Consider the following 118,264-nt stretch of genomic DNA (forward strand, 5'->3'; position numbering starts at 1 on the left):
CTGTTATAGAGAGGCTGTCCATAATATTGAACAATGACACGGCCCTACGGGCACTATCCGACGGACCACAAGTAGTTTTTTTTTGCCTTTTTAAGATCTTCCTTTTTTAAAATTACTTTTTCCATTGGTTTGTCGTTGAGAAAAAAGTTTCCGCAAATTTGTTAAAATATAAATGAATTAAATTCATCTGTCTCTATTAACTACAGGAGTTGCAGGTCCAATTCCTCGAGGTTTATTTAATGTTTAAATAGATATTTAAATAATTTGTTGTCAAATAAATTCTATGTAAATAAAAAATGTTTATGCATCCTTATTTTTAAAAAAAGTACTTATTCAAATCCTATATAGTTTGTAAGCTAACAATTTATTGTCTTTTTCCCTGTAAAAAGATTTACTATGTGATCCTACTACGAGTATTATTTTTAATTTAAGCATAACGCTATGTGGTCAAATGTTTCAATAAATGTGACTAAATATTTGTAAGTAAGAACTTATCGACTTTTCTATGTTTACTGGTTTAAAATGAAACATGATTAGAATGACAGTTGTCAGAAAAAGTGACGACATAACTTTGTAGTAACGTCAAAGGAGTGATTTATATTGACACACGAAAAATCTTTTGTATCTGGCGTGTTAATTAATTTTTTTAATACAATGCTTGAAACTTAAATTAACATTAATATATAAAATCAGCTTTAAAACTAAAATAAACCTAATTATTAACGACGTTCTTACAAGGTTACATCATTTTGCACAAACTTTAGAGATGGGACAAATTGACCAATGTAAATTGATCGAATAAAAAAATTATTCTTTTGATGTTGTTCATGAATAAAGTATAAATGTCTCATTTTTGGTGAATAATTGTGTTAAACACACTATAATAGGCTTGTTTTTGCGTTTTTATATCAATTTTCGTAAACAGAGTTTTATGATTGCATGAAATAACTGATGAAATCGATTTGATCAGTGATCAGTAATTTCCCATCACTAGTGAAATTAGTTTGACAGCTGTCATTCTAATCAAGATATATTTTAAGGACTATAGTGGTTATATACAAAAATTTACAAACATTAGTTTACGAGATTAACTGAAGTATTTTTTTAATTTTATTTATTATTCACGGCATAGATTTATAATATTCCAGAAGGCGCGTAGAATCTAGTTTACATGCATCGCAACTGTGTTGAAAAAATGCAAAATCCCCCCCCCCCCACTCCGGCACGACTTACCACCTGCACGCATGCGTGAAGTGGCCGCGTAATGTCGCCAAACTGCGAACAAAATATTATACAACAACAACAACAAACCATCACGCCGTTCCCCGTAGGGGTAGGCAGAGAGGATAGAACGCCATAACACTCTATCTTGGCATACAGACCTCGCTTTCTCTACATTCATACATCTTCTCATGCACGCACGCCGATTATTCCTGCTTTTGACATGTCCATCTTCAAGTATTTGATGGACTTGATCGTGCCATGTCTTTCTCGGTCTTCCTCGTTTTCTGCATCCATCAACATTCGCATCGTAGATCCTTTTAGCCGTTCTTTCGCTGTCCATTCGCTCTACATTTCCAAACCAACGCAGCACCCCTTTCTTGATTCTGTCAATAATGCATGTCTCAGCCTTACACACTTCACGGATCTCGGCATTTGGGCACCTATCATACATCGTTTTACCACACATTCGCCTGAGGGATCGCATAACACAAATATAAGATGATTTTGCGCTGTGTTGTTTTACCACAAAAAATATTTTACTGACTGGGCTATAAATAAAACTGGTACTTTTATTAGGCAAACGAAAAAAACATTAAATAATCATTTAGTAAAATTAATATAGTTTAATATTATACCAACGCTTATTAATAGAAAGCCGGGTAAAAAATTCGACTACCTTGGCAATACTAATAAAATATCCGTCTTGTTTTATTTAACAATCTGACAGACGGTAAATATTTTTAGCGAATTTTGAACATATTTTCTTGCCTTTTTTTTTGCACCACAACAGGCCAGGAGGCCCAATCACAGTGGTGAATTACATCACAGAACACCCAGGCTTGAGAAAAATCACATTTAATTTTTGTGTTCTCATCAGGAATCGAACCCGGAACCTTCCGTGTGTGAGTCAAGCGTCTTGACCGCTACACCACGAAGGCTGAAAATAATCAAATTCTTAAATAATAGTCGTATTACGTGTGAATTCGCCACTTACACATGAAATGTGATTCCATTTTGTCCCAGCAGTATTTTGACACTTAGAAACGACACAACACGGTGTAATTAAATGTAAATCGGAAGTTACGTAGTAAGCGACGTCTACAGTTACTAATGACCAAAACGCAAAACTACTCATTTATGAGTAGTTTTGTCGGTTTCTGTTTAATGTGCGTACGCGGTTTCTGGACTAATATAATTCTTTGATTAATAGCTACTTTAAAAGCCAAAATAGCCATCATGTTGACAATTCTATTGTTGTCGGGTAATAACTTATATTTGAATATAAGTTATAAATTAAAACACTTTATACGCCCACACTTATTTATTTGACCAATTATCGCTTTCACCCTCTAACTGGAATCTTTAGACTAGTAACATTTTAGTTTTAAAAATCTGTAGTAATATTTTACGTGTGAAAGTGTGTTCGTCTGTGTCTCCTTCACGTCTCAACGGAGCGACAGATTGAAAAAATTGTGAAACTCATATTATTGGTATGACCGCAACCGATAGGAAGACCCACGGTTTTCGAGTATGTGGAAAGACTATTTTCAATACACAAAAATATATTTGTATCGCTTTCGAATTGTTTTTTTATGTTTTCACCACTGCCTGACGATGCCCGTAAGATGGTGAAAGCGCCAATTGGTCAATCAATAAATGGAAGTGTACCAAGTATTTTAATTTTTTGAAAATACAGCAAAACTCCAATTATCCGGATTAATGAGTGCCGGCGTTATCCGGATATGTGGAAATCCGGATAATCGGATTAATCAATAAATTAAGGATAATTTCTACACATCATTTGACCTTTAGTCATCAGTGTGGCCAGATATGAAGCAAAATGTAAACGCATGCAAAAAATAAAAATATGTGTATTAATCAGTCTCTAGGGAGTAGAGAAGTTTCGGAATACCACCCCTGATAACGATCCGGATATTTGGCCATCTGGATGGCTGGAGTTCCACTGTATAAGTAATTACGCTATTCTATGTACAATAATTGTATTTTTTTATTGATTATGTTGTAAGCAATCACTATCATCTAAATCTAAAGAGAAATGGAGTATCAATGTAAGAAGATTATTAGTTTTTTCTATAGAATTATCTACCTACTAACACAGTTTTATCATTCAAAGTAAATTATAAATATATCAATACACTAAATTAACAGAGATATATTAAAAATGTACTAAAGGTAAATCTATTAATGTTATTCTCTCTGAAATTTTAAGTGAATCAAATAAAATTATTAAACAATTTACGTGTTTCATTTTTTTGAAATAAGCAGATTTCGGAGTCACGTTGGAGTCCTGGTGCCAATCCTTATGAAGGGAGCGAAGTTGAAGAAGAAAATTGAAAAAAACAAGAATAAAAGTAGGCTGAATGGCGGCAAAATGCGATCTCTGTGTTGTCAAACCTCTGAGTAATAATACGCCACCCGCTTAGGTTAAGTGTCCACTCGAGACAAAATAGTCTCGAGACTGCTCGGCGTAATAATACGCCACCCGCATAGGCTAAGTGTCCACTTGGGACAAAATAGTCTCGAGACTGCTCGGCGTAATAATACGCCACCCGCATAGGCTAAGTGTCCACTTGGGACAAAATAGTCTCGAGACTGCTCGGCGTAATAATACGCCACCCGGTTAGACTACGTGTCCACTTGAGACAAAATAGTCTTGAGACCGCTAGGCGTAATAATACGCCACCCCCTTAGGCTAAGTGTCCACTTGAGACAAAATAGTCTTGAGACTGCTCGGCGTAATAATACGCCACCCGCATAGGCTAAGTGTCCACTTGGGACAAAATAGTCTCGAGACTGCTCGGCGTAATAATACGCCACCCGGTTAGACTACGTGTCCACTTGAGACAAAATAGTCTTGAGACTGCTAGGCGTAATAATACACAAAAAATAATTTCAATACATTCTTAACATTATACAGCGTGTTTTTCAAACCCTGTTACATACGAAACCACAATGATCAGTATGAGCAAGAAATATTGGCATATTAAAAAAAAAATAGGTGAAAAATATTTTTATTTTGAAATATTTAAAAAGAAACGAATGGTTGCTTACTTCTGCAGGGGAGAAACTAGGTGTGGAGGGGGAAGTCAGAGGCGGCGCGCACCGCGCCGCCCGCGATCCCCACTCGTCCGCTCCGAAATCCGAGCAAGAAAACGAAAACTGGTGTAAACATTCGTGATCCACATATTTTGTGTGTAAATATTTTTCTTTTTTGGGTGATACCGTGTGTGTTAGATTTGTTCCAACGTTTCGGCTACCATTGCAGGAGCCATCTTCAGGGTAAACTGAGCGTTTTGTGGAAAAAAGTGTGTGTTTAAGTACTAGTAATTTGTACCGTGTCGCAGTCGGCAGTAGGCACATTTCTATTCATTTTTGTAGTATGTAACGTGTAAACTTGGGCATCCTGACAAATCTGCAATAGCGGAACACTTTATAGACACCGGACATTTTTTCGCCTTTAAACGGAAAATTTTGCATAAACCCGGTAATTACAGTGCACGAAATACACAGACACCCAAATAACATAAACAAAGACGACGGGCTGAAATTAAACTCAACATGGTTCCCAGCACTACATACTACAAAAATGAATAGAAATGTCCCTACTACCGACTGCGACACGGTAGAAATTAATAGTACTTAAACACACACCTTTTCTACATAACCCTCAGTTTACCCTGAAGATGGCTCCTGCAATGGTAACCGAAACGTCGGAACAAATCCAACACACACGGTATCACCCAAAAAATAATAATATTTATAACAGTGACGGTGAAAACCTTCGCACCTATATTCTGTGTGTTTAGCACGATTTCAACAATAAAAGAAATCTCACGTTGATTTACAAATATTTCACTTTTTATCCACACTATTCATCCACAATGCGGTCCGATTTAGAAACATTTATATCACTGTGACAAGCTAGGTTATAAGATTTTACTTTCATTCATATTCCACATCTATTATACGAGTAAAAAAGTATTTCACTTAAAACTTATTTAATAATGTATTATAAAATTGCCAGTAAAGGATTGTAGGAACATGGTAGTTTCATTATGATTACGAAGTTTAAAGTTACTGTAATATTAGTATCATTTAGCCTCTTTGAAAATAAACAGAAACAATTAATACTAAACTAGGTACTACCAGAATACACACTACATAAACACCACATCTTATACACATCACTACATACACCTCACTCCGCGCACTACATTTCATACTCACAACAATAAAAACACAATCACTAGTAAATTCACACAAAGCACAAATTCTTCTTACATCTTGTTGTACTGTTAGATAGTTGTTTCATATATTGTGTTGTGTACGTAATTGGTGCTGTGTTAGGTTTATTTTTTGTTCGTAATATTGTCTAGATTTATATTAACATAGCACTGTGTTCACAACATTAAATTTAAACAAATAAATAAATAAATAATCCGTTGCACTTGACACCGATTCATTTCAACAAATTCTCTGGTTTGTTACCTTATAAGCCTTGCAGGTAACGTGCTAAAAACATAGCAGACAATTGATAGTCAAACTTAAAATGTTAAAAACAAAATAAATATCTCAAATATAATTTCCCTTCCGCCTTCAAAAACTAGCAACAATACACACGAACTTGTCACATGTTGGCTATTATTTCTTACTTCTTACAACGATCGCAAGATGGGGCTGGCGTCGCAACCCTTTCGGCCGGGTTGTGGAATCCCCGTTTTAGAGATGGAATTAAATACATCGATATTTTTTCAATACAGTACAATAAGTCCTTAAAATGTAACATGATTAGAATGACAGTTGTCAGAAAAAGTGACGACACAACTTTGTAGTAACGTCAAAAGAGTTATTTATATTGACACACGAAAAATAATTTGTATCTGGCGTGTTAATTTATTATTTTATTACAATGCTTGAAACATACATCAACATTAATATATAAAATCAGCTTTAAAACTTAAATAAACCTAATTATTAACGACGTTCTTACAAGGTTACATCATTTTGCAAAAACGTTAGAGATGGGACAAATTGATCAATGTAAATTGATCGAATAAAAAAAATATTCATTTGATGTTGTTCGTGAAAAAAGTATAAATGTCTCATTTTTTGGTGAACAATTATGTTAAAAACACTATAATATGCTTGTTTTTGCGATTTTGAAAATTGATATTTTCGGAAACAGAGTTTCGTGATTGCATGAAATAACTAATAAAATCGATTTGATCAGTGATCAGTAATTTCCTATCACTTATGAAATTAGTTTGACAGCTGTCATTCTAATCAAGCTATATTTTAAGGACTATAGATGCGTTATCTTTTCTAATAACAATATTTTCCGTTACGCCGTTGAAATGCGATCTCTCAAATTTAAATAAATAACTAACATCGATTTTGAAAAATCGATATAATTTGCTCGAATATGGCGCCACCACGCTCGCCGTTCCTACCAACTCAGTCGACCCTTAGAACTTGTAGGAGATTCCTGTGCCGCTCAGGCAGTGCACTACTTTCGTGAATGCCTACGGTACGTTGAAGTAACGTATATTTATATTAAATGATCTTTAAAATATGAATATCATTCTAGTGTAAAAAACCAAAATTAAATTTTAAAAATTACTTACGTTCCTCGTATTAAAAATATATTAAAAAGCTTATTACAATCTGAAAAAGAGATTATAATAATAAAAATACGTATATAGTTTTATTCCACTTTTATTTATATTTTTTTATAATTTTTTACCAGTAAACAGTAAACTGGTATTATACGTATTTTTATTATAATAAATAAAAGGCAGTTCCACCAAGAAATGTCAGTAGAAAAACTCAATATATGAAAAAGACATATACATATTTTTCAGTTTTGTTTCTTTAGTAAGAAATAGCTATTTGTTATTTTAAGATTTTCCCAATAAAACTACAAATAAACCTTCATAACGCAATGACATTTATAATGTATATTTTTACCACTTACACAAACATATTATATGCACAATCCAAATAAATACGCGCCGAACCGACGTAAACTGTTATCGTTTATGTACTATAACGTATTATGGTTATCTTACTTGGGTCAAAATATTTCAAAAACGAACAATAATAATGAAATGCTTATTTAAAAAATACCTCGTGGCGACACGAGAGAGAGGCGCAAAAGTTATTTCCTCGATATCTTAAAGAGAGAGCGTATGAACTAATCCAAGATAGTCCAAAAAGGTCAGCCAACACACACGTTACTAAGGATGTTTACTGCCACTTAATATACAAAATGGAAATCGACTCACCTGTGTTGAAGTGTTCCCCCTCGCTCTACCAGATATTATCTGCGGGAATGATGCGGATGTTAGGTTCTTTCTTTGTTCGGCTTTGTGTATCAGGATTTTTGGATATTCGATGCGGTGATGATAATTATGCAAACACTTTAGCGATAATTTTATACGATAGTGGTAGGAATCACGTAGGAATAATATTTTTTCGGTGTTAATTTATTGTGCGGATCACAGAAGACATTCATTTGTTTTTTCAGGAAAAATACAAATGTCAGTTTTGTATTTGAATATGGAATTTGTGAATTGTTGCAATGCGGTAGGTACTGCCGGGCTACTCAGGTTCCTACTTCTCAAGGAAAAGCTGATAACCAAAACATATAAATGGCAGTAAACATTTACGCGTAACCACCCCAAGATAAATTTTTTAGATTTAGTTATTTTTTCAAAAATGTTAAAATATAATCGTAGCCGAAATTGTTGAAAAAGAAAAAAAAAATTTAGTAACTAACAATAATTAAATGCCCATTTTGAAAAATGCTAATATATAATGTTTTTTGCAGTTCTAGTAATTTTAAGTTTTTTCATTATGCTAAAATCTAAATAAAATCAGCAAACAAATAAATGACAAATTATAAATTTGACGCAAATCACGATATAACTTGATATAGCGAATATTTAAATTTTTTAAATTCTATTTTTAACAACTTGCCCCAAATTTGCGTTACACTCAGAATTCTATTAATCGGTTAGTCTATGACTCCTCTATGGGATCGTTCAAATTTGATTTGAATTTGAACTGCTGAAATCAGCTGAAATCTGACAGTTTACGTTTGTAGTTGTTTGTGTTTTTCGCGTCTAGACATATCGGTTGTGACTTGCAAAATTCGCCTGTAAATACGGCCTTGCTACAAAAATCGCCAGGAAAATGAACCGGAGACCATCCGCACCTCAGCGATTGTCGGAAATCTGCGATTTCTTAGCACCCAGCAATAATGTCAGGAAGTCAAGGTACGCGCGTTTACTGTTGGCGTTTTTCAGTACAGAATTACCGCTTAATTTGCTGATGCGATCAAATTGTGTTATCGACTATGCAGTTAATAATGTTTTCTCACCTAAATGCGAAAGTTGCGTATGATAAACGAAGGCAGTCGGTAATAAAACCACATGTCAGAAATTGCGCTTCAGGATCTGTGGCGGATTTTACTAGGGACAACTACTAATAATATAATATATATTAGAGGACGTGCGCTGCTCATCATATGTTGACTTTAAAAGAGCCGCACAAGACAGGGAGGAATGGAGGAGAAGAATGAAAGTAATTGCTGCCAGCCAATCCCAGGATTGAGACCGGAGAAGAAGAGGGGTTAAAATAAGCAAACTATTTTTTTTTTTTTTTTTTTTACATTTACATTTACATTTTTTTTTTTTTTGCACCACAACAGGCCAGGAGGCCTAATTACAGTGGTGAATTACATCACAGAGCACCCAGGCTTGAGAAAAATCACATTTTTAATTTTTGTGTTCTCACCGGGAATCGAACCCGGAACCTTCCGTGCGTGAGTCAAGCGTCTTGACCACTACACCACGGAGGCCGCCTATGACTAAACTATGTTTTATTGAGTTCAGTATTTATTCTTATACAAGGCATAAAACGTGTGATACATGTTACGAAACGCGTCTACACTTAAGCGCAGCAAAATCAATAATTAAATCTTCGCAATTTATTTTGCGAATATCCAAGCCATTCAAAAGCCCGAAAATTGCAATTAATAATAATAATCAAAGTTTATTAACAACAATAACAATAGGTTAACACTTACACTGTATTAATATTTATATATATAGTTGGATAATTTATATAGCGCCATTTTTGTGAAAATCACCTCAAGGGCGCTGTACAATTAATTAATATCCCAGTATGTCTTGCAGGGGACTTGATCGTGCCATGTCTTTCTCGGTCTTCCTCGTTTTCTGCATCCATCAACATTTGCATCGTAGATCCTTTTAGTCATTATTTCGCTGTCCATTCGCTCTACATGTCCAAACCAACGCAGCACCCCTTTCTTGATTCTGTCAATAATGCATGTCTCAGCCTTACACACTTCACGGATCTCGACATTTGTGCACCTATCATACATCGTTTTACCACACATTCGCCTGAGGGATCGCATTTTGACAGCATTCAACCTACTTTCATCATTATTTTTCCAATTCCATACTTCGCTCTCATACATTAGAGTTGGAACTAGAACTCCGTTGTGAACTGCTTAGTTTAGCCTCCTGCGATAAGCATTTGTTTGCCAAAGTAGATTTTAGTACACCGTTCACCCTGTTCCCGGCACTCACCCTCCTTTCAATAAGATCAATAAAAAATTATAACAGATAGGAGCTAGATTACAGGACGTCTTGCAGCTACAGAGCGCATAGACAGTTAGAAATTTAGCCCCCATTTACACATTTTAAAAATTGACAAATAAATTTAGTGTATTAATGATACTAAAAGAAATAAAAAATAATATGAATAACCAAAAGGAGTAAGATTAAAACACGTCTTGCAGCTACTAAACGCAAAGACGATTAGAATTCTAGACCCCATTTACAAAATTTAGGTATTTTAAAGTTGATATATGAAAGCTAGATAACCAATCATCGCTCAGCTACAAAGCGCATGGACGAGTGGAATTCTAGCAAATTTAGCATTTGAGCATAGCAGTAAGTTTGACAAGTGTTCATGCCAAGAAGTAAGCATTAAAAAACTAAATAAATAAAGCACTGCATCAACTCCATGGTTAACAAAGGGAGATAGATGTCCGAAGAGAATCTTTTGTAGACAGTAGGTAGATACCGTCACCATGTGGTCCACTGGCTGCTGGAGAATTTCTGGAAACGCATGTGTGTAGACTGGGAGATTATGCCTATTATTCTAAGGACTTGGTGTCCAAATCATTTTTTTGTACAGTCGAACTCGGTTATAACGATCACGGAAATAGCGAGATAAATAAAAAATATTAAAAAAATGTTGGGCGTGCGTATAAATTAGATAAATAATCTTTTTGCCCGATGATTGATCATTATTATGTTTGTTCGGCAGGCTGGAGGCGCCCAAGGTCTCGTTCATCCCGCGCCCGAGCGGGCGCTCGCTGGAGCGCGTGTCCGGCGCTCAGCCCTCGGAGGGGCCCTCGTCCGCCGCCGCGCGCCACCGCAGCGCCGACTCAGGGCGCGTGGCGCACTCGGCCCAGAGGGCCAGCACTCACGTAAGGATCACTAAACTGCCCTAGTGAGCAAAAAGGCAGCTCTAAAATAAAATTTTGAACCATTTGATGTGCATAAAGTAGAAGCGACAAAAAAATTATACTCTTAAACCAGCCAATCACTGGTCATAAGCTCTGTAAATGCCTAGACTTCCATATTCTTTTCTCAAAAATGTTTTCGCTATCTGTTGCAACAAATTTAGATCTTAATAACTCCCCAGGGAGGAAATCTAGCCTGTCTACATACATTTGGACATACTTAAAATATTGTTGAAAAGATATTTAATTCAATGTTATTAAATATCTGTAAATAACCACCTACCGACTTTTCTATATCTACCGGTTTCGAGACGTACCCGTCTCTATATATAAATGATATAAATAAAATATACAAATATTTAATAACATTTAGTAAAATGTTTGACCCGAAAGTTAATGCTTTAAATATTAATAATAGATATTTAATTATTTACTCATCATCATCATTCCCTTTCCGCACCTAATAGTGCATAGGGCACTGAATTAGTACACCAATTCAGGTACCAGTCCGGGGACTATGAAATATTCTAGAGTGGAAACACCCTTTTTAATAAATATTTCATATCAACCATGTCGGGAATATAACTGTTTTTCTATTTCTTCAATATTATTTTTAATTATAGGAAACATATTCAAAAACCATATTTGCCACAACAAATCAGTTTCTTAGAACAGGCATTTGTACATATAGGAACCAATTGCAACATTAGGCATACTAATATTTCTGGCTTGCCGACCCTTCATATACTGAGCCTACTCCTAGTACAAGCAGAATTTGCCTGAGTGTTTTTTGTGCCATTTTTGTAACAATGTATGTATAAACTAATAAATAAATAAAATATAATAAATTGAAACCGAGACCTCTTGCTTGGTAGGCAAGCGTGCTGACCATTACACCACAAAACCGACTTATTTAAAAAAGTCGCTGACATTATTTACTAGGGGAATATTATAATTATTATTTTTCTTTAAAGAAATATTTACATTCTTACCAGTTGCAAATAACTCACTATTAGAAAATGGAAATCAAGTTGGGGTAGAGTGGAATTTGAACCACGGACCTTTGATCCGTGAGTCGGAGACATTAGCCACGGGACCTCAACCTGATTCTTCAACCTCGATTTCAATGTGAAACATTTGCATGTTTTTTTTCCTTCATGTTCGGGTAAACAGGCATTAAGCCCACAATTTCCCAATACAGTTATTAATTAAGAACATGTTATTTAATTTTAATCATCTTTTTGTATTTGAATGTAAATGTTTATATCTTGTATCCTTAATAAAATTGTGACGAAGAGACAGATACGTCTTGAGACCGCTAGATGTAAAAAGTCTCATGGTGTAATGGTCAGTGCATTAGCCTACCATGCAAGAGGTCTCAGGTTCGATTCCCGACATGGTTGACATGAAATATTAATTTAAAGGGTGTTTTCACACTATAAAAATTACTGATCACTGATCAAATCGTTTTTTTTAAAGTTATTTCATGCAATCATGTAACTCTGTTTCCGAAAATTGATATAAAAAACGCTAAAACAAGCCTATTATAGTGTGTTTAACACAATTATTCACCAAAAATAGGACATTTATACTTTTTTCATGAACAACATCAAATGAATTATTTTTTTACTTGATCAATTTGTCCCATCTCTAACGTTTTTGCAAAATGATGTAACCTTGTAAGAATGTCGTTAATAATTAGGTTTATTTTAGTTTTAAAGCTGATTTTATATATTAATGTTGATTTATGTGTCAAGCATTGTATCATGTAATGATCAAGATACGCTGTGATTGGTGTGCCAATTCAGTGCCTTATGCACCATCAGGTGCAGAAAGGGCTGGAGGAGGAATGATGATGAAAATGATGAAGTGGTTATACTAATATTTATTTACAATCAGTACCAAAATTAGCATTATTTGTGATATCTTAAGTCCACCTTTAGAAGCGAATCTTGTTTTATAATACCGATGCTTGTACCCACAGTCTAGATCGCGTTCTACGTTCATGAAGGTCCGGGAAACTCCGTCCCAGAGGACCCCGCTGGCGAGACAACTCATGCAGACTCCAATGTCTGCTATGGCGGTGAGTATTTTAGTACTGTTTATAAACTGGCGGCCTTTGCTGGTGCGCCTATATCTCGTGTACTGCTTTCCGTCTGCATTCTTCTTCCGTCAAAAAAGCGTCCGAAAGGTTTTTGAGCTGGTTGACCGAAATGGAATGGACAACAAATAGGCTTGGCAAGTTATTCACGTCTGAAACCATCCTGCTGTAAAGGATGTTTGTCTTGGGATTGAGGTGGTCAAAACCTTTTAAACATGCAGAGACATATGAAAAACTCTACAAAATATTTATTCGTCCCCAGGTAGAATACTGTACTCCTATTTGGTCACCTTACTATAATGTAAGTATTAATATACTAGAAAGGGTCCAACAAATTTTTTTTAAGCAGGTCGACTACCGGTTAAACATTAACTTTTCTAATCATGCTGAAAGTATGCAGTACCATGGAATAAACTCTCTTAAAAATCGAAGAATAATGTTGGACCAGTTATTTTTATTCAAATTAATAAATAATAAAATTGATTCTCCTAACCTACTAGAAGACTTCCATTCCGTGTGCCATCTAGACCGACAAGACAAAATCTTTTGTTTTACACTGAAAACGCGTCAACAAACTATTTTAAACAATCTACAATACCTAGAATATGCGACCAATATAACAATATATTTACCGAGGCTGATATTTTTTGTGACAATGTATGTCAATTTAGGTCAAAAATTATTGAAATTTTGAGAGAAGCAGACATTTAACATTATTATTATATAAACATTTTTTCATTTCGTTTCTTTTACATTTATTATATTGAACATAATTTAAATTATTGTATTAAGTGTAAACAATATTTTTGGTGTGTGCATGAGTTTCTTACTCTAATATACAAAGAAATTGGCAATATATGTGTACATACTGTTTGTTTACCAAATAAAATAAATAAATTAAAGACGACAGAGCTTTCAGTTATTACCCCGTAAATTAGTGCTGGGATTTAATGAATACATCTCATGCATTTGATTAGCATTTGCTCCATAACGCGCTTGATCTGTGTTCCTTTTTACATTTTTGTTCTGTACTTTTTGGTGACCGACAGAAACAAGATTTTCATCCAAAATTTTCAAATTAAACATTCCAATTGAAGAGCTCAACTATAAATGTTTAATGAAGCAGTTAAAATTCATATGTATTAGTGATAGAAGGGAAATTTCAGATTTAGCGCTGCTTTTCAAGTTATTCAATAATGTTCTCGACAGTCCCGAACTTTTCAATTGTGTGAATTTTTATGTGAGACAGCTTGGGACGAGACAAAATACTTCTTTCACTGTTGATTTGCATAGTTCTAACTATGCCAAATACTCACTTATTTCACGGTTGCACATGTTAGCAAACAAACATGGAAACTTAGATTTATTTAATTTATCTTCATACCAATTTAAATCATGACTTTTTAATCACTTCTTTTCCATATTATTCCACGACAATTATCAATTTTAAAACGTTCTTAAATGCACTGTTTGAAACAAATTATTAATGTCGTAATAAAACTTTCTTTTTCATACAATTCTTTCTCTGTTTTTGATGTGTATTAATATTATCTTATCTCTTTCTGATATTAATTTATCAAATATTTTTGTGTACCGTATATTATATTATTTTCACATATAAGCTTACTGTTAACTAATTTTCATTATTTGTTTTTAACAATAATTTGTTGATACCATTTTTTTTATACTTATAAGTATATGAAAATGTATTTATTTTTTTGTTTGAATTCTTTACAAGTTATTTACAATTTGCTTTTTAATTCAATAACTTTTATTATATCCATATAAAATTCTTTTTTTCTTTTTTACTATGTAAAGTTTCACTTTTTATTTTGCATGGCAGTATGCTTCTTATTGTTTCTAAATGTATACAAAAAAGCATTGTTTATGTTTGTACTTAACTGTACACTATGTTTGTACTTAACTGTATATTTTTTGTAAATGCCCCTTGGGCGTATTGTAAAATTAAATAAATATTATAAAAATGTATTAAGTGTTATAGTTGTTTTACTGTTTATGCTATGATGCATCGCCTCTGTTACTTCAATACTTTTTATATTTACTGTCGATTTGCTTCATACCTATGTTATAATTTCTTATTTATTTATTTTTTATTATTTCCTTAACAAAGTGCACAGTGAAATAAAAGGCAAACCTGAAGATGGCTCCTGCAATGGTAGACGAAATGTTGATACGAATTTAACTTCCACGGGATCACCTAAAAAAGATACATGTCAAATATTTGTTATTCCATTATCTACTTGATAAAAGAAGCCTTCTCATATATAACATCGAATATGCTACTAAAAATATACAAAACCCATATCAGACCTACTGTCGAATACGGGTCTCAGATATGAAATCCTTATTTTGTTAAGGATATCAACTTGTTAGAAAGAGTCCAAAGGCGAGCTACAAAATTGATATAATAACTTTAAAAAGATACGGTGTAAGGACAAACCAGCGAAGTTTCTAAATAAAAATCATACATATTAAATTGTGGTACCACAATATGTGTATTTGTATGAAAGTAAGTGTATAGGTGTGTTTGTGTGTATGTGGGAGTAAGTGTTCAGGTATGTGTAAGTGTCAGCATCATTAAATAGTAAGTGGGATCATATCGCAGCCAGAAAGAATCAAGTCTTAATTTATTTTATAATAAATTAAGGGGCGTGTTAATGTCAATAGATGAAAAAAAAGCATTATAGTTAGAGCAAGAACGATAGAGGAAAGAGTGTTGTGCATAGTTAGTGCTACAGACTGGCAGATGGAATAAATATTTATTTCTTGTCACGCGAAAGGGGACATTAAGATTAATTTTGGAGAGTAGGTTAAACGAGTCTACTTAATTATTTAATAATTTATATAAATAGCGTAATTCAGATACAGTGCGTCTATTTTCAAGGGTAAAAAATCCATTTTATTTAGCAGATTGACTGTAAATATAATCTAGGTATTTTTCGTTGAACATTTTCAATCCTTTTTATGTTTGTTATGTATTGTGGGCTCCACACAACGGATGCAAACTCCAAGTTACTGCGTACAAAAGTGTTGTATAAAGTTTTCAATGTGCTTGGTTTTTTAAAGGTTTTGGAAATTCTCAAAATGAAGCCCAGCATTTGGTAAGCTTTTGTTTGGAGAGACTGGAAACGGCGAGAAAGGGGTGGCCCTGACATACGAGATACTCAACAGGCTGCCCAAATTTGGATCCCATGTTCGAGCTTAAACAAGATGCTCGTCTTCGAGGCCACAGTCTTAGGCTGGAGATAATGAGATTCGATCTGAATCCACGGAAGCATTTCCCGAGCAATAGGGCTGTCGATGGTTGGAATAAGCTGCCACAAGAGCTGATCTCAATGTGTAGTCTCAATGGGTTCAAAAATGGACTAGATTTTTTTTGGAAAAGTTAAAGTGCGCCAACAGCTAACTTTAGTTAAATAGATTTAAACATATCAGCTTTAAGCTGCTTGCTTAAAATTAATATTATAATAATAATAATTATCTTTCTCAAAAAAAGCATGTCAAATGTAATAATCGACGTGGTGTGTGAATGTTTTGTTTTGTTTTATTTATTTTTGCACCACAACAGGCCAGGAGGCCCAATTACAGTGGTGAATCACAGAACACCCAGGCTTGAGAAAATACACATTTTAATTTTTGTGTTCTCACCGGGAATCGAACCCGGAACCTTTCGTGTGTGAGTCAAGCGACTTGACCACTACACCACGGAGGCCGCCGTATGTATAGGAAGGAAGAAGTCCGAATGCAGTCAGATTATATCGGCATTCTAATATCTCTGCCTACCAGCGTAGCGAAACGGCGTGATGGTTTGTTTGTTTCAAATTGTTCATAATCAGTTTGTTTCTTCTAGAATCGGCCCCGCACTCCGTCCACGGAGAGGCAACGCGGCAGACTGACTTGCATGGAGAGAGCAATACTGGCCATGCCTGGAAAAGACATAAGGTAATACATCAGTGGAAAGTCAGCCAAGTATATATAACTTATACATTTTTAAGGACGGCAATTTTCAAGTTTTATGGGCTCTGAAAATCAGAATTTTAGTTTTCAAGCCTAGTTCCAGTGTCAGTAGATGCTTTGAATGTTAATCCAGGTTTTTTTCTCTGACATATTTTGCCATCTAAGACAGATGTCAAAATTTGATATCTCTGACCATAGAATTAAGAATAGTCTAGAAGGAGCGTAGAATCATATTTGAATACATCAGACTGTGTCCCAAAAAACCCCCCACTCGCCGCGCGCATGCTTGAATTCGCCGCGTAATGTTGCCAGATCGCGAAAAATATAATCATATCACAAATGTAAGATAATAAAATTTTTAAAAAGTAATTTGTTTATTTCTAAATCTTATTGTACCTGCGGAAACATTGATTGATGCAACAGAGTAGAAAAGTAATGGGTCATTTAATAAGAGTAATTGAATTAATGAACTTTGAACTAAATAAAATAAATTTTATTCCATAAAAAACGCATATTTTTATGTCATGTTAAATGACATTTGATGTTTTAAAGATAATGTCAGTCAAATGTCCACCACGGTGTTTTTTAATCAGAGAAGTCCAATTTTCATTTAGTTCTCTCATTAGATGAGCAAACTAGTGTAAATAATTTGACTACCCTGGCAACACTAACAAAATGTCCGTTTTGTATTCTTCGACAATCTGACATATAGAAAAATAATTATATTTTAAAATTTTATTTACATTTGCTACTTACACATGAAATGTGACCCGATCTTGTTTCAGAACGGTGAATGTTACAGTGTGTAAAGTGGCCACTTCAACCAGCCAATGTCAGGTCATAAGCTCTATAGATGCCTAGACTTCTATATTACCATCTGTAAAATGTTCTTCAACTCTGCGGTAATATGTTAATGTTAACAGCTCTCCGGGGAGTTGAATCCAGTCCTTATATACAACAATTTGGACAAACGCAAAATATTGTTGATACCTTAAACCAGCCGATGACAGGTCATAAGCCCCGAAATTGCCTAGACTTCCTTATTTCCTCGTCCAAAATGCTCTATATCTATGGCCACTAGTCCTCATTGACGATCGTCGTTGTGTCCCGGCAGAAAGATCTCCGAGCAGAGCTGGCAGCGCCGCACGTGCGAGCGCGTGGTGTCGCACCTGCGCTCGCACCCGATCGCCGCCCCGCTCCTGCCCCCCTCGGGCGCCCCCCTGCGCCCCATCACCATCAAGCTGTTCGTGGAGCTGGCCAACTGCCTGCTGGGCCTGCCCAACCACGTCAACACGGGGAACTACGTGCAGAAGGTTTTCTTCCTTTTTCTGTGTGTTTTTAATTCTTTTTACTTTCTTTCTTTTTTTGCAATTAATTAAATAAAATATTAAAGACCTCCTTTACCTAACTTCAACTTCAAAGCGATTATAAAATCCAATAAATCCCAATTCAAGCAAAAAATTCTCGCTTGAACATTATTTTAATATGACTTGACAATTGCCAAGACGGTATACTTAACGATCGTCTGTATTTATCTATTGAGCGATTACAAGGCCGACTCTCAATATGCACACTCAGAAAGATAGTAAAACAGATGGAAAAAATATAATAACTAATCATTTTTTTATAGTGGCAACATTCTTACTCCTAGATACTCTTATATGTTGATAGGGCAGAATCTAGTGACGTTATTTTTTGCATCTAGCTGCTCGTTTTCAAAGCTGACACTTATGTCAGAATTTAATTTGACTTCAAAATTTACTTATTTCTCTCTCATATTTTCAATAGGCTTTTAAGAAAAAAAGTTCCAGCCTCAGAACGATTAAAAATTTATATAAATCATAATCAAAAGAAAATTTTTTCAGTGGAACAACATTTTTGTCACTTTTAATGCATAAATAAATGTATCGAGGGGTTCTAGACCCGTCGATTCAAACCGATGTACTTACATCTTGCTTGCTTGTACTTACATAAACTTGATGGGGGGGGAGTTGGTAGTGTATCTTCGTAATTGCTAGAGAGAATTTATCTTCAACTATACCGTCAAGGTGAAGGTACGATGTCTTTATCTTCTCATCATAATCGAGGCCCAGAACTAGGTACGTAATGAGGAATTCCACTGTTTTCTAATTAATTTTTTTTCTATTAGCGTACTATTTAACTAAACAAATAAATATAAATATTTTATTTTTTTTGTGCGTTATTTATAAAGATATGATTTTTGAAAGTTACATTTATCAAATACCGCGCCAAATGACTGTAATCAGTGAGTCACTTTTCAGAAGTGACATCATGAAACGGTTGGCGTTCTTACTTTCACTGACCTGACAAGAATCTATGGAATATTGCTTTGATTACTTCATTTAGTTGATCGTAATTTGCTCATTTCCATGTTATGGTTGTTTTTACGAACGTTTCGAATTAGAAAAACCTAGAAAGTTGACATAATCTCTGGTTGAAATGTCAAATTATACAAATTATACTCTTTTTTTTTTCCTATAGTCAAAACGTTCCTTACAAGGTGCGGGGGCTTTAAAGCGGAAACCGGAAATACTACACGTAGATATAAGGAGTGACGTCATTATTTACGATTTTAAAATGAATACTATTTTTAACATTTTTTATTTATTTTTGCGTGCGTTTTGAGATATTTCATCCTACTCCAAAAATTTTTAATATTCACGTGTACACGAAAACATTTAAAAAATTTAATTCCAGGTTGGGCTGGAATTCCTCATTGCATTAATTTGTATCGGGGTTCAGTGGAAACAGTATTAGAAAATAACGCAATTTGCAACTAAAAAATCAGGAAGCCAGTGAGACCGCGATTTGGGCGCCCACCTACTATCTGGAAAATGGCATGATCAAGCCATTTTTCAAAACTCGTAATATCTAGTTACGACCGAGCCATCAATATGTTGTTGGTTCATTAGTAGAATCAATAATAAGATATGGCATAAAGTCGTGGGGACATTCGACTAAAACTAATATTAAAATGATCCAGGGTCTACAGTATTCTATTGTTAAGCGAATTGTACCTGCAGAGATTTACGAACAAGGAAGTAATAATGATCTCCAGTACAAAACAATCAAAACTCTGCCTGTTCGAGGACTACTGTGGCTTTGCATCATTTTGAAACAATTTCATAGTAATACATTCAAGTTTCCTCTCAAACATAACCATAATACACGCTTCACGTCTAATGATGGCTTGGTAGTACCAAAAGTATGTAATAAATATGGAAATAGAACTCTCAAATATTTGGTAACTAGAATTTTTTATTTATTACCAAAAGAACTTAAATTTAACTCACATTGTAACAAGAGAAAAATAAGAGAGTGGCTACTCGATCAAGAGTTTATATATGAATAGTAGCTTAGGTGTAAGTATTTTAATTTTTCATATATTTTCTTGTATTTAAAAAATACATTTATATATTATTATTTGTATAAACATGTTTATTCTGATCTTTCCGGCTGTTAATTTTTATCTGTTATTCATTGTTTTTATAAATGTAAATAATATTATTAAGTCAGTATAAATATAATCTTCACCAACAAGCTACAAAAAGTGGCTTGGTGGGATTTTAGTTTTAGTAAAAATATAACAAGTGAATTTTTTTTTAAATTGTAAAAATGTATAATTATGCTATAAAATAAAAAAAAATAAAAAAAAATTTCTACTGTTTCCAGTTGCCCGTAACAGCTCGCAAGCTCCTGTACCCTGGGGTGATGACCAAGTCTTGGCTCAAGTCAGTCAACGCCATGCACACCTTCCCCAATATGCTGGGCTTCCTCTCCTACCTGGTGGACTATTCCAGAGTCAAGGTATGTAAAAAAAAAATCTACGATTTTACCGAACTAAAAAAAAAAACATTTTAATCTCTCTCGTCTGAAGTGGTCAAATTCATGTTATGCGGTGTTGGATCGCTGTCGACGATATGAAGTTTATATGTCACATTAGGTAACTTGAGTAATCAGTAAAATTATAATGTCAATGAAATTACTTGGCTTCATTAACAGAATATCCTCTGATTTGACTAATGTCCGTACAGTCAAAACTCTTTATTGCTCGACTGTTCGCCCTCTGCTAGAATATGCCTCCTAGAATAGTGGTCTGGTCTCCATTCTATGGCAATTGCATAAATCACATTGATCAGTCCAACATCGCTCGCTTTGAAAAGTAGCGTGGATGCTTGGACGAAAAACGTAGAACTAATATTGATTCCATATATATGTTCGGCATACTAAATGGTATAATGGATGCGCCATCATTACTGGGACAAGTAAAATTCAATATTTCGACTCGTAGGTTGAGAAACAAATAAAGTACTGTTCATCGATCAGCATATAACAAACTATGGCCTTAATTCTCCAATGACCCGTCTTCGTCGTATTTTTAACTCAAGACAAGATCTGGACTTTTTTGGTTTGAGTTTACAACGGTTCAAACGAACACTAAATAAAAAGTCTCTTGTCTCGATGTCCCTTATGTTTGTCAATGCTTCTTTTCTTCTTTTTTTTAATGTTTTAAACTATTCTTTTATTGTAATATTTCAACCCTATAAATTGCATACATGGACAGTGTCCGTTAATAAATAAATGTCGACAGGAGCTGATCGCAGAAAGAATGACCCTGAGCAAGATCAGTGGGGAGGAGAAGCGGGGTCCCATCGCCCTCCTGAGGCAGCAGTTCTACCTGGACTGCTGGGAAGCGTAAGCCAAGCATGCTCATTATATAAGCCGAGTTGATGTCTTGGCTAACTTATGTAGCGCCATTTTCATAATAAAATATTTGTGACTGACCGAAACAAGATTTTTGGCCGAAACCAAAACTAAATTCAATAAATTAAATGTCAATGTTTGAGTATGTCCAAATGCTTGCAGACTGGCTGGATTTCACCCCTAGGGAGTTATTTATATTTAGGGAGGAAATTCAGCCAGTCTGCAAGCATTTGGACATACTCAAACATTGTAACACAAATAAAAAATGTAAATATTGGCTAGATTTCTTATTGTCTATGCGCTCTGTAGCTGCAAGACGTGCTGTAATCTAGCTCCTGCATATCATAATTGGAGATGAGGAACAAGAATCCCAACCGTCCGTGCGCTCTGTAGCTGCAAGACGTGATGGGATATTTATTTATTGTACAGCGCCTTTGAGGTGATTTCCACAAAAATTGCGCCATATAATTTATCCAAACATATATACAGGGTGTTCTTTAAACCCTGTCACATCCGAAACCAGGATGATCAGTATGGGCAAGTAGACATATTAGCATATTAAAAAAAATATTTAGAACAAAGTTAATAAAAATCTAAAAAAATATTTAAAAAAACAAATGGTTGCTAACTTCTGCAGGAGAGAAGCGAGGGGGGCGCGGTCGCACGGTTGACGGTGTATCAGACTCCCCCTCCCCCCTCCTCGTTTCTCCCCTGCAGAAGTAAGCAACCATTTGTTTTTTTTTTTATATTTTATTTTTTAAGATTTTAGTCGTTCTAAAAATTTTTTTTAATGTGCAAATATGTCTTTTGCTCATACTGATCATCGTGGTTTTGGATGTGACAGGGTTTAAAGAACACCCTGTATATATATTTAATAGTGATTTATTGACATTTATAAGCGATTCAACGAATCCTATGTAAAGAATATACTAAACTAAACTAAAGTGTGTAAAGTAGCAACTTCAACCAGCCAATGACAGGTCATAAGCCCTGTAAATGCCTAGAAATCCACATCCACTTCTCAAAAATGTTTTCCCTTTCTGATGCCACAAATTTAGACCTAAATAACTCCTTAGGGAGGAAATCCAGCCTGTCTACAAACATTTGGACATACTCAAAATATTGTTGAACGTTTATTTATTTTTTACCCCCATAAATGTAACTACGATAAAATATTATTATCAATAGTCAAATATAATGGTGAGCTGCTCGTTGTCGCTTATGCCAGAATGAGTTTGCTAACTCGTGGGAATACAATTATGTTTTGCACATTTTTGTATTTTGAAATTAAAAAAAAAAAAAAAATACGAACGGTTCGCCCCTGGTGACCAGTGCTGAAAACTGTGTGGCAAAACCTGTACTTAAAATTATTCGTCACAAAGTATAACGACTTTTCCTATCGCCGTAGGAGTATCTGATCTAAGCATAAGAATTCTCTCAGCTAGTTCATCTTGTCAATTAATCTTCTGTTCGTATTTTTAGGTTCCAGAATCCTATGGATCCGGACTTCAGCCTCAACCTGGAGGTCTACATACGGGCTCTTAAGGAGGTGCACCAGGTCTCGGACGACGAAATCATGAAGGTCAAGGAGAAAATCACAGGTTTGTTGGATCTGCACAGTACCTGTTATGTGTATTTTATTATTTATGATTTTTATGATTGTGATTATTATTATTTATTAATGTTAGGCCCTCAGTATCAAAGATGGCCTTGTGCTTAAAATGTATCAAAAGCGGCCAACTGCATATTTAATACTTGTTTGCGAATTATGTGGGTATGCATTGGTCAAGTATTGTCACAACTTCTACATCCTTTGTCCCCACAACCGCGGTTCACTACCGCCTCAGTATCTTTTGATCACCCGCCCCATTAATAATAATAATAAAGGTTTATTGACAAAAATTGCAAATTCTTTTATCTACTACATACATATGTAATAGATTTCTCTGGATTATGTCTAGTCTGCCTAACTAGGTACAACCTGTTTTAAGGCAGACATTTTTATGCAAACATGACTACCTACTAGTTAATTTATTATAAAGTCATACAACATATATACCATTTATTATTTTAGAATGTTTTTTTAGTAAGTTTTCCATTTTTTCTCTACCTAAATCCGGTAACCATTTTATTACAAATTTATTTAATTGAATTCGGGTCATGGTTTTGTAATGTTCGGGTAACATATTGAATATTTTGGGGCCCAGAAACCTGACATTTCCTTGCCCGAATTCAGACCGAAGACCTTGTTTAGTTTGATTAGTGTTTTTTTTTTCTTTTTAATTTCTATTCGTAGTAGTTTTAAATAATAATAGGTACAATTTTTTTTTATCGTTGTGTTATTCAAATTGTTTTCTTAGTTGTTTTTACTGGCTCAAAATATTTCTTTAAACCAAATGATTATTTTTAATCAATCATTTTATAACTGGTAATAAAAAAAATATATTGTTTATCTTTTTTAATTTGTAAATTCATAATTTTGTTTTAATTGCTATAATATTACTTATAATTTTACTTACATGTATGTATTTTTAATTGTATTTACAACTAATATGTTTATTCCAATAAAATTAAAATCTCTAGTAAACATACTTCCCAGGTAAACGAATTCCTCTACAGTATAACCCCATTCACAGTGATATGACGTTTAGTCCATATTCAACTGCTAATTTTGCCTCCTGTGGCAAACGTTCATCGGTCAAAAATATGCTCCTGTAATATGTATCATTTAGCCTCTTTGAAAATAAACAGAAACAATTAATACTAAACTAGGTACTACCAGAATACACACTACATAAACACCACATCTTATACACATCACTCCATACACCTCACTCCGCGCTCTACATTTCATACTCACAACAATAAAAACACAATCGCTAGTAAATTCACACAAAGCACAAATTCTTCTTACATCTTGTTGTACTGTTAGATAGTTGTTTCATATATTGTGTTGTGTACGTAATCGGTGCTGTGTTAGGTTTATTTTTTGTTCGTAATATGGTCTAGATTTATATTAACATAGCACTGTGTGCACAACATTAAATTTAAACAAATAAACAAATGTCCAATTCGTCTTTGTATATACAGTAGAACCTCATTTATACGTTCCTCGATTTTATGTTTTCCCGCTCTTTACCCCGAAAAGTTCAGGACCCATTTTTCTTCACACATTCTCATAGAAATATTCCCCCCAATCAACGTTTTTTATATTTTTCATCACCCCGATTTTACGCTTAAAACATTTCGGAATTCATTTGATGTGTCAAAAAAGCTAAAATTATGTCGTAATAATGATGCCGCGGCTCGCGCGCCACCGCGTGTGCCACGCGAATGCAGAATAAAAACACGTAAACAACTAATAAAGGATAAATAAACCTAACCTAACCTAAATTCAAAGCAGGTGCAGTGTAATTGACCTATTTGTTTAAGTGTCTTCCTTTAGGGTTAGTTTTAGTTTTCATTTGAAAAAGCGTCATATTGACTTGTACAAATCATGAGACGCAGTCGACAAACGTTTGCGAATAAAGTCTTAATATCATTAAATTGCGATGTTTAAAACATAATAGAAATATTTAAGTTGTAAAAAAGATCGTTTAAAAATTGTCATAAAAGTGGAAACAATTTTTCCGTTATCTATGACAGTTGTTTTTAGTGATGCCATAGAAAAAATTTGATACCATATAAATGAAAATTCCCAGCATAAAATGAAATAAAATATTGTATGTTATTTTATGCGAATTCAAAATTCAATTATGTTTTTTGTTTACACATAAGGTAATTTTAACACGCTGTTACTAATAGATTACATAATATTGTTTGAAAAAATATAAAAATATTTTTAGTGAAATCATTAAAAATATTTTTTATTAAATATTTTTTTTTTGACAATTTCTAATGATAACACTATTTTTAAAAATTTTCTGGAGGTATATGTACACTATAGTGTAGCAAATAAATTTTTTATCTATTTTTTCCATACATTTTTAATTTCCTCACTTTAGCGTTTTCCTCAGTTTTACATTGTTTTTCTTGCTCCCTTGAAAAACATAAAAAGGGGGTTTTACTGTATAAACAGAGAGTGCCGAACTATTCCTTGGGGCAGACCAGTCCATACCATGTTTAGCTGGATTGAAGTTCAACAAAAAAACATAAAAATAAGCGATGTTTCCTCCCCAGAGTTGGCGCTCCTCACGGCGAGCCCGTCCACGCTGGAGGCGCGCGCGGCCGAGGCGGAGCTGCGCGCGCAGCCCGCCGCGCTGGAGCAGCGCGCGCGGGGCCTGCGCGCGCGCTGCGACGAGCTCGAGCGCAAGCTGGCGCAGCGGCAGCACGCGCTCGCCGCGACGCGCGCCGCGGTGCAGCACGCCGACGGGGACCGCCGGAGGCTGGAGTGAGTAGACCGTAGGCGGCTCCTTAACCGCAAAACAATCTCGAGTCTGTTCATTGTTACAGGAGTTTCCAAATAAACAAAGCAGCCGCGTGATGCCCGACGGAGAATAGTCTATTTCACACATATCATCTTAATCTAAACGGCACGGTCAAATTATAGTGGATTGATATTAATTAGATTCGTTTGTACCTATTTAAATTTGATAATATTCATGTTTTCTTTGTAAACTCTGTAGTTAATGATTTTAATAAAAATATCGATAAAAACACCTCAGGTAATATATTAAATTAAAAAAATATATAATAGAAGGGCAGAATGGTGAATGTTACACAGTGTGTAAAGTGGCCACTTAAACAAGCCATTGACAGGTCACACAAAAATACAATATTTGGATAGTATAGAAAAAGTTACTTTTAGTCCTTAAAATTTAGATTGATTGAAATGACAGCTGCCAAACTAATGCCAATAGTGATGGGAAATTACTGATCGCCGATCATGTACCGATCAAATCGATTTTGTCAGTTTTTTCATGCAAACATGAAACTCTGTTTCCGAAAATTGATATAAAAACGCAAAAACAAGCATATTATAGTGTGTTTAACACAATTATTCATCAAAAAATAAGACATTTTTACTTTTTTCATGAACAACATCAAATGATTTATTTTTTTATTTGACTAATTTACGTTGATCAATTTGTCCCATCTCGAACATAAATTCTCCCGAGCGATTACGAAGATACACTTACCAGCCTACTACCTTAAAATTTTTGGTAGGTACATCGATATGTACCAAGGATACGCGTACGCCATGGTACTCACATCTACTTAAGTGACATACCTTCATTTTGACATCATAGTTGAAGATAAGTTCTCCCGAGCAATTGCAAAGATACACTACGAACGCTTTTAATCGTTAAACATACCGTCTTGGTAATTGTCAAAAGCCGTATAAAAATCATATTCAAGCGAGCGTTTTTTTTGCTACAATTGGGATTTTTTAAAGTTTATAATCACTTTGAAGTGGCTTCTTTCTATCACAGAAGCCTATTTAAAATACGAATGAGAACTATTTTTATAAGGTAAGGAACGCGGAGTAACTGGACCACCAGGTGTGGATAAGGATTTGAAGATAATATTCCTGTTGCCAAACAATACGAACTTAGTGATGAAAATATATTTTTTTTTTTTTTTACAGGTGTGAAATAGAAATGACGAAAAAAACGTTGTCGGAGCAGAAGATGACAGTTCGTCAGAGAGACGACATGTGCTCTGAGGTCGAGAGGATCATGGCTGCCGTCGACTCCAAGAGGGAATTCAACAAGGACATAGAAAAGGTTAGTTCTTTGTATTTAGAGCCAGTTTCGTATCGAAACCGGTACATCTCATACATTCTTTACATTCATACGGTAAATCCCTATATTACACAATGTTTTGAGTATGTCCAAATGCTTGCAGGCTGTCTGGATTTTGTCCCAAGAGAGTTATTCATATTTAAATTTGTTGCAACAGAGAGGGAGAACATTTTCAAGAAGGGAATATGGAAGTCTAGTCATTTACAGAGCTTATGACCTGTCATTGGCTGGTGTATGTGGCCACTTTACACACTGTGTAACATTCACCATTCTGCCTATGTTTGAAGATTCACCAGACAATGACAGGTCATAAGCCCTGTGGATGCCTAGACTTCTATATTACCTTCCATAAAAAGTTCTTCTTCTCTGTTGTATTGTGTTGACAGATACATCTCTGGGGTGCTATTCTGAACCACTCTTGTGGCACGAGAAAACAGTTTTTCTCGTGTATTTTGTATGTAAATACTCAAGATAATTTGGCCACGAGAGAGTTTGGAATACCAGCCCTGATGGTGGATGGGAGACGATTCCACAGCGGAGCCGCATGGACACTATCTGAGTTAGATAAGAGAGAGGAATTGTGGATGGGTATTAAGAGAGTGCCTTGAGAATTAGAACGAAGAGGTAAACCATGAACTGATAAGCGTTGACGGAGGTATATAGGAGCGTCAGGACTATGAAATACAGTAAACAGAAGTGAGATGGAGTGATAGTCTCTCTGCTGTCTAATTTTGAGGCATTCCACCCAGACCAGCCCCGATGCTTAAATGTTTATCATGCGTAAGAAAACGTTTATTATATCTGATTTCCCTAGGCACTGAACTTGGTTTGGTTGACAGATGGGCTACACCAAAGACTTGGAGCTCAGCAGCCTGCAGAAGAAGGCCCTCGTAGCCAGCATCGCCATGAACCACTCCCTGGTGGCCACGGGACTGGCAGCCGGAGTCAACCTCAACCAGTACACCATAGACGAAAGGTAGCAACTTGAATTCGTATACAGTCAAACTTGGTTATTTCGAGGAAAGTGGGACCGACTGAATTTGCTCGTTATAAGCTTTACTCGTCAAACCAGAGAGAGGTTTCCTTATAGTCCTTAAAATATAGCTTTATTAAAATAACAGCTGCCAAACTAATTTCACTAGTGATGGGAAATTACTGATCACTGATCATGTACCGATCAAATCGATTTTATCAGTTTTTTCATGCAAACATGAAACTCTGTTTCCGAAAAACAAGTCTATTATAGTGTGTTTAAGACAATTATTCACCAAAAAATAAGACATTTATACTTTTTTAATGAAAAACATCAAATGAATTATTTTTTTATTCGATCAATTTACATTGATCAATTTGTTTCAATATTCCCTTATTTAAGGTATTCTCCATCCCTGTTGTAATTTGTTAATCTTGATGACTCCCGAGGGGGTGAATCCAGTCTTTTGTCTGCGAACATTTGGACAAACTCAAATATTGTAATTGTTACTTATGTTTTTCTTTACAGGGATTTACTGTCTGGTAATGCCGTGGAGGAAAACAAGTTGAAAATAGACCAAGTCCTGACTTCCATCAAGATCAAGTGTGAGGACAGGCTTCAGAAGGCACGGCAGAACAAGGAGGCCGGCGTCTGTAGGAAGCAGCAAATTAAAATACAACTGGTGAGGACCTTTTCACAATACCGTTACATCCACCAGCTGCTTGATCACACTCTACTTATTTTTTGTAGCTGCTTCCTTTTCCTATTAGCTCATTGGTTCACAAACGCTGGATTTATTTAGGAAATTATATTTTTGACAAAAAAGTTTCCTACTCTTGCTTTCAAAAAAGAATGCTGACGCTCATAGGGTAACCGCAAAAATTAAAAAATGTCTTACCAGGTTTATCCAGAAATTAAATTCCATTTGTATTTCTCGCCATTGCAGTGCTGCGATCGTAGTTTTACGCATGCGTGGTACTTACCCTGACACATTGAGGAAGAGTTGATGCCATTATGAGTTGGCTGACTGTTGTGTACGCTTCGTGGTGCTTGTTTGAAATGTCTAATAAAATTGAAAATTTCGCCACTCCGGCCTATCGGCTTAAGGTGAAAAACATTAAATCAGATCTAAATTTCTTGCAACAAAGGGAAAAAAAAATTGTAGAAGGAATATGGAAGTCTTGGCATTTACAGGGCTTATGACCTGTCATTATTATTATGGATAGCTTATATAGCACCATTTTCGTAATATAATACCTCCAGATTCTATAGATTATTAAATTTAAATGAAGCCTTTAAATTTGTAATTTAAAGCTGGTTTAAGTGGCGGCCACTTAACACACTGTAAAATTCCCATTCTGCCTTTGTTTAAACATCCACATTTCCTCGCTGTTGATTTTTGTGAAGATTTATCCAAGATAAAAAAATTGAAAAATTGTTTTTAGGTGTTGCCTAGTGGGTGAAATAGTCAGCCTTTTATATCACAAAAATCAACAGACGAATGAATTGAGGGAATACAGATGTTCACACATAGGCAGAATGGTAAATGTTATACAGTGTGTAAAGTGGCCACTTAAACCAGCCAATGACAGGTCATAAGCCCTGTAAATGCCTAGACTTCTATATTCATTAAATTAAGGATTAAAAAAACTGCCTTGGGAGGAAATCCAACCTGTCTACAAACATTTGGACACACTCAGAACATTGGTGATTACAAAAAATCGTGTACCTTTTTACCTAAATGCTACATAATATGGGTCTCCCCCTCCAGGAGTCGGAGCGGCAGCGCGTGGAGACGCTGCGCGGCACCCTGGCGGGCCTGCGCGAGCGGGGCGCGGCGCGGCGCGGCGCGGGCGCGGAGCGCGCGGCGCGGGCGCGCGAGGCGGCGCAGGGGGCCGGCCAGCGCGCGGCCGAGCGGCGGCGGCGCGCGGCCGACCGGCTCCGCGCCGCGCAGCGCTCCCGCGACCACTGGCTGAGCCAGGACGACAAGTGAGTCGAGTTGGAGATGTGAACGGATGTCCACTATTTTTTTACTACCTATTAATATCATTAAAAATATTTTTTAATTTATAATTTAAAAATCCCTGTGAGAACGGTCATTGCATTGGCCACGCCCCCTATTAATGTTAATTTTAAACTTTGTTCGTAACCGCTAAAAATTTTATAGAACATCGTCACGAATCTTAACTTCACAATTATCAATTTTTTTATTTATTTTTTATTTTATTATTTTTCACGCCCATAAGGCTTTTACATACATGAAAGTTTTACAAAATATAAGTATATAAACAACATTAAATTTAAAAAATACAATATAAAGCAACAAAAGATAGAACAGTGTTCAGAAGTAAAGTTGGTATAAAAAAAGAAGATGAGTATTTTTTTATATTTTTTTTTTATTTCAAAATACAAAAATGTACAAAAACACAATTGTATTCCCATGAGTTAGCAAACTCATTCTGGGATTGATACAATTAAAGATTATCATATAAAAATAAAAATACATTTTGTTGAACATAATTAAAACAAAAATGGACATATCTCGGAGACCTTTTTAAAAACAAATTATAATATATTATTTAACATTAAATCACATGGGTTAAGGGTTATCGAGAAATAATTTGAGGAAATGATTTTTTAGTGTTATTTGATTTCCATTCGTAGACTGGTAAGAAATTGATTTAAAGTGAATAGGCAGGAGGTTATATTGAGTAGAGGCAATGTAGAGGAATTTAGAGGGTAAATGTAGACAGTTATGAGATCGTGTGCGATGGTTATGTATATCACTGTTAAAAGTAAGCGCTAAATTTGAGTTTAATTTATGTTGCAATATTTGTAAAAAGGTGTTAGTTATTTCATATGAAGGTAAAATACTAAAAGGAATTATATTTGTCTCGGAATATATCTCCTTTATGTAAACAACATAGATTTTTAAAAAAAACACAATATAAAGAAATAAAATAAAGGAACAAAATAAAGGAACAGTGTTAAGAAGTATAGTTGGTATAAAAATAAAAAGATGAGTGTATTAACAACATAAATTTAAAAAAAAATACAATATACTGTAATAAAATATAGAACTGTGTTTAAAAGTTAAGTTGGTTTTAAAAAAATTAAAGCAATATATTTATATTTCTATTTTTTTTAATAAGCTAAAGAAATACAATTAAAGGTTTAAAGCAGCTAGGTACATAATGTTATAAAATACAATATGAACAGAATATCAAGTTCTATTTGATAAGGAACATATACATTGATATTTAAAATTTACAAGAAAAAAGACAAAAAAGACATCGATGTTGTTAGCATATTGGTTCGCGAGTACATGCATCCGTCAATCAATGTCAAACATGTCGCATTTTTAATTTATAATTTTTAAAACATTTTTCCCAATATGCATGTTGATTTTGAAAGTACAATTAAAAAAAAAAAAATCCATTTCATATATTTTTATCAGTATTCGTTGTATGTGATATTTCACTATTGTAAACACATTTTATTTTTTATACAGAAAACATAATTTTATTTTGCAAATAAAATTGAGTATAAATTTTTACATCCTATTGGATTACAGGCACAGATGCATATTCTATAGTGGGCTGATCAAATTTCTCATCCTTTGCTCTTGTGAAGAGGAAACCACTTAAAACTATTTTATTTAGAGTCATGTTTATCGCAGGAGGCTAAACTAGCAGTTCACAATGGAGTTCTAGTGCCAACTCTAATGTATGGAATTGGAAAAATGATGATGAAAGTGGGTTAAATGCTGTTGAAATGTGATCCCTCAGGCGAATGTGTGGTAAAACGATGTATGATAGGATACAAATATCGAGATCCGTGAACTGCGTAAGGCTGAGTTAGGCCTCATCGACAGAATCAAGAAAGGGGCGCTGCGTTGGTTTGGACATGTAGAGCGAACGGACAACAAAAGAACGGGTAAGAGGATTTACTATAATGTTGATGGGTGCAGAAAACGAGGAAGGCCGAGAAAGACATGGCACGATCGAGTCCATCAAATACATGTCAAAAGTAGGAATAATCGGCGTGCGTGCATAAGAAGATGTATGAATGCAGAGGAAGCGAGGTCTGTTTGCAAAGATAGAGTGATATGGCGTTCTATCCTCTCTGCCTATCCCTACGGAGAAATGGCTTGATGATTTGTTTGTTTTTTTCTATCCCTACGGAGAAATGGCTTGATGATTTGTTTGTTTTTTTAAACTTTTTTGTTTTTTTATATTTCATGTTCACTAAATTGTTTAGTTTGAATTATTTTATAATATTTCATATTATTTACCACATAATTATTAAGCACTGCTGTGATTATTTCTGTAAATCATTTTTTTGTAAAAGGTTCTTTGAACTGTAAATAAATTGTATTGTCAAAAGTGCTATGAGTCGGCTGGTGAAGATCTGGAAGAATCGCAGTATAACCATTAACACCAAAAAGAGACCGGTGAAGGCCTTGGTTTTCTCAGTGTTCATGTATGGTGTGGATTGTTGGACACTGAGGGAATCTGAAAAGAAAAAAATCGAAGCTTTCAAGATGTGGTGTTGGCGGCGAGTGCTGCGGCCAGACGTACGAATGCATCTATTCTCCAGGAACTAGACATAAAAATACTGATATCCATGTGCAAGAAAAAAATCCTGCAGTTCTTTGGGCATATTTCCAGGGGAGACTCTGATAGTTTGGAGAAAACTATTCTCCTGGGAAGTGTCGAAGGGACAAGGTCGCGTGGACGTCAACCGACAAGATGGAGCGGCACAGTCACTGAGTTATCAGAATCATCACTGACGAATGCCTATAGAAGAGCACAAGACCGTTCCAGATGGAGGGAGACTGTCCATAGACGAGCCATGTCATTCGTTGTCAAAACACGGTTAACGTACAACTGTCAAACGCTGTATCCTTAGCAATATTTAATAAAAAGCAAAGTTTTAACGCACTATTTAACTAAGCATAGTACAGTTCACGTGATTGAACTTGTTTCTTTACTTCTCAATTATCTATAATCTCATTTTGTGAAGTGTTTTATGAACAAAATCGATTTTTTCTATTTTACTTTTGTGATATTCGAGTGTTGTGACATTTCAGTACTGTATTGTCTTTGTTACTTTAAAACTTATTGAACAACAAGTTAGTGCAGTGAAGAAAGATAAATCTAAAGACGTCTCATCAAATTACGGATAATGTGCTGAATTGCAGTGTTTTAAAGAATAAAGGGAAGATAAAAACCGTAAAAATATATCAATAACACTTATGTACTTTAAATACACGTAATTTGACACTTGCCGGTTAGTGGCCTGTAGCTACATTGACAGAGGCGCTCATACCTGATCGTCAAACCTGAGTTCGAATCCACTGCTCGACTTAATTTCGTCTTTTTTTGACAACTCATCATGGACTTACACCTTTTATCAACAATTAACTTAACTCAATAATATTAAATATTTAGTATTTACTATTGTTGACAGATGTCTCTGCGTTCATCAAATTGATCTTAACCAATCTAAAATATTTTAGCTGACACCAACAAAACTAAGAATTGAGCTAAAAGTTGGTTATTTGTTTATTTATTGCATTTATTGCATGCATTATTTAGACATATATCATTTATTTATAAACGCATAAGTGAAGAGTAATAAAATGAATATCATGAATATTAACTGCAATGTATGCTCAAAAACCATAAGCCCAACTAAAACACTTAAATGTTCAAGATGTTACTTAAGTGTTCACTACACATGTGTAGGTACCTCATCAACTATATTTAAAAGAATGTCACAAATATCACGCTCTAACTGGAAATGTGAATCATGTAAAGTGCAAGACCCGCGTTCTAGATCATCTAGTCCGCAAGTGATCAATAAGGAATTAAACCAACCCTTTACAACGCAAAATCAAACAGACAATAGAAATTTTCACTCTGATATTCTACATCTTATTGAAACTAAATTCGATGAACTAAAAAACGAACTTAAATCAGAAATGTCACTGATTAAGTGTTCCATGAACCAAATGAGTGATGAAATGACAGAATTAACAAAGAAAATCTCCCAGTTTGAAATAAAAATCACTAAAGTGGATACACTTGAGGAAGAAATCACATACCTAAGAAATAAAATTACTAAGATTGAAGTGGAAGCCAACAATAGAGACCAATTTTCTCGACAAAATAACATAATAATTAGTGGAATACCCGAAAATGTTAAAGAAAACCTTATCAACCTAACTACAAAAATAAGCGAAGTCATCGGTTGCAGTCTACTAAAATCAGACATAGACTTTGTCACTAGAATCAGCCCTAAAAAACTCGATTCAGATGGAGAAACTAGAAGAAATAAACCAAGAAATATTCTATTAAAACTAACAAAAAGGTATTTAAAGGAAGATCTTCTATCAGGTGTTAAAGCCAAGAAAGGAATAACTACCTCGGATCTTAACATCTCTGGTGAACAACGTAAAATTTACTTTTCTGACCATCTGACCCCTATTAACCAACAATTATTGAAGGAAGCGAAAACGTTTTCAAGAGAAAAAAACATAAAATTTTGTTGGGTAAAAAATTCCAAAATATTTATTCGACTAAACGATACTTCTCCATTACATTTAATTACGAAATCTTCAGATATGGAGAAAATAAAACTATAAAAAGGAAATTCCCCTCTTTTTTCCAAAAATATAATGTTATACATGGATCCTCATTCTTGATTAATTTAATTATCATATTATGTATATTATTATTGTCAAACGATAATGATAGTGTTCATCACACATATATTTTCACTTTATTAATTATTTTTTATATCCAATACTCATATTTCATGCACCTATGTGGAACATTTCGAATTATTCCTCATAACGAAGTGATTACAACCTTATTATTTTTATTGATTCTCATATTTTGTATAATATTACTATTCCTAACTGAAAAGGTCATCTTGATTTCTTTTCAATTTTTTGTTCTACACTATTATTTTGTATCTCAAAGGGCACGACTCTAAAATTATATTACCAAAATGTTCGTGGACTACGAACTAAAACTAATCTTCTTTTCAACTCAATTTTAAATAATGAATATGATGTGATAGTACTGACAGAAACATGGCTATGCAGTAGCATCAGCAACCGAGAAATATTTGATGATAGGTATACCGTTTTTAGGAGAGATAGAAATTATGCAGAAACAGGTCAAAAATTTGGTGGCGGCGTGATTATAGCTGTCCGAAAGATTCTTTTTCCAGACAGTCATTTAAATTGGTCAACTATAAATGAAGATTTATGGGTTTCAATTCCAACTTATTCCAAACATAATATATTCATATGTTCTACATACTTACCCCACTGTCGTTATCATCTTGAAGACATAAAACGCCACTTTGAGAATGTTTCTAGTATTATGTACAAATATCCTGATGATTTATTCATTCTACTAGGAGACTATAATGTACCTAATATAAATTGGAAATCTAATTCTGAGGTTAATTACCTTTCTCCGTGTGAATTTAACGATTCACTTAGCACTAATTTAATTGATAAAATAAACTTTTTGAATCTCAAGCAATTTAATTCCCAAAATAATAGTAATAATCGCATACTTGATCTCATTTTAAGTAACAGTGACCTGTGCAATGTAATAACCTGCGACGATCCTCTCGTTACAGAAGATGTTCATCACAAATCACTTTGTATTGATATCACTGCAAGAATAGAATCAAATGACGCAAAAAGTGGTTCTAGACTTAAATTTTCATATCATTCGGCAAATTATATAGCAATAAATGAACTACTCTCGGAAGTAAATTGGAACGACAAATTTGAGGGACTAGATATAGAAAAAGCGACATCAGTATTTTACTCCATACTTAATGATGCAGTGACTTTATTTGTACCAACTAAGACGGTGAAATCCTGTGAAAAATTTCCAAATTGGTATTCCGCACCACTAATAAAAATAATAAATGAAAAACTTAAATACCATAAAAAATGGAAAACTTATAAAAACCTTGCAGACTATAAAACATTTTCTCTTCTCCGTTCACGCCAGAAACAAGAAGCCAAAAATTGTTATGACCAATACATTGATCAAACTGAATTAGCTATTCAGAAAAATCCTAAACAATTTTGGTCATTCGTTAAATCGAAAAAATCTCTAAGTTATTATCCAACTGAAATGTTTCTTCATGATACAAAGAGTGATAACGTGCAAAGCAGTTGCGAGTTATTTTCTACCTTCTTTCAGTCTGTTTTTATTAATAACGACATTGATTTACCTATTGTGGACTCTAGAAATGTCATTGACATTCAAACTGTAACATTTAATTCTAAATTAGTTCTTAAATATTTAAATGATCTAGATCCTTCAAAAGGAGCAGGACCTGACGGATTTCCTACGTTTTTCATAAAAAGATGTGCAACGCAATTGGCATGTCCGTTATCATATCTTTATAACCTATCATTAAAAGAAGGTAAATTTCCAATGTGCTGGAAGAAATCTCACGTTACTCCTGTCCATAAAACTGGTGATCTACACAATATTGAAAATTATAGACCCATATCTAAAATTTCAATTTTTAGCAAATTAATGGAAAAAATCATCACTGAACAAATTTCTCCAGCGGTGAAGCACTTCATTGATCCAAACCAACACGGTTTCTTTAAAATGCGAAATGTTTCTACTAATCTTGCTGAATTTACAGATAGGGTTCTAAACGTAATGGGCAGCCGACATCAGGTCGACGCTCAGTATACAGATTTTAGCAAGGCTTTTGATAAAATCAGTCACAAAATCCTTCTTCACAAATTAAAATGTTATGGCTTTCACGGTAATCTACTACGTTGGATTGAATCTTATTTAAAGTATCGCCTCCAATCAGTTGCACTATTAAACTATCAGTCTTCATTTAAACAATGCTATTCCGGTGTACCCCAGGGATCCCACTTGGGTCCATTATTGTTTATTCTTTATATTAATGATATGGGTAACGTCTTTAAATTTTCCGAATACAAAATATTTGCCGATGACACAAAAATATACAAGAAAGTTACTTCCCTACAAGATTGTCTTGATATGCAAGAAGATCTTGAAAACTTCTCTACTTACTGTGTAAATAATCAGCTCATATTAAATCCGCTTAAATGCAAAACAATTACCTTTACGAGAATAAAAAATCCGATAGATTATTCGTATTCTCTATCGGGTACAGTCTTGCACCGTGTCCAAGAAATACGAGATCTAGGTGTAGTTCTGGACTCAAAAATGACATTTCAATCACATATTGATAAAATTATTGAAAAAGCATATAAAATGTTAGGTTTTATTATACGAGTATCTAAGCCTTTTAAAAATGATCTAACAATAAAAAATCTTTATTATAGTTATGTAAGAACCCATCTTGAATTTGCGTCTATCGTTTGGAATCCACAATACATTACTTATATTGACAGGCTGGAGAAAGTACAAAACAAATTTTTAAAACATTTGAATTTCCGATGCTCTCTTATATTTCCAAATCATGACTTATCTAGACGTTTTCACAAACTGATTAACCTCGAAAAAAGGAGAACATTAATGGACCTCACATTCCTCTATAAAATTATTAACAGTCTAGCTGATTCGTCCCAGCTCCTAAATAAAATTCAAATTAACTGTCCATCACGTGCCCTACGAAATCACCCAACCTTTAGAATACCTAGTGTCAATACGAACTATTGCCAGAATTCGTTTTTACACAGATCGTGTTCCACTTTTAACAGCTTTTTTAACCATATAGATATATATCATACAGGATTACAATTATTTAAAAATAGTGTATTGAAAACTTTTGAATAAAACTCCGGTTGGTCCCTTTTTCTCTTATATCACTCAAATTACATACATTCATATTATTATTATAATTAAATTTCTCTTTTGAAATTTTGTATTACTTCTAAAATCACTTTAATGAAATTTTATCGACTTCTCTTGGTTTAAAATCTTCTCCTTATATTGCTTTTTCAAATTTTAAATGATTACTTGCCATACTTGTTATTCCTTCTTTATTTTTTCTTTTTTCTCTGCTGCCATTGGCATGTTTTTATACTTGTTATACTTTTAAACAACTTTTAATTACTTATATTATATATGTTAATAAAATCAATATATTGCTGCTCTTACCATAATATGTCATTAATTTTGAAGATGTTTTTTAAATTGACCTAAATTTAAATTTACTGTCTTATATTTCACTTAAAGATTCTTCTCATCGTTTCTTTGAATCCCTTAAAATAAATATGTGTTTATGTTTTTCCTTTTTTAAAAAAAAATGTTATTACTATTTTATTTTATTTTTACATCTGAGTATGTTTTTCATTCTTTATTTCCATTCTTAATTCTTAATTACTCTTACAAGTTTTCTTCATTTTTAATATTATTTCCATTTGTAAATACTCACTACAAACTACAAACCTTAAAATATTTTATTTTTTTTCACTTAAATTCAAATTTTTAAACAACTTTCATTTATGTTTTCTTTTTCCTTCTCTTTTTTATACTTTCATAATTAACATTAGATTTAATTGCTTTTTAATATGGAAACTTCACTGGTCCATTAGAATTAAGTCCAATTGTGTAAAATATTAAACTTTGTAACTGTACTGTATGTTTCCTGAATAAAAGAAAATAAAAAAAAAAATAAATAAAAAAAATAAAATGCCTGGAGTCAGGCGTAATCACCATCCTCAGACATGAGGCACAGATTGAAGAGAGATTATAAATAAATAAATAAACTCTTCAGGAGAAGCCGGCTTGTTGACAGTCATCAACAGGCCTTCCGTTCCACTGAAAGAGTGTTAGTCATTTTGTGTCCCGCACTAACTTGACCATGTAAGATACCACCTCTCGCGTGAGTTCTTTATGAAATATCACCGATCCGATATCGCATAGGTCCTCACCCAGACTCCTGCGTCGCTCGGTTGTCATTCTGCGGCCCTCACGATCTGTTGAATGTTCCAGGTGGCGCACTAAGCTGGAGCAGCTGAGGAGCGAGGAGGACACGGTCAGGCGCACCTGCGAGGCCCGCGCCACGGCCTTAGTCGGCCAGTACTTGTCCCTAGCGAAGACGGCAATGGCCAAATCTAAAGCCTAATTTACATTTTTCTTATTTAACCCAAGTCCTAAGCTTTAGTATTAACATTGTAAATATAAAAAAATGCATGAAGATTTTAATAATAGATTTTAAGAAGATTTTACTATTAATAAAATGCTTATTTAAAGAAAATAATATTTTATTCACACCTTAAAAATTTCTTATATTATAAATGAAAGTGGAATAAAACTGTATGGCCGTCCCCTCAATTTCAATTAATTGCATGTTTAGTGTAATCTTATATCATAGAATTAAGAATAGTCCAGAAACCGCATACGCGCATCAAACAGAAGGCGAGTAAACTACTCTTAAAAGTGCAGTTTTACGTTTTATTTTTTTATTTTTTTTATTATTTATTTTTACATATTTATTTATAGTAATTATTTATACAACAAATTAATCAAGTAGTAAAAGTAAACATATATATTTTTTCTCTTGTTCATCTAAACTGCCTAACTAGGGATAGCTTCCCCGTTCTAAGGCAGTAAATTATGTATTTTATAATAATATTATAAAGTAATTACAGTTTTATCATTATGTGTGCTTTATCAGTCTTAAAAGTAAACAACAAATATCCAGAGAAAACATAAATAATACCAAAATCTCTATATCCTAAGTCCTAAGTCATTACTAGTAAAACAAGAAACCAGCTTACGTCCTTCTACATCGGACAACAATTTCTCTGACTCCCTCCGACCAATATGGATTAAAAATGCAGTCAACACCTTCCTCAGCCTGGCAATCCCACCACATTTCCACGAATCTGGGATAAGGTTGTATATCCTTGGGCCTATATAATATTGCTGCCTTTGAGCCAAAAAAGTATTAACTCCTATCTGTAGAATCAGATCCTTATTGGAGTGTCTAGTATTATGAACATGACAAACCCTTGCGTATTTTTCCCTGTTGAGATGCGTGACCGCTACTGACCTCAATATATACTGTTGACAAATATCAAACACTTGAAATTCTTTGAAGAGCGAATCACTCGGGTGACCCATTAGTTTCTTTGTAGACGTCGCTCAGTACGCAACTCCCGGTTTCAATTCAACTATGCCGTGATGTCATTTTGAAGTGTAGAAATGCAGCTGGGATCACCTTATTGTAGAATCATATGCAGTTTGAGGCAAAAGAATTATTAACATATTACAACAGAGATGAAGAACATTTAAGAGAAGGTAATATAGAAGTCCAGGCATCTACAGGGCTTATGACCTGTCAATGGCTGGTTTAAGTGGCCACTTTACACACTGTGTAACATTCACCATTCTGCATATATTTGAACATCTATATTCCTTCAATTCTTTCATCTGTTGATGTTTGTGAAGTTAAAGAGCTGAAACCTTTATTTATGCAGGTGAGATTCAACTAATTGAATTATTTCACCTACATACTAGGCAACGCCTGAAAATTTCATTTTTTAATTTCTATACTTCTTCATGGACCAGGTAATTTATCAACAATATTTTGAGTTTGTCCAAATTTTTGTAGACAAGGACTGGATTCAACTCCCTGGGGAGCTTTTTATATTAACATATTACAACAGAGATGAAGAACATTTAAGAGAAGGTAATATAGAAGTCCAGGCATCTACAGGGCTTATGACCTGTCAATGGCTGGTTTAAGTGGCCACTTTACACACTGTGTAACATTCACCATTCTGCCTATATTTGAACATCCATACTCCTTCAATTCTTTCATCTGTTGATGTTTGTGAAGTTAAAGAGCTGAAACCTTAATTTATGCAGGTGAGATTCAATTAATTGAATTATTTCACCTACATAATAGGCAACGCCTGAAAATGTTTGGACAAACTCAAAATATTGTCGAAAAGAATTATTATTTTTTTGCAGTCTAGTGGTGGGCAAACTAGCATATCTTTATTTCTAGTGTCGAACCTATGGAAATCTCTGCTTCTTTTCAAATCAACAATATTTTTATGAACGTACATGAAATTTTCATAGATATATTGACATCTGACTGTCGATATATTGATTTTTTAAACATATCTCTGAGCGATTCTCGGGGATTCGTATTGTAAATTGCTTGAATCTACAAAAAAATTAAGAGGGAATAATTATGTTTTCACAAATCGGGAATAGCGTGAAAAGTATATATTTATTTGGGATTTCAGCCCTATGGGAAAATGGATACACTAAATGTTTTCTTGTGCGCGGTAAAAATTGGAGCATTAAATTGTACGGAAAAGTTTCCTGAAAATGTACAAGCAAATAGTAAAAAACATTTTAATAAAAACAAATTACTTTAAACGACGTCACCGGTTCATATACAAATAATATAATCACTAGATCCTCAACACAAATACAAACTAATACCACTTTCTGACAAAGGGATTTTGAGTATTATTCAATTAAAATCCATAACATACTCCCACTATTAAAACAATTAGTAACGAAAAAATGTTCAAAAAGGCTATAAAAAAATGGATAGTGGAGCTAGGTAGAAGTAAAATGGATTGTCTCATTCGCCCAAACCAATATTGAATGAACTGCTCCACAAATGTACAGCCTATGTTATTTTTTTATCCTTTCATTAAGTATTTTGTAATATAAATAATATAGATGTACATAAATTAATTATAAACATAAATACGTAGTAACATATTACAACAGAGATGAAGAACATTTAAGAGAAGGTAATATAGAAGTCTAGGCATCTACGGGGCTTATGACCTGTCAATGGCTGGTTTAAGTGGCCACTTTACACACTGTGTAACATTCACAATTCTGCCCATATTTGAACATCTATATTCCTTCAATTATTTCATCTGTTGATGTTTGTGAAGTTAAGAGCTGAAACCTTTATTTATGCGGATGAGATTCATCTAATTGAATTATTTCACCTACATACTAGGCAACGCCTGAAAATGTTATTTTTTCAATTTCTATACTTCTTCATGGACCAGGTGGATTTATCAACAATATTTTGAGTTTGTCCAATTTTTTTTAGACAAGGACTGGATTCAACTCCCTGGGGAGCTGTTTATATTATAGCAAAATATTGTTGATAAATACGTGGTGTTTAAAACTGTCTGAACATTTTGTTAATTATCTCTGTTTATTAAGTTAGTCTTCTTTGTTTATTCTCAAATGTAGAATTATTTAAAAAAAAGTATATTGAGGTCACATCATTTTTATTATTAATCATTGTTTTTAATGGAAAAAAATCTGAATAAATAAATTAATAAATATGAATCAACCTATGATAAGAGAGTTATGGAAGATTTCCAGTTTGCTCGCCGTGGATGGACCAATGGGCTGAATTGATCGAGAATAAGCGGAAGAGAACCTATGATGTCACACGCTGAGTTATTTCAGAAGTACAAAACTTCAAAAAATCTTAGCGCTTACAATACGATATATAACATTTAAAAAAAATGGTTTTGACTCAGTTTAATAGTTTATTAATCATTTAATTAAGACCATGGTCCTGTGTCGAGTTGGAACAAATAAAACAGTAAAAAAATAAACAAAAATGTGAAAAAAAAGTATTTAAATTTTTGGGTTTAAAAGCGAGCACATTCAAAACGGCTCGCAGTTAGCGTTGCAAGTCATGCACGCCGAGTGCGCTTTCAACAAAAATAGCGTAAAAGTATGGCGCGGTATCGTAATACGTGCCGTTTGTCCCATAGGTTGTGAAACGTCTTGTTTTTAGGTAATTCATAATGTGCATATTTTATACCTTTGCAAAAAAATTATCCGACGTCGCACGGAATAATATAATAATACCCTCACCATAATTATTTTCTGAAAAGAGGGAATAAAAAAATAAACATAAGTTTTTCAACAAAAACTTTATCGATTATTTTGCCAGTGTTAATATTTAAAGAACTATTAATATACTATTTTTTCAATATACCATGGTGTGGCGGTTAAGACGCTTGATGCGCGCACGGGCGGAAGGTTCCGGATTTGATTCCCGGTGAGAACAAAAACATTAAATGTGATTTTTCTAAGGCCTGGGTGTTCTGCGCCGTAATTCACAACTGTGATTGGGTCTCATGGTCTGTTGTGATGCAACAGAAATATTAAAAAAGAAAATGAGTCAAATAATTTAAAATCAATTCAGATTTCGCATTTTGGGAACAAAAGCCGCTATTTTTCATTTTGAAATGACGCATTTTCTACAGGTGTAAAAAATATTCCGCCATTTTTTGAATCTCGCCGTGGTCAGGTCAAAATGGCAACTTTTTGTTTTGTTTATTATCTGTCAAAAGTGCAAAAATCGGTGACGGGCTTGTCGATCGGCGCGTCGCGATTTTCGACGCGCATTTTACGCGAAATATCCGAGATTCAAGCGTTGTTTTTGTCATGTTTGTTTTATAAAGCTATGTTTATATTTTCGCCAGGGACGGTTTGCCCTACTGCCCCATTTGCGGCCCTTTCTGCGCAATCTCCAGAGTTGTGAATGGCTCCGACTGTTCCGAGCGGTCCCTGGAAGGCGACGGAGTGCGGATCGTCGAGAGTGGAATAAAATGCAATGGTTTTTGGCGTCATGCTCGTATTTCCGTGCGAAAACGCCTCGCGGTGAAGTGGACGCCGATCGTGCGAAGAACCGCGGCGCACGAGCTCGAAATATCGCCGTCCATGCTTCGGTTTCGCGCTGAACTGAAATCTTAACGTGTGTTGTGAAGGGATAATTCGTTGTAAAATGTGAGACATTTGACCAATTTACAAGGTAAATACTGTTTGTGTTTTGCGGACCTACCCGTTCCACTCGCGATTCGCGCGATTTTTGCGTTTTGAATCGTTCGAATTCGCGATCGTCTATTGTTTTTTTTTATATGCGTCAAACGTCAAGTTATAAAACGAACGACATCTTAATATTTTGACGGACGATAGTTTTTCTCTAATAACACAAAAACGCACCGTTTTTGTTTATTTTCCGTTCTCGGCCGAAGAAAATGAATCATCTCTCAATTTAGCCATATCACTATTACTGAAATGCAATTCGCACATGCTCTATTTGCATACAAATAGTCACCGTCTGATGAGACGCCTTATAGATGATTCAAAAGAAAACGTAAACTCTGTTTTGGCTTCACCCTTTTGTATTTATTTTATTGAAGAAGGTAAACATGAACAGAAAATATAAAAGGAAAAATAATGAAACCCTCTAAACTGTGGAACCGGCTTGTCAGCAGGTTTCTTATTTTTCCTTTACAAAGAAAAAAGTTAAAGAAATTATATGAATTTAAAAACTAATATTAACATTATTAAGAACTAAAAACATACATATTTTTTACACATAATTTATTTACAAAAATTTAAATAGATGACTGTTAACATGAAACAATAATTTATTTATATATACGCCCAATGGGCATTTTTAAGGACATAATTTATACATAGAAAATTATTATAAAAGAAAGTAGAAAGACACGAAGGTATATAGTAGACTTGGTGGAAGTGGAAGCGGGAGAGAGGTGTTTATAATTGAATTTGATTTAGTGATCGTTTGAAAGAAGACAACTTGTTTTCGAAGAAATCAAGACTGGTATGTTTGTTGGCAGGCCTAAAAATTCTGGGCATAGTGGAATGAAAATCATAGTTAGTTCTATGGTTATCGGTATAGAGTAAGTTTTAATTTTATTTAATTAAGCTCAGTAGTTCAGACGCATCAAATAGTGAGTTGAGAATTTTAAATAGGCCTAGATGATCGGATTAATTTCGACGGTCTTGAAGAGAAGATATATTTAAGGTATTTTCTAACTCATTATACGTATATTGGTCTCTGGATTGGATGGAGCCCAACCTCCAGCTTATCTTTCTTAAAAATCGATGTTGAACTGATTAAATTTTTTGATGTGAACATCATAATATGGAGACCAGATATAAGAGGAATACTCTAGGTGCGGGCAAACTAGGGAACAGAAGAGAGTTTTAAAGGTGTTGATATTTTTTTAATCAGTTGTGCTTCTGTTAATAAATCCAAGGAGTTTTAAGGATTTATTGATAACATGTTCAATATGAACTGTAAAAGAAAGTTTAGTGTCAAAAATAATATCTAAATCTCGTATACTAGACACAGATGATAATATTTCATCGTTCAGTGAGTAGTCGTATATTTATTTATATATTAAAAAAACGAAAGATCAAAAACTTTGAGCTAAACCATGCCAATCCAACTTCATCTCACACTGTTTAGTCGCGAAGAGATCTACGAAAAGCCGGAAGATCTATCCCAAAAAATTCCAAGTCGTGTGATGAATTGACTAATTTACACATTCTGGACATTGGGGCATAAAAACCATAGTTGCTCTTAGAAGATTTTATAAATAGCAAATTTTGACTTCTGGTGACACGGTTGGGAACATGAAAAGAAATTGATCGCAACAAAGATGGGACATTACTTATGGCATTAAGTATTTGGAAAATGCATATAAGGTCCATCTCAATTCTACGTCTCTCCAACGAAGACAGATGAAGAGATTGCTCTATTTCGAAATAGGAATAATTACCCCTTTGTAATCCGAGCAACCATGCCACTTTTCTTAGAAAACGGTGTTGGACAGACTCGATATGGTCAATATGAGTCCTGTAGAATGGAGACCAAATAGGAGAAGCGTATTCTAGATGGGGTCGAACTAGTGAGCAATAAAGAGCTTTATATACGTCATATACAAGGCATATCCAGAAAGCAAGAGTACTGTTTGGCTCTCCTGCTGTGAGTATTTTTTTTTAAAAAGTTGGCAACACCAATTGGTAGTAGGGGGTCTCCTGAACACAACAAGCATCGGCGACCCTTGTTAGTACCTGTTTTACGTTTTTCGAGAGAGCAACAAAAAAGTGTTAAATTAAGGAAAATGGAAATGAAAAACTGCAGAAGAAAAATTGTAAAAACTGTCATAATTGGGGATTATTCACATTTACTTATTTTTTCAATCAAATATTAGTGTTTTTTTTATTGAATTTAAAAAAAACATTTTTAATTAATTTTACGTGGGTACTTAACCTTAAAAACACGAAAATAGAAATTGGAATGCATAAAATGATTGCCATATACCATTATTGTATTGCCCTTTCTCAGTTTCTTGTATTCATGTTCAAATTTTAACAATTATTCTTTTCTCACTTGAGTTTCTTATTTATTTATTTTTTTTGTCACATTTAATGTTTAAATCTCTTGCATAATTTATGAAAACTTAATTGGTCTTTTTATGTCAGAAAATCGTTGTTTTTAATACTTTTTATGTATGCTAATATCTAGGTTCCTAGCTTTGCATATATGGCAAAAATGAATGTTAATGTCCGAAAAAAGACGTGGCATGATCAGATAAATATAAATTAAGCTGACAGAATCGAAGGGCATGTATAAATGTGTGTCAGGTTATACAATGTGTGGCAATCCATCCTCTCTGCTTACTCCTACGGAGAAATGGCATGATGGTGGTAGTAATAGAATCACTCTTCCATGAGTTTTACTTTAATTAGGATTAAAATAGTGCGCTGTTTGGTTGCAGATGTAAGATGGACGGCCCCCATGCTGGCCTCGCGCTCCCCCAGCCTGGAGCAGGACGAGGGCCCCGCGGAGCGCCAGCCCGTCCTGTCTCGCCGCCTCGGCCCCACCTCCCTGCGCATAGCCCCCGCAGACATGCAGAACTCCGGCAAGGAGAACAACCCCAGCCCCCGCTTCTCCTACTCGCCCAAGTTCTTCGCCACGCCTGACTCCAAGTCCCCCAAGTTCTTCGGCACCCCCGACCAGCGCTCGCCCAAGTTCTTCGCGACGCCCGACGCCAGGTCGCCGCAGTTCTTCGCCGACTGCCGCAGCCGCAACGCCTCCCCGCGGTCCTTCTCCTCCGACCGGCAGCACTCGCCGCGCCTGGCCAGCACCTCCAGCTACAAGAGCGTCAAGAGTCCCTACTTCGGCGCCGCCAGCGGGGAATGCTTCAGGTTCGACGAGCTGCCCACGTCCGACGACCCCGACCGGACGCTCACGAAGGACGAGGCGGATTGCGTGTTCGTGGCGGAGAGCCAAGACCGGCTACTCAATAATGTCGAACTCGTCGGAGTCTCCGTCGAACAGGCTCCCCGGGAAGTCAACGACAATAAGACTGATGAGAACGCAGAGGGCGCAGACCCGCTCACCGCCTCGCCTGTGGAGGAGATGCAAGACAGCCTCGCCGTTCCCGGCTCCGCCAACTACAGGCGCCAGAGGCTCAAGTCCATCTCTCTGGATTCCGATAACGCCAAGTTCATAGAACAGAACCTCGGAATTCCCATCATCAAGCATCTCCGACACGAAAACCTCTACGACCCCCGAGAAAGTGAACAATCGCAGGATGGTTCCTCGTTCGATCTGCGCTCGACACCCCCCACGATGTCCAAAGCTCGTTATTTCAAATTCGACGATAAGACCGAGGAATGCAAAAACGGAAATGACACCGCCGCTCATCGGGCACTCGCGAGCGTCGTCCAAACGGAAGATGCGAGAGCCTCCCCCGATATTGTGTCACCGACCAAATTCCTCAGGGATAATTCTTCCGCGATCGCCTTCAGCGAAATGCAGCCGAGGTTTTCGCCGAAAGAGTTTGACGCGTTTAGTATGGAAGACGAGAAAACATCCAGAAACAAGAACATTAGAAACCTAACTATCGATATTAACAAACGAGACTCCGAATTAGAAAAAGAACTGATGGAATACGACTGTTTGGATTCCGGAGAGAAACGCCTGACTCCTAAAACGCCCACTCTAAAAATGAAAGCCACATCTTTGGATTCTTCCGAGACGTTGAATTTATCTCTGCCCCAGGCCAATACGTTGCAAGTTCCCCAGAATTCTATTTCCGTGCCAAACACTCCCAAGAGACAGCTCAAGAGAGCCAAGAGTCAGAAAAGCGGGAAACTCGTCAAGGGAAGCCATTACAATGTGTGCAATTACGGGGGGAATCTGAATGAGATAGCGCCGCGGACGTGCGAGAATCAGCAGAGGAAGCTGCTGATGAACGCCAAGTGCCCCGCTAGCTACGTGGACAGCGGAATCTTCCTCAGGGAGAACCACGGCACTCTCATGTTGTTCCAGGCCTCGAGGCTTCCGCTCGGGAGAGGGAACTCTTCCAGCTTCAGTCGGAGAATGGGATCCTTCGACGAGAACATGGTGGACCTATCCGAACAGGGCCCGGACGTACCCGTCCAACGGGAGTACGCCGACTCCAGACTGAGTCTCCCGCACAAACCGAGCGACGGCAGTCTCCTAGGATCCAATCTCTCCGGCTTCAAGCAGAATCTGAGCGTCTCCAGCACGAACCTCAAGACTCTCCCCGAAGGAGTGACATCCAACGACTTCGATATTCAACCCGCCGACGAAAAATGTTCCAAAAAAACGCTCCTGCAGAGGCGGGGCTCCAACCAGAGTCTGACGATCAATCTGGACGGCACGGGATCCAGCCTGAAGTTCTCCACGCTGAGTCTGCAAGGATCCAACTTGTCCCTGGCCAGCTTCGGCGCGTCCAGTCACAACCTCACCAACATCAAAAACAGCGCTTCGAATTTCAGCCTCAACACGGACAACCGCCAGAAGAAAAACATTCTCGAGAGACGGAATTCCAACACTTCTCTGACTCTGAATTTAGACTGCGTGCCCCCGCACGGGAGGGCGTATACGGGATCAAACTTCAACCTCCAAGGATCGCACTACAATCTCGCTAACACGGAGAACCCACCGCACGGGAAGAAGTGCCTCCTCCAGAGGAGGGGCTCCAATACGAGCCTCACGTTGAACTTGCAAGGGACGTCCAACTCCAACTTGAATCGGTGCACGAGCAACAGCTCTCTGAATATTCAGTGCGACGCTAAAGTAGCCAAGAAAAAGGGGCTCCTGGAACGGAGAAGCTCCAACACCTCGCTCTCTCTCAACATCAACAATCCCAGCACGCAGTTCGATCCGAACAGAGTCCTGAGCGTTTCAAATTATAATCTGGAAAATTCCGGCTGCTCGCTGAGCCAGTACAACAGCAACCAGAGCATCAACAACGAACAGAAAAAGGGCTTGTTGGAAAGGCGAAGTTCCAACACCTCGCTAACGCTGAATCTGAACAGCTCCAGCTATAACCTCCAGGGGTGCGGAGGAGACGTGATGAGAAATATAGAAATAGACGAAACCGTCATACAAAAGAACCTTCCTAACTACGATCGCTACAACGAAACAGAAGTCCCGCATTGCTCTCAACAGAGAGAAAACCACAGAAAATCACTTAGCACCGAAAACCTCTTTCCTAAATCTTACAAGTCCGTCTACCACAAACACACGGACAGCGTTTACTCGTTCGGGTCCCACGACAATCTCTGGTCTAATTCCTACGCCGCCGACGCGTACGCGGAGCAGCCGGAGGCTTCCGTGGCGCAGAACCTGACGTACATTTGCGGCGACCAGGAGAACGAGATGATCTACGCGTTCGGCGACCGGCACCACTTGGAAAATGCCGGCTTGCAGGGGCCCGTGCTGGTCAAAAACATCACGACGAAGCCGCTCAGCCCGCACTCCACGTCCGAAGACTTCAAAATGTACCTCGCGAACATTCAGCACTTGCAGAACGCTTCGAACTCGCTGACGAGACAGCAGCTGAAGGACTTGAATTGCATATTTCAAGTCGGATACGCGAAGGGCGAGTGCCCTCTTCTCGGGAAGAAATCGCCCACGGACGTTTTGTCCCTTCAGCTCTCGCATCTGATGCTCGGGAACGTCCCGGACGATTCTTCCAACGAGGGGGAGTACAACCCGCAGCGTCTGCTTCCGGAGCCCGCGCTGCCGTGCCCCGACTTCCAGAAGAAGCTGCTGCGAAGTCTGCACCAGGAGTTCTGGGACCTGCCGACCAACTTCCAAGAGAAGCCGATGGTTTTCGGATCCAACCCGAAAAACCGCTACAAGACTATACTGCCTAATGAACATTCCAGAGTTATACTTAGACCGGAAGCTGGGGAGACGGACGAGGGATATATTAACGCCAATTACATTAAGGTAAAATATGTTTTATAATTACCGTAAGATCTGTCGAAAGAGAGTAGAGAACTGTGAACATTGAAACGTCGACTGATTTTATTATTGTCCTAATGATGGAGATCAGTGCTGCAAATAAGCTCCCGACCTCACCGCGTCCCTAAGTATTGACATATTAATACATAGACTGCCCTGTAGAACAAAATAGTTTAAAACATGAGGATAGAAAGCATAAAAAATATTTTTTAATTTATAATTTTCAATTCCCGCAATAATGGTTCATTGCATTTAAATTTTAAACTTTGTGACCCCTTCAATTTAAATAAAACTTCGTCACAATAGTCGAGGCCAAATGTGTCATGTTTTTGATGAAACATATTTTTCAAAAATTTTATTTTAAAAGTTATGTATGAAAAGATTTCCCCACAGTATCCATCCTTATACAGGGTGTTCTTTAAACCCTGTCACATCTGAAACCACGATGATCAGTATGGGCAAGAAGACATATTAGCATACAGTCAAACTCGGTTATAACGATCATGGAAATAGCGAGATCTCGGATTTATTTATTTATTTATTTATTATATATACGGCCTAAGCCAATTACAACAGTTACATGAAGAAACATAAATGCAAGAAACTGAACAAAAAGAACATAAAACTATTTAGCAAAGACAAACAAGGGCAAAACAATAATTGTATACAATATATTCATAAAAACGAGCTAAACCATGCCAATCCAACTCCATCCCACACTGTTTAGTCGCGAAGAGATCTACGAAAATCCGGAAGATCTATCCCAAAAAATTCCAAGTCGTGTGATGAATTGACTAATCTACACATTCTGGACATTGGGCCATAAAAACCAAAGTTGCTCTAAGAAGATTTTATAAATAGCAGATTTTGACTTCTGGTTACACCGTTGGGAGCATGTAAAGAAATTGATTGCAACAGAGATGGGACATCACTTAAAGCATTAAGTATTTTGAAAATGCATATAAGGTCCATCTAGGTCGGATGTAACGAAGAAACATTAGTTGGCATTTTAGTTCATGGTTTTCTCCATACAATTATTCACTGTTGTAACGAGCTGCTTCTCGGACATACCGAACAAAAATACTGTCAAAAATTACACAAAAAATCTTCAATTGTTAATAACATCATTCTCGTAATAAGAACCCAAGTAATAAAATACAAACGGTCGGCTAACGTAAAGGATAAATACCGCCAGGCGTTGGGATCGGATTATGTTTATGATAGCTATATAAGTGTCTAAGTACCTAATTAGATTTTTCTCCGACAATATTAAAAAATGAACACACATGGTTTTTAAAAAATCCAAGCTTTGTGAACTTAGTAAGTGCCGGTTCGGCACATTGTTACAATTTACAGCTGCTTTTGTGGTTTATGTATGACATGCTTGTTTTTACTGGGTTTTTTAAGATTTTTTAACGTTGTACGCTTATTTCATCAATACACAAAAAACATTACAAGTGGGTGATATCAAATGAGTTCTAGACCAGATCCGTTAGAACCTAACCCCTGAATTATAAACATGGCTACTAACAAGAGGAAGTGTCTCTCAATTCGTGAAAAAGTGGCAATTATTCGAGAAATCAAACGTGCCGCGAAAAATGTGGAAGTGTGTACAAAGTTTTCTCTATCTTCATCCACAGTGTGAACATTGTGGAAAAATAAGGATGTTTACTTGTCTGCATTTGAAAAGAATATCACAGACACAAAAAAAAATTATAAAGTACTAATGTCGATGAAGCATTGCTCCAATGGTTTTGTATCCAAAGAAACGCAGAATTTTCCATCGATGGACCGATATTGAAGGCGCAAGTGGAATAGTTCGCAACACAAATTGGAAACAATGTTTTAAATGTAATAATGGTTGGTTAAGATCATTTTCAAAATCGATACAATATTGTTTATGCAAAAATAAATGGAGAAGCAGCATCTGTTTTCGGTATAATGGCAAGTGAATGGGTTGTTTTTGAACACGGTATTTTAGGAGTGAATATATGTTTATTTGTAGAAATAAATTGTAACAATGTTTCAGGGCCACGAGTTCACTAAGAACTGCTACATTGCGACGCAGGGACCCCTGCAGAACACCACCTACGACTTCTGGCTGATGGTCTACCAGAACAGCTCGCACTTCTACCGCGACGGCTGCACCAAGACCAACGAGGAGCGCCACTTCGGCTCCCCCCAGGCGAAGGGCGGAGCGCCCGCGGGCGTGGCGCCCCGGGGCCGAGCCTCGCAGGGCCAGCCGGAGGTGCAGAAGATCGTCATGCTGACCAATCTCAAGGAGAACGGCAGACAGAAGTGCGAGCGGTACTTCCCGACCGAACTCAACGAGCAGCTGACGTTCCGACAACTCCCCGGCTCGAGCTTCAGCTCCGCGTGCAGTGGTGAGAAGTTTTTTCCCGACCAAAAATCTGATGACCCAGAATCGAACACCTTTAAAATCACAAACGTGGGTATTCTGTTCAAAACCGGATACACTATTAGAAAACTCATCGTCGAATACAACAATAGATTCGAAAAGTTAAAAAAATCTTCCAAAGGCGATGCCTTTTCGAAGGAACGAGTCGAGATTATCGTCGACGAACCGAATTCCGTGGAAAATGTAGAATCTATCGTCGTTTATCATTACTGGTTCGACAATTGGGCCGATCACAAGTGCCCTAAGGACGTCACCGCCTTGCTGGATCTGAGTCTGGACGTCATGACGAATCGCTCGCTGACTTTCGAAGATAAAAGGGAAAGGTCACGTTCAGATTTGACGAAGGCGAAAAGCTTCGAAACGAGCAACACGCATAGGATAGACAAATCGTTGACCTATTTCGATTTCTCGCAATATTCGAACCAATGTCCCCGCGAAGAGATCCAGCGCGAAAGGCGACTGTCGTCGTTTCAGGTCGCAAAAGCTTTTTTCGACGAGGTGGCCAAGGCGAGCGTCGACGACGTCAAACCCGTCGCGCGGAAGAATTCCCTCGCGAGTCGGCTCGACCTACCCAAGCAGAAAGACTTACAAATCCGACGCGAGTCCACGGGCAAAATGGACTCGGAGGCCGGCCTGAGACCGAAAGACTCGGAGATCGGCGCGAGGGCGACGGACCCGCAGACCGGCCCGGGGCCGACCGACCCGCTGACGGGCTCGAAGCGGGTCGACTCGGAGGCGGGAGCGAGGCCGTCGGACTGGAGCGAGAGCGACCTGTCCGAGATGCCGCCCGTGGTCGTCCACTGCTCGGCGGGCATCGGGAGGACGGGGTGCCTCATCGCCATTTTGAACGGCATTCGGCAGATGAAGACGGACCAGCGCGTCGACATTTTAGGCATCGTCTGCAACTTGAGACTTAACCGCGGCGGAATGGTGCAGAACTCGGAGCAGTACGAACTCATACATAAAGTTTTATGCCTTTACGAAGAGCTCGGCTTGCCCGACATGGACAAATGAATCCGTTACTTAATTTAGGGTCTGTGAGTGTTTTTTTTTTTATAAAGACTGTATTTATTAACTTAGATAATTTGTAAATATTTCGAGATGTTTTTATTTTATTGATGTTTGAATGTATGTAAAGATACTTGTGACCGGACTAGTACGTAAATATAAACTCTGTTCGATATTGTATAATCAAGCGATCACCAATTGATTATTTTAATAATTCCACATACATTTTTTACTATTGAACTAAAGCATAGTAAAATCATTTTATCATACGTAATTATTTGCGTAAAAAACTGGGATACATCATAACCGTTTTCGTTGACTGAACGCAGTTTCGTCGGCCTCGCGGTGTAATGGTCAGCGCGTTGGCCTACCGCGCAAGCGGTCTCGTGTTCGATCACCAGCATGGTTGATATGAAGAGTAAGACTGATCATCTTACTTTCATGTAACAAATCTCGAGATACTCTGCGATCGGTGTAACAATGCAGTAGCCTATGCACCATTAGGTGTTAATTATAACCACTGCACGACGAGGCGACTTATTTCCACTCGATTTCCTTATTTAGGGTTTTTACAGAAATCTGGGAGCGCAATCAGCGATTAACTAAAAAAAATAATTTATTACAACAGAGGTGAGAATATTTTATAGAAGGTAATATAAAAGTCTTGGCATTTACTGGACTTATGACCTGTCACTGGCTGGTTTAAGTGGCCACTTTAATAACTCCCTAGGGAGGAAATCCAGCCAGTCTGCAAGCATTTGGACATACTCAACATTGTTGAATTAACTACCCGGTAAAAGAAGAAGTATAAAAATTGGAAAATTGTTTTCAGGCGTTGCCTAGTAGGTGATTTGGTTCAGCCGGATGAATCTCACCCGCACGATAAAGGTTTCAGCTGCTTTACTTCACAAAAGTCAACAGACCAAAGAGTTGAGGAAATGTGGATGTGGATGATGAACATAGGCAGAATGGTGAATGTTACACAGTGTGTAAAGTGGCCACTTAAACCAGCCAACGACAGGTCATGAGCCCTGTTAATGCCTAGACTTCAATATTCCCTTCTCAATAATGTTTTCCCTCTCTGTTGCAATAAATTTAAATATGAATAACTCCCAAGGGAGGAAATCCAGCCAGTCTGCAAGCATTTGGACATATTCAAACATTGTTGAAAAAGTTCACATGCTAAAATAATTTTGTTCAGCTGCGTATTTAATTATTTTTTGAAAATATTTGTTCAGTGATGTATCTCTTTTTTTTCAAATATCTTTAACATAATTTTTGTACTGTATTTCTGTTGCATTCCACTATTTTCTTTTTATTGAAAAAACATAATTGAATATTGATTATAGCAATCAGTTAATGAATGTGTAATCTCTATATAAAATGCAATTCAATCATTGTAATCTCCTTTAAACAATACTTTTCAGATTTCTCTAATACCACTTAAACGACGTATTTAACTAAAATTCCATTTCCAATGGGGTATTTTACCATCTCCTTGTAAATCCTGATTAGCTTATATGTCCCGCTAAATAGCGTTTGAGTTTAAAAATCGATTTCGCAATCTCTGATTATCGCAAAAAAAAAATCTCATTTAAATCGTCACCAAAGTCAACTACAAGTACATAAATAATTTTATCTAGGTACTTAACCTTAAAAATACGAAAATAAAATTTTGAATTTGCCCGCCTAAGTTACCACTTTACACACTGTAACATTCACCATTTTTTTTTTTTCACGATGACAAGCTAGAAGGCCCAATTACAGCGGTGAATTGAACGTAGTTATGCAGAAAACAGCCAGTGCACAGTTTTGAAAAAATGAGGTATTGGTGTTATCGAGCGCAGTAAGGTCAATTCTATGTTCTGCTAAAAACAGCCAGACGCTTTCATATAAATAACTGTAATAATCACCTTCTGAAAAAAATATCAATCACAAAAACGGCATTTCTAAATTTGCAGAAAACACCCGCAAAAGTACAAAAATCTTACGCTACTTCAAAAATCATTAAAACTGGTGAAATACATAATGAGATTCTTGTTTATATTTAAAAAAAACCAATGTATTCATTGTTTATCATTTGTCAAAGTCAAAAACATTCCAGCTGTTGTGTGGATTTGATTATTCACTATTTTCGTAAAAGTGCTATTATCTCAGTTTCAGTTTTCTATGGCTGGCTGCTTTCTGCAAAACTACGTTCGATTACAGCTCGGAACACCCAGGCTCGAAAAAAGGCTTTTTTACCTAACCGGGAATCGAACCCGGGCTTTAATCACCACACCGCGCCTCCCCAACTCTTCAATCTGGCGACTTTTTTGAAGTAAAAGAGCCGAAACCTTCATTGATTTGGTAATGTATCCAAAATCAAACAAGTTTATTGGATTATAATTCTACTTTATTTTGAAAATATTCAAAGGGTATATTGTGACGCGTTTCGTCTTGTTAGGACATTTTCAAACAAACTAACTTAAATATTTACAAAGTTTATTTATATACTAAAAATAATTTCTGTTTTATGATTGTGGATTTCTATACAAGCCAAAATAAGTCATAACTCAAAATCAATTTGTGTATACTGAGAAATATTTAAGTTTGTTAGAAAATGTCCCAACCAGACAAAACGTGTCACAAAATACCCTTTGTATATTAAAAAAAATAAAGTAGAATTATAATCCAATAAACGTGTTTTATTTTGGATACATTACTAAATTTAATATTGAATTCTACCAATTGTCTGCATACGCAATAAACTTTTATTGATGTTGGTGAGATTCCTCTTAGACTTTCATCTTCTACTACTACTACTACCATCACGCCATTTCTCCGTAGGGGTAGGCAGAGAGAATGGACCGCCACACACGTCTATCCTGGCATACATTCCTAGCTTCTTCCACATTCATACATCTTGCCATACATGCCCTTCGGTTCTGTCTGCTTTTGACATGACCAGACTTAAGATTTTGATTTATCTGATCATGCCACGTCTTCCTCATTCGTCCTCGTCTCACGTTGCCGTTCATTTTCGCCATATATACTTGTTTTACCATTCTTTCGTCGTCCATTCGCTCTACGCGACCAAACCATCTCGGAGACCCTTTCTTAATCTTATCAATTATACTTGACTCGGATTTACACTCTCGCCTGATTTCATCATTCGTAACCCTGTCATACATTGATTTCCCACACATTCGTTCAAGAGATCGCCTTTCAACCGCGTTTACTCGGCTTTCATCCTTCCTCTGCCAGTTCCATATTTCACTTCCATACATAAGTGTTGGGACTAAAACTCCGTTGTGCGCTGCCAGTTTAGCTTCGATTGACTTATTTTTATTGACAAATTATAACAGGGATGGAGAATACCTTAAATAAGAGAATATGGAAGTCTAGGCATTTACAGACTGTGCAACATTCACCATTTTGCCCATGTTTGAACATCCATATTTCTTCAATACTTCCATTTGTTAATTTTAGTGAAGTTAAAAAGCTGAAACCTTTATTGTTGTGAAGAGATTCATCTGACTGAATTATTTCACATACTAGGCAACGCCTAAAAACAATTTTTCAATTTTTAAACTTCTTCTTGGATCAGTTGGTTTTATTACAATATTTGAGTTTGTCCAAATGTTCGTCGACAAAAGACTGGATTTCACCCCCTCGGGAGTCATTAAGATTAACAAATTACAACGGGGATGGAGAATACCTTAAATAAGGGAATATGGAAGTCAAGGCATTTAGAGGGCTTATGACCTGTCGTTGGCTAGTTTAAGTGGCCACTTTACACACTGTGCGACATTCACCATTTTGCCCATGTTTTAACATCCATATTTCTTCAATTTTGGACAAACTCAAAAATTGTAATATTTTTATTAGCAATTACTGTGCTTAGTGCGCCGTTCCTTTTGTTGCCCGCATTCACTCTCCTTTCAACATCCTTTTCTACTCTTCCGTCTCTTGAAAACGTGCTTCCCAAAGACTTTCATATTCCCTTCTTGAAAATGTCTTCCCTCTGTGTTGCAATAAATTGACATTTTATCAGCTCCCGAGGAGTGAAATCCAGCCTGTCTGCAAACACTTAGACAAACTCGAGATGTTTTTATTAACATTATTTGTTACTTGATATTTTGTATATTTTTAGCCAATCTACATGTTGCTACTCATTTTCTAACATTATTTTTCCGTGTGCACTTGTTGAGAAAGCTATGGGAAAATGGATATAAAAATATTTGATTTCTTACAGGCGGTAAAAATGTGAGATGTTCCCCGAAAATCAAAGCAAATTTAAATCTGAAAATAGCTACTGAAATTCATTCAGAACTTGCAAAAATAACAATTTGATGGCATCGAGTAAGATTTGTAACTGTATAGAGTTTGATGGAAGCATGTAGAATGGACTCCCATAGTGATTTATAACCAAAACGATTTTGATTGTCTCCTAAATATATTAGTTTTAAGATTGGTGTAAGTTCCATATATGTAAATAGGCAATATAATATTGTTCGTATCGTCGACGTTCTGGCGACAGTCACTAACCCGAAAAACATCAATTTGAAAGTCTGGAGTCCGAGGAAAAATCGCGGAGACCGGACCGCCGTGCGCGTCAAACCACGAGCCCGCTGCGCGACTTCGCGTGACTGGCCCATTTCACGCCACGTCATGATAAACTACAATACGATATTCATTGTTTTACAATTATTTATTTATTTCGACGGCTTACGCCTTTGACAAAGCATAAAATAATATTGAAAAACAATTTTAATGAAACTAAACACTTGTGCGCAGTATAGAAAATATAGATACATGAAATAAAATCAGCAGAAAATAAGGAAATAATTAACTACTACTACCATCACGCCATTTCTCCGTAGGGGTAGGCAGAGAGAATGGACCGCTACACACGTCTATCCTGGCATACAAGCCTAGTCTCTTCCACATTCATACATCTTGTCATACATGCCCTTCGGTTCTGTCTGCTTTCGACATGACCAGACTTAAGATTTTGGTTTATCCGATCATGCCACGTCTTCCTCGGTCGTCCTCGTCTCACGTTGCCGTTCATTTTCGCCATATATACTTGTTTTGAGTGACCAAACCATCTCAGAGACCCTTTCTTAATCTTATCAATCATACTTGTCTCAGATTTACACTCTCGCCTGATTTCATCATTCGTAACCCTGTCATACATTGATTTCCCACACATTCGTCAAAGAGATCGCATTTCAATTGCGTTCACTCGGCTTTCATCCTTCCTCTGCCAATTTCATGTTTCACTTCCATACATAAGTGTTGGGACTAAAACTCCGTTGTGCACTGCCAGTTTAACTGCGATTGACATTTTTATTAGAAATTACTGTGCTTAGTGCTCCGTTCATTTTGTTGCCCGCATTCACTCTTCTTTCAACATCTTTTTCTACTCTTCCATCTCTTGAAAACATGCTTCCCAGATACACAAATTCTTCTACTTGCTCGAGACATTCGTTGTTTACATTTATTATGCAGTCGGTAACCTCACTATCCCTTTCAAATACCATCACTTTTGACTTATTTTCGTTTATCGCCAATTCGCTCTCCAGGCATACATCATACATTCTAGAGACTATTTGCTGCAAATCAGCCTTGCTGCTTGCTAACAGAACTGCATCGTCAGCATACAACAAGCAGCTTACTGAAAAATTATCCATTTTTGCTCCAATACTCATACATTCTATCTCTTTCATACAGTTGTCCATTAAGAAAAATTAAATAAGAAATTATAACATAGGTATGCAGCAAATTAACAATAAATAAAGGGTTTAAATATGAAAAGTATTGAAGTAACAGAGGCGATGTGTCATAATATAAACAGTCAAACAAGTATAACACTTGGTACATTTTTATAATTTAGAAAAGAAGTGATTAAAAAGTAATGATTTTAATTTGTATAAAGATAAATTAAATACATCTAAGTTTCCATGTTTGTTTGCTAACATGTGGAGCCGTGGTATAGGTGAGTATTTAGCATAGTTTGAACTATGCAAATCAACAGCAAAAGAAGTATTTTGTCTCGTCCCACGCTGTCTCACATAAAAATTCACACAATTTAAAAGTTCGGGACTGTCAAGAACATTATTTAATAACTTGAAAAGCAGCACTAAATCTGAAATGTCCCTTCTATCACTAATACGTATTAATTTTAACTGCTTCATTAAACATTTATAGTTAAGATCTTCAATTGTAATGTTTGATTTGAAATTCATAAATCTTAAAAACATTGTAATTTATTTATTTAACAATAACCAGTACACCGTGATACCGACTAATCTCCAGTCGATTTCCTATTGCAGGATTTTTACCCGAGAGTACTCGCTTAAGTTAAATAATGATTTTGATAAAATTATCATTAAAATCTCTTGTCAAGTTTTACTATATTATTTGAACCGGGTTGTGGTTAGTGTTGCGGATTCACGGATCAGAGGTCCAGTCTTTTGTTTTAAACTCAAAACCGTCATTTTAAGGGTTAGTGACTGTTGCCAGAACAACGACAATATATATTCTGCATGTTACTTATATTGTGTTATAACAAATATTTATTTGTATAAATATAAATAATTTTCAACTCACATGAAGTCGAGGCATTTACAGGACTTATGACCGGTCATTGGTTGGTTCAAATGCTCACTTCACACTGTATAACATTCGCCATTCTGTCATGTTTGAACATTCATATTTCTTTGTTGATTTTTGTGAAGTCATTGAGCTGAGTATTATGAAAATAAAACTTGCACAATTTTTTCCTCTTTTACAAGAACACTTCTACAGTTTTGGGAGAGCACTCGTTCATCGACGAGTGATATAAAACTTCGTATACTTTCTCGTTTTTTTTTTCGTATACATGCTCTCCCGAAACTAGTAGTTTTCTTGTAAAATAATAAAATTGTGTAACACTGATAAAAAAGTTTTATTTTCATAATAATTTATAATGAAGTGTTACGAAGTGAATGCCGATTCAATTAATAATGTCATTGAGCTGAAACCACTATTGTATATTTTTTTGTAATATTTTGAGCCAATCCAAATGTTTGTAGACAAGGACTGGATTCTTTCGTAAGATTGACATCCTAAAACAGTGCAGAATATTTTCAAGAAGGGAATATAGATGTCTAGGCTTCAACAGAGCTTGTGACGTGTCATTGGGTGGTTTAAGCGATCATTACATTGAATATTGCTATGAAAAAACTTCAACAAAAATTCAACAGATGTCACCTAAGTAGAAGCGTTAAATAATGTAAAAGGACGCCTGCTTTGACTAGATATGAGTTGATAAATATCTACATACTAACTTCTGAATTGAAACAGAGTTTTTTGACCGTGTTTTATAGTAATAATGAGGACATGTTTTAATTTGAACAGTACGGAATAGATAATATTTTTTTTCTCTACATTTTGTAGAACAAATTTTTTTTTTTAAATCGGTGGACATACTGGCGTTTGATATTTATCAACTCGTATATACAACTTTTGAAAACACAAATATTAGGCAGTATGGTGTCTAAAGCGATTATTCAAACCAGCCACTGACGGGTCACGAGTCTTCTATGTGCCTAAATTTCCATATTCCCCAATTATTTCCTTCTCTACAAACATTTTGACATGCCGTATTTTTCAGACCATCAGATGCGCTTTTTTACTTTGAATATTCAACCATAATTGGGATGGTCCGATGCGTCTTATCGTCTGCAAAATACGGTACTCAAAATATTGTCCTTAGATTTTTACAGCCGTTCTGTTGCACATTTTTTACTTTGCCGACGTTTCGGAACACATTGTAATGTCCACCATCAGGGCCCTTACAGCATGCGTGGAGAGAGCGCCAGATCTAACGGGATCTAGCATCCAGTCGCTTACTGGAAAGGGACGGAATATACACATTTGTAAATTAATACCAGCATTGTATTCTCTCGTCCCTTGTAAGCTAGTGGCTGGTTCCATGTGGCAACTGAACCAAGGAAGGTCTGGCAAAATATTGACTTGAGCCTGTAACAAGGTCTCGCAATCTCAGTATACCGAAATCCCACGTGATTTTCTCACCAGGATCGGAGCAAGATTGTAAGTGCAGGATCCCACAGGATTCATCGGAGACGTCCTGCCACGAGCGCGAGCGCTGTTTTAAATTCGTACGGTTTTATTAAGTTTTTTTTTCTATTAAAAAGTAATAAATAGAAATACAGGTAAACGTCGTTTTGCACCAGTTCGATTTACGCAGATTTACAAGTACGCTGGTTGGTGCCGGCGGGGGATTCCCTGGTTCGGCCACACCAGACGACAGTAGGCGCCGCGATTCTAATAGCAGACACACTTTTACACGTTGTTTTATTATATTTCCGTGTGTGCGAGCAGCCTATTGTGTGTGTGAAATTGTTTCCGAGTTAGTTTTCGTTTTGTTTTTAAGAAAAATAAAAAGTATGATTATATTTCATATTTTATTATTATTAAAATTAAAAGAATATTCAAATATTTGTAGTTTATGCTATGATTCTGCAAGAAAGGAAGCAACAATCAAAGCAAATGAAATTGGATGCTTTTTTCAAAATACGTGTGAGAATTTAATTTAGTATCTTAAATAATTACTCTTAAATACTCTTATATGTTAATAGGACAGAACTTAGCGACATTATTTTCTCATCTAGCCGTTCGTCTTACTAAACTGACAATTATGTCAGAATTTAATTTGACTTCAAAATTTACTTATCTCTTTCTCATATTTTTAATGGGATGGGCTTTTAAGAAAAAAAGTGCCAGCCTCAAAACGATTAAAAATTTTAATAAATCATAATTAAAGGAAAAATTTCTAAGTGGAAGAAAATTTTTGACACTTTTAATGCGTAGATAAACGTATCGACCCGTCAATATAAACCGATGTACTTACATCAAAACTTGATGGGGTATCGGTAGTATACCTTTGTAGTCGGTCGCGAGACTTTTATCTTTAACTATGATGTCATACTGAAGCTATATCATTTTAGAGTATTTTTAGAGCATTTTAGATATATACCATGACGTACGCTTCCCCTTTTTTTCATATCGATGTGCCTACCCAAAACTTAAAGGTGGGGGGTCGGTAGTATATCTTTGTATTCGCTAGAGGGAATTTATCTTCAACTATACCGTCAAGGTGAAGGTATGACGTCTTTATCTTCCCATCATAATCGAGGCCCTGGTACCCAGTTATTGTTATCATCGCAGCAACTTTCACTTTGCTGGCAGCCAGCCTAAACGAGGACCGAGTGCTGCAATGGATCCGGCCACGCAGTTCTCGAGCCAAGAGATGCGCCTTCTTCCTGCACTGCGTCTTCCTTCGATCCTTCCCCGTAGAATGACTTGTAAAATGTATTTTTCGCCTCTCATCACATGCCCAAAGTACTCGAGATTTTCTCTCTCTATGGTCTTCAGTACCTCTTTATCTTGTTCCATCCGTCGGAGAACGACATGGTACCCAGTAATAAAAAAATACTCAAAACGAAAACTAAATTAGCTAAATCCCCTCCGCTGATCGACATTGTAATGTAATCAGAAACCTCGGCAAAGAGATACAAATATATTTTATGATCGCCCGAATGTCAGTGGGAAATTCTTATAAAAATCATACTACGAGTATATAGCTAAGGTTTTAACATAAGGTTTATATCATATCTAGGTTTAATAAATTAAAAACACCAATTTATCGTTCTATGTAGTTAAATGTATTTTTTTCTATATAAATTTTATACCAATGTTTTGAAATGTAACATTATAAATTAGTGATTAATTTATCGTAATATAATATATATGTTTCCTATATTGATAGATAAAATTATCAAATCGATAGCAGCAACGTAAACTGTCGTATGTTCAAATTTGAATTGATTTATTTTACCCAAACATTTTTACAAATAACAAAATATTTAAGGACAATATCAAACCAGGAGCCCTTGCACGATGGTTTGACGTTTTTAAGGTATAATACTCTCCAATAGCAAGTATTTGCCTCTTAAACATACACAGTTTCACCGACGTGAAAGGTGTCTATCTCCAAAGTGATAATGTTCGGCTGTCTGACTGCTCTGCCAATCGGCATAACCAGGGCAGGTGGGTTCGGTAAAACAGTCTGTGCTGACTGTGGAACATAAAAATTGAACTCTAAAGTGGCTGAGTTCTCGATAAAACCTCGTACCAGTCTGATAAAATGCGTCAGTGTGAACCCATCGGGTAAATGTTTCCTGAACCCTCTCCAACATGAGTGACTCCATATCACCGAAGCACTCAAGCCTGGTTCGAATCAACGAGTTCTACAGGATTCTGAATGTACGGGGATCGTTAAAAAACCCTACCAGTTTGGAGAATAAAACCCAAAATCACATTAAAAATGGTGTTATTTATCATCACAATACAATAGTGAAATATCACTTTTTTTTTTGACAATTTGAAATTAATAGGGTGTGTGAACTTCTGTTGAGTAAAGGAAAATAATTTTTGTACTTGTTAATAGCATAAAAAATATTTTTAAATATATAATTTTGAATTCCCGCAAAAACGGTTCATTGCATTGGCCGTGTCCCTAATACGTCACGATGCGGTTAAATTTGGAACTTTGCGACTGTTTTAATTGAACATATTACATCAGAGATGAAGAACATTTTAGAGAAGGTAATATAGAAGTCTAGGCATCTACAGGGCTTATGACCTGTCATTGGCTGGTTTAAGTGGCCACTTTACACACTGTGTAACATTCTTTCATCTGTGATGTTTGTGAAGGTAAAAATTTTCAGGCGTTGCCTAGTATGCAGGTGAAATAATTCAATTAGATGAATCTCACTCGCATAAATAAAGGCTTCAGCTCTTTAACTTCACAGACATCAACAGATGAAAGAATTGAAGGAATATAGATGTTCAAATATGGGTAGAATAGTGAATGTTACGCAGTGTGTAAAGCGCCCACTTAACCCAGCCAATAACAGGTCATAAGCCCTGTAGATGCCTTCTATAATACCTTTTCTAAAATGTTCTTCATTATGTTAATACTAACAGCTCCCCAGGGAGTTGAATCCGGTCCTTGTCTACAAAAATTTGGACAAACTCAAAATATTGTTTAAATTTAAATAAAACTGTCACAATTGTCAAGGCCAAAAGTGTTGCATTTTTGTAATTTTTTTTTTACAATTTCATTTTTAAAATTATATATGAAAACATTTCTCCACAATATTCATATTGTTTTTGAAAATACAATCAATTTTTCAAATGTTTTTATCGGTATTCGTAGTATGTGATATTTCCGTATTGTATATTTCAACCAGGCGTGTGCACAAGACGTAATAAATGAAAACTATGAATAGATATGCGTTTTCTTGAATACGCATGTCATATTATTACCTAAAAATTAGTAGGTGTCCCCTTTTGAGGGGAAAAAATTAATTTAGAAAATCTATTTTATCTCTTTCAACGTACAACAGTTTATCCATCTATTTCAACATACAACAGTTTACGTTGGTGCTATCAAAATGTCAACTTGGCCAAATAACTCGTAAGTTTTACTATACGTAGGTGTGTGTTTTGTATTGTGTTTGAGTTAAAAGCATTTCGGATGATAAAATTTTAAAAACGTACAAATGTACTCAAAAGAATTGCTTAAAAGTGTAACGTCGTCATTATTGTTCCCTTGCGTTCCCAAAAATTATATTTAGAATAGTTTACACAGCACATTTTGCCATGTAACCTGGAAGTAAGCACTATAACAGGAAATGTTCAAGGCACTTAGATGGTTCGGTCACGTCGAACGAATGGATATCAAAAGACGTATATGGCATGGATAGAATGGAAGGTAACGAAGGACGAAGACGACCACGGAAGACGTGGCATCAGATGAACCAAAATCTAAAGTCTGGTCTTCTCAAAAGCAGACGCAACCGAAGGACGTGTATAAATGGCCGGATAGTCGTGTGGCGGTCCATCCTTTTTGCCTCGTCATACTCTGTCTCCATTCCTCCCGGCATCCTGCGGCTCTTCTCCAGCCCGTCCAATTGTTCTCATGTCACTTTTCACATCATCCAGCCATCTTCGTTTCGGCCGGTCTCTGCTTCATCCGCCTTCCGGAGTGGTATTAAGAGGGCACAATCATTATTAATTCTGGGCACATGACCCAACCATTGTAATCTCCTTTTTTATGAATTGTACAATGCTGGGTTTGTCATACAGTGCCTCCAATTCATTACTAACTCTCCCTTCGGTTAAAATATTTAATAAATAATCAATGCTTATTGGGAACAAAAAGCATTTGATCAAAAACTGGAGATAAATCACCATTACTATAGAAAGTTTATCAATATGTCACATGTTGTGGAGTACATAGTAAAAGTGTAATCCTAATATATAATGGTCTCACACACTATTTACGTCTCGTTCTCGATAATACAGGTATATTCGGGAGCGAGGGAGACAATTTCACACGCCACACGCGCGAATAGCAAAGTTTGTACTTCTTGCCGATGCCAGTTAGTAGCTCTCTGACTTTCGTCAGGGGCGGTCCTTTCGCCCGCGCTGCGAGCATGAGCTAATGTTTTCATGTTTTTAGCAACTAGATTAAAAATATTTTCACTTTATATCAACTATAAATAATTGAAGCAATTGCCTATGAATATTACATTTTTACAATTTAAAATCTCTCATTTTTTTGCACGCGTAGCGACTACACAGCACCGTAATGCGCGGATGTTGGATGTACCATGTTTTCATCTTGTTTGGTCATAACCCAGCGTGCGTACAGTTATAACGGTGTGCGTCAATCATTTGCTGTATACTTGAAGGCAATCAGTCTTCATCATATCCCTGCCCATAGGGCAGTGCATTGGCACACAAAATGCCACGTTTAACGATCAGTGTAAGAATTCATGCATTATCGATCAGCCCGTCAGTCTAAGGACGATGATGTATTGCAGCATAGAACCACCAAGTCAATTTTTCACGTCTGCCCTGTCAAGAATCGAACCCAGGACTTCGAGAAGGGCAGGTGAACGCGCCAACCACTACACGACGAGGTGGACTTCCGCCACTCAATTTCCCGAGTAGCCATCGAGCCGAAAACGACCGTACAGGGTTCTAGATTTTTCGCACTCTGAACTGTGTCCCTTTTCCACCTTTTTTAGTTGATAGATTATATTTTGTTGAAATAGCACGATGTCGTTTGTGGTGTGGCGTTCTATCCTCTTTGACCACTCCTACATAAAATGGCGTGATAGTTTCTCCGTTTATTTTTTGACCACTTTAATAGCAGACGTTTGTGACAATTTTTAAGCAATTTCTTTGGGTAAATGTATGTTTATTTTACCAAACAAAATAAATCCGTTATGCTGAAATCTATCCCATAAATTCAAGTAATATTCCTATATTGGCTTTGACAACTTTTATGAAAGAAATATATATTATTTTCTGTTATGTAACTATTTTGTAATATTGAGTTTTCTCATTCAGTAGTCAATTCGGCTAATCCCGGCCAAATTTGGCCGATCCCAACAATTGGTAAGGTTCAGCTCGGGCTAAAACTAATGGAGATACATGATCGCCTTCTGGGGAAACGGTGACAAGACAGACATAACAAGAATACAAAGACAACAAAATAAAATAATTAAACTGACATACGATTTGCCCTGCCTGACCTACGACAGAACTGTACGAAAAAACACGCCAGTTTGACGTAAAAGATGGTAAAAAAATTTACATTACAATGACTTACCTAAAAAATTGCACTAAAGATTTAAAATGACGAGATATAACAAGACTACCGTACATTTACGGAGACTGGATCGCTGTGCACGTGCAAACCACGAGCCCACTGCGTGATATTGCATGATTGGCCCATTTCACACCACGGCATGGTAAAATTCAATACGGTAGATCGATATTTATTGCTTTACAATTATTTATTCATTTAATGCCTGGCAAACGCAATAACCATTACACCACAGGACCGACTAATCTCCAGCCGATTTCCTTTTGCATGATTTTTACCTGAGAGTACTCGCTAAATTTAAATAATGATTTGAATAAAATTATCATAAAAATCTCTTTTGCTAAGTTTTATTATATTATTTGAATCGGGCTGTGGTCTTGTGGCTAGTGTTGCGGACTCGCGGATCAGAGGTCCGGGGTTCGTACCCCACTCTTCCCAACTTGATTTCCATTTTCTTAAAGTGAGTTATTTACAACTCGTTGAAAATGGTCACCAAAATTGAAACATTTGGCTAAATCATATGAACGCTAATGTTTCTATTGACTGAGGCGTTTTTATTGATATTTTTATCACAGTCATTAACAAATTCATCAAATTATTATCAAATTTCAAAATAGATACTAACGAATCTAATAAATGTCAATCCACTATAATTTTAATGTGCCGTTTAAATTAAGACGATATGTGTTGAAATAGGCTGTTTTCTGTCAGGTATCACACGGCTGGTTTGTTTGTTTGGAAATTCTTGTAATAATGAACAGACTTTAGAACTTATATAACCCTACTGGTTTTTAAATAAATAAAAGAAAACATACAAATTTGGCTGATTAGTAAGAGTTGACTCATTCCAGATGAATAGTCAATTTGGCTGATCCTAAATAAGTGAGGTTATAACTAACTACACAGTCAAATTTGGTGATCCCAGCTAATTACTACGATTCAGCTTAGCCTAGCTAATTGGTGGGATTCGAGTAATTCACATAAACTCGGATAATTTTATTATTTTATCAGTTATGGATAAATGTCAACAATATTTTGAGTTTGTCCAAATTTTTGTAGACAAGGACTGGATTCAACTCCCTGGGGAGCTGTTTATATTAACATATTACAACAGAGATGAAGAACATTTAAGAGACGGTTATTTAGAAGTCTAGGCATCTACAGGGCTTATGACCTGTCAATGGCTGGTTTAAGTGGCCACTTTACACACTGTAACATTCATAAATAAAGGTTTCAACTCTTTAACTTCACAAACATCAACAGATGAAAGAATTGAAGGAATATAGATGTTCAAATATAGGCAGAATAGTGAATGTTACACAGTGTGTAAAGTGGCCACTTAAACCAGCCATTGACAGGTCATAAACCCTGTAGATGCCTAGACTTTTAAATAACCTTCTCTTAAATGTTCTTCATCTCTGTTGTAATATGTTAATGGATAAATGTATTTGAAAAGTCCAACTCATTATTTCAAATTGCCATCTTATTTCAAAGTATAAATCTATACTGTTTTGAGGAATCTTGATGTATATTTTTGGCTCCCAGTTGACAGGAGTAATTCAGTACACATGTAACGAATGATATATATAATATGTATATATTTTCTTATTAGTAAATGGTTGTTTTTTTATTTATGTTTGAAGATTTTTGTCAGTAAAAATGATGATCAATATTTGTGCCATTTTCTTTGTGACCCTTTCATCGTAATTTGCATATCTGCAATGAAGATGTACGAGATGTGTCCGATAAATACGCGAACTGATCCAATATGGCGGCTATGACGCGATGTATTAGCTCACGTGATGTCTATCTAGCCAATGAGTGGCCGTACTCGTATGACTGTGAAGCTGTACCCACTGTGCCTATAGCGTGTTTTTATTGTCCATCGTAATGGAAATTGACGAAATCGCTGAGCAGAATATTTAAGAAAAAAGCATTTAAAGTATGGACTATCAAATAACCATGGGACTTAGATGTTTTTTGTTCCAACCGCCCGGCCTGCGCCCCAATTCCTCCTCGGACTTTAGTATAAAAAGTCATGTAGAATATTGAATGAAAAACAATGTATTTATAAAACTTTCTTTAGGCAAAAACATTAAATTACGTGACATTAATTTAAACATAAATTATTTATGAAAATAGGTAAATATAAATTTAACATATTACAACTGAGATGAAGAACATTTAAGAGAAGGTAATATAGAAGTCTAGGCATCTACAGGGCTTATGACCTGTCAATGGCTGGTTTAAGTGGCCACTTTACACGCTGTGTAACATTCACCATTCTGCCTATATTTGAACATCTATATTACTTCAATTCTTTCATCTGTTGATGTTTGTGAAGTTAAAGAGCTGAAACCTTTATTTATGCGGGTGAGATTCATCTAATTGAATTATTTCACCTGCATAATTAGGCAACGCCTGAAAATGTTATTTTTTCAATTTCTATACTTCTTCATGGACCAGGTAATTTATCGACAATATTTTGAGTTTGTCCAAATTTTTGTAGACAAGAACTGGATTCAACTCCCTGGGGAGCTGTTTATATTAACATATTACAACAGAGATGAAGAACATTTAAGAGAAGGTAATATAGAAGTCTAGGCATTTTATCGACACAATATTAATAGCATAAAACAGCAATTGAAAGTCAACAAACAGTATGCTTAAAAAATCAAAGTAAAATAATGAAATTAACAGCAAAAGAAATGCCATAATGGTTAAGTATGGCTGATTATGACAGTAAGACTTAATCTGCTGCGTCAGAGGTAGTTTGTTATAAAAGTGGTGTAATTGATTCGGTATCCACTGCTTTAATACCAGCAGAGTATTATTACTGGCCCACTGGTGTACTGGTGTTTTAGGACGAGCTATTTCGATAGTGGTATACCGGGGGACTCCGATGTTTTCAGCATTAATACAATCTGAATATGACTCTGAACAAAATGACATTCATAACTCAATTTTGCAAAAAATGTGACTTTCAGCCTTAAGGTACAGATATGAACCTTTTCCGTACTGTCCTAAAAACACCCGCGCGTTACGGTGCTGTGTAGTCACTACACATTAAAAAATAAGAAATTTTAAAGGGGACAGTGGAATATTTATAGGGAATGGCTTGAATTTAATTCAAAGATGATAATATTTCAAATCTAACTGCTGAAAACATGAAAAAACCATTGGGTATCGCTGACTCGGGCGAAATGTGCACCCGCGCCAACTTCCCGAGAGCTACTAAGTAGCTAGTACTGGACTACGTGACTGACTGAGAGTATGCTTTTGATGATATTTGTCATTTATCCCCGATTTCCGATAAAATGCTTTTTTTGTGCATAATAAGTACTTATTATTTAATAATAAATTATTTCAGTCGATACGTAAATGTGTAATGGAGGAATACTGAAAATCCAAACCCAATATTTATTATATTTATGGAGATATAGTTATTAGACGCAATGTGTACTGGCTACACATCACCGGGCAGCGGGGAGGGAGGGTTAATAGAACAATTTCGGGGTTCCCCTACCAAAAGAGGAAAATTATAGTTACGCAATATTGGAGCATCACCAGCGCAATATCATTATTTGGGATTGTTGAAAGATTGCGCAAATCACTTCACTACTAAGCAGACTTATTTCCACTCATTCTTTTCAAGATTTTTACTTGAGAGAAGCGATTTACGATACCCCAAAATAAAAACAATTCTGCTTCAATACATGAAATTTTTATTTATCAGCCAGTTTCTTTAATTTTAGAGTCTTCCGACAGGCGCCGCCTTCTCTTGGTGGGTTCCGCAATTGGCTTTTTCGTCCCCTGTGACTTCCTCTTGGCTTCGTGCCGGTTGTATTGCTCGCTGATCAGCTTTCTCATCTTGGTCAAATTTTCTGTCGTCACATTTGCGCGGATCGCTTTGAAAAATTCCAAGTAATGATGGAGATTATGCCTGAAAAAATGTCTAGTTACTTGACTATATGAAGGGTAGCAAATGAACAAATGACGAATTTTACAGGAGAGCGAAAATAATAAAAACCCCATTTGTGGGACTCTGGGTTCGTGAATTTGTGGGAGGCATATATTTTCTGTAAGCAAACAATAGATTGTCAAAACATTCAAATAACTAATAACAAACTGTTGATATTTATTTATATACGGCATTTCTGCCATTTACATATATGTGGTATAAAGAGTGCTTAAAAATAAAAATATAAAAAAATAAAATAAAAATCGAGTATGAAATATTAATATACTCGTACTGTACACATTAATAATTACTTGAAATACATATATATTTTAAAGAAATTAGGCAATAACAAAATTCATTAATCAATCAAATTATAACTATTCCAACCCAATCTTCTGAAGATGATTTGCTCTTTTTGATAAAAATATGTTGGTCACTTTATTTTTTAAGTTAGGCAGAGATAAACTAAATATATCAAAATGTGATGCGTATTCATTCCCGGTATTCTGTAATCTAACAATAGGTGAGTTATATTGAGCTACCGTTCGACAATTTTGACAATAAAATATTGTAGATGTTCTGCTTAATCTAGGTGGTACATATAATGAAATCAATTTCAGTAGATCAGGGGTATCAAACATTGGTTTTATTATTTTATATAAAGTCGTAAGATCGGTCGATGTTCTTCGTTCTTGCAATTTAGTTAATTTAACCCTTAGACTGCTAAACAACGATATATCGTTGTTGTTAATCCCTATCATAAAGTTCTAACTAGACTGATGCTGACGTCATGAACCCCCTAATAAACGTACAAATTTAAAAACTTACACCATTAGTAGAACACTGGATAACAGTTCCTTTGTATTCAAGAGGTGGTTGATGTACGCCCGGCTGTATTTACTGCAGCACAAGCAACTGCACCCCTCCAGCACGGGACGGAAGTCTTCAGAATATCTGCAATTCAAATAATCATAAATAATGTAATAATAAAAAACTAATAATGTTATTAGTGTTACATGTTTGTTCTATTAAAAGAACACAACTATAGTTTTAGGGGAGCTTTGTTTTTCCTCCCATCGATGGGTGGTGCACAATTTATATTTTGTCGGAAGCTTAATGTCTCTGTAAAATTTTTGTGCTGTACTTTCCCTATCAAAGGGAAGTTGTGTTGCCTGTATAACTTATATTAATTTTATTTATTATATTTACTGCCTAAGCCAATTACAACAGTTACATGAAGAAACATAAATACAAGAAACTGAACAAAACGCACATAAAACTATGTAGCGAAGACAAACAAGGGCAATACAATAATGGTATACAATATATTCATAAAAACGAAAGACATAAGACTTCGAGCTAAGCCATGCAGTCCAACTTCATCCCACACTGTTTTGGTCGCGAAGAGATCTACGAAAAGCCGGAAGATCTATCCCAAAGAATTCCAAGTCGTGTGATGAATTGACTAATCTACACATTTTGGAAATTGGGGCATAAAAACCAAAGTTGCTCTTAGAAGATTTTATGAATAACAGATTTTGACTTCTGGTGATGCGGTTGGGAACATGAAAAGAAATTGATCGCAACAGAGATGGGACATCACTTAAAGCATTAAGTATTTGGAAAATGCATATAAGGTCCATCTCAGTTCTATGTCTCTCCAATGAAGACAGATTAAGAGATTGCTCTATTTCGAAATAGGAATAATTACCCCTTTGTAATCCGAGCAACCATGCCACTTTTCTTAGAAAACGGTGTTGGACACACTCGATATGGTCAATATGAGTCCTGTAGAATGGAGACCAAATAGGAGAAGCGTATTCTAGATGGGGTCGAACTAGTGAGCAATAAAGAGTTTTATATACGTCATATACGAGGCATATCCAGAAAGCAAGAGAACTGTTTGGCTCTCGTGCTGTGAGTATTTTTTTTCAAAAGTTGGCAACACCAATTGGTAGTAGGGGGTCTCCTGAACACAACAAGCATCGGTGGCCCTTGTTAGTACCAAAAATTGCCTCGTAGTGTTCGTTTCTGTGAAAGATGTCAATAAGGAATCTCGCCAACTGCGAGGTGCGCGCCGTCATAGGGTAAGGCATCTCGCGAGTTCCTCGAGCGGTTTGAATTGGAAGGTGGGGGTTTTCTGAGCTCCATTGTGACTGGTGATGAAACATGGGTGGCTCATTACACCCCTGAGACAAAAGACAGTCATCACAGTGGCGGCACACTAGTTCATTTGCCAAAAAACAAAAGCTCAAAAGAGCAATTCAAAACAAAAGAAGGGGAATGTTGACAAAGGGAGTGTGGCAGTCTAGGCATTTACAGGGCTTATGACCTGTCGTTAGCTGGTTTAAGTGGCCAGTTTACACACTGTGTAACATTCACCATTTTGCCTATGTTTGAACATCCATATTGTCTCACACTCTGTTGTAATTTATTAATCTAAATGACTCCCGAGGGGGTGAAACTCAAAAAAACTCAAATATTGTAATGAAACCAACTGGTCCAAGAAGTTTAAAAATTTAAAAATTGTTTTCAGGCATTGCCTAGTATGTGAAATAATTTAGTCAGATGAATCTCTTCGCAACAATAAAGGTTTCAGCTCTTTAACTTCACTAAAATCAACTAATGGAAGAATTGAAAAAATATGGATGTTCAAACATAGGCAAAATGGTGAATGTTATACAGTGTGTAAAGTGGCCACTTAAACCAGCCAATGACAGGTCATAAGCCCTGTAAATGCCTAGACTGCCATATTCCCTTATTTAAGGTATTCTCCATCTCTGTTGTAATTTGTTAATCTTAATGACTCCCGAGGGGGTGAAATCCGGTCTTTTGTCTACGAACATTTGGACAAACACAAATATTGTAAAGGGAGTGTGTTTGTTGCGCAACAACGCCCGCCCACACACGGCTAACGCCACCAAGGCGCGTTTGAACTTGTTTGGTTGGGACATTTTGAACCACCCCGCATACTCCCCTGATTTAGCGCCTTCAGATCTTCATCTTACACCTTCCCGAAGACTCACATGGGTGAAAAAAAAATTCTAACCGGTGAGCAGGGAAATTGGGTGCTGTACAAATTGAAGCCCAGAGACTTCAATCAAACATATTACCCACTAACAATACTCAAACTACGCACCTTGGGTCGTGCAAGTCAATCTCGTAGCAGGGGGACTCGTCCCCTTCCGAGTCGTTCTTGCCAGGCGGCCTATGGACTGCGGCCGGGTCACACAGGAAGGTCAGCGCCGCCCCTCTCTCGGTGGCAATATAGGGAAGGCTGGAGTCGAACAGGTCCCAACCCCGGATGATGAAGTCCAGTACAGCCACGGGGTTCCAGCAACCTTGGACCACTCGTAACTTGTTCTCAGGAAGTCGTTCCTGGAAAAGGTTTAGAGAGATGTAGGGTTTTGTGCTTTTGATGCAGCGAGCTCCTACCCCGATTGGAGGTGACATAAAAAAACGACAGCAGTTACAAGAAGAATCATATATACATGAAACTGACCAAGAAGAGCATAAAACTATGTAGCAAAGACAAGCAAGAGCAATAAAATAATGCTATAAAATATATTCATAAACACTTCCAAAAATTCATATTCCCCAATTTTTGGTAGCATACGCATGATCGCTGGATGCAGCCCTGGACTAGTTTTCCAAACGTTCTCGCGGCCGTATTATCTTGTGTATTTACATACAAAATACACGAGAAAAACTGTTTTCTCATGCCGCGAGAGTGGTTCAGAATAGCACCCCTGGTGTAAATAAACAAACTTATAGTAAACAATATTTTGGGTTTGTCCAAATTTTTGTAGAGAAGGACTGATAAATCCACCTGGTCCATGAAAAAGTATAGAAATCAAAAAAATAACATTTTCAGGCGTTGCCTAGTATGTAGGTGAAATAATTCAATTAGATGAATCTTACCCTAATAAATAAAGGTTTCAGCTCTTTAACTTCACAAACATCAACAGATGAAAGAATAAAAGGAATATAGATGTTCAAATATGGGCAGAATGGTGAATGTTACACAGTGTGTAAAGTGGCCACTTAAACCAGCCATTGACAGGTCATAAGCCGTAGATGCATAGACTTCTATATTATCTTCTCTTAAATGTTCTTCATCTCTGTTGTAATATGTTAAACTTATAGTCCTTAAAATATATCTTGATTAAAATGACAGCTGCCAAACTAATGTCAATAGTGGGAAATTACTGATCACTGACCATGTACCGATCAAATAGATTTTATCAGTTTTTTCATGCAAACATGAAACTCTGTTTCCGAAAATTAATATAAAAACGCAAAAACAAGCCTATTATAGTGTGTTGAAGACAATTATTCACCAAAATATAAGACATTTATACTTTTTTCATGAACAACACAAAATGAATTATTTTTTAATTCGATCAATTTACATTGATCAAGTGTCGTAAGAACGTCGTTAATAATTAGACAATGTTTGAGTATGTCCAAATGCTTGCAGACTGGCTGGATTTCCTCCCTAGGGAGTTATTCATATTTAAATTTATTTCAACAAATGTGGATGTTCAAACATGGGCAGAATGGTGAATGTTACACAGTGTGTAAAGTGGCCACTTAAACCAGCTAATGATAGGTCATAAGCCCTGTAAATGCCTAGACTTCCATATTGCGCTCTCAAAAATGTTTTCCCTCTCTGTTGAAATAGATTTAAATGTTAATAATTAGGTTTATTTTAGTTTTTTTTAGATTTAAAGCTGATTTTATATATTTATGTTAATTTATATGTCAAGCATTGTATTAAAAAAAATTAATTAACACGCCAGATACAAATGATTTTTTGTGTGTCAATATAAATAACTTCTTAGATGTTACTACAAAGTTATGTCGTCACTTTTGCTGACAACTGTCATTCTAATCAAGCTATATTTTAAGGACTATAATAACTTTTCATGACACTACTTTTCAAAATATTTTAGGTGTCGTGGCGCAGTTGGTTAGACGGCTGTCTGTGAAACTGGCGTCGCGAGTTCGATTCCCGCCAGTTGCAAGAAAAAAATCCAAGAAAGATATTTTTCTCAATTGGTCTGGGTGTTTTGGTGTATTTTTCATTACCTCCTTCCATATCCTTTCCTTTAAAAAATAAAATAAAAATACTCTATAGGGCATGTCTATGTATTAATATGTATGTACATTTTGGTAGCTGAATATCGATTTTAGATAAATAAAAGCAAAAAACACTTACAGTTATTTGAGAAACAATAGTTTGAACGGTTTCATAAGATCGATGCTCCAATTCGGGTCCATTTGTCTCTACGCCGTCCAGTATAAACCCTCCCAAGTCACTAGACTTCTCTAAAAGTTGCTCCAAGGACCTCTTCCTTTGGTCTAAGCAGTTCCCTCCTTCAATTACACCTGCAATTTATTCAGAGCATTCATTCAATTAATCCTAAACACGTCTCAACACGAAATGAGAATTTTTAAATTTTGCGGGTTTGGAGAGTCTGACAGTCATTTTTTATTTATTATGTTGGTATACATGCCCCAGCAGTGTGCTAAATTTTCAACTGGATTCATTGTTTACTTTGTCTGTGGCAGCCGCTAAGGATTGACGTATTTTTATGAGCTCGGCGATTTTCGTTTGTTAAAAAAAATGGATCAAAGAATTTGTATTAAATTTTGTGTAAAAAATTCAATAAAGTGTAACAAAGTGTGCGAAATGTTAACAAAGGCCTATGGCGAGTCTGCTATGAGTAAAACAAGAGTGTACGAGTGGTATAAGCGTTTCCGAGATGGCTGTGAAAACGTTGAAGATGACGAACGGCCCGGACGCCCCAGCACATCAACAACCGATGAAAATGTGGACCCCAGGGAGAAAATCCAGCCAGTGTGCAAGCATTTGGACATACTCAAAACATTGTTGTTTTGGACTTACCCAGTATAGAAGAGTTTTTACTGAGAAATTCTGACTTTTTATGCCTCTCTAAACAACCGGAGAACATGGCCGCACTTCGGTCAATAGATTTGGAGATGCGTTTATTGGAACTGGCGTCGTTCGTGCAACCGTCACACAGAACTGCGTACATGTCCGGCTTGAAGATCTCCACTAGATCCATATATCTAAAATAATATTATGTCCCTGTTACTTCAAATTATTTATTTATTTGACAAACAAGAAGAATGTACCATGATTTAATGTTTGATTATTATTTTGTAACTTCGCTGGTATGTCTTTCAACCTTATCTTTAATGTGTAATTTAATCATTGTTGACTGTATGTTTTTATAAAATAAATATTAAGAAAAAGAAAACATCAAGACTTAAACGAAGTTAATACAGCATCTCTGAAAATAGGCTTGAAAATGAATGCTTCAAAAACTAAAGTAATGAGTGATGCAAACCAATCATGAAACATCTTGGTCATTTACTACTGTCCATTTGACAAATCATTGAAAAGATTGATAGTTATATATACCTAGGACACGAAATAAAGCTCGGGAAAGATAATCAAGAGGTAGAAATGGAAGGAAGGCGAGGTTTAGCATGGGCTGCCTTTGGTAAGCTCTCATATATCCTCCCTGTACTGACATATGGCTGTGAAACTTTTGTATTCAAGAAAAAAAAATTACACAAATTATCAGTGCACAGAGAGCCGTGGAAAGGAGAATGCTGGATATTTCGTTGAGAGACAGAAAAACCAATACATGGATTAGTCACTGATGTGGTCCATAGGGCTGCCAATCAGAAATGGAGCTGGGCTGGTCATATAGCCAGAATCAGACTCTAGATGGACCAAAAAAGTCCTGGAATGGCGACCCAGAACGGGTAGAAGAAGTGTCGGCAGGCCTCAGACAAGGTGGTCTGATGACATAAGACGAGTTGCAGGAAGTGGTTGGATGCGGTTGGCCCAGGATAGGGAAATATGGAGACCTATGTTCACCATTGGACAAGAGACGGCTGATGACGAAGACTTATTTATCAATCATTGTCAAAATCAATTATTAGGTACGGTATTACCATTTGGGGCCTTTCTTGTAAAACCAACATTAAAAAAATTCAATCTTTACAAAAGTCGGCTCTTAAATTAATTGACAGATCAGCTAGAATTGATAAGGAAAGGGTACCCGAACTTTTTAAAAAGCAAGGGTGCCTGTCCGTAAATGCTATTCTATGGCTCAAATTTGTTGCTAGATATCGATTTGATAATAACTATCAGGAAAGGTATTTACATACACACAATACGAGGCTAGCACAACGTGAAAGCTTGTCAGTACCGAGGTTTGTAAACAAGTATGGCCAAAGAACACTTCATTATACAATTACTAAAATTTTCAATAAGATCCCTGAGCAGATCTTAAAAGAAAATGTTGACAAAACTTTTAAGGAAAAATTATTAAATGGCTCATATGTAACAAGGCTTTATATTGATTATTATTTTATGTTAACAGTCATCTATTTAAATTTTTGTAAATAAATGTTGTGTAAAAATATGTATGCTTTTAGTTCTTAATAATGTTTATACTACTTTTTAAAATTATATAATTTCTGTAACGTTTTTCCTTTTATATTTTCTGTTTATCATTTCATTCATCATCATGTTTATCGTTTATTATTTCACCTTCTTAAATAAAAAAAGTTATAAATTATAGTTTTAACGAAACTTACACGTCCGCATCTATTTCTCTTTTCCCCATGCGCGTCCAGAGTGGCATGTGATATTTTTCTAGCTTTGTTTGGGGAATGTCCACTGTTGGATCTTGCAACACCATGAAGCATAAGTGGTCCCCTACACCCGCAAACTTGGCGATACCTTCCCCCTGGGTTTCGATACTTTTTTGCATTTGCAAAGTGGTCAATAGAGGCAGCTGCACTGTGTGGGGGTCCTTTGTTAGCATTTGTAAAACTTCATGAGTTAAATGGGGAACGCTTGCTCCCTAAAAAACAAATTAATATAATACGAAATTAATGATTATCAACTTAACCAAAACTTTGTTTATTTATATGTATTGTATTACCGTTGTGGGGTTCATTGTCCATGATCGACGACACACACATGCTAAATAATTTTATCTGAAATTATAGTGCAACAACCGATGAAGTAAGTCAGCGTTTTCTATAGATTCCAATACAACATATTATGCAACTCTAACAGTATTGCACATAAAGACGAGAGCAACGTCCTGCAGTACATTAACATCGTCCCTACCATGAATAAAAAAAAATGTCTAAGGAAAAGGACTACAAATGTTTGGTTTATAAATGGTAAAATTTTGGAAAGGAAATAGGAGGATTCTGAAATCTTCAAGATTAAACATTATAATGATATAAAGTTAAAGTTACTTGTAATTTTAAACATACTTTTTTACAATGTGATTCCTGATGGTATAGACTATTTTCATCAAAATTTTAGTGACATTTTATGTTTTCTTGATTATATCAACTTAGTGAACCGTTGGCATCTGACGGAAGAGCAATGCTCCACATTGTAAGAATAATTAAATAAATAAAAATGCATAAATTACCTTCGTAAAAAGCATTAAAGCCGGTGTTTGGATGGTCAGATTCGGCAGACGAGTTATTTCTGTGATAGTTCCAGCTCTTCCAAGTCCCTGGGAAGCGCATTTTTGTACAAACTTCATAGTTTTCATTAGCCTTTATACTTTAATATTTTCTTATTAATATTATACTTGATACTATTACTAATAAAATGTGAGGTTATGTCTTGTCCTTCGCGTGTTTTGACGTTTGAGTTTGGTGACTTTTATTCCATAGATAATCACATGTCAAATTAAGAGCGGGAAATGGGAACTGTCAACTGTCAATTGTATAATGTTGCCACTTTTCAAAAGTATTCGAGATTTTTTTTTTATATTTGTCGCGAAATGTCGCGTATGTACGCGCGAATATGTCGCGAAAGCGATGAAACCGGTCACTGGATATTCCAAATTTGTGGATTAAAGTATCACTCGTGTTTTATTTATATAATAAATTACAATGAACTTCCATCAAGAATTTTCACTTACAAACTTAAAAGTATTCGAGATTTTTACGTACATTTTAAAAGTGTGACGTATCACAGTATTCCCTCATCCGCACTCAATAGTCCATAGGATACTGCATTAGTACTACAATCGCATTATATCTTATTGTATACTGATTAGAACGTTTGCATACTTTGCCTGAAATCCCAGGTTCAATTCCAACAGGATTGACATTAAATATTGGAGTCGTTCATTTTCAAATTTCCAGAAATACCAAAAACATTAAAATTCAATAAGGGTTTTGGCCAGCTACCTAAACATTATTTTTTCCTCGAATTTAAAACAAATTACATAAACAAATTTTGAATATTAATTTTCATCTGCTAAATTACATTCAAACATTTTTTTCATGTTTCGATTTGATTTCATTATTTTTATAAATATTTCATTGTTCCTTAAGCGTGGGATTAACATAGATCATCTTACCTGCATGTAATATTGATGACCCTGATTCTTGATCCGCTGCGATTAGTACACCAAACATAACATAAAAGTTATTACTTCAGTAGCAAACGGTAGCGAAGTATTTTTTAAATATTAAAAAATGTTGAATAATTTGAGGTTATATAAGTTTTTCACACATGAAGATTATTATTTGAAGTCCTAGCAGATAACCCCTAATATGATTACGGACCATTTGTAGACTTACGAGTTTTACAAGTTAGGGTGACGATATCTGATTATTGTGCGCAACCTTATTGGCTAAAAATTAGACAACGGAGAGACTGTGTCAGACTGTTCACTGTACTTCACAGTTGTAACTCTCATGTACACGTCTGAAAATTTTCAACGCTTATCAGTTCATGGTTTACCTATCCGTTTTCATTCTCAAAGCACTTTCTTAATTCCCATCCACAAATCTTCCTTCTTTATAAAGTGTCTATGCATAGTTCTCATTTGTTTAAAATACATGCCCGGGACTCTGCCATAAGCGAATGTCAGCTTGAGGAGGAAGATCTATAAATGATTGTTATCCTGAGTTCCTATCTGACCTCTCCAAAATCAGCGTCCCATTCCCTACTAATATTTTAACTCTTTTGTCCCCACCCAATAAACATATATTAAATTTTTTATGTAAATATGTGGTTATAAATGGTATTTAGTTGTAAATAAGTTATATATTATGTAAAGTGTATGTTATATTAAATACTAACACACTCACTTGTATGTATAGTTCTAACACATGTGTGAATATTTAAAATAAGTCAATCTCAAACTTGACACTGGCTAAAACACCCCAGTTAGGGGTGAAAAAAGCCAAAAGAAACTAAGAAGAAGAAGAAAGTGTTTATGCAGCTCCACTGTGAAATCATCTCCCATCTACTAGACTACCTCACAGCAATCATATGGAACTCTATAAGTAATAACAAATAAAACACCTAGAAATAGACGGCCTGAAAAAACTACAAACACTTCAACTAATCCACAAAATAACAAAACGACCCATCAAAGACGGTGACATCTCGCTGACAAGAGTAACTGACATACACAAGAAGATCACAACACTACCCCATACAAATAGCTAAGCTAGGCTAACAAAAACAGGCCAATCCCGACATATGAACAATGGACTAAAAATGTGTAATAACTTACCTCACACTTTCAACACAATGACTACACAAAAATTAAAAAAGAACCAACTTACTTGATAATGTGCAACTATTTACCATAAAAAATAACACACCTAAAGAAACATCTTCCCTATTATCTCCCCCAATCCTTTCCCTTTCTTCCCTATTTTCATTGAAAACTTGTATCCATTTTGATAAATTTATCATACATAATAAATATACATTGCTAGCCTTTTTTGTATTTATTTAATTTTATTTCCTAAATTAATTTTTCTCGCATAAGATAAAATTATATTATTAACTCTTCTAATGTTATTGGTTGGTTGGAAGAAATCGCCATTATTTGACAAAAACTCCGCTAATGTACAAATATGAAAGTTCACAAATAGTTTTAAAAAATTAATCTTCATATCAAAAAGTTAGTGCACCATATATAGAAATTGTTGTCGCGTCCATATTTTTATTCTTTCCAGATATTTGTAACAAAAAATATCAAGGTATTCATTTCAAGGGTATTAGACCAGCTCATGACCTACCAAAAAATGTAAACATAACTTCAGTAAAAGTGCCTTAGTTTTTGATGTACTCGTATTTCCACTTTTATGAATTTCCCAAACATTTACGCCTTAGATCAGTTTCTCGAGTGCCATTTCTTCAAATTTTAATATTTTAGGATTCTAATTTATGTTTCACAATTCCGAATAACTTTTCTGTTGATAACAGTCCCAAATATAACAAATACTGATTAGCTTTGGCGAAAAAAATAAATTAATGCCAGGTCAATGAATTTAAAATAAATCTTTAGGTAACTTTGAAAAAAAATACGTTGTAAACCTGGCAAGTTATCTTAAAAAATTGTTCAATTTATATTGTTTTTAAAATTATATAACATATACTATGTTTTACTTTCGAAAAAAAGATATTGCTTTTTAATGCAAAATGAGCTGATTGTATAATTGTTTCATTTATTAGGAATTCCGATCTAAACAATTGCTTTGGTTTATTAAAGTGAAAAGTGTTCCTAAAATATGAAAATTTGAAGAAATGGCACTCGAAAAACTGATATAAGGCGTAGATGTTCGGTAAATTCATAAAAGTCGAAATATCTCAAAAACTAAGGCACTTTTATTGAGGTCATTTTTGCATTTTTTGGTGCGTCATGAGCCGGCCTAACTTAAAAGGAATACCTTGGATTATGGGACACCTGTATAATTATTTATAAAATGTTCAATTTATGTAGAGTGCACTTAAAGTACTCGTACATTTATGATTTTATTTAATTAAAAGACAAAAACAAAAGTAAAACCGCGGTGTTCCGCTTAAGCACTTTCCAGAAAAATTGTTGGTTTGAGACATTTGAGGTTTTTAAAACCAGGTCTTCAATTTCTTGTACTCTTCTTGAATCAACTTTTTGGCCGTTTTAAAGATGGCAGCTGTCTCTTTGAACAGCTTTGGAAGTTCGCTTTCTGGGTACATAAATCCATGTCCGACTGTCAGCTCCATAGTATAAACAAATGGAATTCCGAGGCTAAAGGCAAAATCATCGCTGCCCCCTGCCCCCGGGTACCATTGCCCCCCGCTCATGATTTTGTACTCATTTCCACTAACCCAGCGAGCGGCTTCGGTGACTTTCGTGGCGAACTCGTGTAATTTCTCCCATTGCTTCGGCAGTATCGTTTCCGTGTATCCGTACGGGTAAACCATATAATTTCCATACGCATGTAGAGTTATGTACAGCATAATTCTGTCCAGGTGATTTTTCATCACGGATTTGACAGCTCTGGTTTCTACTTCTGAAAAAGGGAACGGTCCGGGATATATCTGCGGGTCACACGAGTCGTTGCTCACTCCGGACTCTCCCCAATGGAAGCCGTAATTTCTGTTCAAGTCGGTACCAAAACAACTGCTGTTTGAATGTTTTGATCTGTTTTTTCTCCACATGCGGTCCTAAAATAATAAAAAGAACGAAAATCGATTACAATTTGAAAAAATAATAAAAAATAGTAAAATTAGAACATAAGTCTATTTTTTTTTGGAAAACAATAATTTTATGCGACTGTAGAATAAAACCAGAATTCTGGAGTGGTATTCTGAATCTTTTCTATCCTCTAGAGCAGGGGTTTCAACCTTTTCTTACTCTAGAGCATATTCTTAAATATCGGTAGGGTGGCGGGCACCACTTATTTTTAATCGACAAACTCCTCCCATAACTTCTCATTTTCCAATAAATAATAAATAATAAACAAAAATGTTTCAAAATAGTAAAATTATTATTCAAATTGCGTACACACAGAGAAATGTATTTACAAAACGTAAACAAAAACACAAATATAAAGAAAACATTTTATAAAAAAATATAACATCAGTATGTCAATATGATCTTTGGCATTGCATATCATTGGCCAGTGCCTCATAATTAGGAGAGTATGACGATAATCCTGTTAGCAAACAACCGTTAAGATGCTCATCAGTGACAGTGACTAAATATGTTGAACCGAAAAATGATTCAATTTTATATGACGCTTTTTTCAAAAATGGGAATTTTTCTCTGCCTACTGTATTCCAAAAGTCCTCTGATATTAAGGATTTTAGCAAAATATCATTCTTAAGGTCCAAAATTTCTAACTCTAGTTCTTCTGTCTTTTTCTTCTTCTTCTTTTCCACATCCGCTCCTAAGTGGAGCATGTGGACATCACCAGTTGCCTCCAGCAGTGGTATTCTGATCACTCTCGACACCCACGAGATGATCTCGACTTTCGGACGAGAATATAACGTGGTGTGATTTAGGGATTTTTATTTTTTGAACGCGGTTAAACTTGGTTTTCTATATGGCAATTCTGATGATTACATGTCAAATTACGTAAATGAATTCGAACACATAAAACCAAAAATAATGATTTTCAATAGAAACATTATTTTGACCTTAAGAATGACCCAAAATACTTAATTATGTTGAATTTACCAAACCTCAATCGTTATTTCTCGTTATTTAGACGGTTTTATAATTGACGTTTCATAGTTCGATATCTACCCGCAAGAGCGTGAGTGTCGAAAATGAGAAAATATACTCGTGCGCATGCGTCACTGACGAGATGAATATACCTATTACAAAATATAACGCTTTTGCTATCCTGATGAAAATTTATAACGTGTGCCATGTGGGGTATTTATTTTTTCTACGCGTCAAACTGTACTTTTTATATTGCAACAATGCAAAACATAAACAAACATACAGTGACAGTTCAACTACTTTTGTAAATGATAAGTATGCCCCGGATCTACATGTCCTTAGGGATTTTGTTTATTTTTATAGAACCTCTGTGAAATACCTACTGTACTCTATAGAAACTTGCATACGAACCACAGCGTCCCTAAATGTACATCTTGCGCGACAACAGGAATCATCATTTGAAGGTATGTTTATCTAATTCGGTATTTTAATCAAACTTATATATTGTGTACGGTTTAAACCTACCTTACGAGTTTTTTCTCAAGTTGTTAATCATTATAATATTTATAAATTGTAAAAGGTTAAGAATAAGCTAGTGTTAGTAAAAAATAAACAAACCACCAAGCCGTTTTCCCCGGGACAGCCAGAGGATATACAACACACATGCGTTTGCAGTCATACAAAATCTCATGCATGTGTGCTGATTTTTCCAACTTTTGAAGTATTACCATATCCGCAGTGGTACAGCAATACCGCTACTGCGAACTGTTCGTTTTAATTGTTGATATTCGTAATGTAAATAATTATTATGTATGTAAATACTTATCGTTTCAGCAGTATTTTTGTTTGGTTAAAATCGCAAGTAATATATTAACAGCTTTTATGTTCCCCTTTAATTTTTTTGTTGATAATTAGGCTTCCCGCCCACTAGGCAGCTCGGCTGCCGCAGTCAAAATTTTGCAAAGCCAGTTAAAGCAGCCAGCCTGACGGCCAGTCCAAATAAATTGGACGTGGAAGATGTTTTTGTTTACATTTTATCTCGTAAGAAACGCAAACCAAAAAGAAGATATTAAATTCATCCTTTACTTGAAAGGGTTCATTTCAAAATTATTTTATGGATCTTCTGTATCGAAAGTCATTGCAAATTCGTTTCATAAAATACTTCTGGCTGCTACGACAAGTGCGCGGAGACTGAGGCAGTCACATACATTTGCTTTGTCTCGTTCTGGCTGCAGGCAGCCAGTTGGCTGCCGTGCACGTCAAACGCGTTCTAATGGCTGCCGCAGCCAGGAATTCTTGGCTGCCTAGTGTGCGGTATCTAATAAGCCGTCATATGTAGTATTAGCTGCCGCAGCCAGGCTGCCTAGTGGGAGGGGAGCCTTACAAAGTATTGCCGTACCGCCCGTTCCACTGATGAGATCCTTCTCAAATAATTTGTTGGGTTCGGTCATGCCATCTCTTTTTTGGTCTTCTTTGTTCATTAGTCTTCCTCATAATTAATATTTATTTTATTAGTGGTTTAGTGGTGGTATTTCAATTTTATTTATTCATATATATGTACATTACAAAATAGAACATCTTAATTCACACATATAGAAATAATGAAAATAAAAAGGTAAAATTAGGTATTTATAAAAATAACACAGGTATACATAATATCCAGAAAATAATATGTTAAAAAAGTAAGAGAATCTTGTAACGACAAACTCCCTCAGAGACGTGAAAAATTACAAATGTTTATTAAGAAACAATGAAAGACAATTGGACATGCATACACATAAGATATTTAATTTTGCTAAACCCATCACCCTTTATAATAGCTCACAGCATGTGTTATAAAAAGGATACAATATTATTAAGGTTATTGTAATATAATATAATTTATGTTATGAATAGTGGTGTTTAATTATACCTTTGCACTAAAACAAATATTAAATCAATATTAATAATAATAGTAGTAAATAGTAAGCTCTATAAATGTCTAGACTTTTAATGATATTATCTTCTAAGAAAAATCTCATTCTCTTTTAGAACATCTGTAAATAATTTAACCTTTATAAGTGTATTTTTTCAGATTATATTAAACCAGTAAAGCGGATCTTTCGAAGGGATGATATCGATTAGCTCTTTAAATTTATGCTGTAATGGAATATATGGATATCAAACTATTCGTCATCTGCTTGGAGGTGGGACACATTGTTTATTAAGTAATTCAAGTTTTTTTTGCACTCTTGAAAATTCTCATTTTAAATTGTAATTTACTAAAAAATTAAAGATAAGTGGTACTTAAATTCACAAATCTGAAATAATCAGTAGCAAGATTCGTCGCTACACCTTTATGACTGATATCTTTATTATACAGATAAATCTAAATAAAAAAGGATACAATACTTCAGTTATTATTATAAAAATTGTAATATATATATTTTTATAGTTAAGATACCAGTCTGGGTATTAAAGATGTTGCAAAAACAATGAAATATCACTACCTACACAGTTATTATACATTTGTATATTTAAATATCAATCATCATTTATTTCCATATTAAACTATTTATTAGATTTGCTTTAAATAATACCCAATTTGTTATTTTTTCAAATGTTTTTTTATTACCAAACAGATTAAGAGCCAAAGTACATAAGAATTTTTTAAAAATAAAGTAAGTACTATTAAAATATCTTGTATTAGTTTAAAATTAATATTATATTAAATATTTTCTCTACAGCTCACGTTGGCATGTCCTAACAAAAGGAAATTTGTCACCATATGGAAAATACAAAGTTATACCATTACATATGACATCGCTTATATCATTTTGAATATTTAGAATTAATCAGCTTACACATATTTGAATTGCAATATCATAATCACAATACCTACAGACAACTTAAAAAATATTACCTTTACTGCATAATAATTTGCTCTGAGAAATAAAACATATAAATCACAAAATATAGCCTTCAAAGTTTTCTTTTTAAAAGGTTTAACAATATGCGGAATAATTAGGGTGTTTGATTCTTGCGTGTACTGATGAACTTTTGTACAATATACAAAAATATGTATATTGGCAGGTTTATTGCAATACCTGATGAATAACTTCCAACTAACCTAAATAAGATATATTTTACTATTTTAAGTGCTTATTTTAGGATGTCATTTTGTACTAAATATAAATGTAATTAAAAATGTATTGTAAATTATATAATTTTTTGTTTTTTTATTTTTAGCAAAGAGGAAATATCAAATGTTGCAATTTGGTGTCAATTTTTAACACCTTTATGATCATCTGAGAAAATGGGAGTAAATATGTGGCAGAGCAGAAAAGCGGACTACAGAAATGAGTCTACAACAACTACATTAAACACTCAAACCTTTTCTCACAAATGTAGAGCATTAGCTAAATTCTAGTTAGTTTTTTGTAGTTCTTTTTTATTATTTTATACCTAAAAACTTATAAACTACAGTGCAAGTACTGTTATTGAAAAAATATTTTGTGTTTTAGTTTCCCTTTCATACGTAATTAAAATATAGTCATATCTCACACATAAATATTTAAACACATATTTCAAATATAAGGAACCTTAATGTGATCACTTTCACCGGGAGAAATAAGGGCTCTGGCCAAGAATTGTATTTACTTTAGTTTTAGTTAGTTAGTTTTACGAAAACAGTACATTTGAAATTATTTTTATTTATATTACCTTTTGTTACAAGAAAATGTATTCTCACATCCTCTCAACGCATTTGCTTATCATGCAAGAGGTCTCAGGTTCAGTTCCTGACATGGTAGACATGAAATATTTATTTTAAATGTGATTTTACAGTACAATATTTCATAGTCCCTTGACTGGCACTCCAAGCGTACGATTGATCATCTTTTCTTTAAGCAACAAAAAGATCAAGATACGCTGCGATTGGTGTACCAATGCAGTGCCCTATGCAATTAGGTGCGGAATTGAAATGATGATGATGATTACCTACATTTATTTATTCTACGGTATAAAAATTCACTATATATTTATATATTTTTTTAAAAGAGATTTGTGTTCTTATGATTTACTTAAACATTTAATTTTGAGGGCCATTTTCGACGAGTTGTAAATAACTCTCTATTAGAAAATAGGAATCAAAAAGAATCTAAGAATCTCCAAAGACTTGACCGGATCCAATCCCAAAGTCTGAGACTAGTCGTCGGAGCCATGAAGTCATCTCCAATTAACGCTTTACAAGTAGAAGCTTGTGATCCCCCACTCGGTATGAGAAGACAATACTTGGCGGATAGATTTCTTCTAAAATGCTCTGTCCAAAAAAACAACCTGCTCCTCAAAAAGGTACAGTTTCTCTCTGACTGCGTGACACCCTCATCTTTTTGGTTTCATAAACCACCCCCTTTACTAGTCAACAGTTTTCATTTTTACAAATCTTTCGAATCTAACATTTATCCTAAAGACCTTCTTCCCCTTTATCGTTTCCCATTTAAAACTTCTATTTATGCCCCAAGTATTGAACTCACATTCGGAGTCGAAAGCCACCTACAGCCCCGGTGTACATTCAACCGTATTCGGTCGTCAAGATGGATAGGTTGGAAAATTATCTACACTGATGGATCTCGGTCAGATTCGGCAACCCATACGGGTGCGGCTATATATTGTGAAGACAACAACTTTCAAAGATTGTACAAATTGCACAAGAATGCATCTGTATTTACCGCAGAATGTATCGCAATCCGAGAAGCTGTCAAATACGCCTTAAGCTCACAATATAGCAAGTTCCTTATCCTGTCGGATTCCTTGAGTGCCTTACAAAAAATCAAATCCCCTCCATCCTTTTATCCCGAGGATGAGCTCTGCGTGGAAACTCGATTTCTTCTTTCTTTATCAGAGGCATCCAATAAGAGTATTGTTATGTCCTGGATCCCTAGCCATTGTGGTATTCCCGGTAACGAAAAAGTGGACGCGTTAGCAAAGGAGGCGGTCCACTCCGGGGATCCTGCCTATAGTAATTTACTACCACTAGGTGATCTCCTTGTTATGACGAAGGAGAAGCAACTTCGCACATGGCAAGAATATTGGGTAGCCTCTTCCCAAGCCAAGGGTAAACATCTTTTCCAACTGAAACCAAATGTAACAGAAAAGCCTTGGTTTTCCAAAGTGATTCTGAACAAGTTTGAGACATCCTCCATATGCAGAATGCGCATTGGGCACTGCTGCAATGGTTCTCACCTGTTCAGAATCCATGTCCGGGACTCTGTCATTTGCGAATGTCAGCTAGATGAGGAAGATTTAAACCATATTTTTTTTGGATGCCCCATAAATGATTGTTATCCTGATTTCCTATCCGACCTCTCTGATATTAATATCCCATTCCCTATTCATATTCTAACTCTCCTGTCCCCACCCAATAAACGTGTATTTAAAATCCTATGTAAATATCTAGTTGTAAATGGTGTAAAGCTGTAAATATGTTTTATTATTATATGTTTATATTACATTAAATACTAACATACTAACTTGTACATATTATATTACTAACACATGTGTATATATATGTAAAAAAAAAAACAAAAATACTCGACACTGGCCAGAACACCCGAGTTGAGATGTGAAAAGGCCATGAAAAAACGAAGAAGAATAATTGAGAATGTCAGAAGAATAAGTATATTTCAACGATATGGGATCAAACAAACAGATCTTGCACTGGTTCATTTTGTACTTACACATTCAGAGATTGTGACAGCAAATCTGAAATAAGGATTTAAAATTTATATGTATTTTGATTTGATATTTAAACCTTACAGCTTCAATTATAATTTGAGCAAAAAATGTTCTTGCATGTAATGATTCATTATGTTATCAGTATACAGACATATAATTACAGTATTACTAACCATTAGAGCGACATCTTGTCCCAAGCATTGAAATACAGTAGACTTTCGCACATAATTGGTTCCTGAAAATGTGTGCGAATGTTGAATGTTCGAAAGTCGAGGGATGTAAAAAATATGTATTTTTTAATTAAGTTAATGAGGTGTTTAAGTGCTTTCAGGTGATTCTTTATAAATTTTTCAAGAGTTAGTTAAATACTTCCATATTTTTTGTTTTCTTGATAAAGAGTTCTATATATTAACATGCTGTATTTAATTTTCAAAATAGATAAGGCTTCATTCATATTTTTTACTGTCAAAGACAATTTTATCAGCTTTTTCCTTACATTAACTGTGTATTTCATTTACCAGTTGTTGCAATTAAGCAGTCATTTGACAGAGGTTCTGAGTGATATTCAATTAACTTGTTAACATCTTCATTGTTGAAGTCCTATACTATATTATCTGTGATAGTTTCCAGAGTTTCTTCAAAATTCATCATTTGCGGGCATAATTGTTTACAGGAACCTTTCATTTTTTACTTTTTTATTTCAGCCCACAAGTATCCAATATTGCTTATTGCGTTCCATATATTATAATTCTACTGAAATTGTCTTAATGTAGGCACACCTTCCCTGTCAGTTTCCTTAATGACTTGATTCATTATTTTCCTCATAACATATTATCTTAACATAGTTATGACTAGTTAACCGAGGGAGCACCTGCATGGAAGCGAAGAATGTTTGCATTTTTGATAAAAATCTGTAAAAAACATAATTTATTTAAATGCCTGAAATAGTGAATTACGCAAAAGTAGAAAGTACAAAAGCCGACGGCCGACCGTATGTCTTTGGGAATACTAAACAATCAATCAATGCATCGTCTTGTCATTTAATTAGCTTCAATATGGCAATCTTTAGGAACCTTTATAGCATGATTAAGATGCATTAAATGTGTATCCCGAGTTTCGTACGATAATGTATGTATATATAAATTAATAATTAATATAAATTAGAAACGAATTTGGTGTTGAAATATAATCAACACCGACTGACATACTCGAACTGTGCCAGATCTAGATCGAGGAAAAAAGACCTCAAATCGATCTGACTAATATTTTGACAATATAGTACGTGTTTAAATTGATTAAATTTATTAATTGCGAGTACTTACCTGTATTAACTCCGTTATTTTTGACAAAGACTAAAAATGTCCAGACAAATTTAAAAAAACTTACGAACCTCCAATTTATGAGCACAAATGGATTTGTCGTAATTTGTATAATGGCGTCTTTTGAGTTTTTACAGATGACGCAATATATTTAATTGCCAATTTAGTAGCTCACAATAAAAAATAAACATACATTTTTAAAAACGAAACATCTCGCGGGTCGCATGTTTGACGTTTGCCAGATTTACAAGGTTAGTTTATTTGTGTGCTGTGCGCATGCGTGGTTTTAACGATACCTATTACGAGATTCGTTCAGGATACCAAAATGATTTTAACGAGGTAGAGAGGCCCACGAGAGTGGTTCAGAATACCACCCCTGGGGTGGTATTCTGAACCGGAATAACGGAGTTAATACAGGTAAGTACTCGTAATTAATACATTTAATCAATTTAAACACGTAATATACTGTCAAAATATTAGTCTGATCGATTTGAGGTCTTTTTTCCTCGATCTAGATCTGGCACAGTTCGAGTATGTCAGTCGGTGTTGATTATATTTCAACACTAAATTCGTTTCTAATTTATATTAATTATTAATTTATATATATACATACATTATCAAAGGGAACTCGGGATACACATTTAATGCATCTTAATCATGCTATAAAGGTTCCTAAAGATTGCCATATTGAAGCTAATTGAATGACAAGACGATGCATTGATTGATTGTTTAGTATTCCCAAAGACATGCGGTCGGCCGTCGGCTTTTGTACTTTCTACTTTTGCGTAATTCACTATTTCAGGCATTTAAATAAATTATGTTTTTTACAGATTTTTATCAATAATGCAAACATTCTTCGCTTCCATGCAGGTGCTCCCCCGGTTAACTAGTGATAACTATGTTAAGATAATATGTTATGAGGAAAATAATGAATCAGGTCATTAAGGAAACTGACAGGGAAGGTGTGCCTACATTAAGACAATTTCAGTAGAATTATAATATATGGAACGCAATAAGCAATATTGGATACTTGTGGGCTGAAATAAAAAAGTAAAAAATGAAAGGTTCCTGTAAACAATTATGCCCGCAAATGATGAATTTTGAAGAAACTCTGGAAACTATCACAGATGATATAGTATAGGACTTCAACAATGAAGATGTTAACGAGTAAATTGAATATCACTCAGAATCTCTGTCAAATGACTGCTTAATTGCAACAACTGGTAAATGAAATACACAGTTAATGTAAGGAAAAAGTTGATAAAATTGTCTTTGACAGTAAAAAATATGAATGAAGCCTTATCTATTTTGAAAATTAAATACAGCATGTTATTATATAGAACTCTTTATCAAGAAAACAAAAAATATGGAAGTATTTAACTAACTCTTGAAAAATTTATAAAGAATCACCTGAAAGCACTTAAACACCTCATTAACTTAATTAAAAAATACATATTTTTTACATCCCTCGACTTTCGAACATTCAACATTCGCACACATTTTCAGGAACCAATTATGTGCGAAAGTCTATTGTATTTCAATGCTTGGGACAAGATGTCGCTCTAATGGTTAGTAATACTGTAATTATATGTCTGTATACTGATAACATAATGAATCATTACATGCAAGAACATTTTTTGCTCAAATTATAATTTATTTTATTTATTTATTTACTTAAGTTAGTTAATATTACATTGTATATTAACTAATATATTTACAATTATAACAAATACTTATTAAATATTTCTTACATAACTACATTATTACAATAAACATAACATGTAAGGTTGAAGCTGTAAGGTTTAAATATCAAATCAAAATGCATATAAATTTTAAATCCTTATTTCAGATTTGCTGTCACAATCTCTGAATGTGTAAGTACAAAATGAACCAGTGCAAGATCTGTTTGTTTGATCCCATATCGTTGAAATATACTTATTCTTCTGACATTCTCAATTATTAAAAGGTGTCAAACCAAAAAATAAAGTCACTAATTATTTTCATTAGGGTTGTGTAAGGTATCTCATCATTTCTCTATCCGCACCATGTGGTGCATAGGGCACTGCATTGGCGCATCAAATGCAGCATATTTCATCATCGGTTACATGAAGGTAAGGTGATCAATCTTACACTTCAGGTGCTATTCCAGGGACTCAAACATTGCAGTGAACGTTAAGAATAAATATTTTCTGTTGATCCTGCCAGGAATCGAACTTGGGACCTCAAGCACGGTCGGCAAACGCTCCGACTACTACCCTACGAGGCAGACATATCTCTACCCAATTTCCTTTTCCAGAATTTACATAAGAGTTGCCGTAAAGCCGAAAACGCTCGTCCAGGGCTCTGCTTTCATTTTTCAAACAGGTCTGTTTCCTTTGTCAGCTTGGACACGGACAAAGGGTATGCAATATTATGTTTCCCAGAATTTGAGTTCATTGTTGGTTGCCATAAAGGAATAATAGAGCATAATATATTTAATCAATTTATTCTAAATTTGTTGCAACAGAGAGGGAAAACATTTTTGAGAAGAGAATATGGAAGTATAGGCATTTACAGGGCTTATGACCTGTCATTGGCTGGTTTAAGCGGCCACTTTACTTATTGTGTTTAAACATCCAAATTTCCTCAACTCTTCCATCTGTTGACTTTTGTGAAGTAAAAGAGCTGAAACCTTTATCATGTGGGTGAGATTCATCCATCCAGCAACAAATTTAGATTGGAATAACTCCCTAGGTAGGAAATCCAGCCAGTCCGCAAAATTTGGACATACTCAAAACATTGTTGAATTAACTAACTGGTAAAAGAAGAAGTATAAGAATTGGAAAATTGTTTTTTTAGGTGTTGCCTAGTAGGTGATTTCAGCCGGATGATATGAATGACAGGTCATAAGCTCTGTTAATGCCTAGACTTCCATATTCCCTTCTCAAAAATGTTTTCCCTCTCTGTTGCAACAAATTGAATTTTATTAAATTATTTCTCCCTAGGGAGGAAATCCAGCCAGTCCGCAAGTATTTGGACGTACTCATAACATTGTTTTATTTATTTTCACTATGGTACCATATCCATAAAGTCTGTATTATTTTTTTTTTAAATGTTATGTTGAATATGCATATTAACATTTAAGATTGTTTTTATTTTATTTTTTATGGCTTACAAATAATGAACAATACAATAAATTGGTATAATATCACAATTTGTTATGTTTAGAAATTTTTCATGAATTAAATGTGAATACAACATGCACAAATAATTAATAGTTAAAAAAAAAAACTTTTTTTTAATCTACTAAATTTAATTTTTGTAACTTTTTATAATTTTTATGTGTATATAACATTTTATTTGGACTTTAATATTGTTATTTTAATTTCACTAGATTTTTTCCCCAATGCTTATTATTATGGCATAACACGGCAACAGCCTAAAAAAAATCAGTACATTAATATGTAAACTGTGAATCAATTGAGTTAAATCGGGTTGTGGTCCTATGACTATCGTCATGGACTCACGGCTCAAAGGTCCGTGGTTAGAATCCCATTCCATCCCAACTTGATTCCTATTTTCTAATTCGAGAGTTATTTACAACTCGTCGAAAATGGCCCTCAAAATTAAATGTTTAAGTAAATCATAAGAACACAAATCTCTTTAAAAAAAATATATAGTGAATTTTTATACCGTAGAATAAATAAATGCAGGTAATCATCATCATTATTTCAATTCCGCACCTAATTGCATAGGGCACTGCATTGGTACACCAATCGCAGCGTATCTTGATCTTTTTGTTACTTAAAGAAAAAATGATCAGTCGTACGCTTGGGGTGCCAGTCAAGGGACTATGAAATATTGTACTGTAAAATCACCTTTTAAAATAAATATTTCATGTCTACCATGTCAGGAACTAAACCTGAGACCTCTTGCATGATAAGCAAACGCGTTGAGAGGATGTGAGAATACATTTTCTTGCAACAAAAGGTAATATAAATAAAAATAATTTCAAATGTACTGTTTTCGTAAAACTAACTAACTAAAACTAAAGTAAATACAATTCTTGGCCAGAGCCCTTATTTCTCCCGGTGAAAGTGATCACATTAAGGTTCCTTATATTTAGAATAAGTGTTTAAATATTTATGTGTGAGATATGACTATATTTTAATTACGTGTGAAAAGGAAACTAAAACACCAAAATATTTTTTCAATAACAGTACTTGCACTGTAGTTTATAAGTTTTTAGGTATAAAATAATAAAAAAAAACTACAAAAAACTAACTAGAATTTAGCTAATGCTCTACATTTGTGAGAAAAGGTTTGAGTGTTTGATGAAGTTGTTGTAGACTCATTTCTGTAGTCCGCTTTTCTGCTCTGCCACATATTTACTCCCATTTTCTCAGATGATCATAAAGGTGTTAAAAATTGACACCAAATTGCAACATTTGATATTTCCTCTTTGCTAAAAATAAAAAAACAAAAAATTATATAATTTACAATACATTTTTAATTACATTTATTACAAAATGACATACTAAAATAAGCACATAAAATAGTAAAATATATCTTATTTAGGTTAGTTGGAAGTTATTCATCAGGTATTGCAATAAACCTGCCAATATACATATTTTTGTATATTGTACTAAAGTTCATCGGTACACGCAAAAATCAAACACCTTAATTATTCCGCATATTGTTAAACCTTATAAAAAGAAAACTTTGAAGGCTATATTTTGTGATTTATATGTTTTATTTCTCAGAGCAAATTATTATGCAGTAAAGGTAATATTTTTAAAGTTGTCTGTAGGTATTGTGATTATGATATTGCAATTCAAATATGTGTAAGCTGATTAATTCTAAATATTCAAAATGATATAAGCGATGTCATATGTAATGGTATAACTTTGTATTTTCCATATGGTGACAAATTTCCTTTTGTTAGGACATGCCAACGTGAGCTGTAGAGAAAATATTTAATATAATATGAATTTTAAACTAATACAAGATATTTTAATAGTACTTACTTTATTTTTCAAAAATTCTTATGTACTTTGGCTTTTAATCTGTTTGGTAATAAAAAAACATTTGAAAAAATAACAAATTGGGTATTATTTAAAGCAAATCTAATAAATAGTTTAAAATGGAAATAAATGATGATTGATATTTAAATATACAAATGTATAATAACTGTGTAGGTAGTGATATTTCATTGTTTTTACAACATCTTTAATACCCAGACTGGTATCTTAACTATAAAAATATATATATTACAATTTATATAATAATAACTGAAGTATTGTATCCTTTTTTATTTAGATTTATCTTTATAATAAAGATATCAGTCATAAAGGTGTAGCGACGAATCTTGCTACTGATTATTTCAGATTTGTGAATTTAAGTACTACTTATCTTTCATTTTTTAGTAAATTACAATTTAAAATGAGAATTTTCAAGAGTGCAAAAAAAACTTGAATTACTTAATAAACAACGTGTCCCACCTCCAAGCAGATGACGAATATATCCTATAGTTTGATTTCCATATATTCCATTACAGCATAAATTTAAATAGCCAATCGATATCGTCCCTTCGAAGGATCCGCTTTACTGGTTTAATATAATCTGAAAAAATACACTTATAAAGGTTAAATTATTTACAGATGTTCTAAAAGAGAATGAGATTTTTTTTAGAAGATAATATCATTAAAAGTCTAGACATTTATAGAGCTTACTATTTACTACTATTATTATTAATATTGATATAATATTTGTTTTAGTACAAAGGTATATTTAAACACCACTATTCATAACAAAAATTATATTATATTACAATAACCTTAATAATATTGTATCCTTTTTATAACACATGCTGTGAGCTATTATAAAGGTGATGGGTTTAGCAAAATTAAATATCTTATGTGTATGCATGTCCAATTGTCTTTCATTGTTTCTTAATAAACATTTGTAATTTTTCACGTCTCTGAGGGAGTTTGTCGTTACAAGATTCTCTTACTTTTTAAAAATATTATTTTCTGGATATTATGTATACCTGTGTTATTTTTATAAATACCTAATTTTACCTTTTTATTTTCATTATTTGTATATGTGTGAATTAAGATGTTCTATTTTGTAATGTACATATATATGAATAAATAAAATTGAAATACCACCACTAAACCACTAATAATAGCCAAGAATTCCTGGCTGCGGCAGCCATTAGAACGCGTTTGACATGCACTGCAGCCAACTGGCTGCCTGCAGCCAGAACGAGACAAAGCAAATGTATGTGACTGCCTCAGTCTCCGCGCACTTGTCGTAGCAGCCAGAAGTATTTTGTGAAACGAATTTGCAATGACTTTCGATACAGAAGATCCATAAAATAATTTTGAAATGAACCCTTTCAAGTAAAGGATGAATTCAATATCTTCTTTTTGGTTTGCGTTTCTTACGAGATAAAATGTAAACAAAAACATCTTCCACATCCATTTTATTTGGACTGGCCGTCAGGCTGGCTGCTTTAACTGGCTTTGCAAAATTTTGACTGCGGCAGCCGAGCTGCCTAGTGGGCGGGAAGCCTAATTATCAACAAAAAAATTAAAGGGGAACATAAAAGCAGTTAATATATTACTTGCGATTTTAACCAAACAAAAATACTGCTGAAACGATAAGTATTTACACACATAATAATTATTTACATTACGAATATCAACAATTAAAACTAACAGTTCGCAGTAGCGGTATTGCTGTACCACTGCGGATATGGTAATACTACAAAAGTTGGAAAAATCAGCACACATGCATGAGATTTTGTATGACTGCAAACGCATGTGTGTTGTATATCCTTTGGCTGTCCCGGGGAAAACGGCTTGGTGGTTTGTTTATTTTTTACTAACACTAGCTTATTCTTAACCTTTTACAATTTATAAATATTATAATGATTAACAACTTGAGAAAAACTCGTAAGGTAGGTTTAAACCGTACACAATATATAAGTTTGATTAAAATACCGAATTAGATAAACATACCTTCAAATGATGATTCCTGTTGTCGCGCAAGATGTACATTTAGGGACGCTGTGGTTCGTATGCAAGTTTCTATAGAGTACAGTAGGTATTTCACAGAGGTTCTATAAAAATAAACAAAATCCCTAAGGACATGTAGATCCGGGGCATACTTATTATTTACAAAAGTAGTTGAACTGTCACTGTATGTTTGTTTATGTTTTGCATTGTTGCAATATAAAAAGTACAGTTTGGCGTGTAGAAAAAATAAATACCCCACATGGCAAACGTTATAAATTTTCATCAGGATAGCAAAAGCGTTATATTTTGTAATAGGTATATTCATCTCGTCAGTGACGCATGCGCACGAGTATTTTTTCTCATTTTCGCCACTCACGCTCTTGCGGTCAGATATCGAACTATGAAACGTCAATTATAAAACCGTCTAAATAACGAGAAATAACGATTTAGGTTTGGTAAATTCAACATAATTAAGTATTTTGGGTCATTCTTAAGGTCACAATAATGTTTCTATTGAGAATCATTATTTTTGGTTTTATGTGTTCGAATTCATTTACGTAATTTGACATGTAATCATCAGAATTGCCATATAGAAAACCAAGTTTAACCGCGTTCAAAAAATAAAAATCCCTAAATTACACCACGTTATATTCTCGTCCGAAAGTCGAGATCATCTCGTGGGTGTCGAGAGTGATCAGAATACCACTGCTGGCTGAGAAACATCCGCGACTGGACGGGAGTGCGTGGGGTTGAGGCGCTGTTCCAGTTGGCGCAGGACCGGAATGCCTACTCTAGAGTGATCGCCAACGTCGGGGAGACCTGATATGGCACAGAAAGAAGAAGAAGAATATTATTTCATTTTGAATACCTTACTAGCGATCAAAATGGAATTATAGGTACCAATTAATTCATCCACTAATCCCGGAATATGTATAAGTCACTGCACAACTATACTCCGGTATATCTAGACGCTAGTTTAGGAATAACTAGCTAAACTAGCGTCTTACGCTTAGATCAGGTACATACTTATTCGTCAAGAAGAAAAGTGATTATACCTCTACGCAAACAGCGTACTTGCGGTCACAGGCCCTATGGCATGGAATGCTCTCCCAGCAGATGAGCAAAACTGTGAAGAGTGAATAAGTTATGTTTCGAAAAAATCTTCAAACTCACCTGTTCTCTAAATTATTTGAATAAATCAAAAACAAATTCAAAAAGTTAAAATCAAATTGATTTATTTATAAAATCACTTTGTGAAGCGCCCCTGAGGTATTACATTATGGAAATGGCGCTATATACTTATATGTACTTCATCCATAGTAATGATAATAATAACAATAAGTAATGAAAACACCTTAGAGTTACTCTGAGGTAAATACAGTTAGAACTTAGAACATAATTCAATAACAAGTGTGCTTTCAGAAAAGTCTAAGAAAAATAGATAGAACCTATTTGATAAAAAAAATCTTAAAATGATCTCTTATTGTGTAATTTTTAGTAACCTAACGGTGTAATTTTTAGAGCGTGTGTCTACCATACTAGAGGTTTCAGGATCGATTCCCGAAATGGTTGACATGAAATATTCATTTTAAAAGGCGTTTTTACACTAGAATGTTTCACAGCTCCTGGACTGGCACCTGAAGCATAAGACTTACCACCGTGTATCAAATGATCAAGATACGCTGTGACTGGTGTATCAAATCAGCGCCCTATATGCCGTTAGGTGCGGGTATTCCTGAAAAAAAATTGGCTTAGAAATAGTAGTATACAAAACGAAAAAAAAAATGTTTCCATTAAATACGACGAACGTTATTATTATTATAAACAAAACAATAATTACGACATTTGAAGAAAAAATGGATAAAACAATCTTTTTATTGAAAAAAAAAATCATTAAAATACGTGCCTATCATAATTGGATCCAAATACAGCGGCAGGTAGTGGAAAAGCGGAAGTTATTAAAACATGTACGTACCGCCACTTTTCCAGATTTTTCGGCTGCGGTAGTGCGGTTAACAGTTAAGGGCCGTTTGCATGTGGTCAATACAATAGATATGACAATATTGTCTTGTCCCAGCTTCGCGAATAGCCTCGACTGCGCAGGACAGAATGCTGGGGCAATATGAAAATTCGGCCGCAGTTCACACGCGAGCGCTGCGAAAATGAATACACGACGGCGTATGCTACGAGCGAATTCATAAAAAAATATTATTCATTTTGTACCAAGATTTGTTGGAATTGTTAGGACGAAAAATTATTTTTTTCTGCAGCCATCATCGGCAACTTTTTTTTGTAGCGACACGTTCACGCCAAGTTAATCGCTATTGTCACATGGTCTTTTAACGCGAGGGCGATGCAGCCGCGCGCTTTATTGTCTGGTGCCGGTGGTGGTAATATCTTTGACCTACAGTATTGTGCGAATTAATGGAATAAAAATTCCTTGTAATCATCAAATACGTTTTATATTAATATTTTGAGTTACAGGTGACGTACAATCGCGAAATATTTTTTATATAATAGTATGTATGTCCTCTTTTTGCTTTTATAACAGCTTGAACACGTTTTGTCATGGAATCAATTAAACCTCGATAATTTTCTTTTATTCTGTCATCTCAAAACCACATCGGAATAACAAATTATATATTTTTTTTCTTGGTAGTGATTCCAATTTTTGTATCCTCAATTGATAAATCGCCCACAAATTTTATTTAAGGTTAAGGTCAGGTGAATTTCCAGGCCAGTCTAAAAGAGTTATCTTTTTATCATTGAAAGGAATTGAGTCCTGTTGAATTACAGCCCCACCATTAGTACAACATTTACTCAGTTCTGTACTCAAGTGCTGCTCCAATAGAGCATTAAACTTTGGGCTATTTATCATTCCTTCTATTGATATCAAAGATCTGGTCCCCATATACGAAAAGCAGCCCCAAAACATCTTCTTCACAGGATATTTCACCGTTTGGTCAATATGAGCCACAGTAAGTTTTTCATCCCCACTCTTTCCAAAAAAATTGTGTGATATCCCTGCACGAGAAAGTGGGTCTCATCTGAAAACAGCACCTTTTTTAGTCTTCTACAGTCCATTTGGTATATTTTCTAGCCCAAATGATCCTTTGCTTCATCATACGTGCCGTCAGGAGTTGTTTCTTCTGTCAAATTGATTTTCTTCCAGGTTCAATGAGTCTTCTTCGCACTGTAGCCGTCAAATCTCGTTGAAGTTCGTAACTTCTTTTTCTGGGGTTTAACTTACTATTTCTTTCATCCCGGACACTAGTTTCCCAATTTCTTCTACATTTCCCAATTCTATTTACTTCAACTGACCCTGTTTCTCTTTTCTGCTAATAATCTTACTGACTGCTCCCTGACTCACAAAACATTCATTTGCAATCTCCTTCTGAGTCATTAATGTATGTTCACTTAAGGTTATAATCTTTCCCCTTTTCCTAGGCGTGATATTCAATTTTTAAGCAACTCAAAAACACATAGGCAAGCAATTTATAAAATTAGTCCTTTTTTTGAGAAAATGTAATAAAAAACAACAGATAGTACACCAACAATTACCAATTTTATTTATTTAACACTACAATACAACTTTTATTTAATACAACACATATTCACAAAAATATGGACATATTGAATCTTATAATTTTATACAAAAATTAAAAACAAAGGTAAACAAAATAAAAATATTTAAAAAAATAACACTATGCTATGAAGATAGGAGAGGAGATGGGAAGGAAAGAAGAAGGAAAAAGGAACAATTTAAATAGTTAGATTGTGGCATTTCAATCTTGACTTAAATATAAATAAAGAAGGGGCGTTTCTAACATTAGTAGGTAGATTATTCCACAATCGAGCGGCTACTACAGTGAAAGAGGAGGCAAGAAAATTAGAGTGATGACAGGGTATTAAAAGGGTTCTCTCGTTACTAGAACGAAGAGATAGTTCGTGTTGTGAAAGAGGATGGAAGAGCTCTCTCAAATAAACAGTCGAAGTGGGATTATTTGAAATATTGAGCTCCAATTTGAACTCGCAAAGTATTAATGAACTGTAAGTCATAATTTTTGGCGCTTAACAACTGCCAAATTGACAGATGAGTGTTGCTATACGTAAAAAAAAAAAAAACTCTTATTCCATTAGTTTGCACAATACTGTACAATTTTAAGTCCCAGGAAAAACAATATGGTATTGTCCACGTGTAAACGGCCTTTTAACAATGTAGCCAACACTGGAATGTGACAGGTGAAAGTTGTTTTCAGCGCACTTGAAAAATGTAAATGATAACGAGTTATCCGCAACATTTCAATGTCAGTCTATTTGTCTATTAGTCTGTCTCTGTTAGGGAATGCGAGGGAATGGTAAATTTGAGCAGTTAGTTGTAACACGTCAATAATTTGGTGGACAAATTTGGTGAACGATGGGGGCTCCCAACGCTAATGGGGTAAGAAGTTTTGTAAAACATAGTATTTTCTAATTTTATCCAACTCAAATGAGTCGTTAACGTCGCGTGGAAATAGAAATGTGAATTATTTAATTTATTTAAACCAATCTGGCGATGTAGTGCAAACTGTCATAAATGTGGTATAAATTTTAAATCTTTCATTATATTCCCTTTCTTTTTTTGGGCAGTTATTTTCCCCCAGGCAGTTTTAAAATATATGACTAAAAGTAAATATATTATATTTATTAATACTAGTAAGTGTTATAGTTACACTTATGTAAGTGTTATAGTAAGTTAATTTCCGTAATCGAGTTTTGAAAAAACACAAAGCTTAGTTTATTAATTTTGTGAAAAATTCTTATTTTTGTCATAAGTACACAAAGCTTAATTCTAATTATTGGTAAATCTGGTAGTAACTATATTGCCATTATTATTAAATAAATGAGTTGTATAGATAAGCTTCAAGGTAATTCAAGTAAAGTCACTTCCTCAGATAAAACTATCTAATCCAATAAATTGATCAATCAAGATGTTATCCATATGCAATAATGAGTTATTTCTACAAAATTCAATTGTTTGAATCGGGATGAAAATTTAAAGGATACAAAAAATTCTAGTTAAAATTATCAACACCTTAACATTAATACCTGTTAAAAAAATCCTGAATTATTTTATTCTTTCCGAGACATAAAACTGATCACCTACCTTAGTGTAACGGATCAATATACTCAGCATTTGGTGAACTAATGCAGTAGTCCGCGCACCACCTGGCGTGGATTGGAACGTGATATATATAACAGAATTTAATTCATATTTTAGCACCATCTACTAGCAAAATTTTTAGTTATCATATTTTTTATCATTTTATTTATTAGTTTTCACTATTTTATTATTAATTATATATATATGTACACATATGTATGTGCATTTGTGTATGTATATATGCATGTTCATGTGTATATATGTATGTATGTATGTATGTGTATGTATGTATTTATGTATGTGTATGTATGTATGTGTATGTATGTATATGTATGTATGTATATACAGGGTGTTCATTAAACCCTGTCACATCCGAAACCACAACAATCAGTATGAGCAAGAAGACATATTGGCAAATTAAAATAATTTTTTATAACAAATAAAATTTAAAAAAATAAAATATCAAAAAAAGCAAATGATTGCTTACTTCTGCAGGGGAAAAACGAGGAGGGGGGTGGGATGTCTGAAAGGCCGACAACCGCCCGGCCGCGCTCCCTTCTATTTCTGTATTTCTGAAATAACTCAGTCAGTCAGTTTTCCTGATTGGTTCGTTTACGGTAAGCAAACCAGATATCCTTTACAGCTCTCATATCAGTGACGTGGTTCAAAGTAGTGCGTTTTTATCAAACATTTTTTATTATTTTTTTCATACATTTTCAAGAATCTTTGCTCTACAATAGAATGCTCTTATTTTTACTACGCCCAAGAAAACATTTTTTCTATCCAATTTGAAGAAATAATTTGGATGAATGTTGTTCACATCATAAAAGTTTCAGCTCTATAAAACTTCAAAAATTTAAGAGATGTGGAAATTTAAACACAGAAAGAACCGTGAATGTTAGACCGTGTGCAAAGTGATCGCTTAAACCATCCAATGACAGGTCATAAGCACTGTAAATGTCTAGTCTTCCATATAATTCTAAGAATTTTTGAATCTCTGTTGAGACTTGACTTGCAAATGTTTATTTTGTGCCTTTGAGACTGTTTAAATATTGTGAACATAGGTATTCAGTTTTCCAAAACAAAAGCCATCTTCATGAGCAATATTCAAAATTGGATTTTGTCTAAGGGAAAAGACCATTGCAGGAGACTGCTGCGAGACATTGCATACATTTGTTCATAACTAAACGTAATATGGTGCACACAATGTGCTGCGCATGTTTCAAATACTGATATGGAATTTTTAATTTATTTTTACATATGTATGCTTCCACTTTCCACTATGTTGTATCCCAACTCAGCACAGGGTTTTCGGTCTCACGGATTCGGTTTGGCATACGTTGCTATTTTATTTCATATATGTAATCCCAGGGATATTCCAACCTGTAGAGGTTTCCGTAGGGAAAGGAGACTACGATAAAGGATTCCTTCAGATACTAGGTCAACTCGTTAGTGTAGGGAATTGTACGCATTAACAGGCAGGTGAATTATTGTTGACATTATAATGTTGTTCAATTTGTTGCCAACTAATCTTTAAACGAGGAAAAAATAAGAGTAACTACTAATATTATTATAATTTTCTGTAATGAATAAATAATATGAAAAATCAGATTCAATAACTGGTTCTTTGTCAGTATGTTATTTACACCACAAATCGCCCGAGTTTAATAATAGGTAATAAAAGTATTCGGCATTTGATTAAAAAGAGAAAGTTAAGTAATAAATTGTTACGTAATTTATTTTGCACCAGTTGTAGGCAAGTAGGTTTAACTACATGTTTTTTTGTTTGTTATGTCATAGAAAGAGTCACAGTATACAATGAAGTATTGATAGATACTTCAACAATGTTGGAGAAGAATCTTTTGAGAAGGAAATATGGTTTTTGAACTCTTGACATTTACAGGGCTTATGACCCGTTATTGGTTGGTTTAAAAATATAACAGTAACAGTGTAAGTCACTCTCCAAGTAAAAGATCTAGTCTCTTTTTTGGAAAGTTACAGTTATAAGATTAACTAAATATATAAAAGTAAATTGTAATAGAAACAAAAAAAATACGGACAAATATCCACACCTATATTTGAACACTTACACACTTATTAGTCATATATTTATGACTGCGTAATCCTAACATCTTCAGAGTTGAGTGCATTTCCTCGAATACAGAATATTATAATCCCTTCTCTCGCATATTTAGGGAATAAAATAGGATTCATAAGTGCAACAATTCATAGACTTTTTAGGGAATTCCTTAAGTCAATTGAAAAATAATTTGTTATCTATTATTAAGTCATTTTTACAAGTAATCATAATGTAATTTTGTATTTTTTTTGCGCTTTCTTTTGTGTATTCATTTCCCTAGTTTTTTTCTTAAATTTTCTTCTTTTATTAATTTATAATCTGTAACACATTGCGTGCTATGATCTATGTATGTATGTCCAGTTATCTGTTATTGTTCCCTAATAAAAATCAAATGAAACGAACAAAATGAACAAAATGAACAAAATGAATGAAATGAATGGAATGAACGAAATGAAGTGAATGAAGTGAGTGAAGTGAACAAAATGAAAAATCATAGCGCTCAAACATAAAATATAATTTTTTTGGCTTAGTTTAATAGTCTTAACAAATAATACATTAAAAAAACCACTGAACTTCCTCATTATATTACGAAAATTGAGCTGTATCCATAAAAAAAGAATGTTCAACAGGTGGCCAGCACTTCAGAGGAATACCTTTACTCGCCATCGCTACTCATCAATCTAGACTTTAGTAAAAGTCCTACCAAATTCAACCCTCCCATCTCAGCAGCTAATCCCGGGGAGACGTGGTTGGTTGTCCGACCTCTACAGAAAGGAGACTACGATAAAGGATTCCTTCAGTTACTAGGTGAACTCACTAGCGTTGGAAATTGTACGCGCCAACAGTTTGAAGGTGAATTATTGTTTTAAAATAATAATGATTCACATTATGATCTTGTTTAATTTGTTGCCAACCAATAGGTAAGAAGGTACATGTTTTTTATATTTTTATTGAGTGCTTGTGGGTTTTTTTTTACTTCTATGACGATTTCTTGCTAGTATATTCATTAAAAATTTAGTATAACTATGTATTTCTTTTAAAAAGTTCTCCACCGAAAAGTCATACAAATTGGCTTAGTCAGTCTTTAAATGTACACCGGAACCTCTTTTTACACAATGGATACGTTCTACGCGTAAAAAAATATACTCAAAAATGAATAATGGTAAGAATATTTTTTTTTTATAAAAATCAATTTGAGATTTTAAAAAAATAAATTATTTACTATTCATTATCTTCTTCTTCAACCTTGTTCTCTCCACTGCTGGATAAAGGCTTCTTCCAAACGCTTCCATTCTTTCCTATCACCCGCTTTTATCATCCATGTTTTACTGGCTATCGAGGCAATGTCATTGACCCATCTTTTTTGTGGCTTTCCACCCCATGGTCTCCACTCTGGGTCTCACCTGTCATCATTTTGCCTCGCCGAGTGTTCTGCCTACTGCCATTTTAATTTTGCTGCACGATCCATGATATCTGCGACTCCGGTTCGGGGCCTTTTTTCTACATTTCTTATTCTGTCTCTTAAACATACACCAAGCATCTGTCTTTCCATGGATTGTCACGTGCATTTTAGTTTCTGGCTACTTTTCTGTGTCACAGACATAGTTTCTAGTCCGTATGTCGTCACCGGCGACATACAAAATTCGTAGACTTGTCTTTTTAAGCACATTGGGACTTGTTTATTTTCAAAAATATACTTTAGCTTGTTGAAAGCAGCCCAACTTAGCTCTATTCTTCTTGGCAACTCCCCTGTCTGGTTATCTTTACCAAGTTTGACTTTGTGTCCTAGATACATGTATTTATCAATCACTTAAATTTTATTATTGTTAATGAAAATGTTTTCCTTGTTGGACTCTATAATCTTTGTTTTATCCAAACGAATCCCTATTGAAGTCCCATGTAGTTCCATAATTGTTTCGCCTAGTTCGTCCATGTGTTTACTTATGACCCATCTACGAATCTCAGGTGACTCAAGAACATGCCACCGATCTTTACACCCTTATTCTCCCAATTCAGGGTATTAAATACATCCTCCGAGGCTAGTGTACAGAGCTTCGTTGATATTGTGTTCCATTGTTTGACACCTTTCTCTATTTTGATTTTACCAGTTTTTGTGTTCTTATCAATCCTCACATCCATAGTAGCACTGTCATAAATGAATGTTATTAGTCTTATATATCTAGAATCAACTCTGGCATTTTGGAGTGCTTCAATAAGAGCTATTTATAATACCTACCTGAATTTTATTTAAAAATATGCCATGACACAAAATACTTTAACAAATCATAACAAAGATTATAAAAGGTATTATATGAATATTTACTTTATTGTGACACACTTGTGTATAAAATTTGATGAAATAGCCGGACTTTAAACATGTTTTTATGGGGTAAACAAACAGTATGTACAGAAATATTGTCAATTTCTTTGTATATTAGTGTAGGACACTCACCAAAAAATTGTTTACTCTAAATACAATAATTTAAATTATGTTAAATATAACAAATGTAAAAGACAAGAAATGAAAAAATATGTATATGATAATAAAAATAATTAAATATCTGCTTCTCTCAATATTTCTATGATTTTTGACTTACATTTAGGTGAATTGTCATAAAAAATATCAGCCTCGGTAAATCTATTATTATATTTCTCGTAACATCTTTTAAATAATAAAAAACTTATAATTTGGGCAAGGTTTGTGTAAAAATAATAATTTGGCAGTAGGTTATAAATATTGTGTATTAAAAAAAATAGATGTATATCTTTCAAACAATAAAAATATATTTTAATCAAAAGCTGGGATGAATAAATTGACCATGCTGTTTGTTGTTTTATCTAGAAATGTTAAATAAATTAATGTTCTCCTTTGTTCAAGGTTCATGATTTTGTGGTGACATGCGGTTGATTGGTAATTTAGAAATGTGAAGATAGTATCGAAAATTATTTTTCTAAAATTTTCTAGTCTGATATAGGTGGAACATAGAGGGTTCCGTATTTTTCATGTCTGAAAAAGAGCAAAACTCTGAAATTATTACTTAAAAATTGAATATAAAAAACTTTCTTTTGTAGGAATACTAACCGATATTTTTTATGCAATGTAAAATCCATAATTATGTTTATCTACATTTTTATTTTCATAGATATTTCTTAAATACATTTATATTATGGTGAGGCCTATGTTTTAAAGATAATTTAATTCAGGATAAAATAAGTAATTTATTATGCTCAGTTTTGAAGTCCTTGCTTTAACATCTGTTAATGAGGATTATTGCAAAAATGAATGTTGATAAGACTATTGTTATTTTTGTATATAATTATGTATGTATATGGTTTTAACTTTTTTTAGAACGTTTTCACTACATGAAGCAATCTGGGGGCTATTTTGTAACCGTTATCGAGGATACAAGATCTAAGAAAATTATTGGCAGTTCAACATTGACAGTCGAACAAAAGTTCATACACAATTGTTCACTGGTAAGTCTTTTGAATTATACTCTTTTTATCAACAAAAAAAATATGTGAACATATTAATAGTGAATATGTAATATAATTTTAATTTTATTCAACTATGAAGAAAAAAAATTTCTTAATTTTGCATAATGTTTCCATCATATATTTTTTTTATTCTGCTTCTAAGGCCTTAGTGACTCAATTGTTTAAAATGTATTTTAATATTTCATTTAATTTTGTATTATCATAAGAACCAAGGACTAGTCTATTTGTTATTTGGTTTGTAAAAACTGAAAAAAAATATTCAGATGTTATATATATACCCATTATCAATAATTTTGAATGTTTATGATAGTGGAATAAAAATGACAAGAAAACCTGTAAATTATTTTTTTACATAAGAAATAATTTATTAAAGAAAAACTCATAGCTTATTTTCCTCGTTCAAAATTTATTTCGGAAATACTGAAAGTGTAATAATTACAATGATTACATACATATTTTACAAAGGTACACATTTTACCTATGTACCTACTAACAACACAGTAATTCGAGTTAAGTGCTTTGAAATAAAATAAAAAGTGATTTTATGCCATATTTCAGCATAAAAGAGTTTTATATTTCATTGTTGAATATTATAATACTATCGTGTCAACCGATTATAGTTCTAAATTAATTATAAAACTGTCACAGTATATTTATTTATTTATACTTTTACATTGTTTGTATTCTTTTTTTTAAGAAAACATATTGTGTTCTAATATTAGAACTCATTTTTGATTTTTTTGTATCTATCGTATTCTTCCAGTAGCTTTTATTTAAATTTAAAATAAAATGTATATCCACACGCAGGCCATGCCTTTGTGGTATTTTTTTGTTTGTTTATGTAATTGTTTTTTTAGTATTTGTAACTTATGTATACCTATTGTAAAACGCAAAGAAAAAAAATATAACAAATGAATTTAAAAAAAACATGGATTGGTTTGTTAAAACTGCTTCCACAAAGCTTGTAAGATCTCAATTTTGCACATGCACGGACTTGTGAATTCAGTTATAACCAACCGCCTCATAGGAACCAACAGATTTACGCAGTTTCTTATTCCAGAATTAGATAGAGGGTAATGAATTTTACTTCAGTTAGCGCATAACTGCTCAGGTGAAAGGTTGTGTTTGGGTTTGTCACAATTTTTTAGAAGTTGTTAATGTATGAATATCAAATCCATCTCAGATCGCCACGATTAACGTCAAATTAAAAAATGTTTGTTGTAGTTATTAAAAAGATTAGTCAACTTATAGCTGATTTTATTATATATGAAAAATAGGTCCTGATTGTTTAGAAGTCAAATTTTTAGGGAAGCATTGGTTTCATTCAATTTATGGACGGACCACCGCGCATGATATGTACAAAAGTAGTTTTCCAAATATCTGTTAAGTATTTGGTCTTATATTTTGCGTAATGTTTTCACTAATTATTTTTATTGTTTTATTTAGAGAGGCAGATTAGAAGATGTAGTGGTGAATAATACATATAGAGGGAATCAACTAGGAAAGTTGTAAGTACCCCGGTTTTAATATTTAACTATTTTATACTTACTGTTTTTTATATTAGGTATATAGCATATTTTTAATTAGGTAGCCACGAGTTTATTTATCATACAAATGGCATTATTTTTATTATCAGCTATCAATTAAGTATTTTATTACCAAGATAAGCTTTTCGAGAATTGATTTGTATCAGTTCTAATTTGTTTTGTTTTGTAAAAAGCACTTTGTGTGGTTGATTTCAATACATTTAGTGAATTACACAATATGTTTTTGTATTAATCTACTAATTAGAATGAATAAAATACTTGGTGTACTTCCATTTGTATATTATAAACAATAATAAAATTGCTGTAAACTTGTTATTCAAATTAATTTCTATGAATTTGTTGTGCTTTTGTTTTATGCAAAAAAATATTTAAATTATCACTTTAAAAAATGAATATTTTATTTGTTTATATACCATCAAATTAAGACACGATTAATTATTAATTAATTTTTTTAAATATATTTTTCTATATTATATTATTAGCACTATTATTTTTTAAAGTTTTGTAATTTTTAAATTACTCCGCTTATGACGTTACAAGTTCTCTATGATGAGTTCTGCCGATTGGTGAATTGGCTTCCTATAAACCGGATATCTATCACAAAACCATTGTTGGATGATTCGATTCACAAAAACTCATGACGTTATTCAAAGTTGTTCATTTTTATGAATTTTTTCATACATACTTCGCCGTACATTGAATGTTCTAATTTTTACGGAGTGTAAAAAAACACTTTTTATATCCAATTTCCTGTAGCATTAAAACTTCCTCGTTGTACTAAAGCTATTTGTTAATATATTTTTTTGTTGCTGCTGAAATGGAATAATTTTAGTTTATTATTGAAAGAGTGCCGTATTATTTATTATCTAAAATATTTCTTAATCCCAGAGGAAGAATTAGAAGATAAAACATCCAACTGCTTTTATCAAATATAAAACTCATATTTTTTCATAGAATTGTTGTGACTGTGACTCTGTTGGCGGAGTCCCTCGGGTGCTACAAGATGTCACTGGACTGTAAAGATAGTCTCATCGGGTACTACAAGAGCTTGGGGTACAATCTGGAACCGGGAAATTCAAACTCCATGAACAGGAGGTATGAAAATATCACACAAATTAATTAACTTTATACGTATATTATGATTATCAATTCCACGGAACCTCTTTTTACATGGAGGATAAGTTCCACACAGTGCCTTAACAAAACTAACATATCAAAGTATTTTGATAGATTACAATGGATCTAAATGTTTTTTTCTGAATTTGAATTTTTTATACTTTTCATGGTCACCCAAATAACAAGCGAGCTGTTCTTAGAAAAATTATAGTACGTAATATGCTTAGTTATTGAGTTCAATGTTAAGAGTATTTGTGTTTTCAGATTTGATTCATCCTGACAATTAGCCACTAGGACAACTGCCACGCATGCCAAGCTGTAAATCATCTCACTGACTGTGGATCACGACACCATACTCAATACACGTCAATACTACGCACTTCACACATGTTTTATTACAAGAAAAATATCGTCGACAGTTTGCAGTCCTTACTTTCATTTCTTTTCCAGCACAGCTGATGATGCGTAATTTAAAATAAGACCATTATTATCATTAGATATCATTGTTAGGTAAAATTATTTCCTGACAATAAATGTACATTTTGTAAGTTGATTATATTCTTGTTTGTTTCGATAGAGGTTTATTAACAAAAATCTGTTCATGTTATGATCTTTCACACGAGCCAGTGTAAAAGATCATCTGTGTGGTTAGATTTAGAGGCTTCTGTCACTAAAACAATTTGTACTTGAGACAAGATTACGAGTTCGGACTGAACAATTGTTAATATGGTTGCATAGCAAAGAAAATTGATTAAGATTATGGCGTTGAGATTTTATCACGTTGTGTGGTGAGCGGCTTGAAGGATCATGATATTTGTCTATAAAAAAATACTACTTTTCAATTCACATCTCAAGTAGTTAAAGAAAATAATAAAATGTTTCAATGACATTATAAAGTATTGTATAAAATATTTTAATATTATGATAATACTTTATGGTCAGTTTGAAATAAGGAAAATTGTAAAAATGATATTTTTTTATGGAATGGTGACATGATCGAGGTTGTCCTGGTATATAATTCATTATTGTATTATCATTTTAATTAACAATGGTTTGGGAATTAAATTATTTTAAAAATACTAACATTGATTGAAGAACTATGAATGTGTTCATTTCACGTTAAGTAAAATAAATAAATTTACAAAACTATGTGTTTCTACTGCTCGTTTTTCACCTGTCTTAATATTGTCATTACCAAAAGAAGTATGCTCTGTCGACATTGTTATACTTTTATTTAACATACATTTATGTACACTTGCAGTAAACATTCATACCCGAATACACACATACTGGATTATCATCATAAGCAATTATATTTTTATGTAAATACTTGCTTTTAGTCAAAAATGAATGAAGAGTAGGTACCACGTAATAGTACAATGAATATCATTAGCAATATAATATACATCGGTACTTAGAAAATATGATTGATATTTCAAACATATTATTGATTGAAGAAATGAGTGGATGAAAGCATCATTTTGCAAATTTACAAAAATGTACTTTCTTTACATAGATGCTGATTTTATGTATAGCACTTTCATATATCGTATGGGCACAGATTGAAATAATAATAATAATAATGTCTCGTAATATTATTTTTGTGCTTACTTTGGGAAACAAAAAACAAACATTTAAATTTATATGATGATAACTTGCAGATTTGATTTTGACATGTTCAACTGATTAAAGATGCAATTTAAAAAATGACCGTACAAAATTTATGTATTATTTTCTATTTGATTAAGACAAGTAGACTGGTCCTAAAGTCGAACTAAACGTAAGTCAAATAAAATTTGTTAGAGTGGCATTATTGCTGTTTTGTGAATAGTTACAAGTGAAAAGGCACAATATGCTATGGACTTGACATTCACATTTGTGCCAGTCTTTGACTCCATTCAATTTTTTTCAGTCAACAACTCATACTCTGAATGCATCAAGCTAAAAACAGATCTTGCGTTTTTGTAGGGTTCACATAAAGTTCTCTTGTATTTCAATCTAACTGAGTGCTAAAAGTATGTCAAAACTATAAACCACTACATATCTTTATTTGATCTGCCTTAGGTAATTAATGCAATCTTATCGCAAGTTAACAATTAACATAAAAAATCCTGTCACGATGGGATTTAAAAATAATATTTATTTACCTAAACAAATTAAACATGTCTGAAAAAGATTACTGTTACGTATATTACATTAGTTCGATGCCTGTAGATACTGGATTTAATATGGTTTAAAATAACCAACCCATCTTCAGGTTTCCTTAACTCACCCGGGCCTAAGGCGGGTAGCTAGGGGTCCCCCAGGAGCATATCTATTCAATAAGCTTTTGGTTAATCATCATATTGTTTTTTTTTTTTGCATAATCCTACCCTATAATGTTGAAAATGTATCAAAATTATTAAAATATTATTCTGCCGAATTCATTCAATAATAATTCATATTTGTCTTTGCTTTTCCCCCCACAAACAGCAAACATTACGATTCATCTCTCCAGTTGAATAATTATTGATATGTTGATCAGTTCGCACATGCACATTTGATCGCCTATTTCCAGCCATAACTGCAAAAATCTGGATTTCGTGCTCCCATTTTACATGCATTCCCCTTTCTAATTCCCCAGTTTAAAACAGTTTTATATACACTACCAGTCATGGGTTGTCAAATCATAATGACAGCTCGCCGGCAGTTCACGTTTGAACTACGGGATGCGGACCTGACAAGTCAGTTCCCAAGGGAAGACACACGGGAGTTGGCTGCAGAGACAGAGGGCCTAGAGAGATTTCGTGGATACCATATGCTCCACATAGGAAGCAGACATGGATTAAGTAAATAAAAATTATTTGTATTTAAATTTATTTCAACAGAGAGGGAAAAAGTTTTCGAGAAGGGAATATGGAAGTCTAGGCATTTACAGGGCTTATGACCTGTCATTGGCTGGTTTGAGTGGCCACTTTACACACTGTGTAACATCACCATTCTGCCCATGTTTGAACATCCACATTTCCTCAACTCTTCCATCTGTTGACTTTTGCGAAGTGAAAGAGCTGAAACCTTTATCACGTGGGTGAGATTCATCCGGCTGAACCAAATCACCTACTAGGCAACGCCTGGAAACAATTTTCCAATTTTTATACTTTTTCTTTTACCAGGTAGTAATTCAACAATGTTTGATTATGTCCAAATGCTTGCAGACTGGCTGGATTTCCTCCCAAGGGAGTTGTTCGTATTTAAATTTATTTCAACAGAGAGGGAAAAAGTTTTCGAGAAGGGAATATGGAAGTCTAGGCATTTACAGGGCTTATGACCTGTCATTGGCTGGTTTGAGTGGCCACTTTACACACTGTGTAACATTCACCATTCTGCCCATGTTTGAACATCCAAGCAAGCATTTGGACATAATCAAACATTGTTGAAAAATTATTTGAGTTAAAACGATGCGTAATAAAAAAAGGATGGAAAAATAATTAATTTCCTTTGCCATATATTGCGATCAATATTAAAATGAGATGACCTTTTAAATAAAAACATGTTTAATTGACTCAGCATTTATTATAATAAATGTACATATACATAATTCATAGCTAAAACTATAATATCAATATATTTGGAGAATAAATACAAGAGAAACTGACCATGACATTAAAAACCCAAATTTATAACAAGTTTTCATTTGTATCTTTATTATTTACAAATTTATTGCATTTTAAACATTTCTGTTATTTCCAAAATATGGCACAAAGATGAAGTATATTTAAAAAATTGTTTCAGAAGATGCTTTGTGTTCAGTAAAATGAATCTAAGAATCAGTAATAAGCTCTAAATATTCTTTGGAAAACATAAAGGCAATTAAACAACAATATTTATACATAAATTTAAATTCTATACATCAAATAATATTATCACCGGTTATTTCAAATATACAAAAGAAGTTTGAGTAAATAATTAGATTACATATATGTTTAATAAAGTGTCAATTTTTTGATGAGCGGGAATAGGGAAGGTTTTCTAGGCTGAATTTTAAAGACAAACCGTTTCTTATTCTGAATTAAAATTATACTAAATGGACAGTCGAGGATCGGTTATAATAATTAATAGCGTGACATCTTTAATCGATTATTATGATAAATTTATTTTTTACACCTAATGTAAAATAATTTGAAATATTTATGCAAAACCTTGCCAGGGGTTGCTTTATTTATATAGGGAATTATTTTTTTATATTAATGCAGTTGCCAGTGGAGATATCTATTTTCGATGATTATTTAAATGTCAAAAAAAGGAAAAGACAGAATCCCGCTAAATTGCAGAAAACTTTGTGATGTAATGTTTTTTGGTAACAAATGTCGCAAAATAAATATAGAACCGAGTGTTTTTCAGTGTCAATCTTATGGAACACCAAAACACCTTAGTATGGTTATCGAATGCCACACCTGTCTACAATTTGTCTAAAAAATGACACTATCAAATAAAATATGGCAGCAACACGAACATCAAATTACATATATGTATAATACCTGTGTTCAAGATCATATAACAGAAAGACAGACATCGAGTTATCGCATGATACAAATGGAATCAGAAAAGTAAATAAAAATATCAAAAATCATCCATTAAAGAGGCGCAATGCACCAATCAGTGCATTCATTTCATACCCGCAATTCATAAACAAAATATCAAACAGTGTTATCTCCGAAATCGTTTTCACTAACAGTAAATTTTGCATGAAAATATTTTTTTAATAAACCTTTATGGTAGATAAAAAAACTAGCAAAATTGCACATACTTACATACCATGCGTAATAATAAATATGCATATTATTGTGTGGAAAAACAGCGTTATGTCAAAAAGTATGTGCTGAGATAATGGCTGTTAAACATTTCAGTTGATTGTAGTGAGCACATTCCCGTTGAAATTGTAATAAATTTAAATGCACAAAGTAGTTACATTACACAATTATTATTTTTTAGTAACTTTATTTAAAATATTTAAGTTAAAAAAACAGCAAACTAAAAAAAAAATAATGCTATTCTTCCATAAATAAACAAAAAGCTTTATCCTTATGCTGTTCTTCCATATATTTTAACGAGGAAGATTTTTTCAACGGCAAATGCGAACCTAGAAGATGGCGATTTTAAAAAATATGCATTCATCCTCGAAGTCCAGTCTTCAATTAAATGAGCTGCCATTATAGCTTTAAAACCCATCAGTTTTTCCTGACTTGTTTAAAAATTTTGTATTCATCAGCGGTTTCAATGTTTTCCATTTTCAATGGAAGAGCATCTGTAATTGACACATAAAAACCATTTTTGGTAAGCATATACATGTGCACACGGCGCGTAATTTGAACAGGTTTATTAAACAATGTTTTGAGTATATCAAAATGCTTGCAGACTGGCTGGATTTTCTCCCTAGGGAGTTGTTCACATTTAAATTTGTTGCAACAGAGAGGGAAAACATTTTTGCGAAGGGATACGGGAGTCTAGGTATTTACAGGGCTTAAGACCTCTCATTGACTGGTTTAATTGGCCACTTTACACACTGTGTAACATTCACCATTCTGCCTATGTTTGAACATCCACATTTCCTCAACTCTATCTGTCGACTTTTGTGAAGTAAAAGAGCTGAAACCTTTATCATGTGGGTGAATTATTTACATTGATACATTTAAAAGCGCGTTTATGCGATAACGCTGTTATTCCACACATGGGCTCAACTGTACAATAAATGAAAAGCGCTTTT

General features: G+C 34.6%; 5 protein-coding genes and 3 long non-coding RNA genes across 9 annotated transcripts; 4 read left to right on the forward strand and 4 right to left on the reverse strand.

Moving 5' to 3' along the window:
• Positions 1 to 8,329: 8,329 nt before the first annotated feature.
• On the forward strand, positions 8,330 to 39,512 carry Ndc80 (kinetochore protein Ndc80). The gene is made up of 14 exons (XM_088230233.1): positions 8,330 to 8,522; positions 10,606 to 10,768; positions 12,789 to 12,887; positions 16,777 to 16,868; positions 17,998 to 18,196; positions 20,577 to 20,711; positions 21,496 to 21,599; positions 23,091 to 23,209; positions 25,788 to 25,998; positions 27,196 to 27,334; positions 28,192 to 28,328; positions 28,854 to 29,007; positions 30,097 to 30,314; positions 39,317 to 39,512. Exons 1-14 carry the CDS (start codon positions 8,440 to 8,442, stop codon positions 39,447 to 39,449), a joined length of 1,986 nt encoding a protein of 661 aa, XP_088086359.1. The 5' UTR covers positions 8,330 to 8,439; the 3' UTR covers positions 39,450 to 39,512.
• Positions 39,513 to 43,674: 4,162 nt separating this feature from the next.
• On the forward strand, positions 43,675 to 54,066 carry PTP-ER (Protein tyrosine phosphatase-ERK/Enhancer of Ras1). Its single transcript, XM_088231822.1, has 3 exons — positions 43,675 to 44,147; positions 46,933 to 50,426; positions 52,471 to 54,066. The coding sequence occupies exons 2-3, from the start codon at positions 46,953 to 46,955 to the stop codon at positions 53,872 to 53,874; spliced, it is 4,878 nt and encodes a 1,625-aa protein (XP_088087948.1). The 5' UTR covers positions 43,675 to 44,147; positions 46,933 to 46,952; the 3' UTR covers positions 53,875 to 54,066.
• Positions 54,067 to 71,311: 17,245 nt separating this feature from the next.
• On the reverse strand, positions 71,312 to 80,318 carry LOC148285750 (queuine tRNA-ribosyltransferase accessory subunit 2-like). Its single transcript, XM_088231408.1, has 7 exons — positions 80,063 to 80,318; positions 79,206 to 79,474; positions 77,476 to 77,660; positions 76,786 to 76,955; positions 74,704 to 74,942; positions 72,393 to 72,518; positions 71,312 to 71,546 (listed from the first exon to the last, which is right to left on the reverse strand). The coding sequence occupies exons 1-7, from the start codon at positions 80,186 to 80,188 to the stop codon at positions 71,336 to 71,338; spliced, it is 1,326 nt and encodes a 441-aa protein (XP_088087534.1). The 5' UTR covers positions 80,189 to 80,318; the 3' UTR covers positions 71,312 to 71,335.
• A 3,199-nt stretch (positions 80,319 to 83,517) lies between these two features.
• On the reverse strand, positions 83,518 to 84,360 carry LOC148285751 (carboxypeptidase B-like). The gene is made up of 2 exons (XM_088230448.1): positions 84,352 to 84,360; positions 83,518 to 84,099 (listed from the first exon to the last, which is right to left on the reverse strand). The coding sequence occupies exons 1-2, from the start codon at positions 84,358 to 84,360 to the stop codon at positions 83,518 to 83,520; spliced, it is 591 nt and encodes a 196-aa protein (XP_088086574.1).
• Positions 84,361 to 84,936: 576 nt separating this feature from the next.
• On the forward strand, positions 84,937 to 88,592 carry LOC148285752 (uncharacterized). Of its 2 annotated transcripts, none has more exons than XR_015823218.1 (3): positions 84,937 to 85,566; positions 87,177 to 87,309; positions 88,331 to 88,592. It is a non-coding gene; the product is annotated as an uncharacterized LOC148285752 (long non-coding RNA). The 2 variants fall into 2 exon arrangements; XR_015823215.1 differs by having other exon boundaries at positions 85,234 to 85,566; positions 87,177 to 87,288.
• Positions 88,593 to 90,292: 1,700 nt separating this feature from the next.
• LOC148285753 (uncharacterized) lies at positions 90,293 to 92,517 on the reverse strand. The gene is made up of 3 exons (XR_015823228.1): positions 92,140 to 92,517; positions 90,991 to 91,728; positions 90,293 to 90,844 (listed from the first exon to the last, which is right to left on the reverse strand). It is a non-coding gene; the product is annotated as an uncharacterized LOC148285753 (long non-coding RNA).
• Positions 92,518 to 96,320: 3,803 nt separating this feature from the next.
• Positions 96,321 to 99,315, reverse strand: LOC148285754 (uncharacterized). Its single transcript, XR_015823449.1, has 3 exons — positions 99,141 to 99,315; positions 97,617 to 97,737; positions 96,321 to 96,580 (listed from the first exon to the last, which is right to left on the reverse strand). It is a non-coding gene; the product is annotated as an uncharacterized LOC148285754 (long non-coding RNA).
• Positions 99,316 to 103,292: 3,977 nt separating this feature from the next.
• Gnpnat (glucosamine 6-phosphate N-acetyltransferase) lies at positions 103,293 to 113,077 on the forward strand. The gene is made up of 6 exons (XM_088232866.1): positions 103,293 to 103,578; positions 106,990 to 107,212; positions 109,710 to 109,837; positions 111,305 to 111,366; positions 112,360 to 112,500; positions 112,786 to 113,077. Exons 1-6 carry the CDS (start codon positions 103,555 to 103,557, stop codon positions 112,799 to 112,801), a joined length of 594 nt encoding a protein of 197 aa, XP_088088992.1. The 5' UTR covers positions 103,293 to 103,554; the 3' UTR covers positions 112,802 to 113,077.
• The last annotated feature ends 5,187 nt before the right edge of the window (positions 113,078 to 118,264 follow it).

Source organism: Micrasema longulum, unplaced genomic scaffold, assembly GCF_059751315.1.
Source record: "Micrasema longulum isolate JH-2025_06_02 unplaced genomic scaffold, ASM5975131v1 h1tg000008l, whole genome shotgun sequence".
Classification (NCBI taxonomy): Eukaryota; Metazoa; Arthropoda; class Insecta; order Trichoptera; family Brachycentridae; genus Micrasema; species Micrasema longulum.

Coding starts and splice junctions, on each gene's coding strand:
- Ndc80 (XM_088230233.1), top strand. CDS start 8,440: ATGAACCGGAGACCATCCGCACCTCAGCGATTGTCGGAAATCTGCGAT. Junction 21,600..23,090: donor TACCTGGACTGCTGGGAAGC/GTAAGCCAAGCA, acceptor TCGTATTTTTAG/GTTCCAGAATCCTATGGATC. Junction 25,999..27,195: donor GGGGACCGCCGGAGGCTGGA/GTGAGTAGACCG, acceptor TTTTTTTTACAG/GTGTGAAATAGAAATGACGA.
- LOC148285750 (XM_088231408.1), bottom strand. CDS start 80,188: ATGAAAACTATGAAGTTTGTACAAAAATGCGCTTCCCAGGGACTTGGA. Junction 76,956..77,475: donor TAAAAACTCTTCTATACTGG/GTAAGTCCAAAA, acceptor AATAAATTGCAG/GTGTAATTGAAGGAGGGAAC. Junction 74,943..76,785: donor CTATTGTTTCTCAAATAACT/GTAAGTGTTTTT, acceptor AACCTTTTCCAG/GAACGACTTCCTGAGAACAA.
- Gnpnat (XM_088232866.1), top strand. CDS start 103,555: ATGGGGGCTCCCAACGCTAATGGG. Junction 103,579..106,989: donor GGGCTCCCAACGCTAATGGG/GTAAGAAGTTTT, acceptor AATGTTCAACAG/GTGGCCAGCACTTCAGAGGA. Junction 111,367..112,359: donor GGGAATCAACTAGGAAAGTT/GTAAGTACCCCG, acceptor ATTTTTTCATAG/AATTGTTGTGACTGTGACTC.
- PTP-ER (XM_088231822.1), top strand. CDS start 46,953: ATGCTGGCCTCGCGCTCCCCCAGCCTGGAGCAGGACGAGGGCCCCGCG. Junction 50,427..52,470: donor TTAACGCCAATTACATTAAG/GTAAAATATGTT, acceptor ACAATGTTTCAG/GGCCACGAGTTCACTAAGAA.